Below are 144,179 nucleotides of genomic sequence, written 5' to 3'. Positions count from 1 at the left end.
TTGGGACTTTCAAGAAAGAGACGGTGAGTGCTCTTAAAGACAATGGAATCAATGGTTATGGAGATGAGGCAGGAACAGGATACTAATTTTGGATGATCAGCCATGACCATAATGAATGGTGGTGCTGGCTTGAAGGGCTGAATGGCCTACTCCTGCACCTATTGTCTGTTGTCTATCACTTCCAGGGTAAGTGGGACCTGTACAAAAAGGACCTAAACTGGAGGGGCACCAATATCCTGGCAAGGAGGTTTCTTAGTGTCACTGGGGAGGATTTAAACTAGTGTGGTGGGGGTTTGGGAACCAAAGTAGTTGGTCAGCAAGTGAAGTGCTAATTTGAAGAGAAGCAAGGAGAGGAGTTAAATCAAGTAAGTCAAGGAGGAAGTATAGGCAGATCCAGTTTAATGAACATCTAATGGTCTGAACAGTATTTATTTTAATGCAAGGAGTATAACAGAGGAGGCAGATTATCTAAGAGCCTGGATTAGTGCTTGGGACTCCAATGTGGTAGCCATTACAGAAACTTGATTGAAGGAAGGGCAGGACTGACAACTCAATGTTCTAAGGTTTAGATATTTCAGACAAAATGGAAAGGGATGGAAAAGGGGTGGGGAATTTTCATTGCTGATTAAGGAGAATGTCACAGAGGGAGGATGTCTTGGAGGGCGCATCCAGTGAGACCGTATGGATAGAACATAGTGATTGCACCTTTCTCATTCTAATGATGGGCTTATAATTTAGACTTCAATAGCTGTGGGAATTAGAGCAACAGATATGTAAGCAGGGTCGTGGTAGTGAGTGATTTTAATTGCCTCCGTATTCACTGGGATATCCTTAGTGCCCAGGGTCCAACTGGGTTCGAATTTGTTAGGTGCATCCAGTTGGATTCTTGAAACAATATGTAGAAAGTCCTTCTAGAACAGGGGCTGTATTAGATCATATAGGGGCGAATGAGCCAGGCCAGGTGATTGAAGTTTCAGTGGGGGAGTATTTTGGGATCATAATTGCACAAGTTTTAGAATAGTTACAGAAAAGAATAAGATTGGTCCTGTACTTAGTGCTAAATTGGGGGAAGGCTAATTATTAGCAGTATTAGACAGAAAGTGGAAAAGTTGGATTGAGAGCAGCTGTTTGAAGCTAAATCCATATCTGACATATGGGTGTCTTTTAAAAGCCAGTTAATCAGAGTTCAGAACGAGTATGTTCCTGTGAAGATGAAAGGTAAGGATGGCAAGATTTGGGAAACTTGGATAATGGGAGAAGTTACGTTTTTTTTGAAAAGTCCAAGAACTATGGATGCTGAATGTCAGAAACAAAAACAAATTACTGGAAAAGCTCAGCATCTGTCGAGAGAAAACAGAGTTAAAGTTTTAGATTAGATTCCCTACAGTGTGGAAACAGGCCCTTTGGCCCAACATGTCCACACCGACCCGCCGAAGCGTGATCTGCCGAAGCATAACCCACCCAGGCCCATTCCCCTACATTTACCCCTTCACCTAACACTACGGGCAATTTAGCATGACCAATTCACTTAACCTGCACATTTTTGGATTGTGGGAGGAAACCGGAGCACCCAGGGGAAACCCAACGCAGACACAGGGAGAATGTGCAAACTCCACGCAGAGAGTCACCTGAGGTGGGAATTGAACCCGGGTCTCTGGCACTGTGAGGCAGCAGTGCTAACCATTGATTCTTCATGAGTTCTGCAGAGGGGTCATTGGACCCTGAAGTATTAACTCTGCTGTCTTCTCACAAATACTGTGAGAGATGTTCTCTGTTTAGTAAAAAAGAAAAAGGAAACAAATGTAAGGTAAGGAAATATAAATCAAATAAGGCCCTTGAGTGTAGAGGAAGCACAAAAGAACTTAAAAAAAGAAATTTAAGAGGGTTGAAGAGGCCATGAAGTGTCCTTGGCAAGTAGAATTAAGGAGAATCCCATGGCATTTTATATGTATATTAGGAGCAAGAGGGTAATGAGTGAAAGGGTCGGTCCACTCAATGACAAAATGGGGAAAATGGTCTTGAACCAGAGGAAGAGGGTGAGGCTGTTTTTCATATTGGTGTTCATCAGGGAGAAAGGCACGGATGATGGTAAGTTTAGAGAGAGGTTTGTGGATAGTCAAAGTCTCTTTCTCAGGGTGGAAATGTTAACTACCAGGGGACAAAGGTTTATGGTGAGAGGGGGGGATGTTTAAAGGTGGTGTGTAAGGAAAGCTTTTATACAGACGGAAGTAGGTACCTGGAATGTGCTGCCAGGGAAGGTGGTAGAAGCAGATATGGTAGCAATGTTTGAGACATTCAGACATATGTACAGGCAGGGAATAGATGGTTACTGTGCATGTGCAGGAGATGAGGTCAGTTTAGAATAGCATTATGGTTGGCACAGATATGGTGGGCCGAAGGGCCTGTTCTACTCCCACTTTAGCCTGGTACTCATCAGTCCGATGCTGAGGGAGAGTTGCAATGTTGGAGACACCGTCTTTCAGGTGAGGCGTTAAACCAAGACCAAGTCTGTGTTTGTTTAACAAGAATCTGACCAAGAGCCTAATCAACATTAAAAACTTGATTTTTGTTTGGTATTGTGAGATTGTTTTTGTAGAGGAAACAAGTAGCACATAATGGACAGTTGATGGGACACAAGACTTTCTATATTTTAGTACTGTACATGCATAATTATAGGGCTAAAGGCATTCTGCTGCTTAAACTGCTTGGAAACAGTGAAGCAAGCCCCCAACTGAACGCTGAACCAAGTCCCATCTGAAACGCTGATTGCGATTAAAGTGGCAATTAACTCAATAGAAATTTAATGTTTCAGTTAAAATAGAAACAATTAATGCAATCTCAGCTAATTCACACTTAACCCCTGGACAGACCAATTTGTACGGAGCATGATGGAACTTCCATTCGTTGCACAGATCCTCCCTGCTTTCCTCTTGATGAGCTTCTGTTTGTTTTCTGTGTGGCTCAAGGGGAGAACTCACCACCCCCAATCTTTCCTTTGTGCTCTCTGTCCCTCTCTATCTGTTTACCCATCCCCTCTCTCTCTGTCTTGACTTCCCCTATCTGTCTCCTCCCGCCATTCCCGGTCTGTCTCCCAACCCCAGTTGATTCACCTCCCCAGGGTGAGGTTTAGCATGTCATTGTCCAGAATGTATGGATAGCTGATGAGCTTGTCCAGTCTGGTTACCTTGTATGCAGCTGGAGACTATTGTTCCACTCTTCATCATTAAACCCCTGATGTGTTCACCTTCTGTTTCCTATGCACTCCACATGCCACCTGCCTACGCTTCTTGAGAACAAGTTCAATGCAGAAATTAAGCAGTCACAGCCAGATCAAATCTTGCAAAAAGATAGAAATGAAAAAGAATGTTACTTTCGTACATCAAAATGATGATCAACTGCCTCAAAATCAAAATGAATCCTATTGTCTCTCACTCAAAGGTGTCCTTTCCCAGCACCTGTGACTCTCCTGTGGGCAAACTTTCCAACTATTGCTTGCTTCACTTAAACTTTGTTTCTTCCTTGATTATATCTCTCACAGCACACCCATGGTCTGATAGCTCAACTTAACCAGCCCCAAACTTCAACCTCCAAACCGTCGCTGTTGAGCAACTTGACGGTAATTCTTCCTCTTAAATTTCGGTATGTTTTCCAATATATGTCATGTCTGAACAGGATGGTGTGTTGGAGAGAACAAGAGGCAACTTTCACATTTCAAATCTCTTTGTATTCAAGATTTTTAAAACTGAGACTGTATTTCCTTTTGACTTCCCTTCCATTCCAATTTCAAAACCAAACGTTTGGTGCCACTAGACCACTGCCATTTGACTTTTCTCATTCTTTCTTCTACTCCTTTCAATCTCCATTACATGCTGCATCTCTGGCCCTCCAGGTCCTTTTCAAGGATATTTATTATTCTCTATGTATCTGGCAAAGGAGTTGACACTGTCTGAGAGTTTTAATCTACAAACACTGCATTTACATGTGTGTCCTTGACCTGCTACTTTACAGGAATCATTAACTTCAATGGGATAATTACTCCATTTAAAATGGTTGGTTTGGTCCTTCCCTCTAATTTGACATTGCATTCCCTCCTTACTGGGTACACAGCATCATGGGTGGCATGGTGGCACAGTGGTTAGCATTGCTGCCTCACAGCGCCAGAGACCCAGGTTTAATTCCCACCTCAGGCAACATTCTCCCCGTGTCTGCGTGGGTTTCCTCCGGGTGCTCCGGTTTCCTCCCACAGTCCAAAAATATGCAAGTTAGGTGAATCGGCCATGCTAAAGTGCCCGTAGTGTTAGGTGAAGGGGTAAATGTAGAGGAATGGGTCGGAGTTGGTTGCTCTTTGGAGGGTCGGTGTGGACTTGGTGGGCCGAAGGGCCTGTTTCCACACTGTAAGTAATCGAATCTTAAAAAACAAATCTATCACCTTGCAAGGGAATTGGAATATTACACAGAGTACTTTTGAGAATGAATAAGTTGGATTACTCATGTTGGCTAAAAATTAATTTGTGGCTATGTGGGTCACAATCTCTGGCATAATGGGTAGAGAATTTGGTTACATCCCAGTGATATAACCTGCTTCATCTTTTTCTTCTTCAGAGTCTTACCCATGAGCAGCAACTACTTGAATTTATAGTGTTCTTGTAAAATCTCTCCAGTTTCTCAGGAGGTGTGTTGGCTAACAAGATTTGTCAAGCAAATCGTGCAAAACAAAGGTTTGCATTCATATAGTGCCTTTCTCTCACACACTAATTTCAAAGCAATTTGCAGAGAGTGGTGTACGTTTTGAAGAGTCATCATAGTTGCAAGGTGGGAAACAGCCATTTTTGCGCAGTAAGATCCCACAAGCAGCAATGTGGTGACTACGTTTTCTTGTGTGCGTTATTGATTGAAGGGTTAATTTTGGCAGGACAGCAGACAAAACTCCCCTGCTCTTCTTCCAAATAGTGTACATCCATCTGAGAGGGTGGGAAAGACCTCCAGTTTTTTAAATTGAAAGTTAACACCTTCACCAATGCTACACTGGACTGTCCTCCCTGATCGTTGGTATCCATTGCTGCCGTGAGAGTTGGAGACTCAACCTTCTGACGTTGAGACAGACATGCTACTGACTACGCCTAGGCTGTCACCAACAGATATTAGAACAAATTTGACCAAAGTCTCGGTCAAAGAGAGATGTTTAAAAGAGCAGTGAAAAGCATCGTGAGGTGGAAGGAATCCCAAGGGCGTGTCAAAGCAATGGAACGTATGGCATCAATGATGGAGCAATGAAATTCAGGGATGATCAACAGGTTAGAGTCGGGGGAACCCAGGCATTGTGGGGGATAATGATGACAGTGTCACTTCACTAAAAAGCAAACCAATTCCCTCCAGTGAAGTTACTGTCTTAAAAATAGTTGAGCACCACTTAAAAACTCAGTTGCCCTTCAGGAATTGTAAATACCTCATTCTCCAGTGAAGTAATGAACTTTTATTGAACATTTTGTCCATTTTCTTTTCAACACTGCAATTACAGCAGACGAGCAGCTGCACAGTGAGAGGCCCTCTCAAAAACCATCAGCGCGGAACAAAAGACTGTGCTTTTTTTAAAATTTGCTCTCATGCTGTTTTCTTAAACTTTGCCTCCATCAAAGGCAGCTTTAGTTTAGTGCTGTGGTTGCTTTGCCACAGCCCCATGAAAATTGTAAAAGCTGTGGAAAATCTGAGATTCCAGTTGCAGGATTCTGCTTTCTCTTCGACTGTCAGTGTGAAAGCTTTCCGGCTCCGTTCCTGTAGGACTCTGCAATCAGCACACATTTGAGGCTCCCTTGTGATTCCCTCCCCAAACATCCCCACCTCACCATGCCTTTGAGTCACTATGATGACTCTTCCAAAAAGTACACCACTCTCTGCAAAGTGCTTTGAAACGTGAAAGGCGCTATATAAACGCAAACCTTTGTTTTACACAGTATGCTTGACACGTTAGGCCTGGTGAGGTGTTGTGAGACACAGCCACAGGGGGAGCTGAGTTTGTGGGTCCTGGTTTCTCCAGCTGTGAAAATGAACAGAGAACTCGCTACTCCAATATATAAGGGCTGTCCTCAGCATGTTGAATATGCTGCAATAATTTGAAGAATTGTGAATGGGGATCAGTTGTCCCTGGCATCATCATAGAATCCCTGAAGTGTGGAAACAGGCCCTTTGGCCCAACAAGTGCACACTGACTGTCTGAAGAATATCTTACCCAAACCTATTCCCCTACCCTATTATTCTACATTCATCCCTGACTAATGCACCTAACCTACACATCCCTGGGCCTTTATGGGCAATTTACCATTGCCAATTCACCTAACCTGCACATCTTTGGACAGAGGGAGGAAACTAGAGCACCCAGAGGAAGCCAATGCAGACATGGGGAGAATATGCAAACTCCACACAGTCAGTTATAGCAATGTACAGCATGGAAACCGACCCTTCGGTCCAACCCATCAATGCCGACCAGATATCCCAACCCAATCTAGTCCCACCTGCCAGCACCCGGCCCATATCCCTCCAAACCCTTCCTATTCATATACCTATCCAAATGCCTCCTAAATGTTGCGATTGTACCAGCCTCCACCTCTTCTTCTGGCAGCTCATTCCATACACATACCACCCTCTGTGTGAAAGCATTGCCCTTTAGGTCTCTTTTATATCTTTCCCCTCTCACCCTAAACCACCATAGGCCAGAATCGAACCCGGGTCCCTGGCGCTGTGAGGCAGCAGTGCTAACCACTGTGCCATTGTGCTGCCTTGCTAAACTATTAACTGCACCTTCATCTCTGCGGATCTTTTTGGTTTCCAAAAGAATTAACTTTACTTTGAATTTGGCATCCCCTCCTTTCCTTTGGTTTAATTTCCTTCATAATCAAAGTTACAGGGGAAAGATATAAAAGGGACCCAAGGGGCAACTTTTTCACACAGAGGGTGGTACGTGTATGGAATGAGCTGCCAGAGGAAGTAGTGGAGGCTGGTACAATTGCAACATTTTAAAAGGCATTTGGATGGGTATATGAATAGGAAGGGTTTGGAGGGATATGGGCCGGGTGCTGGCAGGTGGGACTAGATTGGGTTGGGATATCTGGTTGGCATGGACGGGTTGGACCGAAGGGTCTGTTTCCATGCTGTACATCTCTATGACTCTACACAAAATCCCAGTATTTCCCATCAGCTCAGTGGACATGACAAGAATGTTTGTTTCTGTTGTGCTTATGTTTTTGGATGTGGGCACTGCTGACTGGGCCAGCATTTATTGCCCATCTGAGTTGCCTGTTGAGAAGATGGGGTGAGCTGCTGCAATGGGTGGGCTGTCTGATGACACTGCGAGGGAGAGAGTTCGAGGATTTTGACCCAGTGACAGAACAGTGATATCTTTCCAAGTCAGGATGGCGGATGATACCAGTTTCTGAGGTGCATGATTCTGCCTGCCCCTATTTTAAATATAACATGTCCCTGCAACATTTCATATGGAATTCTTGATTAATGTTGAGCATTGAATTAGATCCATGTCGTTGCCAGCATCCTATAAAGTTGACATGTTTTAAATATCAAAGCACCACCCAAAGTCCAATTTATTGCACTAGGAGTTTTGATTGTTTCCCTGTGGAGAATGTAAATGTATTGGTATTTCCAAACACATTTTTTTATGATTGCTTTGTATGTAAACAAATGAAATATTAGAGCTCTTGTGGTGCAGTGTCATTAACAGATGTAGCTGATAGTTCAAATCCTGCCTGCTCTAGAGGTATGTCACAGCACATTTGAGCAGTTTGATTAAGAATATTAAAAATGAAGTATTACATAATTTGAGAACTTGAGCAGTGAAAGCTGCAGGCAGGAACTGACCCACAGTAAAATGGGATCAGTCTCTCCACTGTGTTCTGGAGGTTTACTCACATGTACATTTTCTCTTCTGGTTCTGAAACTCAAAATGCTACAGCTTCATTGGGAAAGATTATGAGATATTGGTAATGCCACTGACCCAGTAATCCAAGCTAATTCTCCTGGTTTGGGTTCAAATCCTATCACAGTCCTTGGAACTTTGTCCTGTCCAAACTTACCCTAACTCTGCCTTGATAATTTGCGAAATGCTTATCTCTGCCTTTATTTGCTCTCTAGATTTGCTGAATCAATGGTCTCCCATTCTGAATTTGTGTGTCCACTCTGCTGCCCTGCACCTTAAATCACAGCAAGTCCCATGCGCTCCTTATCCCAGTGCTTGCTGACCTATTGGTTGCTGACGAAGTAATACTTCATTTTGAAGGCTTTGCCTTGTTTTCAGATTCCCTTCCTAATTGTAATCCGCTCCATCCCACAGCCCTCGCCTCGATGTGCTCCCTAAATCCTGGCCTTTGCACATCCCTTGATTTTGATCACTTCTCCACTGGAGTTTGAACCTTCCTCCTACATTCTGGTAGTCCCTTACTAAGTCCATCTAATGCTCATGCTCATGCATGCTCTCGGTCTCTCTTGCTCTGTCTTGCTCACCAATGTGCCCCCTCTATTTAAGACACAGTCAGAAGTCACACAACACCAGGTTATAGTCCACCAGGTTTGTTTGAAATCACAAGCTTTCGGAGCACTGCCCTTCATCAGGTGAAGTCCGCTGGTAACTTCTGACTTTGCCCACCCCAGTCCAACGTCGGCACTTCCCCATCATTTAAGGCACACTACTTAAAACCAGCTGCCAATTGGATTTATGATGGTAATCTTGTATTTGTGACTGCTGGCTCTGCTCTCCCCTATACATGGCAATGGCTTCTCTCTGTCTATACAACAAGCTCCTTCGCAATCTTCAAGACCTTTATAAAATCTTCTCTTCGTAGATATAAAAGCTATTGTCTACTGTCTTCCTGAATTTCACAACCTCGCAGTTAAATTGGTTTTGTTCAGAAGGACAGTTGAGAAACTTTAAAATACTACAAGATCTTAAAGAGCAGAGGGGTTTACTAGAATAGTGGGAGTTGGAGAATCTGAAGAAGTTGGGGTTGTTCTCTTTACAACCTGGGAAGTTTAATTGATGTGTTTAAAAAATTTTGAGGGCGTTTTTAATAAACTTAATAAAGGGCCATCTTCTGTACTGAGCTTGGGGATTAATAACCAGCAGACACTGATTCAAGGTGACTAGTTTTATTGGGAGATTTGTGATCTGGGAAAGCAGAATCAATTATCATTTTCAAAGGATATTTGAGTATGAGGGAAACAAATTGTGTGGCCTTGGGATCAAGACAGGAGAATGGGAATAATTGGATAACACTGTCAAGGAGCTACTGTAGGTACAATGGTCTCATCATTCCATAAGTTGGGAGTCCAAACACACCATGATACTTAATTCACAGTTTTAGTTTTCAAGGGGCAGCACGGTGGGTCAGTGGTTAGCACTGCTGCCTCACAGCAGCAGGGACCCAGGTTCGATTCCAGCCTCGGGTGACTGTGTGGAGTTTGCACGTTCTCCCCGTGTCTGTGTGGGTTTCCTCAGAGTGCTCCAGTTTCCTCTCTCAGTCCAAAGATGTGCAGGTCAGGTGAATTGGTCATGCTAAATTGGTTATAGAGTTGGGTGCATTAGTTAGGGGGAATGGGTCTGGATGGGTTACTCTTCGGAGGGTCGGTGTGGACTAGTTGTGCTGAAGGGCCTGTTTCCACACTGTAGGGAGTCTAATCTAATCTAATCTCAATTTCTTGCTGGAACTGGCAGTCAGATTCCAGCCAACTGCGTCTGAAGACTCTGAGATATTGGCTGACGATGGCACTTGTCACGTGAGCATCAGAACATGTTAGGGAGAGAGTTCAGAGTGGTTACCAGAAGGTACTGACTGTATCCAAGTAGGAGAAGCAACATTTGACAACACACAGCAGCTTGCTTAAGAGATGGAAAAGAAAGAAAACTTGTGTTTTTCAGTGCCTGAGAATACTCTAAAGAGCTTCACAGTTAGTTGTCAGGAAGGAAGTACTGTTTGTGCACAAGGTTCCACAAGCAGCCTTGAGATAGTGATCGAATAATCATAGAATCTTGCATTATTAATGGAATATCAAATATTGACCAGGGCCGTGGGGATGATTCCCGTGCTGTTCTTCAAAATAGTGCCATGCAATTTATTAAAAATCACTCACCTGCGATGATGACCTCTGAATTAGAAGGTTAGTCAGCCTCAGTTATTGGAGGTGCATAGTTCAGGGCAGTGCTGAGAGGGTGCAGCGTGCTAGAGGTGCCAGGTAAAACTCAGTGGGGTATCAAAGATCCTTCTACGCACTTTTGAAGAACAGCAGGGTATTACTTGCTAGTAGCCCGATCAGTTTCTCTGGGAACTTCACAGAGATTTAATGTCTCAAAAGGAACTTACTGTGTTCAGAAGAAATCTGAAAGGTAAATAGAAAATGGTCCAACAGCATCAGTAGACAGGGAGAGAATCTAGGTTGATGTTTTGGGTTAATGTCTGCATTCGTTCGAGCGGTTCAGTTCCACTGTTCTGTATTTCTACTGAACATTTAGGTTGTAGTGCTTGCAAATAGGCTACCATGTTTGCTTATGTTCAACAGTGACTGCATTGGATGTCAAACTCTTTGGGATATGCTGGATACTATATAAATGCATAATCTGCATTTCTTTAAAATTTGCAGCAAATAACATGGCCTTTCATACTATGGAGGTCTTACTAAAATTATGTGGGGCTTTTATGCAACTTCCTCTTCGAGTACTTTTTGCAGTTTTGATCTCTATATTTGAGGAAGAATGTATCTTCATTGGAGGCAGTACAATAAATCCTCACTGTAATGGATTCTTTTGTGTTGAGGGGCAGAAAGATTTGTATCTTCACTTTCTGGATTTGTGACAAGTGAGCACTGATTTCATTGAAAGATAGAGAATTATGAAGTGATTTAACTGAGCAGAGGCAGAGACTTCCCTGGCTGGGGAAACTGGAATATGGGGCACACTCCTGGGGTAAGGGGAATGTCACTGGGCTGAGATGAGCAGAAATGTCTGCACTTTGTGGTTTGTGTTTTTGGAATGCTGCGCCTCAGGCGGGTGGACATCCCAATGTTGGATATAGTTAAGGTCGAGAGATTTTTGTTGTCACGGGAAGGATATCAAGAGTGGGCAGGAAAGTGGATGTGAGGCCAAAGATGAGCATTGACAATATGGTCTACTGCTGTTCTCCTCTCTGGAGGCACAGGACCAATGATGGAGCGATTTTAAATCGATGGACTTGAAAGCAGAATTGCAGAGATCTCAAAGGCTGTGGGGGATCTTTGTGGGTACAATAATGAGGAGCTGAGGCCACAGAAGGATATGAAAACTATAAAGCAAATTTTACAATTAAGGCATTGATGAACTGGGCCCCAATATATAGCATAGAGAAATACACCCCAATTTTAGAAAAATTAGGATTCCTTGTCACAGTTGAGATAAACAAAGGTAACTAGTTTGTGCCCCTTTTTGGATAAAACTCGAATGTTAGTTTATATTGAAAAATGCTGGTAAACTGCGGCAGCAAGGAAGAGACTTTGTAATTTCCTACAGCTCAGACTTGGATTTGAAATCTTCCTGTGTTTTTACGTTGCTGTTTGCCAGTCACTGCTGGCAGGCTGTATTTGGTTGTGCAGACCAGCCAAGAGCCCTGGGCAGTGACAGATCTTTGATTGATGCTGCTTATCACACACAATAAAACTTCATCTCACCCAGCACCATGTGTCATTGCTTGTTGGTCATCACTGCAGCCCTAGTGACAGCTGTTGCAGGTAATACACTGCTCAGGGCACAGGTGCAGACCTCTGGGCAGTCGAAGGGGGGAACGGAATCGTTCACTTGGCTACACACTTCATGTCGGGCTCATTGAGCAGGAGTTTGACATAATCAACATGCTAAAGGCTGACTATTGCCTGGCAACAACTTGTGCAGTGACTGCTACTTATTTCACAGAGGATGTTCTTCATTGTAGCTGCTTTCCCAAATATTGGGAGAGGCGAAGCCATAATTATATTATTGTGCACTTAACATTTGCAGCTTTTCTTTACAAAATTAAAATCTTTCCTTGCCCAAATTCTCTGCTGTTTCCGTTTACAGGGAAACCTAATCTCGATCAATTTCACACAATAGCAGTCAACCTTGTCCCTCTGCAGTCGCAGAATGGAGCTGGAATCCTCGCGTATCCCTGTTTACAGACATCCATTGAAAAGGGAGAACTATTCCAGATGGTACAGGGAAGAAATGTTTTTTTCAAAATAAAACTCCTTTTAAAAGTTATGATCATGTGCTGAAATGACAGGCTTAAGAAGCACAGTCGCTGTACAGACAGAACTCACAGCCAGCTCTCCCATGTGGGATCCCACGCACAGCAAACAAGATAAGCCACTACTTCATACCATCATTAAATGATTGAGCACTGGAAAAGACCATTCGACCCATCAATCCTTTACTGGCACATTAACCCTAGTCTCCTGCCCTTTCTCCTCAGCTCTACCTTATACTTAGCCAGTTCTCTTTGAAAGGTTTTGACTCCTTTTTATAACTCCCTTTTGGGCAGTGCATTGCAAGTAACAACAACGCGAATGTTTAAAACAAAATCTGCAGATTTTTCTTTTCCTATTTCCCTAAACCTTTGTCATTTGGTTTCTACTTTTCCACATTGGAAACAATTTTCACTGATGTGGTTGAGCTACGTTTGAAAGTTGATAAAAGTTGCCAAGACTCTGGGATGAGTTCTCTTACTCTTCAGGATTGCTGGGTTTGTTATTTGAGGAGACATGAGGTGCGTCAGTGTAACAATGCAACACTGCATCAATAGTCTGCTGAAGAGTCATCTAGACTTGAAATGTTAGCTTGCCCTCTCTCCGTGGATGCTGCCTGACCCACTGTGATTTCCAGCATTTTCTTGTTTTCACTGCCTGGTCCACATGCTTCTGTTCAGGAATGAAACTCAAAAGTTTCTCCCTATGGGCAAAAATGGTACAACTCCAATTAAGATGTCACAGGGGAGTCAATGGCCTTGTGATACTAATCACTAGGCTGTTAATGCAGAGACCTGGGTAATCTTCTGGGGACCCAGATTCGAATTCCACCATGGCAGAGTGTGGAATCTGGAATTAAGAGACTAATGATGCCCGTGAATCCACTGTCGATTCTTAGAAAAACTCATCTGGTTCACTAATGTCCTTCAGGGAAGGAAACTGCCATCCTTACCTGGTCTGACTGAAACATGACTCCAGATCCACAGCAATGTGGTTGACTCTTAACTGCCCTCTGGGCAATTTGGGATGGGCAATAAATGCTGGCTTGGCCAGCGATGCCCTCATCCTGTGAATGATTTTTTTAAAAAAACTTTAAAGGGGATTTGATGCATAATTTGTGCTGAATTATGCACAACAGGCAGTTTGCAGGAGGAAATAAATTGGAGGAATAAGGGACTGGGATGAATTGGGTTGTTCTCGAGGAGTTGGTGCTCACTGGTTGGTTTTCTCCTGAGCCAGTCAATCATCCTATTTTCTGTCGATGTGCAGATGAGGCTTGACTGTGATCTATCTGTCAGGAAGTGGCATTTAATCAGATGCCTTTCTCTTTCAAAGAGCTGGCAGAGATGTGATGTGATGAATGGGCACTTCCTCCACTGTAAAGTTTTACAGGTAGAACAGAATGAAGTTCACATCGATTACCAAAACAATTAGCTAGGATTTAACTCAGCCAATTGGCACAGGTATGAGAATGCGATTAGTGAAAATAAACCTTGCAGCCTTGGACCTTCCTGAAAATGGTTTGGTTATCTGGGTCAGTTTGCAATGAGCACTGTTTCCACCCCTTCCTAGCACTGACCAGCTTTGAAGTGGATGGAGAGAGAAAGGAGACATTCAGAAGAAAGAACTGGTGGGATGAATGGGACAGGGGGATCGGCAGTGGTTTAAGGACAATTTATGCAAAGCCATTGATTGACTTCAGTGCAGTGAAGACTGTGGGTTGCTGTTGGTTTAAAAGCCTGAGCTGCTAAGCTTCTATGTTGAAATGTAGGGAATGTTACACAGCCAGCAGCGTCCTTGCCATCTGCCCAAATATAGCGGCAACACAAAAAAAGTCTCCGCTTGTTGCATTTCACTGGAGTATACTCGCAGGTTGGGGGTTGTGCAATGGTGAATATTCTCTGCTGTGATAAATAGATACATCAACTAGAGGATTAGACATTACTAAGACCAATAATTAGCAAATTAAAGCATCTGATGGCTAGATTTTTGAATGGCCACTGTAAATAGTTCTGGTTCTGTGGCATCATTTCAGATGTTAGCTTTGAAGGAGAGATGCTTTTCTCTTTAAATTTGCCCCTCTTGTCAAGTTTTGAATGGAGTGAGTCATCTGTTGTGTGTGCACTTCTGCAACTCCTCCCATGATTTGTCTGGCTGACTGAACCTATCAAAGTGACCCTGGAATAAAACAAACAACTCTGGGTGCTGGAACTCTGAAACAACGCCTGAAATTGCAGGGGAAACGCTCAAGGATGTGGAGAAAGGTCACTGGGCCTGCAATGTTATCTCTGCTTTCTCTCCCCAGATGCTGCCAGACCTGCAGAGTTTCTGCAGCAATTTCTGTTTTCATTTCAAAGTAACACTCGGCTCTACTAAGCTCCCGTCCCTTTAGCCTCTATGTTTGATGGTGAGGTGGGAATGATTGAGAATGCTAAAACAGAGGTTGTCCAGAGACTTTCCCCCTCCTGGCTTCTATCTGGAGCCTTCACCGGGGAAACCTGTTTTTGAATGCCAAATAACATGAGGACTTGGGTTAACTGACATCACACCTCATATCTTATAGTATACTCAGGATCAGTCTGTGCTTGTATGTGAAATGAGGGGACCTATAGGAGAACACTCAATGGAACAGTTAACCTGCAGGATGCAATGGCTCTGGGGTGAAAATAATTAGAATTCAGTTTATTGTCACATGCACTCACATGAATTCAATGAAGAGTTTGCAAGTCGCCATTTACTATGCGACCTTAAATTCCTGGGTGCAAATTCTCAATTACAAAGTTTTAGGGATAAAGTAAAGAAATAAAAAGTCTCGTAATAAATTAGAAAGAAAGAGATATAAAAGTTCAGAATAACTGTCCTCCCATCTCAGACTGTGCTGAACTTCACCTCAACTGGGAGTCCCAAGAGTCTGAATCCACAACAGGAAGTGAAAATTAATCATTTAAAAAAGTATCATCTTGTCCAGCACCTTGTAGGGGACTGTCAGAAAGCAAGTGAAAGACCTGGAAAAGTGTTCAGCTACTGGCTCCTCCATCAAAATGCAAGTCGCTGCGCTTTAAAGACTCTTCCGATAGGATACAGAATTTAACTTCAGAGGATCCTCAGCCAGTTCCCCTGGCCAAAGGTTCCTGGTCGAAACCACTAGGAGATGTTGGTGATGATGGAACATGCTGGGTTGAAACCAGTTTGTATGCTGAACTCCTATCGCAACAATCTGTCTGCGACTTCAAATACACCCATTTCTTTGGTCTCAAAGTTGTTGGAATTTTCATTTGTTTTTTTTCAGAACTCAATATAAATCTGGGATTTCATGAAACCTAAAAATTTAATTTTTCCTTGATCATCTTTTCCTGTAGGACTTTGCCGAGAAATTGTCTCTTGCTTTGATGTAAACAACAGAAGGCACCGCCCTTCAAAGGGAATCTGTTGTGAGAAATGGCTGAGGGATGCATGGGATGTTGGATGTATAGTATGACACTGCACACTGGCAGATTCAAACTTGCTCTTAACATTTTTGCTGCTTTCTCTTTATTCTCCTTTTTTCTTTCACTGACTTCAATATATGATTGTAACTTTGTTCCTCAACATTTAAATGTGGACATTTTGAAGTGTAGTCACGGTCATGATGTAAGAAACAAAGCAGCCAATCATCACACAATGTGCCAGTGATGATTGGCACAGTGTGCCAGTGACCAGATCATCAGTTTTTGCGGTGTTGGGGAAGGGCTATTCACCAGGGCACCAGGAAAGAAGTCCTCTTCCTCCTCCTCCGACTACTACGACTACTACTACTACTAAACAGAGCCATGGGGTCTTCTACATCGACTGGAGAGAGCAGATGTGTGTCATAACATTCCTTTTTCTGGACCCAAAGCGTTAACTCTGATTTCTCTCCACAGATGCTGCCAGAGCCACTGAGCCTTTCCAGCAATTTCTGTTTGTATTCCCTGTCGATGCTTTTCCCTGATTTTTTTTTAAGCACACTTGATTCCATCTTTATATCATGTCACTTTTCATTTGGAATTTAGTCGTATTCTGCTCTGAATTATTTCTAGCCATTTTTAATCGCCCTCTTCAGAGACGTGATTGCACACCTCTGGAGCAGGCAGGACTTGAACCAGGACCTCCTGGACAAGAGGTAGGGACGCTACCACTGCATCACAAGATGCAGTGTGTCATTTCAAATGCGAGTAAATCTTTCTGTTGTGATGGGGTGAGCAAAGTGTGATAATCAGTTCTGCTGAAAGCTCACTGGACTCAACGTTAAATCTGTTTTTCTCTCTCTCGCGACTGATGCTGTCGGTGCTGCTGAATTTCTCCAGCAATTTCTGTGTCATACCTCCAGCTTCCGCAGTTCTTTGTTCTCTCTCGTGACAGTCGAGGTGTGGTTTTGGTGAGGTTATTAAAGATTGTCCATTACTCGAATGGCCCTGAGCAGTCTTGCTTCTCCTCCGTTCCTAGGTGACCACCCGTACGAGTGCGAGTTCTGTGGGAGCTGCTTCCGAGATGAGTGCACTCTGAAGAGTCACAAACGCATTCACACTGGGGAGAAACCCTACGAATGCAACGGATGTGGGAAGAAGTTCAGTCTGAAACACCAGCTGGAGACTCACTACAGAGTTCACACAGGTAAGGCCTGACTATCAGGACCACCCATTGCTCAACGGTAAACTCGAGGCTTTTAGAAGCCGCCTTCTCATGGGATATCATCGCTGGTTGCTTATTGACACTTTTTATAGAATCCCAACAGTGTGCAAAGAGGCCATTCAGCCCATCCAGTTTGCATTAACCCTTTGAAGAGCAACCCACCCAGACCTAGCCCATCTCTGTCACCCCACATTTACCATGCCTAATACTAGAATCACAGAATCCCTGACACTGGGGAAGTATGCCATACAGTCCGTCATCTCCAAACAGCATCCCATCCCAATCCATCCCATCCCTGCAATACCCATGGATAACCCACCTTGCTCACACATTCCTGGACATCGTGGGCAATTTAGCATGGCCAGTGCACATCTTTGGACTGTGGGAGCAAACTGGAGCAACTGGCGCAGACAGTGGGAGAAGGTGCAAACACCACACAGCCAGTTGCCTGAGGCTGGGATCAAACCCAGGGCCCCAGTGCTGTGAGGCAACAATGCTAACTATTGAGCCACTGTGCCACCCTTGTTGCTCATCTCTTCTTACCCTCTAACCTAGCTTGCTAGGTTATTTCAGAGGGCAGTTAAGATTGGATTGCTTTACTGTAGGTCTGGAGTCATCTCACCTGCAAGCCAGGTCAGGTAGGGATAGCAGAATTCCTTCCGTAACGGGCTATGGTGAATGAGGCGGAGATTTACAAGAGTCAGAGTTATTAATTGAATTCAAATTCCATCAGCTACTGAGTTGGGTGCGGGTGGTGGGGGTTTGGGCATTTGGCTTACTGGTCTGATCCTGTGAATATTCTTTTGGATCACCATCTCCCTTTAAGCTATAGGATCTATGTTGGTGTGTTTACAATCACAGCTCATCCTGGTCAGTGCTGGTATAGAGTCATAGGGATGTACAGCATGGAAACAGACCCTTCGGTCCAACCCGTTCATGCCGACCAGATATCCCAACCTAATCTAGTCCCACCTGCCAGCACCCGGCCCATATCCTTCCAAACCCTTCCTATTCATATACCCACCCAGCCTCTTAAATGTTGCAATTGTACCAGCCTCCTCCATTTCCTCTGGCAGCTCATTCCATATACGTACCACCCTCTGTGTGAAAATGTTGCCCCGTAGGTCTCTTTTATATCTTTCCACTCTCACCCTAAACCTATGCCCTCTAGTTCTGCACTTCCCCCACCCCAGGGAAAAGACTTTGCCTATTTACCCTATCCATGCCCCTCATAATTTTGTAAACCTCTATAAGGTCACCCCTCAGCCTCCGACACTCCAGGGAAAACAGCCCCAGCCCGTTCAGCCTCTCCCTATAGCTCAAATCCTCCATCCCTGGTAACATCCTTGTAAATCTTTTCTGAATCCTTTCAAGTTTCACAGTCTCTTTCCGATAGGAAGAAGACCAGAATTGCATGCAATTTCTAACAGTGGCCTAACCAATGACCTGTACAGCTGCAACATGACCTCCCAACTCCTGTACTCAATATTCTGACCAATAAAGGAAAGCATACCAAACGCCGCCTTCACTATCCTATCTATCTGCGACTCCACTTTCAAGGAGCTATGAACCTGCACTTCAAGGTCTCTTTGTTTAGCAACGCTCCCTAGGACCTTACCATTAAGTGTATAAGTCCTGCTAAGATTTGCTTTCCCAAAATGCAACACCTCGCATTTTTCTGAATTAAACGCCATCTGCCACTTCTCAGCCCATTGGCCCATCTGGTCAAGATCCTGTTGTAATCTGAGGTAACCCTCTTCGCTGTCCACTACACCTCCAATTTTGGTGTCATCTGCAAACTTACTAACTGTACCTCTTATGTTCGCATACAAATCATTTCTGTAAACATTTAGTTTACTGGTCTGATCCTGTGAATATTCTTTTGGATCACCATCTCCCTTTAAGCTATAGGATCTATGTTGGTGTGTTTACAATCACAGCTCATTCTGTTCAGTGCTGGTATGCGAGTCCTCAGTTAAAGTTGTGGCTCTGTTCCTGAAAATCTCAACTTTAGGTCAAACACTGGTTCTCAGGGAAACAAATTGTAAATCTTCAGTTAGACTATGTAGCACATTCCATATCATAGACAAAAACATATTTAAATATTATCCACTTGGACGAGGATTTACTGATAAAGCCTCAGTGGTCTAAATCTCTCCTCATTCACTTGCAGGATCTAGAATTCCAATGAACCCATTACCATTCAATTGTTCTATGCTGGATTTCAGTGTATTATTAAACACTTGCCGATTCTCTCAGGATTCAAAAACCCCTTCCCATTCATGAAATTCTAATCAACTCCATGCCACTCACACCGTGTACGCAGGGTTCCAATAGATCCCTTCCTGTTATTTAAGATTCTGACATTCAATGTCCTACTGTCATCCACTGTAGAGATGTCTTCAAAGCGATGTTGCTGTTAACATTTCTAAACACCTTCACTACAGTGAACATTCTTGGCCTTTCACACATTAATGGCTTCTTCCAAAGATTGTACTGGGGCTTGGTAACAATGCGCTTTAACATTTCACTCCCTTGTAGCGTGAAAGATTAAATGCGCTGTAGCTCAGAATTATAAATTGGTGAGTCTGTCTACTCTTTTTTTTAGTTAAATGAAAAGCTAATTTGAGTTAGGTCAAAGAAATGCTGATTGAGGCAGAACCTTTTGTGGTAATTTAGTATCGGCACCATTTAACTGTGTGATGCTTGGAGGGTGAGCGGCAAATCCTAATGTTGATGTTTGCAGTGTGTTAATCTGTGAACTGCTGCAGGCCAGTCTGCTGAGCTGCTTTCCATACTCTGCTGTGGCTGAGGCAATCTGAGCGATGGAGCACTTTGTCATGAGGATTGAAAAATCTGAAGTTGTGAAAATGCCAAAGGCTAAAATCAAGTCTCCTACCCCTGTCCGTGAGCTTTATAATCCATTAATGCATGACCCAGTGAGATCTTAATTAGATTCCCCTCCACCTCAAATGTTGCTAAATTAAATTGACTTTTGTTTTTCCCCTGTTTGTATTCATCAAAATTTTCCCATTCTGCTATTCCTGATGTGCTTTATTTTCACAGCAGTTCCTCCAACCCAGCAACCCATCTGATGTGAAATATCTCCCATTCAAATAACTCATGCTCTGTTACACTTAACCCTCACACACGTGTGCACCCTTGCACTCATTCTGCCCCTCTCTCCTTTACTCCTCCTCCTATGTTGTTACAAAAATTTTGATACTTTTACTTTCCTCTGGTGAATTTAGTTTGCTCCTTACAAAAATGGCAGGAAAGAACACAAACCAGGGAATTAGGGCTAAAAGGGGACTTCAAATGTCTTTGGAAAACAGGATTAAGGAAAATTCCAAGATGTTTTACCCATACATTAGGAGCAAGAGGGTATCTAGGGAAAGGGAAGCTCCCCTCAAGGACAAAGGAGGCAATTTATGCGTAGAGCCGGAGGAAGTGGGTGAAGTCCTTAACGAATACTTTGCATCAGTATTCATAACGGTGAAGGACAGGGATGGTGAGCCTCGGGAGGGTTTGTTATTATTCAAGGGCATCTCAATATAAAAAAGGTGTTGAGTGTTTTGCAAAGCATTAAGGTCAACAAGTCTATCCTAGAATGCTGAGGATATTGCTGGTGTCTTGTACAATTTCTTTGTCTCCTCCTTAATGACAGGTGAGGTCCCAGAGGACGGGGCGAATACCCAACATTGTTCCTTTGGTTAAGAAGGGCAACAGGGATTATCTGGGAAATGACAGGCCAGTGAGGTTATGTTGGTAGAAGGGAAATTATTGAAGAAGATTTTGAGTGATAGTGTGTACTCACATTTGGAAAAATATGGACTTAGTAGGATGTTTTTGTGTGTGTGAGGTTGTGTCACACAACTTGATTGAGTTTTTTTGAGGTAGTGACAAAGCTGATTGATAAGGGCAGGGCGGCAGATGTTGTCGATATGGCAGGACTTTCGACAAGGTTCCTTATGGCAGATTGATCCAAAAGGTGAAGTCCCATGGAGTCTGCAGTGAGTTGGAAGATGGATACAGAGCTGGCTTAGTCATGGAAATGATGTAGAGGTGCCAGTGTTGGACTGGGGTGGACAAAGTTAAAAATCACACAACATAGGTTTAGGGAGAGAGGGGAAAGATATAAAAGAGACCCAAGTGGCAATGTTTTCAGAGAGAGGGTGGTGCTTGTATGGAATGAGCTGCCAGAGGAAGTGGTGGAGGCTGATACAATTACAGCATTTAAAAGGCATCTGGATGGGTATATGAATAGGAAGGGTTTGGAGGGATATGGGCTAGGTGATCGCAGGTAGGACTAGGTTGGGTTGGGATATCTGGTCGGCATGGATAAGGTGGACTGAAGGGTCTGTTTCAGCGCTGTATGTCTCTATTGCTGTATGTCCAGGTTATAGTCCAATAGGTCTATTTGGAATTACAAGCTTTCAGAGTGCTGCTCCTTCATCAGGTAGCAAGTGTGTTCTTTTGACTGGAGACCCATGACCAGTGATGTTCTGCAGGGATCAGTCCAGAGGGCTCTGGTCATAATATATATAAATAATATATATTATATATAAAATATATTATAAATAATTGGAGGAAATGTAGGTGGCCTGATTAGTAAATTTGCAGACAACACAAAGATAGAGCCAGCTGCGGATAGTGAGGAGGACTTTCAGAAGATACAGCAGAATCTGTATAGGCTGGGAACTTGGGTGGAGAAATGGCAGATGGAGTTTAATCTGGACAAATACAAAGTGATGCATTTTGGGAAATCTACTGCTGGAGGGCTGTAAATGGGTCACTGGACCTAAAACATTAACTCTGATTTCTCTCCACACATGATGCCAGACCTGCTGACTGTTCCAGCAGTTTCTGAGCATTACTAAAGGGCATAGGTTTAACGTAAAAAGGGATAAGTTTAAAGGAAATGTGAAAGGCAGGTGTTTTTTTTACAGAGAAGGTGGTAAGTACTTGGAATGTACTGCCAGAGGTGGATACAATAACAACATTTAAGAGGCATCTTGACACACATGAGTAGGCAGGGGATAAGGGCATGTGGAAGGGAAAAGGGTTTTGGTTCAGAAAGGCATCATGTGACCACACAGTCTTGGTGGGGCAAAGGACCTGTTCCTGTGCTGTGCTGTTCCTGGTTTGGTCTTAAATACTATGCCATTTTGGACCCCAATCGAAGTTTCCTGGCTTACCTTCAAGAACAAATGCACCCCTTGCATTCACTCCTTGTTTATCAATTTCTTCTTAACACCGAATGGTGCTGTGGTATCTTTAGGTGAGGAGTGTACCAATCTATAAACATATTGCTTTAGTTTCAACTTCCTTGGGCTTAGGATGTTCCAAACTTTAAATTTATTTGTGCTGTTTGCAAGCAGTCAAAAGATGAATTTCAGAATTTAGTGACGTCTCTGAACCTTTGATTACTGTGGGTTTGATTTTCAGTTTGGTGAGGTAATACTGAATTAACAGGAATGAGAGTCCCACACTTCCTCGATTTTTGTAAAAGAGTGATTTAAGAAGATGATAAGCTGGATGTGATTAGCTTGTGTGTTATATAAATGTCGTTATTGAAGAGTTTGGATTTTGAACTAGTTCCACTTAAGTTTTAGTTTGTGTCTATGAGAGAATTTATCAGTGTGGGTGACAAATGAGTTTTAGAGTCATAGAAATGTACAGCATGGAAACAGACCCTTCAGTCCAACCTGTCCATGCCGACCAGATAATCCAACCCAATCTAGTCCCACCTGCCAGCACCCTATGAGCAGACAGAGTAAATATTAAAGAGCATTAACATACTTTCTGTTGAGAAGGATAAGGATTTTCTTCTTGCTTAGCAGAAAGGCTCATAGCATGGAAATCTTTTGTTACTCAGTTTTCAGATTTCCCGATTGAAATTAGATGTATGAAGTGATTTGTCTTAAAGAAAGGAATGGTTATGTAATAAGTTACTTCAGTGTAAGGATTGTAGTATGGAAATTTCAAACCAGAAGTGCTTGGTTAGAACCCTGAAGGGGTTGCTTGAAGCTGTGAAAGTCTAATTTCAGTTGTGACGTAATCAAGCAAGAGGCCAGCAAAGTCTCAAGATTGGAATTTGAAAGAAGCCATTAAGTTGAATCTACAGTTATGGTAGAGAAGCAAAATCTCTGGTGTTTGAGTACTATAATGTAATGAGATAAATGAGAGTATTTCTGGTATTTGTTTTGGAATGTTTCAGATTGTGCTAATATGTAATCTATTTATCCTATTTTCTTTTGTGTTTTATAAACTTCTGCTTTGTTGTTAAGGCCAAAGTTGTAGCATTGCACACTTTTGTGTTTTAGTGAAAGACCACTTTGATAGATAAAAAATGTGATCTAACAAGCCAGATTTAAGTCTGCAATCTGTCATATCCTATACTAACATCAGCTGGGATCATAACTGAGATTAGCCATAAAGGAGTTAACATTTAAATGTTGGATGTATTCTGTCAAAAGTAGAAGATTGTGGGTTGCTGGATTGATGTGTTTAAAATATTGAATAGTTTGATATGAAAGGAAGAGAAAATTGTTTGTTTGATGAATTAAAGACTTGGAACATTGTCATAGGATGGAAGCATTCAGGAATTCCAGGGAACTATGTCATGCAAAGGATAGTTGAAATCTGGAATTCACTCTCTCAAAAAGTTTGTGGAATCTGGGAGGACAATTAAAATATTTGAGATACAGGCCTAGAGATTTCTGATAGGGCTCGGATATTGAGGGATCGGCTCAAGGGGCTGAATGGACTGTTTCACTTTCAATTTGTGTATCTATTGTATTTTGATCAATATCATTCAATGTATCCTTTTGAAGATGACAAATCTAGAGATGTAACACAATATTTGACTTTTGATGCGTTGTGGATTGAGCTGTCACACAAGTGTGGAGAATTCCTCTCTTGAGTATAAAGCCACCTGACCATAAGTCAGTCCTTGCTGGAAGGATTCTGCAGTGTAAAATTCTACTGCCGTCATCCTTGACTGCTTCCATAACTTACCCTAATTCATTGCTGAAATGAGCCAAAGCTTATGGCTTTGTTTTTGTTGGTGATTTATCGTCGAGTGTGTGGCAATAACTGAACGATACTCTGGGGATTTATTCTGAATCATTTGCACTTAGCCACACCCACCGCTCTGAGACCATAACTTCCCCTTCTGTTCTGTTTGTGGATGCCTGACCTTGACTGTATACTATCTTTGGTAACACGATGTCATTCATGAGGCCATTCATCCATGAGAGAGATTGTCGATTACTTCCACACTCGCCCAAGGCCCATTTTCTGACATCTGGTTTCTCTATGTCTGCCCTCCCTTTCTATTCTCCTCAGTCCTGTGCTTTTTTTCTCCCGTCTGGTTGGGGTGGCTAATCATTCGATTGTAAATTGAGGGGCATTTTGGTTTGACTGGGTTTGAGCAGAGGGTGGGATGCTACCACGGCAAGGGCTGGAGGCAGGTGGAGGAGGAGGAGGGAGTCGGTGAGGTGGGTGGTTATTGCCAGATTGAGTGAGGAAGTGTTTGTGGCTGTTGTTGCCAGGGCCATGAGGACTTTACAGCACAGAAATAGGTCATTCAGCCCAACAGGATATTGCTCCACATGAACCTCCTTCACCAATGGAGCCTTCTAATCCTTTGTCTTCATCTAAATTATACCTCAAATAGATCTGTCCATCGCCTTCACCACACCCTATGGAGGTGTTTTTCTCTCTCTCCACTTTATCCAGCTTCTCCATTGACTTGAGATGCCCACTAGCTGAAAGGAGCTGACGCAGGACTGCCCCAGGGAAATCTAGAGCTGTTGGGCACCCTGAGTCCAGTTACAATTCCCCCCATCCATGTTTGGGAGTGGCAAGCTATTGCCTTGATCAGCCTGGTGTAGTTCACGTGTCTGACCAACTCAGCAAGCACGTTAATGAGAAGGGGCTCCACTTTAATCCCAGACAAGAGATTTGATGGAAACAAAAGCAGGAATTGCTGGAAAATCTCAGCATGTCTGGCAGCATTTGTGGAGAGAAAGCAAGAGTTAATGTTTTGGGTCCAGGGACTCACCTTCAGTTTGCCAGCAGCTCTTACAATAAACAACTTAATGGAGAAGCTGGATAAAGCAGAGAGAGAAAAAACACCTCCATAGGGTGTGGTGAAGGCGATAGACAGATCTATTTGAGGTATAATCTAGCTGAAGACAAAGGATTAGAAGGCTCCATTGGTGAAGAAGGTTCATGTGGAGCAATATCCTGTTGGGCTGAATGGCCTATTTCTGTACTGTAAAGTCCTCATTCTGTGCAACAAGAAGAGTTGTCCATCTAAAAGTTGCTTCAGTCAGGCTGGTTACACTGTCATCACAAGGAGATGTTAACTCTGGTAGTTAAGGCAACTTGCATCAACCAGCTACCTGATCAAGGAGCAGTACTCCGAAAGCTAGTGCTTCCACATAAACCTGTTGGACTATAACCTGCTGTTGTGATTTTTTTTTTAACATCAACCACATACAGCAACTTGGCCAGCAGAGCTGGGCCATGAAGGCATCTTCTGGGGAAAGGGGGCCCTGGGAGGGAGGGCTATATGCCTCCTTAGTCAAAGTACAGCCTCAGCTCCCTTGACTCTGTGGTTGAATTAATTGTGTCTAAATCACTTGGGTGACAGGATTGCTGATTTGGGAAATGAGGTCAGTGAAAATTTCAGAAGCAAGTATACAACGAGTTGAATTAATTTGCAAACAAAATCTATTGCAATTTTATGTAATTCCCCAATTTTAACAGCTGCTTATAATTCAAGTACTGCACAAATTGATTTGATTATAAATCTGTTGTGATGGGCAGGTGTAAAAAACATGAAGCTGAATAGTAGCACCCAACCCTGAACTAAACTGTTAGCTCACAGATATCTCTCAATGCCATTGATTTGCAGTCTGCATCTCGCATGGTCTCACAATCACTTTGAAAGGTGATGTTAAATCCCTAATAGGGAAATAGTAGCTAAAGCTCAGTTCAGTGGCTAATACGCTGTGTCGGTGTCAAGCATACCAAGTTAAAAATTACACAGCACCAGGTTATCGTCCAAGGAGTTTATTTCGAAGTGCAAGCTTTTGGAGCACTACTCCTTCATCAGCTACTGCCAAATAAACCTGTTTGACTGTAACCTGGTGTTGTGTGATATTTTAACTTTGTCCACCCCAGTCCAACACCAGCACCACCACATCAAACATAGCAAGGCACGTTAATCAGATGGTTCGTGACACTGAGAGGAATTGAAGGGCCATGAGATCCATGTTGGTAATTGTGATCAGGACTTTGTGCTCACAAAGAGGGAAACCACCAACCCTGTCTGGTTGGGGTGAATGATCTTTATGCATGTTATAACTTTTATGTTTTTTTTGTTGTTCATTCATGGGGTATAGTTGCTGCTTGGAATAGCATTAGTTGCCCAGACTAGACACAGTTGCCCGAGAGAAGGTGCTGATGAGCTGCCTCCTTGAACTAATGCAGTCTGTAATGGATGGGTACGCCCACAGAACTGTTAGTCATGGAGTTCTGGGATTTCATCCCAGCCACAATGAAGGATGCCTGATGTGTTGCCAAGTCCTGATGACGCAGTCCTTGGAAGGAACTTACAGGTGATGGTGTCTCCAAATATATGCTGCCCCTGTCATTGTGGAGGTCACATGTTTGGAAGGTGCTGTTATATAGAGTCATAGAGATGTACAGCATGGAAACAGACCCTTCGGTCCAACCTGTCCATGCCGACCAGATATCCCAACTCCATTTAGTCTCACCTGCCAGCACCCGGCCCATATCCCTCCAAACCCTTCCTATTCATATACCCATCCAGATGCCTCTTAAATGTTGCAATTGTACCAGCCTCCACCACTTCCTCTGGCAGCTCATTTCATACATGTACCACCCTCTGTGTGAAAACGTTGTCCCTTAGGTCTCTTTTATATCTTTCCCCTCTCATCCTGAACCCTCTAGTTCTGGACTCCCTGACCCCAGGAAAAAGATTTTGCCTATTTACCCTATCCATGCCCCTCATAATTTTGTAAACCTCGATAAGGTCACCCCTCAGCCTCCGATGCTCCAGGGAAAACAGCCCCAGCCTGTTCAGCCTCTCCCTATAGCTCAAATCCTCCAACCCTGGCAACATCCTTGTAAATCTTTTCTGAAACCTTTCAAGTTTCACCACATCTTTCCGATAGGAAGGAGACCAGAATTGCATGCAATTTTCCAACAGTGGCTGAACCAATGTCCTGTACAGCTGCAACATGACCCCCCAACTCCTGTACTCAATACTCTGACCAGTAAAGGAAAGCATACCTGATGCCTTCTCCACTATATCCTATCTACCTGTGACTCCACTTTCAAGGAGCTATGAACCTGCACTCCAAGGTCTCTTTGTTCAGTAACACATCCTAGGACCTTACCATTAAGTGTATAAGTCCTGTGAAGGCTTGCTTTCCCAAAATGCAGCACCTCTCATTTATCTGAATTAAACCCCATCTGCCACCTCTCAGCCCATTAGCCCATCTGGTCCAGATCCTGTTGTAATCTGAGGTAACCCTCTTCGCTGTCCACTACACCTCCAATTTTGGTGTCATCTGTAAACTTACTAACTGTACCTCTTATACTTGCATCCAAATCATTTATGTAAATGACAAAAAGTAGAGGGCCCAGCACCGATCCTTGTGGCACTCCACTGGTCACAGGCCTCCAGTCTGAAAAACAACCCTCCACCACCATCCTCTGTCTTCTACCTTTGAGTCAGTTCTGTATCCAAATGGCTAGTTCTCCCTGTGTTCCATGAGATCTAACCTTTCTAATCAGTCTCCCATGGGGAACCTTGTCGAATGCCTTACTGAAGTCCATATAGATCACATCTACCGTTCAGCCTTCATCAATCCTCTTTGCTACTTCTTCAAAAAACTCGATCAAGTTTATGAGACATGATTTCCCACACACAAAGCCATGTTGACTATACCTAATCAGTCCTTGCCTTTCCAAATACATGTACATCCTGTCCCTCAGGATTCCCTCCAATAACTTGCCCACCACCGACATCAGGCTCACTGGTCTATAGCTCCCTGGCTTGTCCTTACCACCCTTCTTAAACAGTGGCACCACATTTGCCAACCTCCAGTCTTCCGGCACCTCACCTGTGACTATCGATGTTACAAATATCTCAGCAAGAGGCCCAGCAATCACTTCTCTAGCTTCTCACAGAGTTCTCGGGTACACCTGATCAGGACCTGGGGATTTATCCACCTTTATGCGTTTCAAGACATCCAGCACTTCCTCCTCTGTAATCTGGACATTTTGCAAGATGTCACCATCTAGTTCCCTACAGTCTGTATCTTCCAAATCCTTTTTCACAGTAAATACTAAATGAGTGTTTTGCATCAGTATCTTCCCCATTTTCTGCTGCTCCACACAAAGGGTGTCTTGCTGATCTTTGAGGGGCCCTATTCTCTCCCTGGTTACCCTTTTGTCCTTGATGTATTTGTAAAAACCCTTTGGATTCTCCTTAATTCTGTTTGCCAAAGCTATCTCATGTCCCCGTTTTGCCCTCCTGATTTCCCTCTTAAGTATACTCCTACTTTCTCAGGATTCACTCGATCTATCCTGTCTATACCTGACATATGCTTCCTTCTTTTTCTTAATCAAACCCTCAATTTCTTTAGTCATCCAGCATTCCCTATACCTACCAGCCTTTCCTTTCACCCTAACAGGAATATACTTTTTCTGGATTCTTGTTATCTCATTTCTGAAGGCTTCCAGCCGTCCCTTTACCTGTGAACATCTGCCCTCAATCAGCTTTCGAAAGTTCTTGCCTAATACCATCAAAATTGGCCTTTCTCCAATTTAGAACTTCAACTTTTAGATCTGGTCTATCCTTTTCCATCACTATTTTAAAATGAATAGAATTATGGTCGCTGGCCCAAAAGTGCTCCCCTACTGACACCTCAGTCACCTTCCCTGCCTTATTTCCCAAGAGTAGGTCAAGTTTTGCACCTTCTCTAGTAGGTACATCCACATACTGAATCAGAAAATTGTCTTGTACACACTTAACAAATTCCCCTCTATCTAAATCTGTAACACTATGGCAGTCCCAGTCGATGTTTGGAAAGTTAAAATCCCCTACCATAACTACCCTATTATTCTTACAGATAGCTGAGATCTCCTTACAAGTTTGTTTCTCAATTTCCCTCTGACTATTAGGGGTCTATAGTACAATCCTAATAAGATGATCATCCCTTTCCTATTTCTCAATTCCACCCAAATAATTTCCCTGGATGTATTTCCGGGAATATCCTCCCTCAGCACAGCTGTAATGCTATCCCTTATCAAAAATGCCACCACCCCCCTCCTCTCTTGCCTCCCTTTCTATCCTTCCTGTAGCATTTGTATCCTGGAACATTAAGCTGCCTGTCCTGTCCATCCCTGAGCCATGTTTCTGTAATTGCTGTGATATCCCAGTCCCATATTCCTAACCATGCCCTGAGTTCATCTGCCTTCCCCGTTAGGTCTCTTGCATTGAAATAAATGCAGTTTATTAGTCCTACCTTGTCCCTGTTTACCCTGACTGTTTGACTCACTTCTGTTCTCAGCTGTACCCATCTCAGATCGATCTCTTTCCTCACTATCTCCCTGGGCCCCTCCCCCCACCCCCCCACCTTACTAGTTTAAATCCTCCCAAGCAGTTCTAGCAAATTTCCCTGCCAGTATATTAGTCCCCTTCCAATTTAGGTGCAATCCGTCCTTCTTGTACAGGTCACTTCTACCCCAAAAGAGATTTCAGTGATCCAAAAGTTTGAATCCTTCTCCCGTACACCAGCTCCTCAGTCATGCATCCATCTGCTCTATCCTCCTATTCCTGCCCTCACTAGCTCGTAGCACTGGGAGTAATCCAGATATTACTACCCTTGAGGACCTTCTTTTTAAATTTCTGCCTAACTCTCTAATCTCCCTTCAGAATCCCAAACTATTCCCTTCTTATGTCGTTGGTTCCATTGTGGACAATGACCTCTCTCCCGTGAGAACATTCTGCACCCTCTCTGAGACATCTTTGATCCTGGCACCAAGGAAACAACACACCATTCTGCTTTTTCTCTGCTGGCCACAGAAACATCTGTGTGTACATCTGACTACAGAATCCCCTTACACAATTGATCTCTCGGAAGCCGATGTACTCCTCGTTGCATTAGAGCCAGTCTCAATACCAAAAACTTGGCTGTTTGTGCGATGTTCCCCTGAGAATCCATCACCATCTACATTTTCCAAACCAGCATACCTGTTTGAAATGGGTAAATTCACAAAAAACTCCTGCCCTAGGTGCCTACCTCTCTTACCCTTCCTGGAGTTAACCCATCTATGTGACTGTATCTGAGACTTTCCCCCCTTCCTATAACTGCCATCCATCACATAATGTTGCTGCTGAAAATTCCTCATCGCTTCTGTCTGTCTCTCCAACCGATCCACTAGCTCTGATAAGATTCACATCCAACAGCATTTATGGCAGATATAATCCGCAGTAACCCTTAAACTCCCTTTAAACTCCCACATCTGACAAGAAGTACATATCACTGTACTAAAGGCCCTTGAAGGAGCTTTAGTGACTTGCCACTATACATCGGTGATGGAGCAAGTGCATGTTGACACTAAGTTCTGAGGAAGGATGACCTGAAACATTAAAACTGATTTCTCTCCACAGGTACTGCCAGAGCTGCTGAGCTTTTCCAGCAATTTCTGTTGTTGTCTCTGTTGACAGTGTTTGCCAATGAAGTTGGTTTATTTGGATGGTGTTGAGCTTCTTGGCTATTTCTGGAGCTACACACAACTAGTCATGTATTTATAATGGGAATGGCTTGTAGCTAGTTTCTTAAACAGGTGGAAAATACTTGAATTAAAAGCAGTCTTCAAATATCATTAAAGATCTGATAAACTTGTGTCTGTATTTTCTTCTCATTCAGGGTATGTGGAGGCATGCTATTTGTTCCCAGACCAGTATTTATTTCCCTGCCCCACTTACTCTTGAGGAAGGTTGAAGAACCACCTGCTGGATCATTGCAGTCCATTTGGTGTTTGGTACATTCCGTGCTGTTAAAAGGGCAGTGTTAGGATTTTAGTCCCGTGAATGAATAATCAATATATTTCTGAGTCCGGATGGTGAGAAACTTGAAGAGGAGCTTGTGGGTGGTGGTGTTCCCATGAACTTGTTGCCCTTTCCCTTCTAGTTTGTTAGGTCTAGAGGTGTTAGTCGAAGAACAAGTTGCTGCAAGTGTATTTTGTGGATTAGTTCAGTAAACGCTGCTGGGCAAATGAATATTTGAGAAGATTTTGACACTGGAAAAGTCTTTGACATTATTTGGCAATGATTTTGGCTTTGTACAGTGAACATATCTAGCAAAATTGCTGCTTTAATTAAATAAAGCAGCTTCAAATGAGCAATAATTGATTTGGAAGTTCATGTCTGCACTTTCCAATATATTTTGTGTTGCTTTACTCTTTACATCATAAGATTGAAATCTTTTCAACATCCTCTCTTCTATCCCTATTTGGATTTTCATCTCCTCGCTCTCCTGTGCACATAGAATCCCTACAGTGTGGAAGCAGGCCATTTGGACCAACAAGTCCACACCAACCCTCCAATGGATAACCCACCCAAACCCATTCCGCTACCCTATTATCCTATATTTACCCATGACTAATGCACCTAACCTACACATCCCCCAACACTATGGGCAATTTAGCATGGCCAATTCACCTAACCTGCACATCTTTGAATTGTGGGAGGAAACCGGAGTACTCGGGGTGGGGGGAGGGGGGGAAACACATGCAGACACGGGGAGAATGTGCAAACTCCATACAGTTACCCCTCGAGGCCAGAATCGAACCCATGTCCCTGGTGTTGTGAGGCAGCAGTGTTAACCACTGAGCCACCGTGCCACCCCTAAGTACTCCTTACTTGTGGGCTCTTCCACTGTGTTCACTGAGCAGGACTGGCTATGATTGTGATGCCCCTGCAGCTGAATAGACTGTGTGATGAATGGCCATCTTTTTCCAGATAATCTTTGTTCAGGCTATAGCGGGGGGGGGGGAGGAGACAGGAGGGCTTAAAAATTGAACTAAGCAGAGGAGAGGAATTGGGATGAGAGAAAGATAAAATTGCTGGAGATAAGAGTGTGGAGAAAAACAACAATTGGCGTTTGAGGGGCCGAAGGAATTGAGGATGGAGATTTGGAGGGGATGATAAGGGCAGCACATTAGCTCAGTGGTTAGCACTGCTGCCTCACAGCGTCAGGAACCTGGGTTCAATTCCAGCCTTGGGTGGCTGTCTGTGTGGAGTTTGCATATTCTCCCTGCATCTGCGTGGGTTTCCTCTGAGTGTTCCAGTTTCCTCCCGCAGTCTGGAGATAAGCAGATTAGGTGGATTGGCTGTGCTAAATTGCCCCCTAGTGTCCAGGGATGTGCAGGCTAGGTGGGTTAACCATGGTAAATGTGGGGTGGTGGGGTGTTGGGTCTGGATTGGATGCTCTTCAGAGGCCCAGTGCAGATTCAATGGGCTGAATTGCCTCTATCTGCACTGTAAGGATTTATGATTCTACATTGTCTCTTGTGTTCCTCAATGGGTGCTTTGATCTTCAAAGGATTAATATGTTTTTATTTTGCCTCTTGCAGGTGAAAAGCCTTTTGAATGTAAACTGTGCCATCAACGGTCTCGGGACTACTCTGCTATGATCAAGCACCTACGCACCCATAATGGGGCATCCCCTTACCAGTGCACAATATGCCTAGATTACTGCCCCAGCCTTTCTGCTATGCAGAAGCACATGAAAGGCCATAAGCCTGAGGATATTCCACCAGACTGGAGAATAGAGAAAACTTATCTCTATCTGTGCTACGTCTAACCGTGAAAGCAAGAGAGGGGAAAGAAAACACTGCTGTGAATGTGGGGAAGAAAGTTTGATTTTTACTTTTTTTTTTGAACCATTTTCTGTGTTACGCACAGCGTGCTTGGAATTACCTCGTGTTGTATGACCTCGTTCAGCTAATGATGTGTTTTTTTTTCCCTGTTTGGATGTCCTCCTTTCATGTACAGGCCTGGGTCATTAAATAAGTCGCAAAATGTGACGGGCAGTAGCAACAAGTTTAAGTACTTAAGAGACTGCAAAGTGCCACAGCAGAGAAAGCAGTTTTGTTTTTGAGTGTGCGCGGTCATTACCAAATTATTCTTTTCTTATTTTTTGTGCTTTTTTTTATAAAGAAGATTAATGAAAAACGTCTCTACCAAGTTAGGTAAGAGTCAAAACATATTCTGAAAGCTACCTCTTATTTTTTTAAAATTTTTTTTGGCAAGTTATTAAAGCACAGTTTGCAGTATTTTGTGTTTTACGTTGTTGCCACAACTATTCATCTCATGCTTGAACCATCTGCTGCATTTCCTTTTGGTAAATTAACAGCACCTATATGTAAGGGTTGGGGTGGGGAGGGAGGGGAGGGTACTTAGGGAATCTAGCTGTAGTTAGGGGAGAGGGTTGATGGGGCAGGGGTCTGGGAGGTGTCATTAAAAAAGAAGTTGGGAAATGGGAGTGAAAAGTTGGGATTAGCTGTGCACAGCAGTTACCTCTTGGCCAGCAGTGAAAAGGGAAAGTTGGGGGTGCCTTAAAAATGGAAAGAAAGTGTGTAATCCTTTAGTTGGAAAGGGAACAGTTGGTGATTTAGTTTCTAATGTGCGAGGGAAAGGACACAAGTGTTGAGCTTGGGTTAGGAGAACAGTCAATGTAGTTTTGTTTAACTATAAAGGAAAGAGGAGAATCACTGAGGGCAGATTCTGGAATCTTGGTTGCATGAGATTTTGTGTGTGTGAGAGAGAGAGAGAGAGAGATGGATGTGTGTGTGTTTAAAGAGGGATGTTAGTAAAAGTATGTTGGAAATGGGGGGGGGCGGGTGCGGGGGTGGGGGGAGGGGGTTCAAACCTACACCTTCAGGGTTGAGGAGCACTCTGTGAAGTTCAGACAGAATTGGTTAGATATTTACAAAATTGTGATATTTTTGTAATAATTGTCAATCCTTTTACATTTGTAGGTTTCTGGTAGTCTTTCTGCCTCTGTGATGTGAAATATGATTTCTCTTTGTGAATATATGGGAATTCAAACAGTGTTGTTGTATCCCAATGTTAATTCATGCATTTAGCACTAAATCAAAAAGCAACAAAGTTACTTGGTAATATAAGCTCGAATTATTAATAAAACCAGCAGGACATTGGATACACAAGCCAAGAGAGGGGGAAGCATCCTGTTGCCTAGCAACAAAGGACAATTTCTGCATGCAAAGGGGGAGTATTTGCTTGCATCTGACAGATGGACCTTTTGGTCAGAGAGAACAGTCCCATGAACTGTCGAGTGGGCAGTTGCCAAAGTGGTATCAGGCTGAAAACTTACAAGATGTCCAGTTTCCTCCTCTTTCCCCCATTTCCCCTTTCCATCCCTCCCTCCTCCATTTCCTATTACCACCCTTTCCCCTTCTTCACCTCCCTCCATTCCTTATCTTCTCCTTCCCCCCCCCCCCCCCCTTCCTACTCTCACCACCACCCCCACCCCCCCCCCCCCATGCCCCAATTTATAAAGTGGCTTTATGAAACGCACTTCAATCCTTATTGCCGACCATTAATCCTCTTGATTTTAGAGGGAAGCTTGGTCAGTAAAATGTTGGACAATAGATCAGGCTTGGTAATTTGAGAAGATCACTGCCCAATTATAGCACTTCTGCTATTGAAGATATTTGGGAATAACGTACCGACTTGTCAATGATGGAACCCAAATCCTTGTTTCCTGATTTGCGAGATGTTTGGTTACTACAAGTTGGAAGTTGAAAAACCCAAATGATTAATTGTGAGCATTTTTTTATCATTTTGTAAAAAAAAAGTTAATTAAACTGGAGCTCCCTTTGATTTAGAACACCAATGTGGTGAATAGTGCTTTTAAGAATTATTACATATGGCCTTATTGTCCTTCGGACTGGTACTATATACAGTTCCAGTTCAACTGAGGCAGTCCATATTGAAGGTTACTGTGAGACTAAGCTGCAAATTTGATTAGCACTGCCATTCCCCTTTGAACATGACAGCAAAGATGTCCATGAACGGCTGGCATTTGCATTTTCAGAATATAATTTAGTTGGAGGGCTGCTAATTGCCTCGAGTGGTGTCTCTTGTTTTTCAGTAAAGGAAATTGGACATTTGAAATGAAACTCAAGGCTTGGCTGCACAGCCATTATCTTGGGGTTTAACCAAAGAAGTCAGTTGAAAAGGAACGAGTTTAATTCCACTAAGATTTAGAGTTCACAAGCTCAGAATGGTTATGCGGGGATTCACTGTAGAATATAACCCATTTCGTTTCACACCGTGGTGATGGGGTTTTATTTAAAAGTCCTGTAAGTGGGGCGATTGAAACAAATGTTCAAAACTAAATTCATTTCTGTCTCTGGGATGATATTTGACTTCATTCAGGGGCTTTTAGTTACTTCGTAAAAACTGAACCTGTGCTGCTTTTTCTCATGATATAGGAAAACCAATTGATCATCAAAACAAATATGACTGAAGAAAGCAGATTCTTATAACCAGAAAAGTGATTATAATTCTGCCTGCAGGACAGGTGGTGAAGGAAGTCAGATATTGGCATTTCATTGCTATGTCCAACCCCACAAAAACTCCTACCCAGTTGCCTATAGAGATTCTCTTTGAAACAAGTCAACCCTGTGAGCACAAACTCATAAGCCAAATGAAACAGTCCTTATTGTTTCCTTTTGGAAGATGTCTTTTGTGGGAAGTGGAAGTTGTGGTGTCAGGTACGGTATTATAGATTGAACTGGTACCTTGGCAGTGTGTGCAACCTTTGAGTTAGGTTAATGTGTAGTGGCAACCTTTAAACCAGGCAATGCCTGAATCAGCAGGAGTGTAGGAGGACTGCCTTTGACCTTGGTTATTGTCTTCCTTTGACCTGGGGCTCCCTGATGCTTTATCTTCAACAGGGAAGAGTTCTATTCCTGCAACCCTCCACGTTTTGAGTGTTCCCAGAACCAAGGAGAAGAAGCAAGTTTTCCTGAAAATAAAAGACGATATGAAGTAAATCTTTGATTTAAGCTGATGCAAACAAAGAGCAGTTTAGACCCAATTGATACAGTTTCAATTGGATTGAATGTTACTGTAAGCAAGACATTAAGTGAGAATGAAGGCTGTGCAGCCAAGCTGAACCCGAAGCATTCACTGTTGTACTTCCTCTGTTATGTTCTCTAATGCAGCAAGGGTTTTCTGTAAATGTCTCCTTGTTTCTGCTGGAGTCAGTGGGGTCAACTTTTAGACAGTGGCTGACACTGGGCCTTAACTGATCTAACTTGGCAACTCTTGACCTCACAAGCTAGAAACGGATCATATTTCAACAAGGGTAATGTTCAAACTGGTAAACAAGTTAAAGTCAACCCTGAGACTATTAATTCCGTTGACCTTTTTAACCATTTGCTGATGTCAAGAATCCATGTTCTTTTTGGCAAGGCTGTAGCAACAAGAACCACCTAAAGTTGAACTACCTTCGAGGTTAAATGGATTTTCCTAGTGTTTGCAGCAAAAATCTTTAGGGTAGAGATTGATGTCTGTAGCGTCTGATTGTCATGTAAGAAAACCTACAAATTTAACAGATTTAATCTTACTCCACAACCACACATGTGTTGGTCCCACTGTCAAATTCAGTGGATAGTTCTTTCAAAAAGTCAGGGATGCCCTGAACTTGTGCATTTAATGGGCTAACTACTGTTAAAATGATCTGAGAAATTAGTCACTAATAGAAGGCTTTTGGTCTTTTCCGCCACTCTGGTCACTCAAGCACGTAAAGTATTGAGTTTTTGTTTCACTTTTTCTGTGGGGCAGTAGGAATCTTTTCTCCCCATTCACTCCCACTCTTCTCTTCAGTCCAAACTATTCAGGGTCTACTTGATTGTCAGTGAAGCAGTTGAAAATCAAGTTCCCTGAAGGGGCAGATCATTCTGATCAGGTTTGAGGACCATCTGTGCCATACCTGGATCCTCATCAGTTCCCAGACAGAGTTTTTGAGCTTTAATCTTCCCTAATGAACACACAACCAAATGTTTGTTGTACTGCGGATCAGTTAATCTGCTAGTAATGAATTTGTAAAGTTGAGCTGTAGTTCACTTTGAATTTAATAGTGGGTGCATTTTGCTAAGGAATTGTTAATCACTTCCCTTACTTCCTGGATGATGACGATACCTTGCATCACTGCCACTGCCTTATGAATGGGTCCCTCAGGCCACAGGTTCCCATGGTTACTATTAAAGCTGCCACATGACAAACTAAGAAGTGAAACAGTGCTCAAAGGCAGAGCTGGTCATCCTGGTGAATCACGTTTTCTCGATCCCAGTGAGATAGCAGGAACTCTTGTGTAATTTGACCACAATCTCTACTGGAGCATTAAGGTTGATGGAATTGATTCTACCGGACAGCAATCCAGAATTGCACACCTTAATTGCTCGGTGCAAATGCTTGGGCTGTTTTGGATCAGCAAGGGTTTCCATATTGTCTCTTGATTGTTGGACTCCTGTGTGTGTGTGTGTGTGTGTGTGTGTGTGTGTGTGTGTGTGTGTGTGAGAGAGTGAGAAAACCATTCATTCAATTTCCACTTAAAATAGTGAAGCATATCCAAAAGTACCACTGTCTACTTTCAACCTGCAATCCTGCATTATGTCTGGAGAAAGTTTTTGTGATCTGATCAAGACCAGCGTGCAGAATAATTTTATCACTGGTAATGAAAGCAAGTGGAGGTGAAGACATTTTTCCTTAAAACACCATGTAGTCTGAATTTCTTTTAAGTTGGCTGCCTTTTGCATAGCACACAGCTTTGGGACAAAATTAAGAATTTATTTACGGTGGAACTGGGGAGGGGAAAGAAAAATCATTAGATTCCCAATGAAAAGTTTACTACACACTACTCACACACTCAATTATTACAATGCTAATCAATATAAGAGGGGGCCCTGCATAAGAGAAATTTGTTCAGTTAGTACACAGAAAAGAAAAATAATGTGGATGCTGGAAATCTGAATGGAAAATAACATGCTGGAGATCCTCAATAGGTCTTGCAGTGTCTGGAGAGAGAGAGAGAGACAGCATTAACATTTTGAGATTGGTCTGAGGAGAGTCATATTGAAGCGTTACCTCTGTTTCTGTCACCACAGATGCTGCCAGACCTGAGTTTCTCCAGCATTTTTCTCTCTTTTGTTAGCACATATCATTGGCTTGCAACTATTTTGATTTAGTGCAAAACATGCATAGTTACACTTGATATGTAATGTTTATGATGGTGTGCCTAAACTGTCTGCAATTTTGTTTTCACGTTCGTTATTTAAAAACAATAATCGGGCTTGAACGCCTATTGCAGTCAAGTGTAGCATCGGTTCCTGAAGAGAAGGTGTTCCACACTTTGTATGTTTTTTGGGAAGTGTTTTTTTTTTAAAAAATCCTGCGTCCATTTTCCTTTTAGGGTTTGTTTCTTGTGCATTGTGCCAGTTTAAGATGGTGAAGACTTGTAATGTTGCAGAAAGAGCCATCCTGTTCATATATAAACACATAAATATATATATATATAGCACTGAGGACGGCCATTTTGGACCAAGTGTATTCATGGCAGTTGGCCATTTGTTTTGTTTTGACTTGTGACAGTGCATGTGCCAGTCTAATTGCTTTGTACTACAACTTTTTTTAATATAAAAGAAGTGTTTTATTATTTTTTTGAATTAATGTTATGGTTGAGTCTACCTCAGCACCTGTTGTTAGCCTACATTTAGAAGGTGCCATTTTCTTTAAATTTTTTTTTGTTCACAAGTTTTAAAAGATTTTTTTTTCCCTTGTTTGTTTGAATGAGAACTGTGTTTGGAATAGTGATTGCTGGTCCCGTCCTCATCAGTGCAAAACTCGTCAGAGTTGTGGGTGTGTGTGTATGTGTGCGCGCGAGAGTCTGTGTGTGTGTGTATGTGCGCGCACCCCATTCACAATGTGATGTAATCATTGAGCTTTGTTGCTGCCTCTTACTGTGTGACTCTGCTTTGTCATTTTTTTTCAGTGTTCTGATGGGGGAAATTTAAAAAAAAATGCTGCAGGTTATTTTTCTTCATGTGTCACTAAGTGAAGTTTGTGCCTTCAATAGCGAAAGAGAATATTTTTTACATCCTACTAACAGTAGATTTTTGTAGTGAACATTTTTTTGTATTTTATTTATAAGTCACGTAAATAAAAGAAAAGAAGAAGGAATAACAATTGTTTCAGTTGTATACCTTGACTCTGCAGTTAGAAAAAAAAATAAACGATGAAGTGCATTTCAGTGGTGTCTCATTCATTCTTTGGAAAGTAGTATTCCCACCAAGGATAAAATAACATTCACAAATGAAAAAGGAAATTGCTGGAAATGCTCGGCAGGTCTGGCAGCATCTGTGAAGGGAAATCAGAGGTAACATTTCAGGTCAAGTGGACACTTTTTTAAAACAGTCCTTTTCCCATTTTAATCCACGATCAAAACTGCAGAAAAATGTTTTAAAAATTGTCTTTACAATGTAAACTAGAAACTGAAGTAGACCATTTGGCTCTTCAAGTCTGATTTCTATCAGAACATACTTGAAAATTATAGCTCATTGCAGGTGTCCTCAAAGAGGTGGACGTTAAGCGGGGCACAAGGTTATATTGAGTGTTCTTTTGAGGGGACAAGTGGTTGGTAATGATAGAGTTGAAAGGAACAGTCTTATGGAAGCTTTAAGATGTTGCAGTCTCCAGTCTTAAGGCACAGGTGTTGCTGCTTTTATGACTGCTGGCTGTCTTTGTAGACTGACTAGTACCTCCCTGGGTTTTGGGGCAATAGGATTTATGTAGTCACTGCCAGTGAAGTGACCATTTATCTGATCAATATTTCTTTTGTCCACCCAGAATAGTTTGAAGCTATTACAATGGTAATAAGCGGTGGCAAATCAATTAATTCCAACATGACTCTCTTACATTTTGAGCTCAGAAATAATGAGTTGGGAATCAGAGTTTGAATTTTGGCTAAATCCACAAAATAATGTGTGAATTCCATGAAGGGTTCAATCTTGGTATAGCCATTCAAGGGAGGAATGCTCTCCAAGGCTATTCAATTCCGATCTTTCCAGTGAAGCAGATATATTTGTGTCCATGCTGGAAATGAAAAAGTCACCTGTCCTTTGGTGGCCATCTTAGCTTTAACTGTCCATTTCTTAAATGAAATGGCAGTCCCAGAAAACTCTCTCCTTGATACACTGCATAAATAAATGAGGAGAGAGTGAGGACTGCTGATGCTGGAGATCAGAGTCGAGAGTGTGGTGCTGGAAAAGTGCAGCAGGTCAGGCAGCATCCGAGGAACAGGAGAATCAACTTTTCAGACAGAAGCCCTTTATCAGCCGTGATGAAGGGCTTATGTCCTAAACATCGATTCTCCTCCTCCTCAGATGCTGCCTGACCTGCTGTGCTTTTCCAGCACCAAACTCTTGACCATAAATGAGTGACTGTGATGTTTATTTACAGGGCATAACACTGATCAGTGGAATAAAAACTGAAAGAAATGCAGATGCTGGAAATCAGAAACAAAAACCGAAATTGCTGGAAAAGCTCAGTAGCTCTGGCAGCATCTGTGGAGGGAAATACAAATTAACTTTTCAGTTCTGAGTAAGGGTCACTCAACCTGAAATGATCAGTGGAAATTGTTGCAGTTACAATAATGGTGATTTACTGAGGTCAGTTTTGAGGTCTATTGGTGACAGCGAAAAAGAACTTTTATTCAGCATTAACTTGTGGTTTACTTTTATTCTCATGATATAGGTATCACTGGCCCTTTCTCAATAATCTTTGAAATCAATGCCTATGGTCTCATTTCAATGGTCAGTTAAAAGATTGATCCTTCTACAAATCAAGAAATCTGATGTGCATGGAAAGTTCTTTGTGCAAAGGGTAGTGGGTGTTTGGAATGCGTTGCCAGCAGAGGTGGTATAGCACCATTTGAGCATCATCCCTGCATGAATGGGCAGGGAGCAGAGCGATACAAACCCTTAGAAAATAGGCGACAGGTTTAGAAAGAGGATCTCGATCAGTGCAGGCTTGAAGGGCCAAAGGGCCTTTTCATGTGCTGTAATTTTCTTTGTTCTTTGTCAATGTAATTACCATGGGTCTGGGGTCACTTGTAGGCCAGACTGCTTAAGTACTGTAGATTTCCTTCCCTAAAGGACATTAGTGAAGCAGATGGTCTGATTAAGGGCTTTTGTCTGAAGCGTCGGCTCTTCTGCTTCTCAGATGCTGCCTGACCTGCTGTGCTTTTCCGGCACCACACTCTCGACTCTAATCTCCAGCATCTGCAGTCTTCACTTTTGCCTCTGTATAAGCTTATACCATACATGACCTGAGAATGCTTAAGGCTGAGACGAAAATGATATTTTTAAAAATTCCATTCACCAGAGTTAGCAATCCTTGCATGAAAGTCTCAACACAAATGAATCCCACCCTACTCTCTTTAGTTGTTCAGTAATTGATAACAGATTCACATCCCTGACCTAAGTGAGTGAAAGATAAGTGACGATTCAATGGCAGGAGTAAGGTTGGTGTTCAATTCCTTCTGTAGACCATGTCTCTCACAACAGATTGCCACAAGTCATCACCTGCATTTCCTCCCTGACCCATCTACCCTGTTAAAAATGCTCAAAATATGAAGCCAAAATATTCATAAAATGGTTTGTACATTGACTTAGTGATTCAATTGTGACTATGTGGAATGATTGCATTATCTTCCCTTGCAATTACTTTCCCATCACTAGCTCCATGCATGTAATGTTGCTAATGCCCAAATGACTCTGTATCCTGCCTGCCTGCACTGTTCTGCACAACATCTAATGCCCTCATTTAAATTCACTACAACTTGTAATTGGATATTAATGAAACACCAGAACACACACACGTTTTCTTTGGTGTCATGTTTTCTCTTTATTTTTCTCCTCTAGTCACAGACTTTCAGCTAATCTTATCTTCTCCAGTGTTAAAACCAGATTCGCTTCTAATTTGCATAGGTAATGTGTTTTTTTTCCGGAGCTATATGGATGTAATTATGCAAATTCTAGTTGAAATAAATGCATTTTCACCTCTCTCTCTACTGTTTTCCCACACACTTTCTCAACTCAATCCTTAGAGAGTACTCTATGGTATCACAGTATGTCCATGTCAGATGCCATCGCCCTGGTCTTACACTTATCCCTGGATCATCTGCATAACAAGGACACCTACATCACACTCCTATTTATTGACTTTAGCTCCACCTTCAACATCATTATTCCAACAAAACTCATCTCCACACTCCAAGAGCTAGGACTTTGCTCCTCCCTTTGCATCTGGACCCTTGACTTCCTAACCAGAGGACTGTAATTAGTAAGGAAAGGGGACAACACGTCCTCCATGTTAATCCTTGACATCAGTGCTCTGCAAGGCTGTGTATTCAGCCCCCAACTATAATTCTTATACACTTACGTCTGTGTGGTCAAATTCAGCTTTAACTCTATTTACGCATTTGCTGATGACCTATTCATAGTTGATCGGATCTCAAACAATGATTAGACAGAGTACAGAAAAGAGATAGACAGGGTAGTGTCATGGTATGAAGATGACAATCTCTCTCTCAATGTCAGCAAAACAAAGGTACTGATCATCAAGTGGAGTGGAGGACATGCCCCTGTCTGTATCAATGGCACTAAGGTGGAGGTTGTGAATGAGCTTCAAGTTCCTAGGAGTAAATATCATTAACAATCTGTCCTGGTCCACCCACATTGACGCTATGCTCAAGAAAGTGCACCAATGCATTTAATTTCTTGGAAGGCTAAGGAAATTCGGCATGTCCACAATGATTCCTAATAATTTTTATAGATGTACCATAGAAAACATCCTACTTGGGAACATCATCGCTTGGTTTGGAAACTGGTCTTCCCAAGACTGCAAGAAATTACAAAGAGTTGTGAACACAGCCCAACCCATCAAATAAACCAGCCTCCCATCCACTGACTCCATCTACACTTCCTGCTGCCTCAGGAGAGCAGCCGACTCATCCCACCACAGTTGTAATCCTCTTCCAATATCTTCCATCAGGCAGAAGAAACTAAAGTTTGAAAACTTTTATCAACAAATTTGAGCATAGCTTATTCCCCACCTTTATCAGACTTTATGAATGCACCTCTTGTACATTAGAAGTGATCTTTCTCTGTAACTGTAACACTATATTCTGCATTCTGTTCTGATGTGACTTGTGTAAGGTATGATTTATCTAATTAGCACACAAAACAATACTTTTCACTATATCTCAGTACATGACAATAATAAATCCAATTAAGACTAAGGGTCACTTTAATGTGGAATAGACCGATCCAGGTTGGACTGTCAATTTCATAATATTAGGTCCTTGACCTATGAAATAGATCCCTCAGAAAGATGATATATCCTGAGTGAGTTACTTTGACATAGACAGGTGTGAAGCCACACCCTCCTGTCTGTTTAGGGGACATGCTTTTGTGCTCTGTTGATTGATCTTTAAACATCTGAGCTTTTGAATTCAGTCATGACCCAACATGAGAATTTTGGTTCATTATTTATGAATTACATGAACATATTTCTCACCAAACTCTATAATCCCTGTCAAAAGCAATGGAGAAACTCTGCATTCAAGTAATGATTTCTAAACTCAAGCTCTCTGCACTTGACTACTGTAATGCTCTTTTCACTGGCCTCCATTTCTACCCTCACTGGGGGTCCGTTTAGCACAGACATCTGGTTTTCGATGCAAATTGATGCCAACAGTGTGGGTTCAATTCCCAAATCGGCTGAGGTTACTATGAAGGCTGCTTCTTTTCAATCTCTCCCCTCACTTGAGATGTGATGATTCTCTGGTTAAAGCAGCACCAGTGGTCAATCTCTCTCATGAGGGACAACCCTATGGTCTGGCAAAACAATGACAACTTTACATTTTACCTCAACCTGCGCTCCTTCAAATCTCTGCTGCTAATATCTTAACTTGCAACAAACATTGTGTACCTGGCTCCCAACTCAATGGCATCTTGATTTTAAAATTCTCATTCTTTTTAAGTGTCTCCAATCCTTACCCTCTCTCTGTCTCTCCAGCAATCTTAACAGCCCTCAGACTTCTGTTGTCTTCCACTCCTGCTCTTGTGCTCATCTCTGACTTCCATCACTCCACAACCTTTAGTTGGTTACATACTGAATGCCCTCCCTCAACCTTTCCACTCCTCCTTTTCTTCCTCCTCCTCCTCTTCCAAGATGCTCCTTCAAATTGTTCTCTTGGATGAAACCGTTGATCACCTTGCTTATTATTTGAAGTGACCCTCCTGTCAAACTTGGCTCTAATGATCCTGTAAACTTTTGAAGGCCTATATCAATGCAAATTGTAACTTTGTTAAAAGGGAAGATTTGTATGTGTTATGAGCTACTCCCCTGAAGACAAATAGCATCAAATTCAAAAATGTGTGAGAAAAGTGCTAGATTTTTTAACACAACATGGAATACAAGCATTGCTGATTTTTTTTGTCCATCCTTAATTAATCATGAATCTGGGAGAAATTGAGAACAAACTACATTGCAGTGGGTCTGGAGGTTGCAAGTAGGTCAGACCAGGTAAGGGCGACAGATTTTATTCCTTAAATGGCATGAGTGAACCAGGTGGGTCTTCACAACAACGGGTGCTAAATCTTTAGTTGCGATTACTGAGACGAGCTTCACTTCCAGGTGAGACTCCACCTGCGTACCCAATCCATTAGTCAGACACCCTGGATTATCAGTCCTCTAATATTGCCATTACACCACCATCTCCACAAAAGAGTAAGATTCTGTCAAATTTAGAGTTTAAAACATAAATTGTAGAGAATCACTGAGGGAACTAGTGAGAAGGTTTTAAGCTTGGTGCAGATATGGAAGGTATCATCATTAAGGTGGTAGCAAAGATCCTTAAACAGATGATATATAGTTTGCAAAATTACTGTTGTAGAGAAACACATATTAAACATGTTTTAAACACTTGTCCACCAGTAGCACTGATTGATGTCCACATTGAAAAGTTCCTGAGCTTTTAAATATCAAAGCAGCAGGTCATTAATGTCCCATAAATCAACCACTTGGCAATGCCTCGAGGAGACTGAAGAATGATGAAACATTATTTATAGTTTCCACTTGGGAGGTTATCCCAATAAATCAAGGGAAACAAAATCCAGGGTGAGTTATGATGGAATTCACAGACTAGTTTGTGCCCCCTAATTTTTCAGCCATTCCAAAGTTTCCGCAGGAATTTTCTTGATGATCTGGTGCAATTCCAGCAGGCGATTGATGGGAACTGTAGGGATGTGGTACTGGTTGTGATAAAAGGGGAGTCTGAGACCTGAGGTATTAAACCCAGGGTTCAAAACAGTACCTGTACTTTCATTGATATAAAGCCATTTAATAACTTAATAGTTTCACAAAGCTTGTGTAGGAAACATGTCAATGATGGTGAACAAATATTATCTGATTCTCAAAAAAGACTTTTGAGTTTTATTAGAGAGTAATTAGGTGATGGAACTGAGGTCCATTATACAGGCTATTAGAAAAGTGTATCCAACTAATTTGGCTGAGGGAGATGAAGAGTGAACCAGAGAAGCAGTTGGTGCATTGAGACTCGAGTTTAACACGATTCTGGCTCAGGGTGGGGCAGGATTTGTTGGACGCTACGTTCAGAGTTTGGGAATTACAAGATGAGAGAGTTTCTTAGCAATGAACAGTTTTGCTGTTCTGCTTCGCTCAAAGATTTATAGATCTTTGCAATGTGGATGCTTAGTCATTGACTATGTTCAGGTTTGGGGTTGGTAGATTTTTAAACCTCAAGGCAACAGACCAGGTGATAGTGAATGGGGTCGAGCTTATTTAGCCAATGCAGATATAATGGGCCCAAAGGCTTCTTTCTGTTCTGTGTTTTATGAATCTATTTTGAGGAATATGAAGATAGAATGCGACATGAAGTTGATGATCATCGTGAATGACAAAGCAGATTTACCTACTGATGCTTTTACATATGTCCTGATTACAAAGATGAAGGCTTATAAACACTTTGAAGTTTCTTTTGTTCGTCTTCAGGGATCAGGAAATGTTCCAGACAGCACCGTCCCTCCAGAGGTTAAAGTAGATTAGATTTGATTACTTACAGTGTGGACGCAGGCCCTTCGGCCCGACAAGTCCACACCCCCCTGCCGAAGCGCAACCCACCCATACCCCTACATCTACCCCTTACCTACACTACAGGCAATTTAGCATGGCCAATTAACCTGATCTGCACATCTTTGGACTGTGGGAGGAAACCCACGCAGACACGGGAAGAATGTGCAAACTCCACACAGTCAGTCGCCTGAGGGAATTGAACCCGGGTCTCTGGCGCTGTGAGGCAGCAGTGCTAACCACTGTGCCACCCACAAAGTAATGGAGAGGGTGAGAGACCTTGCAGGTAGAATGTGGTGCTAAACTGTTGGGGAACTGCCCCTGTCACTCCTTACCCCACACTCCACCCCCCCCCCCCCCCGGCCTTTAACCAGATGTTCCATGGTTATGGTCAGGCTCCGAGACATGTATTGAAGTCAGATCCTGCTTCAAAGAACTGCTGGCCAATTAGACTCTGGCAGCTCTTCAGTACCAGTGGTGCCACTGGGTGTAGTGGTCATCACTGGTACTGCAAAAGACTCCAGGCTGAAAGTTGTTGCCGGAGCTTTGAGTGAAGGTGTAGGTGAAGTATAGAAAGATAAGTGAAGCTGCGTTCTGGCTACAGAGGGAGTACAGCAGAGATTGACCACACTGATTCCTGGAATAACAGGACTGTGCATGAAAAGAGACTGAATTGGTTAGGACTACATTCACTGGAGTTTAGAAGAATCTGGGAAATCTCATAGAAACGTATGAAGAGTCAACAGGTCCAGACAAGAAGGATATTACTGATGATTGAGGGGTCCAAGACTAGGGATGTGGAGTAGATTATTTAGGACTGAGATGAGGAGACATTTCTTCATCCAGAGAGTGGTGATCCTGTGGAATCCTCTGCCACAGATAGGGGTGAGGCCAAAATATTGAAAAATGCTTTCATGGAGGAAGTAGATACAGTTCTAAGGATTAAAGAGTTCAAAGGATATGGGAAGAAATGCAGGATCAAGGTCCTGAGTTGGATGATCAGACATGATTATATTTAAGGGGAGGCTCAGAGGGCTGAATGGCCTACTCATGCTCTGGTTTTCTCTGTTCTAGTTTGAGTGTATAATGTGAAAACCATTCATTGTTTGTTAGTTTTATTCACTCACAGGATGTAGGTGTCTCTGGCTAGGCCAGCCTTTTAGCCCATTCTAATTGCCCAGAGAGCAATTAAGTGCCAACCACATTGTTGTGGGTCTGGAGTCATTTGTAGGCCAGACCAGGCAAGGAAAACTGATTTCTTCCCTTTAAAAAAGGTGAATCAGGTGGGTTTTTCCAATAACTGACAATGTTTCCATGATCATCATTAGACTCTTAATTCTGGATTCTTTACTGAATTCAAATTTCACCATCTGCCGTGGTGGGATTTGAACCTAGGTCCCCAAAACTATTGATTGAGTTTCTGGATTAGTAATCTAGTGGTAATACCATTCGGCCATTGCTCCTCCAATGTTCTCATTTCCTGCGTCTCTTTCCTATGTTAATGTAAAGCTTTCTATTTTGTTTTTTCTCCATCCTTGCAGGAGCTGATTCCTACTCCATTGGTCATTCTCCATCTCTCAGCTTAGAGACCATGGGGTTTGGGAAGGATGGGGGTCCTGATGAATGACTGTAAACAGACCCATGAGGGGATTACAGCTGAAGCTGATGCTTTCTTCCCTCAATGACCACTTAGAGGATCAAATGAAATCAGTCTGACTTGGAAACTAGGGTAGTGTTGACCCTTCTAGAGTAAGTGAGCATTGCAATGGCTTCTATGGATGACTAAGCCAAGATAATTCAATTATATAGAGTTTGAAGAATAGCAAAAGACCAACTGGCCCAACATATCAATGCCAGTGTTAGCCTTCTACTTAACTTTATCAGCTGAATCTTTAAATCCTTCATGACTAGTTTTCCTATACATGTGTCTATGCTGTTCACTTCAACTACTCCTTGTGAATTCCACATTCTAATCACTATTTGAATGAAGGAACTTGTTTTGATTCCCTTTTTGATTTGTTAGTGTCCATCTTTTATTTATATCCCCAGCCTTGGTCTATCTCTTTCTACCTTTCATTATGAGCACAGCCTGTAGACTAATGAGTATTACAGGCCCTCATACCTACATCCACTTTTGAACAGTGCTGCAGGACTGAGGGAGCTGCTTATTTCTGCTCAATCAATATCCTGGAATTTTCCAGTTGGGAGTTAATTGGAGAGTTTGTGCCTTTGGGAACCATTACGTGAGTTTATTCACTTCCTCGAACAGTTTAAACAAATTAGGGAGTGCCCATGATTGTTAAGGTTATGTATGGTTGATCGGCAAGACAAAATGCTCAAATGAGCAAATTGCTTTTTCTCATTTCCCTATATTTAAAAAAAAAACTTTTGTGACATTATCAGTTCTGATGTAATGATCCAGACACCCAATTGGGCCCTTGGGAATCGCAAAGGTCTTATAATTCATTAAAGAGAGACTGATTCCCCAGAAATCCCAAATGTATTTTTGCCCTAAAGACATGAAGAGTAGGAAGAGCTGATAGTAGCTACTGAAGTATTAAACTGATGAAGTATTAAACTAAATGAAGAACAATTAAGGAAGCAATATTGTTAAAGGGAAGTCACTTGCATTGTGACTATGGACTAAAGAACTGTAGTTATTAGAAAATTCTCTCTATCCAAGAGGGAGGGTAGACCGAATCTTCAAAGCAAAGTAAATTAATGAGGCCTGGTACTATTTTATACAGTCACTAGGGTAGTTATCCTCTAAACCTGCAGTGCTGTCCTTTGGTAGAAATTAGATGACAGAAACAGGCCATTCAGCCCAATGATCCATGCGTGTTATGCCTCACCACAGGAGCCTGCTCCTTCTCTATATCATCATATCCCCTCCCAAAATCTATCAGTTCCATACTGCTTGTGAATATCTGTTCTAATTCAGATTGAACAAAAATTTGAGAATGGTAATACCTTTCCCCATTGCCCACTGTTTCCCAGGCACACACCTAAATGATCTAAAAGGCACACACTTTGCTTTTGTCATTGCAGTACCTTGTCTAAAGTGTTTTATGACTGAAATGGACCAACTGGTCATGTGTTAGTATTTGTGCTCCACACATACAACCCTCCTTCATCTCCCCTGCAATCTATATGTCATTTGATTAGGGTTCAAAAATGACTGTTGTATATATCCTAGAGAAGTGACAGGTCAATTTCAGACAGGCCGGCAACACAATGAGCCCTGAATTTCCATTGCCCTGTCCACCACCTTGGGTCCTAAAGTGCCCAACAGATGCTCACTGCTGTACTGTCAGAAACCTAGCCTCCACAGAGACGCTGTTGCACTGCTGCACTCACCCTCAATCACTTTCAGCATCATTTCCCCTATAGGGCGTTTACCAAAACAGCCCAATGTCTCAGCTGATTCAGGGGACAGTACAATTAAGTTATGCAAATTAGTTCATTATGATTAATATCTATAGGAATATCTGAGGTTTTTGGTTTGTGTTTTGAATTGATCTCTGGATTTGTCTAACATAGGTAGGTGTCTTTATTATCTACGGGTGTTAATGGGTACTACATGTAAAATACGTGGGTCCCATGGCACATGGGTTAAGGAATCATTAGTGATTTTAAGAAGAGTCTCATGGCTGTTGTATGCTTATGAGACACTCCATAAGGGCGTGCACCCTTAAGTACTTCATGTGCTGTGTGTACATAATGCTGAGACTCTGCCTGCTGGTTCATCTGCAGTGGGTAGGAGGTCAGGTGCCTGCTCAGAAGTCAATTCTTTAGCTGTAAATTCTGCTTCATAACTTATAATGTGCTCTACTATTTTAAATAAGCCAAGTCTCATAATTAATTAATCCTTGATGAGTGATTGATTATTCAACCATGATCATCAATACAACATGGTGAATGTGTGAGCTGAACAGTCAGCAGGTCAATTAATCTGTCGATAAAATATACAGTCAGTGGTCTTAAATCATGCTCAAATGCATGAGACAACCCTTTGTTCTCTATCGTTTCAGTGTGTTAAAATCACGACTTACTGGTGAATAAGCAAATCCCACTGAGAAACCAGTTTAATTCACTTGAAAAAAGCAAATGATCAGAGTGTGTGCTGGATTAAGAACAAGGGTAGGTCGAAGGCACATTGTCAGAATATCCACAAAATTTTCCCATGTAAAATGAGACACAGCAGACCTCCAAACTGAATTTAACATGTTTGAGCAATGTTTAGGGCTCTTGTTTCTGGATTCAAGTGTGTCTGATGCAAAAAACAAGACATTAGGATTTACTTAGCCATTGGGAACAAAGGTCTGTATTGACTTAACTTGTCAGCCAAAGAACTAAAAGATTTCCAAAAGTTATGGACTACATTAGAAGACCAATTCAGAGTCAGAGTGTTCATCACATGGAATTCAAGAAGGTCTCATACAAGGTAGAATGTATACTACATAGCAATTAATGTACAGCAATAGGTACAATTGAAATGAACTCGTTAGACAGAATTACAACTTTCAGGAACTAGGCATGTCACATTGGTCTCCATTGGGACCTTGTGAAAAACTGTTTCTCATTGGATGAAGCTCAATGTCACTCCACAGTAACTCTTACATTACCTTATACAACAAAAACTTGGGATTGTGAAGCTATGATACCTTTTATATATTCCTCCTGCTCACATTATAAGAACATAAGACCAATGAGTGGCTACTAAGCCTTATTAAGCCCCCCACCAACCCACCCTCTCCTCCAAGCACATTTCCCTGCCACTGCAAGATTTGCAAAACCTGCGCCCAGACCTCCCCCCTCACCTCTGTCCTAGGCCTCAAAGAAGCCTTCTACATTCATCAGAGATTTACCTGCACTTCCAAAAATGCCATTTACTGTATCCGTTGCTCTCAATGTGGTCTCCTGTACATCGGGGAGACAGGATGCCTATTTGCAGAAAGCTTCAGAGAATATCTCTGTGACACACGCATGACACAACCCCACGGCCCCATGGCCGAACATTCTAACTCCTCTTCCCACTTCACCAAGGGCATTCATGTCCTGGGCCTCCTCCATCGCCAAACCCTAACTACCCGACGCCTGGAAGAAGAACGCCTCATCTTCTGCCTTGGGACCCTCCAATCACATGGAATCAATGTGGATTTCAAAGGTTTGCTCATTTCCCCTCCCCCCACATTGTCCCAGATCCAACCTTCCAACTCGGCACCACCCTCTTAACGCGTCCTACCTGTCCATCTTCCTTCCCACCTATCCACTCCACCCTCCTCTCCGACCTATCACCATTACCCCCACCTCCATCTACTTATGGCATCTCAGCTACATTCCCCCCTGCCCCATCCCCCTCCCATTTATCTCTCAGCCCCTTTGGCTCACAAGCCTCATTGCTGATGCCCAAAACATTGACTGTCCTGCTCCTCAGATGCTGTCTGACTGGCTGTGCTTTTCCAGCACCACACTCTTCGACACTGATCTCCAGCATCTGCAGTCCTCACTTTCTCCTATTTAGCCTTATTTGTCCACTTTGTCATCCAATTAGATTGTCGTTAATCTGACAGTCACCTTAACCCCATTTTCGTTCCTTAATTCCATCAGCCTTGACTCCCATTTTTCCACCAATTCATCACTGAAGATGCTCAACAGTTAGGCCTCCACTGCTCGCTGAGGGTGACAATTCCAAACATTCATGACCTCTCAAAGCAAACATTTCTTCTCATCTCACCCTTAATCTCAAAACTGTGTCTGGTACATCTAGATACCCCATGAAGGAGAACAACCAGTGTCTACCCTGTCTTTTCTGATGAAGGGCTTTTGCCCGAAACGTTGATTTCGCTGCTCGTTGGATGCTGCCTGAACTGCTGTGCTCTTCCAGCACCACTAATCCAGAATCTACCCTGTCAAGCCCCCCACCTCAGAATCTTGTTTCAGCAAGCCCATAGAAATGAGATAGTTAAGATCAGATTCCCCACAGTGTGGAAACAGGCCATTTGGCCCAACATGTCCACATTGACCCTCTGAAAAGTAACCCACCCAGACCCATTCCCCGACCCTATAATTACTCCTGACTAATGCACCAGACACTATGGGCAATTTAGCATGACCAATCCACCTGACCAGCACATTTTTGGACTGTGGGAGGAAACCGGAGCACTCAGAGGAAACCCACACGGACATGGGGCGAATGTGCAAACTCCACACAGACAGTTGTCCGAGGCTGGAATCAAACCCGGATTTTTAGCGCCGTGAGGCAGCGGTACTAACCACTGAACCCCGTGCTACCCATTTTGGGCTGGTTAGATACTGTTGTGGTAGGAATTAATGGAGACACAAATTCAGGATTACTTTTCCAAAGGGTCACTGCACTTGAAACATTAACTCTTTTGTTTTGCTCTCCACGCATGCTGCCAGACCTGCTGAGTTTCTCCAGCACTTTCTGTTTTTGGTTCAGATTTCCAGCATCCGCAGTCCTTTATTTTATTTGATATTCCCCCCCCCCCCCCCCATTCCGTGTAGTGTGCAGCTTGATAGATGGACGGAGTGAATGGAATCTTCCTTTGCAACATCATTAAGTAGATGGCCATCTGAGGATTGTCGCACTTAAAAAAAACTTCACGTCTCCAACATCAAAGAAGGTCTGAGGCATTCAGGATGAATCATGTGACACTGTGGATATTGGTGAAAAGAGAGTTCCCTTTCAATAGAACTGCTGTGTAGTTCAGTCAATGCTTTCAGTGCTGCAGCCAAAGGATTCTGTCTTTACACGATCTCTGACCCAGATATGATCCTAATGGATAAGAGACTCCACAATACCAGCGTGAATTCTGACAGCCGCCCCCTCCGAATCTTATTCGCTCGACCTCACTCGAGGAGGGATTCCTCCTTCAGGATGTCCAGTCTGTGACTTACAGTATGAATGAGGTGAGCAGCGTGGGATCACATTACAGACCCAGCGCCTTGGCGGGGGGCTTCATTCACCTCCTTCTCCCTATTGTATACCAACTGCTTTCTATCAAATTCCGGCTGGTTTGACGTGAGAACGGGAGCAATTAATTGAGAATTGCAGGCAACGGATTTCCCCGTTCTGCTCACATTGAAATTCAGTCCCCCTCCCCACCTCCTTTCCTCTGTTTCTTTTCCCTCCAAAGGTCAGGGGACATTGTTACAACTTAGATCTAAGCTCTAGAGTCTGATGGAAGTGATTTTTTTTCTCTCATGTGTGATTCTAGGATGTGTGTGTTACCTGCAAGTTTCCCTCTGTGCCACTCCCCATCCTGACTTGAAATTAGATTACTGTTCCATCACTGTAGCTGGGTCAAAATCCTGGAATTCCCTCCCTAAGGGCACTGTGGGTCTACCTACAGCACATGGACTGCAAGTGGTTCAAGAAGGCAGCTCACCCCCACCTTCTCAAGGGGCAACTACGGATGGGCAATAAATGCTAGCCTTGCCAGCGATGTCCACGCCCTGTAAGAGAATTTAAAATACCTGAGCACGAGGGAAAGGGTTGGGGTCTCAGCTTTCCACATACTGAGGTAAAAACAATGACTGCAGATGCTGGAAACCAGATTCTGGATTAGTGGTGCTGGAAGAGCACAGCAGTTCAGTCAGCATCCAAGGAGCAGCGAAATCGACGTTTCGGGCAAAAGCCCTTTTCCACATACTGAACCTAACCCACAGTCAGTGCTCATATCCCAGAGAGCAATCGGGAGAGGGAGCCCTCTGCCAGCGAGTACGTCTTTATTTTCAGATGAGCACAACGATATGATTGAGGTGTAAGTGTAATAGAGTTGAGGGGAATTCTGACTTATAGACATTCAGTCATAATCCTACAAATTTCATTGGCCCCTCAGCCAAGCACAGACACTAAATGCCTGAACCTACAGTCCATCTTGTACAGGGCATGATTACTCTCTGGGGCTGGTCCAGGATCAGAATTGGGAACAGTGACTGGGACTGGATCGGGATCAGGATTAGTCACTGTGACTTGTTCAGGATCAGGAACAGTGACTGAGACTGGCTTGGGGTTGGAATTGGGAACAGTGACTGGGACTAGATTGGAACTTGGAACAGTGACTTGGACTGGCCCAGGTTTGGGTTTGGGAATAGTGACTGGCCTAGGATTAGGATCGCGAACAGTGATGGGGACTGGATCTGGATTGGGACCAGTGACTGAGACTGGCCTGGGTTTGGGATCGGGAACAGTGACTGGGACTAGTTTGGGCTTGGGATTGGGAATAGTGAGTAGGACAGGCACTAGATCAGGATCAGGATCAGAAACAGTCACTGTGGCTTGTCCAAGATTGGGAATAGTCACTGAGACTGGCCTGGGTTTGGGATTGGGAACAGTGACTGGGATTGGCACTGGATTACAATTAGGAACAGTGACTGGAACTGGCAATGGATCGGGATCGGGATCGGAAATAGTCATTGTGGCTTGTCCAGGATCAGAAACAGTAACTGGGACTGGACTGAGATCAGGCACAATGACTAAGACTGGCCCAGGATTGGGATTGGGAACAGTGATTGGAACCAGCTTGGGATCAGCAGAGGCCACAGGATTAGGATTGGGATCTGCTCCTTCTACTCACTCCAAAAATAAGCTGAACTGATAATGATTGCTCTGGGCATTGTGTGCTTTGTGGTGAGGAGAGTGCCTGTGGGATCGGTATATTCCTGACTGTAAGACCTGCAGCATGAACCACTGTCCTACCCTAATCTCTACTGGGTTCACTTTAAATAAGCCTTTATTTTGCTTCTCTGTTTTCACTATTTTGTTGGTTGTTGCCTTCTACAGCCTGTACTTTGTTCAGTAAGGTCTTAGTTAGGGGCAGGGTTAGTCAGGGGTAGGGGCAGGGTTAACGTCAATGTTAGGATCATGGTCAGGGTTAGGGTCAGAGTAAAAGTCAGGTTTAGGGTTAGGGTCAGGGTGAGGGTCAGGGTTAGGGTCAGAGTTAGAATTAGGGTCAGGGTTAGTGTTAGGGTGAGGGTCATGGTCGGGTTTGGGGTCAGGGTCAATGTCAGGTTTGGGAGCAGTGTTAGGGTCAGGGTCATGGGCGGGTTTGGGGTCAGGATCAATGTCAGGGTTAGGATCAAGGTTAGGGTCAGGTTCAGGGTGAGAGTTGGGGTTAGGGTTAGGGTTTGTGTTGGGATTAGGGTTTGGGTTAGAGTTTAGGGTTAGTGTGAGGTTTTGGGTTAGGGTTAGGGTCTGAGTTAGAGCTATGGTTAGTATCAGGGGCAGGTATGGGTCAGGTTTAGGGACAGGGTCAGGGTTAGGGTTAGGGTTAGGGTTTGAGGTGGATCAGGGTTAGTGTCAGGGTGAGGGTTAGTGTCAGGTTTAGTGTTGGGGTTAGGGTTAGGGTTGGGGTCAGGGTTAGTGTGGCGTCATAGTTAGGGTTGGGGTCAGGGTTAGGGTTGGGTTCCGGGTTAGGGTTAGGGTTGGGTCAGGGTTTGGGTTAGTGTTGGCATCAGTGTTAGGGTAGGTTTAGGGTTAATGTCAGGGTTAGTGTTAGGATTAGTGTCAGGGTCAGGGTTAGAGTCAGGCTTAGGTTCATGGTTATGGTTAGGGTTAGGGTCAGGGTTAGAACTCAGATTTGGGTTAGGTTTAGGGTTGGGGTCAGGGTTATGATTAGGGTCAGGGTTAGGTTCAGCATTATGGTTAGGTTTAGGGCTCAGGTTTGGGTTAGGGTTAGGGTTGGGTCAGGATTAGGCTTAGTGTTGGCATCAGGGTTAGGGTGGGTTTAGGGTTAGTGTTAGGATTAGTGTTAGGTTTAGGGTTAGGGTCAGGGTTAGGACTCAGGTTTGGGTTAGGTTTAGGGTTGGGATTAGGGTCAGGGTTAGGGTTAAGTTTCTGGCTGTCAGCGAAATCCCTTAATTCTCTCTGCTGCAGCTCCTGTTCTTCAATGATCTTGGACACTGTGACATGAAGAAATGATCTGGGTTCTGTCTTGGATTGGTACCTCACACTGTGCATCTTTCAGACAAGTCCGTCTTTGATAGTCAGTTTGCCCTCTCGTTTACAGTTCTCCCTGTACTTGTCGCTGCTCTGAGTCTGTATAAGATCCTTGACTTTAATTTGACTCACAGTCACAGTATCTAGCTGTTCTGGGATTGTGTATTGCCATGGTTCCTCTTGGGTCCCCTCATTGGCCAATTCAACAACCTTTTGTACCCATAGAATCATACAATCCCTACAGTGTGGAAACAGGCCATTTCGCCCAACAAGTCCACACCAACCCACACCGAAATTTAATCAGGGATGGAGGTCTACCATCTGCTGAGACAAATCCTCTGGCTTCACATCCTGCTTAAAACCCAAGATGGTACAATTACAAGGAAGGGTTTAGAGGGATATGGGCCAAGTTCTGGCAAAAGGGACTAGATTAGATTAGGATATCTGGTCGGCATGGATGAGTTGGACCAAAGGGTCTGTTTCCGTGCTGTGCTTCTCTATGACTCTATGTCTGTAGCATCCTGAGGCCAGTAAGCATTGAGACAGGGTGACTACACCAAGAAAGGAACTCTGGGCTCCCAGCTCCTTCTCAGAGAGTGATAATCAGTGCTTCTTTCCTCTCTAATCCAGGAATTTTGAGTCCAATGGTAATCATTGTACCCCAAGTGGTATTTTGCTTATTAAATTTAGCCATTGCTCAGTGGATAGCACCCTCCAATTATCATGAGTTTGGCGTTTCAAGTCGCAATCCTTGAGCACAACTCCACTTTGACACTGCTGTGGGTGTGCTGCACTGTAAACAGTGTCCATTCTCAGATCCAATATTAAACTGAGGCCTCTCTACACCTTCAGGTGTTCTAACCAGGATTTCCTGGTGCTACTTTGAGCTTCTACTAGGTGTTCTGGTCAACATGTATCCCTCAGCCAACAGAATAAAAACGTACTGGTGGTATTGATCTCATTGCTCTCTGAGAGACCCTTCTGTGCATAATTCGGCAGCTGCACTTTAAGTAAGCACCTCAGTGCTTTGCAACATCATTGTGAAATAATCACCGATAAAATCCAATCAGCATCTCAAGTTCTTATCTCAGAGAACGTGGAAGTCACTGAGGCACAGTGTAATTGAGGTGAACAATATAAAGTATTTAGGGTACAATTAGCTAAACATGAGAGAGGAAGGAATAGCACGTTGGCTCAGTGGTTAGCATTACTGCCTCACATGGCTAGGGACCCAGGTTCGATTCCAGCCTCAGGCGACTGTCTGTGTGGAGTTTGTACATTCACCCGTGTCTGCGTGGGTTTCCTCCTGGTGCTCCGGTTTCCTCCCACAGTCCAAAGATTTGCAGATTAGGTGAATTGGTTATGCTAAATTGCCAGCAGAGTTAGGGGGAATGGGTCTGGGAGTGTTACTCTTTGGAGGGTCAGTGTGGACTAGTTGAGCCGAAGGGCCTGCTTCCAACCTGTGGATAATCTAATCGAACAGAGGGATATGCTGATCAAATGAGGTGATGTAGGAATGGGAGGAAGTTCAAGTGGAATATAAACACTGATATTTATTATTTGAATCAGCTCCTGAGCCATATAACCACATCAATACTTGTTTTCTTCCTTTAGTCCCAATTCTACCCCAAAATGTCTTCTGCTATGATCTTTGTGAAACAGTCCATTGCAAGTCCCTCAGAGAGACCTTCTGTTTATGATTAAGGAGTTTGTTGCCATCATGTGGAAAGGCACCTCAACTACAGCTCTTAACTCCGTCGCCGGAGCTGCACTTGCTCGGTCCTGGAGAGAGAAGAGAGAGAGACAAGGTGGCAGCAGCTGGGCAGGGAAATGGGGGAAAGAAATGCCGCCCTGAGATCTCTCCAAAACACCAGACCCAATCCCCCACCTGCCCAGCCAGCGATGCCCATGTCCCAAGAGAGAATTTTTAAAAAAAATACATGGGCCAGTTCATATAAACTTTCAGATCCCAGTGCTGGTTGTAAATCCAGCCCCAACAAACAGGTTGGCATGTACCTCAATGGGAACCTCACTGCCACCAAATGGCCTGTCATTGGAGTTGGTCTCATGGCCAACGTGACCCTTATACACACTGGATTATACCGTCAATGATGATAAATCGGGTACCATTCTGGGTCTGGGTAATTTACCTGTCAAGGTGCTAACAGCAAGAGTGAGGCTGACCTATGAATAGTTGACAAGAAGGCAGATACTTAGGATAGTGTTTTCGGGGGGTGGGGGTGTTATGTGGAGATTAAATGTGGGACTAAGTGCTGATCGTCCAAGGGCATTGTCCCTACCACAGAGGAGAAAATATTCTGCTTTCCATATATCACTTGGGGTACAAGTACAGTTCTGGTCAATTTAGATTGATAAATTCTTGATCTCGCAAGGAATTAAGGGCTACAGGGAGAGTTGCGGGTAAGTGGAGTTGAAATACCCATCAGCCAAGATTGAATGGCGGAGTGGACTTGATGGGCCGAATGACCTCACTTCCACTCCTATATCTTGATCGTATGACCTACTGAAGGATATGCAGTGTATACATACAGCAATAATGCAACAGCTGCGCTTCTCTGCAACCCTGTGCTATAGAAAATCACACTGTGGATGTAGGTTTGCTCGCTGAGCTGGAAGGTTCATTTCCAGACGTTTCATCACCATACTAGGTAGCATCGTCAGTGGGCCTCTGGGCGATGCACAGTTGATGTTACCGGAGGCCCACTGAAGATGTTATCTCGCTGGGTGATGAAACGTCTGGAAACGAACCTTCCAGCTTAGTGAGCAAACCTACATCCAGAACTCAACCTGAGCTACAAATCTTCTCAAAACTCACTAAAAACACGCTGTAGCAGATTGCCTAGAAAATGGTTATACCCGTTCAGTAGAAAGTTTGCGTTATCCGAACATTGTCCACAATTTGTCAATCACGTGATAGCCAATTTGTGTTGACGAAATGCGCATTATACCAGAACGACCTGTACGGGCATACAAATTAGGAAATCAACACCCTGGGGTTGCTTGCCTTTCGATAAGATCATGGCTGGTCTGATTATGGTGCCACATCTACCTTCTTGCCAACCCCAATAACGTTTGGCTCTTTTGTTAAAAGGTTTATCTGTCACTACCTTTAAAACTTCAATGGCCCTGCCTTCACCACTCCAGGGAAGAGAGTTCCATAGATCCAAGATACTCTGGGAGAAAACTTTCTCCTCATCATCATTGTAAATGGGAGAGCCCTTATTTTGAAACTGTGATCTCTCATTCTAGTGTCTCCTCCAAAGAATAACATCCTGTCAGCTTCCACCCAGTCAAGTCCCCTCAGCGTCTCAATGTCTTATTAAGTTTTTCTAAACTCCAATCGATACAGGCCGAAACTGTCCAAGCTTTGCTCATGGATAGCTGTCATTAGAAAATGAGGATATAGAGGCTCTGGAGATGGTGCAGATATGATTTATAGGAATAATGCCATGATTGAGAAATTTCAATGATAGGAACAGGTCTTTCTCTCTTGAAAAAAGTAAATTGAAGTTGGTTCTCAATCATTTTCAAGGGGCTTGATGTGATAGAGGCAGAAACAATGTTTTCACTTGCAGAGGATTTGAATACTACACACCATAAGTATGAGAAAATGGGTAATAAAGGGTTTGGGAGAACATTCTTCATCCAAAGAATAGTTAGAAGGTAGAAATAATATGTGGAGTGATTGAGGTGAGTACCCTGGATTAATTTAAAGGGAAGCAGCATATGTTCAGGACAGAGAAAGGAATATAAGGATAGAATATACTGATAAAGTAAAATGAAGTGAAATGGGAACAGACCCTTATGGAATATAGACAACAATGAGGACCTGTTTGGGCCAAATGGCCTGTTAATGACCTGTAAGTTCAATGTAAGATTAAAGGAACAAACCTTACCTGAACAAGGTAGTAATATGTTCTGCACAGGATCACTGGCTTACAGTCAATAGTTAAGATAAATGTTTAGGGTTTTTTATGGGTGCCTTATCAGGATCACATTCCTCAATTTCATTCATTTTTCCAGGCAAAATGCTTAGCACAGGTGCCTCATAGCACCAGGGACACAGGTTCAATTCCCACCTTAGGCAACTGTCTGTGTGGAGCTTGTGCATTCTCTCCGTATCTGTGTGGGTTTCCTCTGAGTGCTCTGGTTTCCTCCCACACTCCAAAGATGTGCAGGTCAGGTGAATTGGCCATGCTAAACTGCTAGGAGAAAGTGAGGACTGCAGATGCTGGAGATCAGAGCTGAAAATGTGTTGCTGGAAAAGCGCAGCAGGTCAAGCAGCATCCAAGGAGCAGGAGATTTTTTCCTGCAGGAGCAGGAGAAATTCCTGAAGAAGGGCTCATGCCCAAAACATCGATTCTCCTGCTCCTTGGATGCTGCCTGACCTGCTGCGCTTTTCCAGCAACACATTTTCAGCTCATGCTAAACTGCCCATAGTGTTGGGTGCATTAGTCAGAGGTAAATATAGGGTAGCAGAATGGATCTGGTTGGGTTGCTCTTTGGAGGGTTGATGTGGACGTTTTGGGCCAAAGGGCCTGTGTCCCTACTTTAGAGAATGTAATCTAATCTAACTCTAATCAAACTGGTGACTTCGATCATTAGAAGACATGCAAAAATGAGAAAGGAGGTTTGAAAATATCTTTCAAAACTGAAGAAGAGCCCAAAAGAAAAGCCTACTATCCCAAATACTCACAGGCCTAAAATTATAAATTACTTTTCCCTTTCTAAATAGGAATGCTCTTTTTTGGATTAATCCAAAGTAAGTTTCCAATCCTTGAAGAATTGATTGTGGAATCTTGACCAGGTAAAGTAATGCTTGACAAAAAAATGCAATGGAATTTTCATTGAGACAAGGAGCTATTGAGCGTCAAAGAGCCGTTACCTCAGGCCACAGAGGCACATTGTATTATATATAATGGAGTTATAAACGGGGTCCCACTGTATCGTAGATCAGCTTACACAGCCTCTTTATTTCTGCTTCCTGTTATATTCTGCAGTACATCAATTTCTGTGAACAGCAAACATGTCAGGCATTACCCCGATCAGAAACTCCCTTTTCACTCTGACTAATTAATCCTGGGTCTAAGCCGTCAGGGAAAGCTGGATTTTTTTCACCTTGTGGTTTTGAGCAGACATTCTGTAAAGCCCAGCATTGTACAAGATATTACACAAGTTGTTGTTACTGTGTGTTAAAGACTCTGGCAATGTAATATATCAGGACAGTGTGCATTGATACTGGGATAAAAATAGGCAAGCGCCAAATGACATGTCATTGCAAACCACAAAAGGTGTGGTTGATCAAAAATGTGATATGAGTATCTCACCAGATTTATCTATAAATATCAAATACATTCTCTCACAGCCATAATTTGTTTCCTTGTATTAAATCTGATCCTGTCACACATTTTTGATTCAACTTCAATCTATGAATCTTCTCATCCACTCTGTGTCATCCTATAACCTACAATCTTTTAGTAACTCCATCTTGAATCACCCTCTTTTCTCAGAGTTTCAAACTTGGTGATCATTGCTCCTTGATTCTGCAAATAAGTTCCTCTATAAAGTGAGTAAAAGTGCACAAACAGAGCCTTTAGACTTGTGCTAGGGTTAAACTGTACTGAGTTGCATTGCATGGAGAAGACTGGGCTCTTCTTCCTTAACATGCACTGCTGTGTTTCAGAGGGTGTTAATTGTCTATGATGATGGGTTAGCTCTGTAGTTATATTGACACTTTCCTACAATCGATGTCCTGATTTACTACCTTTATCGATTGATTAAGAACAGCTACTGTCAATATATAAACAGTAAATAATGTCACATTGTCTTCAGGAAATATCCAAAGTCATATTGATTGAGTTTGACCAGCAACAGGCTCACCAGAAACAGAGTTTGCTGCTCCTGACCTTTATCCAGTGACTCTTTGGGGAACAAAAATGCATGAACCTTGGCCACGTGTGGGTTTGGGCTTATCTCTGAGCAATGATCATTCCTCACCTTATGGTCTTCCACCTGCATGTGATTGGGTCACCAATACTCCTACATTGCGGCCTTAAACCTCAGTGCAGGATCAGGGAGGGGTGTGTAAGAAGCCTCACTGGTTGTGGACTGGGGAAGGTCTCTGTGGCTGGATAATGGAGGTTTAATGTGACGTTAGTTCCTAACACTCATTGAGTTAGCACCATCGCCATGAGCTGATTGGCCCCTTCTGTGCTGCAGCCATTATATTGTTTAAGCCAAGCATTCACCTCCTCTGTTGTTGCAGGTTTAGGTTTGCCAAATGCCCTGTGATGTGGAGTGCTGGTGTTGGACTGGGGAAGTCAGAGGTCACACAGCACCAGGTTATAGTCTGACAGGTTTATTTGAAATCACAAGCTTTTGGAACATTGCTCCTTCACCAGTTGACATTCATCCAGTTTTGAGTCTCATATAACTCTTCTTTGGAATCTACATCTGTGGTTACAAAAGGTTAACTCTGCTTATATTTCAGATTTCCAACATTTTTTTAATTATTCTCTGTTCGGCCAGCATTATTGCCTATCCCTATTTGACCTGGAAAGTTGGCACTAGCCTGCCTTCCTGAATCCCTGCAATCCTGTCAGTTGACCCACAATACTGTTACAGAAGAGCTTCTAGGATTTTGACCCAGCAACAGTGAAGGAACTGTGATATATTTCCAAGGAGCAAGTGAGGGCTGCAGATGCAGATCAGAGTGGAAAAGTGTGGCGCTGCAGAAACACAGTAGGTCAGGCAACTTCCGAGGAGCAGGAGAGTCGACGTTTTAGGCATAAGCCCTTCATCAGGAATGTGATGTTCCTGATGAAGGGCTTATGCCTGAAACATCAATCTTCCTGCTCCTCTGAACCTGCTTGACCTGCTGTGCTTTTCCACTTTGATATGTTAACAAGTCAGGACGGTGAGTGGCCTGGAGGGAAATTTGCATGGGGTAGTGTTCACGGTGCTGCCCTTGTCCGTCTAGATGGAAGTGGTTGTGGGGGGTGAAGTCTAAAGATCTTTGGTGAATGTCTGCAGTGTATCACGTCGATGATGCACACTGCTGCGACTGAGCGTCTGTGGTGGATGGAACATTTGCAGCAATTTGCTTTGACTTGAGAGTTTTCAGTCTCAAAGGCAGCTTGTCAATCTAATCTATCTGGGATTACTTCAGAAGTTTGTTTTAGTGCAATTATAACTCTTATCCTTTTTATATTTTTCTTTATTGATGGAGCAACACCAGTCACCTGTCTCGCATTATTCATTCATTGAGCAGAAGGTTCACATCACTCAGACTGGGGTGGCACGGTGGCTCAGTGGTTAACACTGCTGCCTCACAACACCAGGGACCCAGGTTTGATTCCAGCTTCAAGAGACTGTCTGTGTGGGGTTTGCACATTCTCCCAGTGTCTGCGTGGGTTTCCTCCTGGTGCTCCGGTTTCCTCCCACAATCCAAAGATGTGCAGTTTAGGTGAATTGGCCATGCTAAATTGCCCATAGTAAATACAGGATAAAAGGGTAGGGGAATGGGTTTGGGTGGGTTACTCTTCAGAGGGTCAGTGTGGACATGTTGGGCTGAAGGGCCTGTTTCCACACTGTAGGGATTCCATTCTAAAAGAAGGATGTGACACTTTCAAACTGCAACAAGTCTTGAGTACATTGAACACATTGTTTGCATCAGAGCATTGGTAAAAATGCTAACTTGGAATAAAACTTACCAGGTGCAAGAACAGCTTGTCAGAACAAATGGAATCCTCTTCCCATTGTAAAGATAATAAGCTAATAACAACTCATGGAAATCAAAGAATTTGTACAGTGCAGAAGAAGGCCCATTGTGTGTGCATAGTGTGTGTAATTCTGGTCTCCTTCCTGTCAGAAGGACGTTGTGAAACTTGAAAGGGTTCAGAAAAGATTTACAAGGATGTTGCCAGGGTTGGAGGATTTGAGCTATAGGGAGAGGCTGAACAGGCTGGGGCTGTTTTCCCTGGAGCATCGGAGGCTAAGGGGTGACCTTATAGAGGTCTATAAAATCATAAGACTTTTGGATAGACAAGGTCTTTTCCCTGGGGTGAGGGAGTCTAGAACTAGGGGGCATAGGTTTAGGGTGAGAGGGGAAATATTTAAAAGAGACCACTTTTTTCACACAGAGGGTGGTGTGTGTATGGAATGAGCTGCCAGAGGAAGTGGTGGAGGCTGGTACAATTGCATCATTGAAAAGGCATCTCGATGGATATGTGAATAGGAAGGGTTTAGGGGGATATGGGCCAAGTGCTGGCAAATGGGACTAGATTAGTTTGGGGTATCTGGTCGGCATGGATGAGTTGGGCCGAAGGGTCTGTTTCCCTGCTGTACATCTCTATGACTCTATGTCTGTACTGGCTCTATGTGCATTTTGGCTTCATGCCAACCTCTTGTCTTTTCCCCTTAGACCTGCACATTGTTCCTATTTTAAACAAAATAATTCCAATAACCTCTGGAATGCTTCAATTGAGCCTGCCTTCTCCACTCTTGCAAGCAGTGAGATCCTGGCATCTTCTGAACGAGGATTAATGACTTTTCTGGTCCAGGCAGAAATTTATTTTCCTTCCATATTGGCCAAGCTGGTCACAATAGCCATTCACCTAGAAGGGGAATCTAGTTAACTGTGCGAAGGAGAACAAAATTCATTCACAGGGTTAGATTAGGCAGAATGGAGGATCAGAGTTTAGATCAGAGTGGTGCTGGAAAAGCACAGCAGGTCAGGCAGCATCTGAAGAGCAGGAAAATCATTGTTTTGGACAAAAGCCCTTCATCATGAATAGAGGCAGGAAGCCTCCAGGGTAGAGAGATAAATTGGGGGGGGGGGGGGGGCTGGGGAAAAGGTAGCAAAGAGTACAATAGGTGAATGGGGTGGGGATGGAGGTGATAGGTCAGAGAGGAGGGTGGGGGAAGGTAGCAAAGAGTACAGTAGGTGAATGGGGGTGGGGATGGAGGTGATAGGTCAGAGAGGAGGGGGGAGTGGATGGGTGGGAAGGGAGGTAGGACAGGTAATGGGGACAGTGCTGAGCTGGAAGGTTGGAACTGAGGTAAGGTGGGGGAGGGGAAGTGAGGAAACTGGACTTCACTCCTCGGATGCTGCCTGACCTGCTGTGCTTTTCCAGCACCACTCTGATCTAAACAATGGAGGATCATGTAGATCTATCATGGACCAGTTGACTGAATGGCTTGTTCCTGTTTTGTATATCAAAGTTGTGACGGATAGTTCACCAGAGGCAAAGTGACAAATTAACTGCTGTAAATGCCTTTATGTTAATCTTATGTTGAAGTAAGAAGATCAGATAAAACGGATGGCAGAATTTTCTGACAAATGTGCTGTTCGAACAATAAGTGTAGGGTAATGGGTGATTGACATTGAGAGCATTTTGTTTGTGCAGCTGGTCATATTGTTTCATTATAAAATCATAACAGCAACGAAATAGGCCATTCGGCCCATTGTCTCATTAAGAGAGCTGTCTAATTAGTCCCCTGCTCCTTAAAGGAAACATTTTCTCATTTTATGGCATGGCATTGGCCAATCAATCAAAATAGTGAGAAGAAACAGAAGTTTAGCACCTAGATACCTAGACCTATTAATTGCTGCTGTCTGGAGGGACACAGTCGAATGTAAAACAAGGTTTGCTAATCTTACATGGAGTGATTTCCATTTCACATTTTAATTAAAGGATAAATTCACACATCCCATGTCTCCCAACAGGGAGCTGCAGTTAAAAGGGGTGTTAAATACTAAAGCAATACTGTCACTGTAATCTCCCAAGCTGCATCCTCTTTGATGATGTTAAAGCAGTGAAGTTACCCTTAGGTTTTCTACTTAAACAGCCAATCAAATAACGTTGAAAATATATCAAATTTATTTACTCACAAAAGCAGAGATTAATCACAGCAGATTTGTATATTATTTCAAGATGATTAATCTCTATTTCTGTGTAGAGATACCAATTTCTGAAACTGTCACGTTCCCCAAATTTTGGCCTCCTACAGATTCCTTGTTTCAATTGTGCCTTTGGGATGGTGACTTCAAATGTCTGGACGAGCTCCTGAACTCCCTCGTAAAACCTCCATTCACAACTCTCTTATCCTTTGAGGTGCTCCTTAAAACCCACCTCTCTGATCAAACTTCACAGCACAAATTGGCATGACTGTGGCGCAGAGGGACCGAGGTGTTCTTGTGCATGGATTGCAAAACTCACTCTGAGACACATAGCAAGAATGCTACTGAAATGCTATCATTTGCTACCAGCAGAAGTAGATGAGGTGGGTACATTAACAACATTTAAAAGGCAATTGGACAAATACGTGGATAGGAAAGGATTGGAAAGATATGGGCCAACTGCAGGGAAATGGGGTTAGCGTTGACGGACACTTTGGTCAGCATGGACCAGTTCGGGCCAAGGGGCCTGTCTCTGTGCTGTAGGAATCTATGACTCTATTTATCTTATGAAGAATTGAACATAAAAGTAAGGCTATTAGGTTGCAGTTATAAAATATTGATGAGACGACACAGTGAAGTTTGGTCTCCTTTTTTAAAAAGAAAGATGTAAATGCATTGGAGGTAGTTCAGAGATTTACTACATTGATACCTGGAATGAGCTGGGTTGTCTTTTGAGGAAATTTTGGACACATAGCTTTTTAAAAAATTCATTCACAGGATATGGGCATCGCTGACTAGGCCAGCATTTATGGCCCATCCCAAATTTTCTGGTGGAGGGGGCAGTTAAAAGTGGTTCTGGAGTCACATGTAGGCCAGACCAGATAAAGATGGCAGTTCCCTTCCCTAAGAGACATTAATGAACCAAATGGGCTTTCCTGACAATGGATTCATGGTTATCATTAGACTTTTCAATCCCAGACATTTATTGAATTTAAATTCCACTATCTACCATGGTGGAATTCAAACTTGGGTCCTCAGAACATTACCTGAGTCTCTGGATTAGCAGTTCAGTGACAATACCGCTTGGCCTCCCCACCCCTTCTCCACCGGAGAAGAATGTTTCCACTCTTTAGAATAGTGACAGATTTCAAATCTAATGTTGATCTTCCTTTTCGTGCACCCTCTCTCCACCTCTAACTTTGTATTCCTTGCTCTGTTCAATCACCCTATGAGCTTTGAATGGTGTGATCTGCCTGTATGCACACAAAGCAAAACTTTTCATTGTACTCAGGTACATGTGACAAAAATAAACTAAATCAAAATCTAAAAGATTGAAGTGTGTAAGATCCTGAATGGTCTTGACAAAGTGGATGTGAAAAGGATGTTTCCTTATTGTGAGTGAACACAGAACCTGGGGACACTGTTTTAAAATTAGGGAGGGCCATTTTAGGACAGAGATGAGGAGAAATGTTTTGTTTCAGCGGATTGTGCGAATTTGGAAATTTCTGCCTCAGAAGGTGGTAGAGGTGGGGGTCACTCAGGTGGGGATGAATAGATCCTCATCAGACAGGAGAATCGAGTAGATGGGAATGTGGAATTTGGAACACCAACAGAGTAGCCATGATCTTATTGAAATGGTGGAACAGGCTTGAGGGTTGATTGCTCTATCTCTGATCTTAAATTCATATGTTCATAGGTTTTTCTGCTTTTCTGGACTAAATGCATGGGTGAACATGTCAGATGGTGACTGACATGCCACCCAACCACTGAGGGAATTCACCCAATCTGACCAATGGCTCATTAAGAGAATGTGCTTTTCTGACAGCTTCTGGGTTCTAAAGACCTTCTCTTCACAAATCCAGTGACAAGAAGGGTAGGGTTTCTTTTGTTGCAGGGTGGGCATTGTGAGGAAATTAGGATTGGGCCAGGTCAGAGTCAAGGACAGAATTGTGGTTTTCAGAGGCCATTCCCTTTCCCTCCCTTCCCTGCCCCAAGATTGGGACAATTGGAACTCCCCTCCAACCTGTCAACCCAGTTTCCCAGAAGGAACATAAACCATCTTTCTCATCCTTTGGGGAGGCAGATCCTTAAGGAGGCGATGAATTAAAGACTACCGATTGAGGGCTACTTAAGTGACTGCTGATTAACCACATAAGAGCCTTAATCAAGATAGTCTCTGATGGGCCTCCTGTCACAGAACCTTGTTGGTGAGGTGATCAGAAGGTGCCTCTTCAGAGCAACTTGCCCATTTTCATCACCTCTCTTGCCATGCGCAGGGTGTGGGCAATTCTACCCGATGCATCCCTCTATGGACAGAATGGTGTCAAATTCTGATGAATAAACATGTAGTGGTGTTTTGCTATAGTACAGGCAGATAAATGCAAATTGCTAATATATTCCACACTACAATCTTGACACCTTATGTCCTTGGTCCAACATCAAATTTCCTGATGAAGGGCTTATGCCTGAAACGTTGATTTTCCTGCTCCTTGAATGCTGCCTGACCTGCTGTGCTTTTCCAGCACCACTCTAATGTCGACTCTGATTTCCAGCGTCTGCAGCCCTCATCTTTTGCCAACATCAAATGCTGTCAGTATTGAACATGGTGAGGCTATTTAAAACTTAGTGTTTGGTTGTGCAGTTCTGCCAATTCATTTTCATTTCTTTCCAAACTGTAGCTCTTATTTATTGATTTTTTTTGACTTGCCATTTTAATTTACAGACTCTGAACCAGCATTAAGAATGAGTCAGGTTCCAGTGACATGAGGCAAACGGGTTTAAGACCTTTAGACCTTCTGGACTGTGATTTGTTGGAATCTTTTTTTCCGTATCATGCTCTGAGTTGATTTCAGGGACAGAATGAAGGAAAGTCTATAAGACATAGGAGCAGAAATTAGACCATTCAGCCCATCGCTCTGCCATTCAAACATAGCTGATAAGTTTCTCAGGAGAAAGTGAGGACAGCAGATGCTGGAGATCAGAGTCATGAGTGTGGTGATGGAAAAGCACAGCAGGTCAGGCAGCATCCAAGGAGCAGAAGAGTCGACAGTCCTGATGAAGGGCTTATGCCCAAAATGTCGATTCTCCTGCTCCTCGGATGCTGCCTAACCTGCTGTGCTTTTCCAGTAACACACTCTCGACTCTGACAAGTTTCTCAACTCCATTCCCCCCTTTTTTCCCGTAACCCTTGGTCCCCTTGACAATCAAGAACCTATCTATCTCAATCCTAAATATACTTAATAACCTGACCTCCACAGCCTTCCGTGGCAGTGAATTCCATAGATTCACCACTCTCTGGCTGAAGACCTATCTCTGTTTTAAAAGATCTTCCCTTTACTCTAAGGCTGTGCCCTTGGATCCTAGTCTGTTTTACCAATGAAGCATCTTCCCAACATCCACTCTGTAAGTCCTGAGCCCCCCAACTCAGATATTTCTATCCTGTATTTCTAGATGAAGATGTCTATGAAGCTTTTGCAGAGATTAATGCTGTGCATTTGTACGTGCACAGGCTTACATCCAGGAGCTAAGAAGAAACTTTTCAACTTTATGTATGATTTGGAGGTGCTGGTGTTGGACTGGGGTGGACAAAGTTAATAGGCATACGACACCAGGTTATAGTTGTCACAAAGCTAGCCCCCTTCTTTTCTAGAAGCTGTTCCTTGGCTCAAGGAGACTCTGCCCTTGATTTTTTTCAGAGGGGCAATAAACCGGGCCAGGCTCCGATCAGTCTGGTTTGGTACAGAGATGAAAAGGATTTTGAGAGGCCTTTTGTTTATATGCAAACAGATGAGACTTCAGGCCAAAGTGGTCATGCTTTAGAAGTGACCTGTATAATGAAAAGGGAGTGGTCAGCTCTCTAGCTAATTGAGCTGAGCTGAGGTGGTTTTAGTTCAGCCCTGAACTGGGAATTTCAACAGGGGAGCTGTGTGGAAACTCTCTCTCTTTTCTGCCCTCCAACTTCAACCTGTGAGCGTGTGTTCCATTTATACTGTTTGCTTATTGGAATTGTTGTGATTATTTGGAACAGCATAATTAAGTCTAACTGGATAGGTTGAGTTCTGTAGAGGTGCTTTATTCTATTCTTTGTGTTTCATAGTGTAATTTTGTGAATAAATGTTTTATCTGTTTTAAAATCTATTGGGAGAAAGTGAGGACTGCAGATGCTGGAGCTCAGAGCTGAACATGCGTTGCTGCGCTTTTCCAGCAACACATTTTCAGCTTTAAAATCCAGTAGTCAACCTAGCTATTTTACTCTGGGTAATTTTCACTGTACACTTACCAAAACAAATTGCAAAGTTATGGTCTGGGGCTGCCTGCTAAAGAATGTATTGAGCGGTCTGGCGTCGTCCATAACAGGTTGGGGGCACTTTGTGGGATTTTAAACAGCGAGTGGTAGGTGCTAGTGTCTTTATTTCGGGTGCTGGTTTGGGTGGGTAGACAAAGCTTGGTATAATAATGGCTTTTTTAGTCACCAAAAGTTTTCTGAATGTGGATGCAGTGACTTTGGACATTTTACACAAAATGAATAAGACTAAACTGCAGGAATTAGCAGAGAAGCTGGAATTGGAACTGCCTGCTTCTGTGAGGAAAGGAGAGATAATTACAGCAGCAGCTCAGCATTTAAACTGGCTGGAGAAACCATCAGAATCTATAGCAACGGCAAGAATTCAATTGCAAATGAAGCAGCTTGATTTAGAGGCGAGCGATAAGGAAAGGGCAGCAGAAATGAAACGGTTTGAGTTACGATTAAAAGCAGAAGAGAGGGAAAAAGAGAGAGCAGGGAAAGAAAAAGAGAGCTTTTGAACTTCAGAGACTGACATTTAAAGAGGAAAGTCAGCTTAAAAGGCTGGAGATAAAGGCTGAGGGTCAGCTTAGTGAGGAAGAGAGGGAGGATGAGCAAGCCCTGGCAGTCAGAAGCCGAGTGAGAAACTGTTTAAGTATGTTCAAGCATTGCATACATTTGATGAGAAGGATGTGGAAACCTTTTTCATCTCATTTGAAAAGGTGGCTAAACAAATGCAGTGGCCAGTGGCAATGTGGGTTTTGATTAGAGTGGTGCTGGCAAAGCACAGCAGGTCAGGCAGCATCCGAGGAGCAGGAAAATTGACGTTTTGGGCAAAGGCCCTTCATCAGGAATGAGGCTGGGAGCCTCAGGTGTGGAGAGAGAAATGGGAGGGGTTAGGGGCTGGGGAGAAAGTAGCTGAGAGTGCAATAGGTAGATGGAGGTGGGGGGTGAAGGTGATAGGTCAGAGAAGAGGATGGAGTGGATAGGTGGGAAGGAAGATTGACAGGTGGGATAGGTCAACAGCTGAAGTGACTGATGAATATGAACTGGTCCATAAAACATGATTTGGCTTCCAGAATGAATTTCAGACCATGAGGGATACAAACTGGGGCAAAGAGAAATCCTCATGTGGAAAGGGAAAGGTAGATCTCAGTGAAGATCATAAGGATAACTTACCACAGGGTAAAAAAGAAACCCGTGAGGGGGACAAAGAAGTCAAAAAGCTTCGAGTTTTCATTGTAATAAAGTGGGCCACACAAAATCACAGTGTTGGTGGGATAGGAGAAAGCCAGATGTAGGAAAACCAGACAAGCCTGGGAGTTTTGTTGGACTAGTAGCAAAAAGCACAAGGGAAGTTAGACAACTTCCTCAGAGTGTACAAGATGATCAGAGGTTGATTAAGGAGGAAGTGCCAGATCTGCTTAAAAATATACATGCAAGTGTAAAGTTTATTCACATAGGCCAGGTGCAGTAGGTAAGGAGGGACACAGGATCCTGTCAGTCTGTAATGCTGAAGGATGAGGAGATATGCATTCGTGAGGAACTATTGCTAGAGAAGGTAACAGGAATTCATGATGAAACAAGAAGTGTTCAGTGAGGCTAGAGAGTCCAGAGAAGAGCGGTGAATTTGTAATAGGAATACTGGACAAACTATCAGCTCCAGGAATACAATTTGCCCTTAGAAATGATATCGCAAATTCACCGGTAGCCGTGCTGCCTACTCTAGTTGAAAAGCCAGTGGAGATGCAGGAAACTGAAAATATGGAGAATATTTATCCAGAAATGTTCCCTAATTGTGTGGTCACAAGATCACAGAGGCACAAGTTGAAGCAGGAGAGATCAAAAGGCATAGATAAGGAAGCTGATGTAGTGTTATCTGAAAATTACTTTGATCAGATACATGGAACAGAGAAGGAGCAAATAGGTAAACATGCAAGAATTTTTAGCTCTACTAAGCTGATTGAATTACAGCAGAAAGATGAGGAGTTAAAACAGTTTATCAAAAGGCATTTACAGGAAAGAAAGTGAATGCATTCCTGTGTGTTATTACTGAACAAATGATGACTTAATGAGGAAATGGAGACCATCACACATTCAAGCAGATGAAAAATGGGCAGAGACTCATCAAATTGTTTTGCCAGTAAGGTATAGAAAAGAGGTACTGCGAATGACACACGAATTACCACTTCAAGGTCATTTAGGGGTGAGGCAAACACAGGCTAAAATACAAAGACATGTTTACTGGCTGGACTAAACAAAGAAGTAGTTGAATTTTGACAGATGTGTCATACATGTCAGCGAATCGGAAAACCACGGGCAGTAATAAAACCTGCACCTTTAATACCTCTTTCAACATCTGAGGAATCTTTCACAAGAGTCTTGATTGATTGCATAGGTTTCTTACCTCAAACAAACAGTGGGAATAAGAATTTCTTAACAATAATGGGTGTGTTGAGTAGACTGCCAGAGGCATTTCCATTTCACAACATCACAGCTAAAAAGGTTATAGAAGAATTACTTAAATTCCTTAATAGATACGGACTGCCAATCGAGATCCAGTCAGATCAAGGATCAAACTTCACATCCAAATTATTCAAGGAGGTGATGGATGATTTGGGAATAAAGCAATTCAAATCTACTGTGTACCACTTGGAATTGCAGGGAGCGCTAGAGAGATGGCATCAAACACTAAAGACCATGTTGAGGTCTTATGGTCAGGATTATCCAGATGATTGGGATGAGGGAGTTCCATTTGTACTTTTTGCGATCAGAGATGCACTGAATGAATCGACCAAACTCATTCCATTTGAATTAATTTTGGGCATGAAATAAGAGGGCTGTTAAAATTAATGAAGGAGAAATTAATAAGTCAGAATTCAGAGACCACCCATTTGGACGATGTATCAAATTTTAGAGAATGATTAAACAGAGCTGGAGAGTTGGCTAGACAGCATTTAAAAGTATCACAATATACAATGAAATAGGAAGTGGATAAGAAATCGCAAATTCACAATTTTGCAATTGGGGATAAGTATTGGTGTTATCTCCAGTAACAGGTGAGCCATTAAAAGCAAGGTTTAGTGGACCTTATCAAATCGAGAAGAAATTGAGTGAGGGGAACTACTTGATAAGGACTCCAGACAGGAAGAAATCTCACAGAGCGTGTCATGTGAATATGCTGAAAATGTATTTTGATAGGGAAGGAAAACAAGAGAAGGTGTTAATGATTACAGCACAGAAGGACAAACCAAGATCAGAGGATTCTGTTGTGATTATTCGGAACAGCATAATTAAGTCTAGCTGAATAGATTGAGTTCTCGCGGAGTTCTTTATTCTGTTCTTTGTGTTTCATTGTGTACTTTTGTGAATAAATGTTTTGTCTGTTTTAAAATCTAGTAGTCAACTTAGCTATCTTACTCTGGGTAATTTTCACTGTACACTTACTGAAACAAATTGCAAAGTTATGGTCTGGGGCTGCCTGCTCAAGAATGTTTTGAGTGGTCTGGCTAGTACTTCTAAATAAACTTGGACTATAACCTGCTGTTGTGTGATTTTTAACTTTGTCTAACCCTATGGAGATATCAACATGCGATGAGTGAAGTACGAGGCTGTACTGTTAAATGATCTCAAATTAATCAATCATGCAGAATATTGTCACAGAGCTGAGTAGGAAAGTGAGTTCATAAACCCTCCATTAAAGTAAATTATTAAAATCCTGATTTTGTGAAATCCTGACCTTGAGACCACTCTCCCAAGCAAAGCGTGTGAATTTAGGAAGTAGCAGAAACACAATTAGAATATTTTGCAGGTTAAGTCTATTCATGATTGTTAGCTCATCATATAAATCATGTGAGCATTGATATTGCATATAAATACACAGAGGCTACTTTCATTCAGTCGTGTGTTTTATTTCAATATATTTGTACATTTACAGCAGGGTACCTACATCAAGCTGATTAAAGGTTGCAATACATTTGATCAGAACATTGTTACAAGAGGTTGATTCGAGAACCAATTCATTCAGAAAAGTCAATCCAATACACTCGAAGATGAATCTTGGACTGCAAAGTTCTTTGAGAAAGTAATCTAAATGATATGTCTTTAATGCCAGGAAACTTCATTCTTTTTAAAGTCAAACATGAAGGGGCGTAGTCCAGGATGCAGACACCAAGGAGGTGTGCGAACCCGGGACAAATCAATAATGTGCAGTTCAGTTACGTCAAACTTGGGTCTTTTAAAATCCCAACTGTTACAACCATGAAATCAAGACATTGCATAAAGAAGATTAAGTTGACCTTTTACATAATAGACACAGCATATAAAAATGGCTGCCATATGTTATATGACAATTCCCATTTATACACCTTTAGCCAAAAGCAGACAGACCAAGAAAGGCAGAAAAAGGGGTCATCTGTGATTTAATTGACTGGTAGATAACAAAAGGAGCCCTTTTCACAGATCAGAGAATTCAATAACTCCTGAGATTATCAGGAGACTGGAAGAAGACATGGAATTCCAATTTTTAAAAATCAATTCATTCATGTGATGAGGGCGTTATTACCCATCATAAATTTCCCAGAGGGTAGTGAAGAGTCAAACACTTTACTGTGGGTCTGGAGTCACATGGAGGCCAGACCAGGTAAGGATGGCTGTTTTCTTCCCTGAAGGACATTAGTGAACCAGATGGGTTTTTCTGACAATCAACAATTGATTCAGGGTCATCATTAGACTCTTCATTCCAGATTTTTATTGAATGCAAGTTCCACCATCTGCTGTGGCAGGATTTGAACCTAGGACCTCAATACGTTATTTGGGTCTCTGGATTAATAGGCCTTATCCATATACCTCCACGAGGAATGGAGGTATATGGATCAAGGTCAGGCTGAAGAGATTAGTTTAATTTGGAGTCATGTTTGGCACAACACTCTGGGCTGAAGAGCCCATTCCTGTGCTGTACAGTTCTATGTTCTATGTACAGAAGCCATTACAGATACTTACTTACTTCAAATTTTCAACCCCTCCACCTTGGAAAGAGAAATCTTCAAGCCTGTAGTGTGCAACCTTAATGGTGAAAGTTGACTTTATAAATATCTTTTATCTATATTTACTTATTTAGATAAAATAAAAAATTATGTTATCATATTTTGTTAACTTAATAACTTTCAGCAATAGTTGTGAATTAAGTTCTCTGCAGATTTTGTGTCAAGTTAAAACTTTTCTGTTGTTTTTGAAGGTGAAGCACCAAATGCAATGTATGAGTTCATTGTGACCACACTGTGGCTGCATTTGGTAGTCACGATGCTGCTGATTGTTGGAGGGAGGTGAGAAAGATCCACAGAGTTAAAGCAGGAGATACAGAAATGACTCTGAGTTTCAGCACAGTTAGGGTGTATTCAAGGAAGTCAGTCAGATTTTTTTAATAGACCTTTCATGGTGTGGACATTACTAGCAAGGTCTGTGGAGGTGCCAGTGTTGGGCTTGGGTGGACAAAGTCAGAAATCACATGACACCAGGTTAGAGGTCAACAGGTGATGAAGGGGCTGTGATTTCAAATAAACCTCATGAAATTATGGGAAGTATACTTTGTGCTGCCTGTAATATGGAAGAGATCTGAATGAGAAGAGATTGTGTTTCCAATATCACCAACATTTATGATAATTGTTTTAACTGATCCTGTCGATCAAATCATGATAAAATTGTGTGGAACAACAGTCTTTTAAACTGCCTAATATTGCTTTGAGGCTTCAATAAGATATCAATTCAGGAGAGGCAGTGTACTCAATCATATCAGATTAGCTTTGGGCAAATCACCACTGAGACAAAAAGGAATGTCTCACCTTTTTGTAGAATGAATAATGGAGTTATGTTCCATCTTCTGGATTATTGAATATTAAAAGACGTAGTCTGAATGGAAAATTGACACAATTGGATTCACCTATTATTCAGTTCATTAGTGAACTCCATAGAATTGCTGGATGATCTGACTGTGCCAGTTTCTGATGGGTGTAGTGGGTCAAAAATTGGAATGTTCAATTTGTCAATTTGATGCCACCATATATACATGCTCAAGCAAAGGGATCTGCTTGGAAAATGTAGTAAGGATGCGTATTTGAAAGCTCTTGCGGTTCTAACTCTAGACATCTCTGGCTGAATAGATAACTTCATGTGTCAAGAACTTCATTGGAGTAATGTAGACATACCACACTTCGGATTGGGAACATTAAGGTTAAAAGGTAGCCTGAGTGTGTTTGTGCTAAGACTGCTTGAGGAAACAGTCAAGGTCACATTTCAAGGCTGTAGTTAGAATGAGCATTGGCAGAGGCAATCGGTGCAATACTGCAATATTGCTGCTAGTTACAGTGCTCAGTAAATAGAACATGATCTGATCACACAGGTGTGTGTGATCTGAGAACATGGCTGTGGGTGGTATGTGTCCAACCAGAATAGGTTTAGATGTAAGAAATGTCCAGGCAAAATGGGCAGAGTAACTGTATAAATGTTATGCAGGAATGATCATGATTAAGAGCTGATGAAACTAAGGGAAGTACATTTTATGCTGCTTAGAATATGAAAGACATCTGATTGGGAAGAGGCAAGACCTTCCTACAGAGTTTATAATATCATCAACATTTATGAAATACATGTGAAATAAAAATTATTACACAGGGAGAACAAGGACAGAGAGCTCAGAGGGGCTGACTAGAATCTTCTGTGGGGACCTAAAATGAACCTGTATTTAATAGACGGTGTTGAGATTATACTTTAATTCCACTATAGCCATAATGGGGGAGGGGTGAGGGGAACGGAGTTGGGGGGGGATGGGTGGTTGGGAGTGGGGGGCTGGAGTTGCATAAGTAGAAATCTTTCCTGTTAATGCAGAAAAGGCATATGAATCCATGTGTGAGAGATTGCAGAAAACCTTTTGAATTTTTAAAAATCAAATCATAGGAGTACGTAAGGGGAAGTGTGTTATAGGGAGAGGAATAGAGGGTGACACTCACAGGGCTGGATGAAGAGGGTGCAAGTTGGTTTATGTGGAGCTAGCAATGAGCCTGTTGAGCTCCAATGGCATACTTCTGTTGTGTAAACACAGCATTACATCAGGGATAAAGCAAGTTATTTATACTGCATCAGGTGGAGCAGGTGTACAGCCTGTTGTGTTGTTGACTTAAGAGTACTGCCAAATGGACCACAGAGTACCCAGGCTGATCCCATAGGCCAGGACAGCCAGTAGGTATACACGGAAAAGGAGTACGTCCAAAACATACCCAATCTGCAGCCACTCCTTGGCGATATCTCTGCACTCATCCCTCTTCTCTAGGAATTGGCGAATTGCTGAGATCTCGTGCAGGATGTTGTCCACAGTGAGGAGTGAGTCTGCCTGAGGGAAGCTGGAGCTAATTGGTTTCTCGCAGTCTGTCCCATTCTCACAGGCAAAGTGATTCAGCTGCACTGTCAAGATACAGACAAAGAAAGAAATCACAGTTTCTCTGTTTGAAATCCATCTACGGCCACAACTCCTCCTTAACTTTGTAATCTAATCTGGCCCTACAAACCTCTGAGATATCAGCATTCTTCCAATACTTGCCTCTAGAGCATTCCCAATTTTTATCATCCCTCCACTGAGTGGCCGTGCCTTCAGCCACCTAAGCCCTGAAGATGGAATTTTCTCCCTAAATCTCCAAACCCTTCTCTCCTTCTTTAAGCCACTCTTTGAAGTCTACCTCTTTGGCCAAGTTTTGGATTACCAATTCCTGATGGGGCCCAGAGTCAAATTTTCTCCTCGATAACCTGCCTGAGAAGCAGATGTTACAGGTGCTGTGCAAATGCAAACTGCTGCTGGGGGACTCAAGTGTCCCACAATTCGTGTAGCTCAGGTGTTAAAACATAATGTGAGACCCTGACCTGCAAAAGTTAAACAAAGGCCTTTCCATTTATATCACACCATCCATAAACTCAGGACATCCCCAAGGTGCACTAGCTGTCAGGATGCATGAGTCAGTCTTGATGTATCAATTAGTCTTCACTGGCCATCAATTTCATATTTCACAGTCCCAGGTGTCCCTCTGTGGCATTTCTGCTCAACTTTACCCTAGCTTGCCCTGGCATTCATTCACCTACCCGTGCTGCCCTTTCTGTCCCTGGCATTATCTGGTGTTCCACTGTGGCGATGCATGGAGTGGAACTGAGTCTTGTTGCGGAGACAGAGCAAGACCGTGGCTTTGTCCAGAATCAGACTCTTCACCCACTCTGGCACGTGTGGCTGGAGGTCCTGCTTGTGGACCAGTCGCACAATGAGAATGGTCTCGGTCAGGCTGATCACCAGCAGAGCCATGCAAACCACAAAGTATACACCTGGAATGGGGAGGGGCCAAGGGGAGAGAAGAATAGAATTTGGTTACTGAAATAATCAACCATTAAGCATGAAAGTGAACCTTTGAGCAGTGACGGGAGAAAGTGAGGACTGCAGTTGCTGGAGATCAGAGTCAAAACGTGTGGTGCTAGAAAAGCACAGCTAGTCAGGCAGCATCCGAGGAGCAGGAGAGTCAATGTTACGAGCATAAGTTCACATTCCTAATGAAGAGTTTATGCTAGAAACGTCGACACTCCTGCTCCTCGGATGCTGCCTGACCGACTGTGCTTTTCTGCCACACTTTTTGACTCTGAGCAGTGTCAATGAGTTGGAGGCAGAAAGTGGCTGCCGGTAAAACTCAAAACAATGTCGGAGCAACTTACTGCAGATGCTGAAATCTGTACTAAAAACAACAAATGCTGGAGATCGCATCGGGTCAGGCAGCGGCATGGTGGATGAGTGGTTTGCAATGCTACCTCACAGCGCTAGGGAACCGGGTTCGATTCCAGCCTTGGGCGACTGGCTGTGTGGAGTTTGCATATTCTCCCCATTTCTGTGTGGGTTTCATTTGGGTGCTCCGGTTTCCTCCCACAATCCAAAGATGTTTAGGTCAGGTGAATTGGCCATGCTAAATTGCCCATAGTGTTCATGGATGTGTAGGTTAGGTGTATAGTCAAGGTAGATGTAGAGTAATAGGGTAGGGGAATGGATCTGGTGGGTTGCTCTTCAGAGGGTCGGTGTAGACTTGTGAGGCCAAATGGTGTATTTCCACACTGTCAGGATTCTATGATCCATGGAGAGAGAGCAAGCTAACATTTCAAGTCTAGATGACACTTCATCAACTCTGATGAGGTGTCTTTGAGCCTCGAAACATTAGCTTGCTCTGTCTCCATGAATGTTAGCTGACCTGCTGTGGCCTCCAGCATTTGATGTTTTCAGATCACAAACAGCAAAAGGACTATAGTTAAACAGCGTTATGCATATATAGGCTGCATAGTCCACATTAAAACGTGGACTGCAGCAAACCAAACTCAAGACTGAAACTTCAACAATGTCTCCCTCTGAAAGCAGAGTGATAATGTCATTAGCAATGTGTGAAGGTTGCACAAATGAGGTAAGTAAAGGCAGTCATTGACTGCAATGGAGCCCCCATTGTGAGAAAATAGGGGATACTCAAATATTTTATTTCTGACTAGTATTACTGATGAATGATGGAGCCAATTTTAAAATGGTAGTGTGAGAGCCTTCTGATTTTCTGATTTGTTTCATATGCTTTAAATTTATCATGTAGTCCTTCGTGGTTTGATTAGAGAGCAAGAGGAAACAAAGATGTGCCTGTGTCAGCACCAGGCTAATTCTTTCAGTCCTTAAGGGCCGAAGGATCATTGTGGCACTGGAGGAAGATTTTTGGTCCATCAAGCCAATGCTGGCTGTCTGGAGAGCAAATTGTTGAGTTCTATTCCCCTGCTCTCTCCCTATAGTCCTGATGATTTATTTCCCTCAATTCAGACATCATCTCCACCTTCCCATCCTCACAGGCAGAGAAGCCCAGTTTGTTACAACTCATTGCTTAAAAAAATCCTTCTTCACATCCTCCCCATGCATGCCTTCTGCAGAATCCTAAATCTGAGAACCCTTGATCTTGTTCCATCAATTAATGGGAATGTTTTTTCTTTGTCTTTTATCTAAATCTGCCATAATCTTATATATCTCTATCAAATATCCCCTCAATCTCCTTTGTTCTAAGCAGAACAAGTCTATCTTCTCCCACTGAACATTCAAGGTAAATGTCCACATCAGTGGAGCCACTCTGAATCAGAAAATCAGAAGGCTCTCACACTACCATTTTAAAATTGGCTGAGGCTAGACAGGGACATGCCTAAACATGGTTCCTGAAGAATTCCATGGCACTCAAAATTAAGCAGATGGGTGACAAAATATAGATTTGTAATCCAAACATAGAACATAGAACATAGAAAAGTACAGCACAGAACAGGCCCTTTGGCCCACGATGTTATGCCGAGGATTATTCCTAATCTAAAATAAAATAACCTAACCTACGCACCTCTCAATTCACTGCTATCCATGTGCTTGTCCACCAGTCGCTTAAATGTCCCGAATGACTCTGCTTCCACCACCACAGCTGGCAACGCATTCCATGCATTCACAACTCTCTGTGTAAAGAACCTACCTCTGACGTCTCTTCTATACCTTCCTTCTATATCTTAAAACTATCGTGCCAGTCAATCCTGCCCTGGGAGAAAGTCTCCTGGCTATTGACTCAATCCATGCCTCTCATTACCTTGTATACCTTGATCAGGTCACCTCTCTTTCTCCTTCTCTCCAGAGCGAAAAATCCAATCTTAATCAACCTCTCTTTGTAAGACAAGCTCTCGAGTCCAGGCAACATCCTGGTCAAACTTCTATGTGCCCTCTCCAAAGCCTCCATATCTTTCCTATAAAAGGGCAATCAGAATTGAACACAATATTCCAAGTGTTGCCTCACCAGGGTCTTGTAGAGCTGCAGCAAAACTTTGCAGCTCTTAAACTCGATCCCCCTGTAAATGAAAGCTAAAACATCATATGCTTTCTTAACAACCCTATCCACTTGGGTGGCAACTTTGAGGGATCTATGCACTTAACACCAAGATCCCTCTGTTCCTCCACACTGCCAAGAATCCTGTCTTTAATCCTATATTCAGCATTCAACTTCGACCTTCCTAAATGCATCACTTTGCATTTATCCAGGTTGAACTCCATCTGCCATTTCTCAGCCCAGCTCTGCATCCTGTATATGTTGCACTGCAGCCTGCAATAGCCCTCAATATTATCAATGGCACCTCCAACCTTTGTGTCATTGGCAAATTTACTAACCCACCCCTCAACCTCCTCATCCAAGTCATTTATAAAATCTACAAAGAGCAGAGGCCCAAGAACAGAGCCCTGAGGAACACCACTCACCACTGACATCCGGGCAGAATACTTTCCATCTACAACCTCTCTCTGCCTTCTGTCAGCCAACCAATTCTGAATCCACGAATTAAAAACAATGACTGCAGATGCTGGAAACCAGATTCTGGATTAGTGGTGCTGGAAGAGCACAGCAGTTCAGGCAGCATCCAAATAGAATCCAGACAACCAAATCTCCCTGTATCCCATATCTCCTGACTTTATGAATGAGCCTACCATGGGGAACCTTATCAAATGCCTTGTTGAAGTCCATATACACCACATCCACAGCTCGACCTTCATCGACCTGTCTCGTCAGCTCTTCAAAGAAACCTATGGGGTTTGTATGTAGGACACTGAGGGATGCTAGAAATCTGAAATAAAGGTAGACATTGCTGGAGAAACTCACGAGAGCTGGCAGCATCTGTAGAGAGAGAGTAACCATGACAACCTTTCGAGTCTAATATTACTCTTCTTCAGGACTCCTCTTTGCTGCTTTTATGTAGGCTGTACTTGTACCAATGCTTAGACAACGTAGTTAAGTAGCTATGACCTTCCCTGTTTGTGTTAACTATTAATTAACTCTTCCCTCATCAATCTATTTCTGTTTATTTGTCATTTTCCCTCTTGGGTTTGCTTAGCTGTGGGATTGGTTATGAAATGGTCTTGATGGGCCAAATAGCTTCCTTCTGACCTATAACAACTCTATGATCAGTAGGTCTCTGTTTCCAGGATACAATTTCTAATGCCGGTTTTCTCTTGAAAAGGTTTCATGTCCAACATTCAGTATTTAACCAAACACAGAATACAGTCAAAGTCACAAGTGGAAGAAGTTCCCACTTACCTATCAGTGGAGTGCCAATAGCTGTGGCTGGAAGAGTGTCAGACACAATGATAAGGAAAACAGAATACCCCAGAAGAAGAGTAATTTTAAATGACACTCTCTCCCCACTGTCCGGAGGCAAATAAAACCCAATGATGTCCATGACCATAAGGAAGATACTGGGTAACAGCAAACTAACTGCATAGAACAAAGGACGTCTTCGAATGACGAGCTAAGGTAGAGCAAGAGAGAAAGATTGTCATGAAGATATCATGAGCTAAAGTTATGTGAAAGCTGCATAAAACTCTAGTTAAACCTGCCGAACTCTGGTCAGATCTCAGTGCCAATAATTAGGAAATATATGAAGCAAACAAAAACAGAAATTTCTGGAAAAAGTCAGCAGGTCTGGCAGCATCTGTGGAGAGAAAGCAGAGTTAACGTTTCAAATTCAGTGACCCTGCTTCCGGACAGGAATTTGGAATTAGGAAGGACATTGACTTTACCTGAATGATAACTGGACTTCAAGGTTTAGGTTATGAGGAAAGACTACAGTAACTAGGGTAGTATTGGTGGAATTGGGAAGGTAAAGATTGATTTAACTGAGGTTTTCAGATATTAGTGGGAACTGATGGATAGACATACTTAAAAATTACAACTGGATCTTACTGGAATAAAGATTTGGTGCACTTACATATGATGTAAATTTGATATCTGCAAATGGAAATAGATGTTAAATCAATAGTTAATTTTTAAATTTGAAATCAACAGCTTTTCTTTTGTTAATCAAATGGATTAGGGCAGGAATGTGGAATTAGATCATAGGTGAATGATGATCTAATTAAATGATGGGACTTGCTGCAGGGACTAAGTGATCACCTCATAGAACATAGAACATAGAACATAGAAGAATACAGCGCAGTACAGGCCCTTCGGCCCTCGATGTTGCGCCGATCCAAGCCCACCTAACCTACACTAACCCACTATCCTCCATATACCTATCCAATGCCCGCTTAAATACCCATAAAGAGGGAGAGTCCACCACTGCTACTGGCAGGGCATTCCATGAACTTACGACTCGCTGAGTGAAGAACCTACCCCTAACATCAGTCCTATATCTACCCCCCCTTAATTTAAAGCTATGCCCCCTTGTAATAGCTGATTCCATACGTGGAAAAAGGTTCTCACTGTCAACCCTATCTAACCCCCTAATCTTCTTGTACACCTCTATCAAGTCACCCCTAAACCTTCTTTTCTCCAATGAAAACAACCCCAAGTGCCTCAGCCTTTCCTCATAGGATCTTCCTACCATACCAGGCAACATCCTGGTAAACTTCCTCTGCACCCGTTCCAGTGCCTCCACATCCTTCCTATAGTATGGCGACCAAAACTGCACACAATATTCCAGATGCGGCCGCACCAGAGTCTTATACAACTGCAGCATGACCTCAGGACTCCGGAACTCAATTCCTCTACCAATAAAAGCCAGTACGCCATATGCCTTCTTCACTGCACTATTTACCTGGGTGGCAACTTTCAGAGATCTGTGTACATGAACACCAAGATCCCTCTGCTCTTCCACACTACCAAGTAGTCTACCATTAGCCCAGTAATCCATCTTCTTGTTACTCCTACCAAAGTGAATCACCTCACACTTAGCTACATTGAACTCCATTTGCCACCTTTCTGCCCAGCTCTGCAGCTTCTCTATATCCCGCTGTAACCTGCCACATCCTTCCTCACTGTCAACAACTCCTCCGACTTTCGTATCATCCGCAAACTTGCTCACCCAACCTTCTAACCCTTCCTCCAGGTCATTTATAAAAATGACAAACAGCAATGGTCCCAAAACAGATCCTTGCGGAACACCGCTAGTGACGGCACTCCAAGATGAACCTTTGCCATCAACTACTACCCTCTGTCTTCTTCCAGCCAGCCAATTCCTAATCCAAACCTCCAACTCACCCTCAATGCCATATCTCTGTATTTTCTGCAGTAGCCTACCATGGGGGACCTTATCAAACGCCTTACTAAAATCCATATATACCACATCTACCGCTTTCCCCTCGTCCACCTCCTTAGTCACCTTCTCAAAGAATTCAATAAGGTTTGTGAGGCACGACCTGCCCTTCACAAAACCATGCTGACTATCCTTGATCACATTATTCTTATCCAGATGTGCATAAATCCTATCCCTTACAATTCTCTCTAAGACTTTGCCCACAACAGAAGTGAGACTCACTGGCCTATAGTTACTAGAATTATCCCTACTCCCCTTCTTGAACAAGGGAACCACGTTTGCTAGCCTCCAGTCCTCTGGCACTACTCCTGTAGACAAAGAGGACACAAAAATCAAGGCCAATGGCTCTGCAATCTCCTCCCTTGCTTCCCAGAGAATCCTAGGATAAATGCCATCAGGCCCAGGGGACTTATCTATTTTCACCCTTGCCAGAATTTCCAACACCTCTTCTCTACATATCTCAAAGCCATCCATTCTACTTATTCGTGCCTCAGTATTCATATCGACAACAATGTCCTGTTCCTGAGTGAATACTGACGAAAAGTGAGTGAATACTGACTATGTTCCTAACTTCAAAGATATCTCAATCTCTTTTCCCCATGAAACATAAAGACATTGAAAATAGGTGTCATTTGGCCCTTTAGGCCTGCTCCACTCATGGGTGAGAAACCAACATCACTCCCCTGTTCTCTCTTTGGTGCCTTTACCACTCAGAACTGCATCAAACTCTTTCTTGTGCGATGATACTATGACTTTAAGAGTTTTTTTTTCTGTTTCTTTTATGAAGAGAGGTTGAGACAGAGGTGCTGACCCGATGTTTACACCAATTAACAGTGATTGCACTGTTATATTTAGGCTAGCTTTCCATTCAAGATTTAAAAAAAATTGAATTCACCGCCTAATATGGTGGGACGTGAACTTATCTCCCCAGAATTTTAATCTGAGGTTATTGGCTGTAGTGACATTACCACTATCCCCTGCCTCCCTTATAAAGACCAAAAGCTAATCATAAAGTATTAAGCAAGAAGAACTTACAAAAAAGCGCATTTCTGCATAGCCCACAGACAATCCTCGTTCAAGGTTAAACTCATTGAACTGGGTGTCGACATAAAGAAGCTCCCATTCACCTTGATTCATGAAAACACTTCTGTCGTATTTCACAAGTTCAGCAGATCGCCACAGGGAGATATTAATATCTTGGACTGGAAATATTAAAGCAAAACAGTTGGGCAACTTGCATACTCATTTTAGAATATAACACTACAATAACTTAAATTTATATAGAGCGTCAATTAATAAAAGGTGCTTAGACATTTCACAGAAGTGTTATCAAACAAACGAAGCCACAAAATAAGATGTAAGGGCAGTTGGCCAAAAGCACAGCCAAAGAGGTAGCTTTTAAGAAGCATCCTTAAGAAGAAGAGAAAGGTGAAGAGGAGGAAAGGTCTATGGTGGGATTTCTGAGCATTAGGCCGAGACTGCTGAAAGGATGGGCAGCTGAGAGTCAGGGAGGTTTAACTGAAGGAATATGGTGATCTTAGACTGATGCAGGGCTGGAAAAAAATCACAGATATAGGAAAGGATGAGAACTGGAGAAGTTTAATGAAAGGATGAGAATTGACCTGGAGTCAATTAGGTCGAAGAACAGTTAGTAACTGGTGAACAATGTTGTGGTACACCTTGAAGTGGGTGTGGTTATGCATCATAAGATTGAGACTTTATGATGTGAGGAACCAAACAGATATGTGTACAAGTTCTCCCATTTTGTAACACTGCCACTAATTTCCTTGATGGATGAGCCAACCTATTTGTTAACCAATCCCACAGGTGCAACTGGGACCTTGCTGTTTATTTATTAGTATGTATCAGGAGACGAAGAACACAATAAATAGGAGTGCATATGACCTTTAGACTTGAGTATGATTAATCCTATTTACAAACTGACTGCTGTGTTTCTTAAAAATGACAGCCACCTTTGCTTCAGAAGTCCTTCAATTACTTTAAAGGTTTTGAACGGCGCTATGCCAATGCAGATTCTCTAATTCTCTTCTGGCTTATTAAATTTTTCATTCTGACAGAAAATTCTCCAAACCTGGTGTTTCTGTTGAGTGACTCTGTGAGTCAGATACAGTCAGAAAATGGAACTGACTGTTGCCAACAAAATCAAGTTAGGGGTTGAAATGAGCTAATCTAGTAAAGTTAATTAAATTTACAGTACATAATTAATTTAGTCAATGTACTAGAATAACTATAACATAATTAATAAATTATAACATAATTAACAGAATATAAAAAATCCTATGCATGACAAGCAAATCCCATCAGCATTGTCATGGATTACTTCATAACTTTTCTAGAAAAATAAATTAATGTCAAGCTTTCCACAACTATTGCGTTGGTGCATAAATGTTGGCCATTTATGTAACATTTTAATAGAATTAAAATTATCAAATAATAAAATTTCTTCCCTTGCACACATGCAACTGCAAACAGTTAATTTGTGGCATTGAATTAAATCTAAATCTGAGGAAAGGTTCAAGCATTCTGTACTTTACTTTGCAACATAAACAGATACATACTGAATAACCTAATTACCTGAGTTTTAAGTGCCTTCAATGAATAGCAAAGTTTCCCTTTTTAATGACATTTATTTACTTATCCCTCCTGCACAGCTTTGAACTATCTGAACTATGTCATCCAATGATTTTGTTTCTTCCAATGTTGCTAAGTGTTTGCCTGAAGTTCAACTTTGAGTTAAAAAGAGAGGGGGAGCTGAATAGGCTGAAATGTTTTTCACTAGAGCATAGGATGTTAAGAGGTGACCTTATAGAGGTTTATAAAATAATGACGGGTATAGGTGAATGGCAGGTGTCTTTTCCTGAGCGTGGAAATTTCAAGACTATGTGGCTTATTTTTAAGGTGAGAGGAGAAAGATTTTAAAAAGTTGTGAGTGGCAGATATGTTACACACTGAGTGGTTTGTATGTGCAATAAACTTCCAGAGGAAGTGGTGGATGCGGGTACAGTTACAATGTTTAAAGAAAATTTAGACAAGTACATGAATAAGAAATGTTAGAGGGATATGGGTCAAGTGCAGGCAGATGGGTATAGTTTAGTTTGGAATTATGATCGGCGTGGTCTGTTGGACCGAAGGGTCTGCTTCCGTATTGTATGACTATGTGACTCTATAATTTAATAACATCACCAGCAGCATGTGTAGTAAATATAAGTGTTCTTCCACAATGGTCACACAAGAAAGCTTTGCCATTATGTCTTATTTATAACATACACTAGTCACACCTATGGGTGTAATGTTTTCTCTGTTCTTTTCTTAATAGTAGACACATTTGAACTCCTTATTCATCCTTTTGATGAGGTGCAGTAGCAACGTCCCTGCCTACCTATGAGCTAGAAGTTTGAAGTTAAACTCCCACTCCAGGACTTGATGGCTATTCACTATGAAATCAAACAAGCTGAACATCACCTACAAAACATTCCAACATGTGCCAATAGCAGCTGGCAAGCGCAAGAAGGATTCCTGATTAGTCATGTGTTAGAGAGACTTGCTATCACTATCTACAGTTTCAGACTGGAAGTAAGTTCCAGATGTAAGTGTTTATTTACACTTACATGTCAGATGTGAATGTTGCTACAGTAACTCAGACTTCCTTGTGGGCTTGTTGGCTGATGGGGGGTTGAAATTGGTGGCAATGATGGAGTGTTCTATTCCTGTTCTAGCTGGGGAGATTCCGAACCTGCCCCAGTGCAAGTCACAGAGCTCCGGGTCAGACCTGCCTTCAGGCAGGGAATTCATGAAGAAGCTCAGTTGTCCTCGCCCATTCACTGAATGGGTCACAAAAGTGGTCAAAAACTTTGCTTAGCCAGAAGTAAAGTGACCTATTATGAACGATGAAAGATGATTAAGCATTATGGTCTAGAAACATAGTTAAAAGAGGAACTAGATCAAGCTCTATAAAGTGTTAACATAGTGGAGAAAAGAATCACTGAGGTGTTTTGGTACAGAAAGGCGGCCATTTGGCCCATTGTGCCTGCACTGGCTTGTGAAGTGAGCATCATTATTAACTCGTGAAATCTCTTGCTTTTTCCCCAGAATCTTTCTAAAAGTAAGACAAGCTCGTAAGACTAGAGGAAATTAAGCAAATGAAAGTAAGTTTAAAATTTATAATAGAAACATGATCTGTAAGGTGATAAATAGATAGCTTAAAGTCAACTGTAAGACTAGAATATAATAAATATTTGTCATAATGTAGCAGAGAAAATGCATGGTAGGATTGGTGATTAACAGCATGAGGAATACATTTCAAAGTGCTGAATTTCCTGCTTCTTGATGTTGCTCATGTTTCTATTGTCAACCTATTTTCCACTGTATTTCCAGCTATAGATTCATTGACATACCAAACTGCTCTGTGGTCTTGGGAATTTTAACTGAAGTAGTTTTCCGTCTGTTCTAGATGGTGTGAGATGTCATGATTGTTAAGAATCTTCCACCATCAAGAGGTGATAATTAGGTTAACTCCCGTAACATACAAATGAGGTGTGGGTCACATAGCCCTGAGGAACTATTTTGAACTTTTATTATAGCACCTGCTATCTACATAGAAGCACAGGGACTTGTGTGTCTCGACTCAAGCCTGGCAACTCATACAAACTGCAGCATGCTTTCCTTAGCTTGCCATACTGCCAAAGGACAGAGCTCAGGAAGATGGTGACTAAGACCTGATATCACGTGCCAGGACATGGTGATGCCATCATGCACATGACCCTTTAAGGTACATAATGTACCTGCTGTGAGAAACAACGCAACACTAGACAGGAATGATCCATTTACATGAGGGTTTTGACCCAGTCCAAAAGATTTCCTTGACTCATCTCTTCATATTTCACTTCAGTTCAAGTCAAAAATGTTTCTCTTGTCCCTTTCTCCAAATTCTCACAGATCATAGCAATTAAAGACGATTGTAAGTACCAGCCGGTTTCGTAACAGTTTCTACTCTACTGTTGTTAGAATACTGAATGGACTCACAAACTCTTAACATTTGCCTGTACCTGTGTTTTTGCTTTTGCTGCTGTTTACATATTATTTACTTATCGATGCTACTTAACTCTGCGATCTGCCTGTATTGCTCACAAGACAAAGCTTTTCACAGTGCCTTGGTACACGTGACAATAAATTCAATTCAATTTTTAACATCATCTGTTACTTACTGTTGTGTAGCCAACTTGTGAACGTGAATGTGCAGTTCTGGACATCAAATGGGAAGTTGTAGATATCCAGGCTGCAGGCGGTAACTACTTGGATGGGTTTGTAGTTTTTTACTCGCCCTTCGTGGTCAACGTAGACATACGGGATATCCGGTGATTTACCTACATCAACACTACATGAAATTACATGTTTCAATATATGGCCACAAGGACTAGTTGAGGTGCATTGCTGCATTTAAAGAAAGATGAGGTAAACACAAAGATAGAAGGATTGGGTGATAGAGTGAAATGAAATAGACAAGATGAGGCATATGTGAGGTTGGATTGTGTGCTCTTGATGCATTGCTATCAGCTCAATTCAACTTTGTAGCTGGCTGCTGGAGGCTTATGGGAAAATCCTGAATAGATGTGCCAAACAGTTTTACTCCATTCTTCAGTTCCATGCATCTATGCATAGCAGCTGCAGGTGAGAATTCTTCACCACTCAGAGCATTTCTATAATGCAGCAAAATGCTCAAACGTGCTTCCTAGGACAGGGTGGGACAGATGGGGCTGAGTCAAAAAGATGCTTCAGGAAACACCTTAAAGGAGGAGGAAGAATGTGGGTGTTGGAGGAGGGGCTGAGTGAAGAGCTCAAGTGAGAGAATTTCAGAGCTAGAAAGGCTTTGTCACTACTTGTGGAACAATGAAAGTAGGAGAGTTCTTGTAGTGCAGGGTAGTGTCCATACCACTGAGCCTGAAGGCCTGTGTACCATAACATCTTTGAACACATTGATTAAATAAAGTTCAATTGTGAAATTGTACAAGAATCCAGAGTGGGATAATTATAGAGTTCATGAACGAGCTGGAGAAGGTGTCAGAGATGTTCCTGAGTCCCAGTGCTTATATTGAGCAGCCTGCCTGCTAAGCATCCTATCCGGATGCATCATGACTTGGTACGGCAACTGTTCTGTAACTGTGAGAAACTACAGAGAGTTGTGAACACAATCCAGACCATCACATAAACCAAGCTTCCATCCAATGACCCCCATCTACACATCTCACTGCCTCGGGAATGCAGTCAACTTACTCAAAGATCCCTCCCATCCTGGTTATAATCTCTTCCAACCTCTTCCATCAGGCAAGAGATACAAAAACTTAAGCACACATACCAATACATTCAAGTACAGCTTCCTCCCTGCTGTTATCAGACTTCTGAATGGACCTCTCAAATTTTATATTTAATGTTGATCTTGTTCTTTGTGCACCTGCTCTGCGGTTGTAACATTGTATTCCTCGCTCTGTTCTATTACCCTCATGCACTTTGTATGATATGATCTACCAGTACTGCACGCAAAACAAAACTTTTCCCTGTACCTAGATAAATGTGATAATAATAAAGTAAGTCAAATCAAATCAACATGCTCAAGATAATTGAGATATTCTAAGAACTGCCTTGCTCCTCAATATTGGTAAAGTTGTCTCCAAATCTTGTGGGAAGAAAGGAATGTGAAATCATAGTGCAAGTTCTGAGATCTTAATGTCAAAAAATCTTTAATCATTAACAAATATTCTCCGAGCATAAGATGAAAAAAAATTGAAATTGAACGAATAAAAGCGATCAAATTTTCTTTAGTAAAATAGAGCTTGGAAACCTTGAGAGACAGGATTCAAAAATACCCATCTGAGTCAAAAGTATCTTTGATACCCACACTAGATACAAGCTTTCTCTTTCCCCCACTCTGTTTTTATTAAAGGTAAGATTACTTACAATTCATTTATTAAAATATCTGGCATCCATACGTTTGCGGTGGGAATTGATATCTGCTTGATGTCATCAAAGTCCTTGGGATTCCACATCAAGAATTCATCTGTCCAAATCTAAAAGATGTTGCAGAATCTGTTAGACTGAGGCTGTGTACTGTTCCACACAAATATTCTACCTACTATTTAGGCGAAGGGCTGGATTAACAAGGTATAGAACTCAATATTCAGATAATTCGAATATGTATCCCAACTCTGTGGGAATTCAACTTTGTTGGGTTACATTTGGGTAACTTAACTGATGCTTGGTAAACCTCATATCTGGTGACAGGTATTAATTTTTAAATACATTTCATGGGGTGTGGGTCACTGGCTAGACCAGCCTTTATTGCCCATCCCTAGTTGACCGAAGAGCAGTTAGGAGTCAGTGGCATTACTATGGATCTGGAGTCACATGTAGACCAGACCCAGTAAGAATGGTAGATTTCCTTCTCTAAAGGAATGAAACAGATGGGTTTTTACAGCTTCAACAGCGGATTCATCATTAAGTCAACATAAACATTGAACCAGGTGTGGTAGATGTTGATTATTTTTTGCTATGGAAAAGAAGTTGAACTAGTTCCCGAATGTGGCAAATTGTATCAGGTTTGATGTGAAATGAGCAAGCAAAGGAACAGCATAATATTGAGGAACAGGCAGAATGAAACATGGAACTCCTGACTTAAAGTAAATTTCTATCTACCTTATCTCTACATATTAAACTGAACAAAAATGCCCCAATCACTAGTTGCACATTCTTACCTGTCGGTACCAGATATAAGTGGTTAGAACTTGATTTTTCTCATCCTGAAATTAAACAAATGACATAATTAACCAAAGTTATGAGTGAGGAAGGAGTGATCTTTAGGGTGGAATCTTTGCACCTACTTGGGACATTTAGAAGATTTGGGTGGGGGTGGGGGGGCAACTGAATTGGGCAGGTGGCAAAAGTGTAATTTCCCGAGAGCCAGTTAAGTGTAGTTTCCTGAGACCTGGTTTAGTGTAGCTTCCCGAGAGCTAGTTAAGGTTTGGTTTTAAGTTCCCGGAACCTTTCGGGGGTGGGGGTGGGGGTGGGGGTGTTGACCATGATTGGGAACCTCTGAGTAGCCAGGAACAGAACAGGAAACGTCATTGTGACTACGTTTTCATTCTTAGAAGTATGTAGATATTGCAAGCACAACCTGCCAGCTTTTACCCAACCCTGGTTAGAACTAAATAGTTTGCTAGATCATTTCACAAGGGCAGTTGTTGGTTTGGGATTGGAGTCACATGCAGGCCAGACTGTGTAAGCATGCAAAGCTTCCATGCCTAAGGTACATCTGCGATCCAGGTGAGTGCATGCAACCTTATGGTTAGTGTTTCTTTTCTAAAAAAAAGACTGTTTTGCCTTTTTAATTCTGGATTTTTAACACTGAATTCCAATTCATATGGTGGAGATTGGAATTTGCACTCTCCAGGTTACTAGTTCAATAACTGAATCACTTCAATACTATACCCTTTCATGTCAGCCAGGAAAACGTTGAAGCAGAAATAGTTAATCATGAGAGACCACTTTGGAGATTCATCAAAAGCCAATTGAAAAATTTCAGTCATTTTAGGCAGCACCATTTTGTTTTATAGAATCCCCGACAGTGTGGAAACAGGCCATTTGGCCCAACAATCTTCTTTTTCTGGATTAGTGGTGCTGGAAGAGCACAGCAGTTCGGGCAGCATCCAAGGAGCAGCGAAATCGACGTTTCGGGAAAAAGCCCTTCATCAGGAATAAAGGCAGAGAGCCTGAAGCGTGGAGAGATAAGCTAGAGCAGGGTGGGGGTGGGGAGAAAGTAGCATAGAGTGCAACAGGTGAGTGGGGGAGGGGATGAAGGTGATAGGTCAGGGAGGAGAGGGTGGAGTGGATAGGTGGAAAAGGAGATAGGCAGGTAGGACAAGTCCGGACAAGTCATGGGGACAGTGCTGAGCTGGAAGTTTGGAACAAGGGTGAGGTGGGGGAAGGGGAAATGAGGAAACTGTTGAAGTCTACATTGATGCCCTGGGGTTGAAGTGTTCCGAGGCGAAAGATGAGGCGTTCTTCCTCCAGGCGTCTGGTGGTGAGGGAGCGGCGGTGAAGGAGGCCCAGGACCTCCATGTCCTTGGCAGAGTAGGAGGGGGAGTTGAAATGTTGGGCCACGGGGCGGCATGGTTGATTGGTGCGGGTGTCCCGGAGATGTTCCCTAAAGCGCTCTGCTAGGAGGCGCCCAGTCTCCCCAATGTAGAGGAGACCGCATCGGGAGCAACGGATGCAATAAATGATATTAGTGAATGTGCAAGTAAAACTTTGATGGATGTGGAAGGCTCCTTTAGGGCCTTGGATAGAGGTGAGGGAGGAGGTGTGGGCGCAGGTTTTACAGTTCCTGCAGTGGCAGGGGAAGGTGCCAGGATGGGAGGGTGGGTTGTAGGGGGGCGTGGGCCTGACCAGGTAGTCGCGGAGGGAACGGTCTTTGCGGAAGGCGGAAAGGGGTGGGGAGGGAAATATATCCCTGGTGGTGGGGTCTGTTTGGAGATGACGGAAATGTCGGCGGATGATTTGGTTTATGCGAAGTTTGGTAGGGTGGAAGGTGAGCACCGGGGGCGTTCTGTCCTTGTTACGGTTGGAGGGATGGGGTCTGAGGGCGGAGGTGTGGGATGTGGACGAGATGCGTTGGAGGGCACCTTTAACCACGTGGGAAGGGAAATTGTGGTCTCTAAAGAAGGAGTCCATCTAGTGTGTTCTGTGGTGGAACTGGTCCTCCTGGGAGCAGATACGGTGGAGGCGAAGGAATTGGGAATACGGGATGGCATTTTTGCAAGAGGTGGGTGGGAAGAGGTGTAATCCAGGTAGCTATGAGAGTCGGTGGGTTTGTAAAAAATGTCAGTGTCAAGTCGGTCATCATTAATGGAGATGGAGAGGTCCAGGAAGGGGAGGGAGGTGTCAGAGATGGTCCAGGTAAATTTAAGGTCAGGATGGAATGTGTTGGTGAAGTTGATGAATTGCTCAACCTCCTCGCGGGAGCACGAGGTGGTGCCAATGCAGTCATCAATGTAGCGGAGGAAGAGGTGGGGAATGGTGCCGGTGTAATTACGGAAGATCAACTGTTCTACATGGCCAACAAAGGGACAGGCATAGCTGGGGCCCATACAGGTGCCCTTTGGTCTGGAGGAAGTGGGAGGATTCGAAGGAGAAATTGTTAAGGGTGAGGACCAGTTCAGCCAAACAAATGACAGTCGGTGGAAGGGTACTGTTGGGGACGTCAGGAGAGGAAAAAACGGAGGGCTTGGAGGCCCTGGTCATGGCGGATGGAGGTGTAGAGGGATTGGATATCCATGGTGAAAATGAGGCGTTGGGGGCCAGGGAAACGGAAGTCTTGGAGGAGGTGGAGGGCGTGGGTGGTGTCTCGTACGTATGTGGGGAGTTCCTGGACTAGGGGGGATAGGACAGTGTCGAGGTAGGTAGAGATGAGTTCAGTGGGGCAGGAGCATGCTGAGACAATGGATCGGCCAGGGTGGTCATGCTTGTGGATCTTGGGAAGGAGGTAGAACCGGGCAGTACAGGATTCCCGGACTATGAGGTTGGAAGCTGTGGATGGGAGATCTCCTGAGGTGATGAAGTTCTGTATGGTCTGGGAGATGATGGTTTGGTGATGGGGGGGGTGGGGTCATGGTCGAGGGGGCAGTAGGAAGAGGTGTCCTCGAGTTGCCGTTTGGCTTCAGTGCTGTAGAGGTCAGTGCACCAGACTACCACTGCACCCCCTTTATCCGCTGGCTTGATAGTGAGGTTGGGATTGGAGCAAAGGGATTGGAGGGCTGTGCGTTGTGAGGGTGAGAGGTTGGAGTGGGGGAGGGGGGTAGACAGGTTGAGGTGGTTAATGTCCCGGCGGCAGTTGGAAATGAAGAGGTCGAGGGCAGGTAATAGGCCAGCGCGGGGTGTCCAGGTGGATGCAGTGTGTTGGAGGTGGGCGAAGGGGTCCTCGGAAGGTGGGTGGGAATCCTGATTGTGAAAGTAAGCTCGGAGGCGGAGGCGGCAGAAGAATTGTTCGATGTCACGTCGTGTATTAAATTCATTGATGCGTGGACGGAGGGGGATGAAGGTGAGTCCTTTGCTGAGGACTGATCGTTCATCCTCAGTGAGGGGGAGGTCTGGGGGGATGGCGAAAACTCGGCAGGGCCGGGAGCTGGGATCTTGTGTGGATGTGGAGCTGGGAGTGGGGTCGGAGCCAGTACCTGGAGTGGGTGTGATGGTGGGGGGAATGGGGGTGGAGTCATGAGCAGGGGTAGTGTTCCCCATGGGGTTCTGGGGGGTGGGGATCATGACACTGGGGTCTGTAGGGGACATGTCAGCAGAATGCAGGTGAGTGGCGCCGGTGGGGGCGGAAGTGGTGGTGACCAGGGCAGTAGGGGTGGCGGAAGTCACTGAGCGTGTGGCATCAGCGATGATGTGAAGGGCGGAAGTGATGTCACGTGTGATGCATGAGGAATTGTGAGGGCGGAAGTGGTTGTGGGAGTGGCCATGATGGGGGGCGGAAGTGACCCAACAAGTCCACACCAACCCTCTGAAGAATACCCAGACCCATTCCCCTCCCCTATTATTTTACATTTACCCCTGACTAATGCAAGTAACCTACATATCCCTAAACTCTATGGCAATTTAGAATGGCCAATTTACCTGACTGCACACCTTTGGACTATGGGAGGAAGCCAAAGCACCTGAGGAAACCATGCAAACACAAGGAGAACGTGCAAACTTCACACAGACAGTCACCCGAGGCCAGAATTGAACCTGATCCCTCGTGCTCTGAAGCAGCAGTGCTAACCACTGAGCCATTGTGCCTGAGGGGCTGAATGGCCTCCTTCTGTGCTGTACTGTTATGTTATTCTGTGATTTATACAGTAACATCCCTGACCTCAGGATGCCTTGAAATACTTTACAGCCTTTGAAATACATGTTGATGTCGCTGCTATTAAATACAGAGGAATTCATGGTGCAGAGTTCAGAGAGGTTGGGAGTACATACCACATTCAGGATCGCATAAACCATGACATCAATGGCCACTGTCGTTGTTTTCCTCCAATCTCGTACAGGGCGGACTCCCTTGGAATAGTTGGTCATGAGATAGTTCGAAAGCTGGAGTAAACTTGGTCTTGAACCTGCTGTTTGGTTTCCGCTTCTCCATCCTGACAAAGCAAAGCTCTGAATTGTAGGTGTATCATTACGAAAAAGAGAGAACTTACAGAGGGGAAGAGAAAAATACACAGTTTTGGGGGAAGAGCTGAAGTGTGAAATGAACTGCACTGCAGTTCAAAAGATCCAGCACAGACCTTGAAGGGCTGAATGGCTTCTTTCCATGCTGTACTGTTGTGTTATTCTGTGATTTATTCAATAACATTCCTGACTTCAGGGTGCTTTGAAATGCTTTACAGCTTTTTAAATACTATTTGAAGCAGTTACTATTAAATACAGAGGAAACACGGTAAATCTCCCACAGCAGCAATGAGATAATGACGAGGTAATCTGTTTGGCTCAGGGATAACTAATTAAATGAATTTGGATATATAACTCTAAACATGCTCAAAAATGGAGTACTCTGTGGAATGGTAAAACACACGTAGAGGGATCTTCACATTTTTGACTCTATTGAATAATATTATTGTGTGATTATTAGCCACAATCTCTGTCACAATCTATGGGTGGCACGGTGGCACAGTGGTTAGCACTGCTGCCTCAGAGACCCGGGTTCAATTCCTGCCTCAGGCGACTGTGTGGAGTTTACACATTCTCCCCGTGTCTATGTGGGTATCCTCTGGGTGCTCTGGTTTCCTCCCAGAGTCCAAAAATGTGCAGGTTAGGTGAATTGGCCATGCTAAATTGCCCATAGTGTTAGGTGTAGGGGAATGGGTCTGGGTGGGTTGCTCTTCGGAGGATCGGTGTGGACTTGTTGGTCCGAAGGGCCTGTTTCCACACTGTAAGTAATGTAATCTAAAAACCTACATTTCTGCTATTTTGTAATCTCACTGCTAACGGTCTCTGGGAAAATCACTCTGGATGAGTCATGTGTGCTGTTTTAATGAAGTTTGTTTGGATAATATTTTTGGGAGTGTTTAACATAATTAATACTGAGTGCCTGGGGTTGAGTTGATGGAAAAAGTAACAATACTTTGAAATTTGACAGTTCACCAGTCGCCAACAATTAAAACCAAGAGTGCCAGAGATAAACCTGTTGAAGTTAGATAATTGTCCATCGTAAATCATTGGGGTGTCCATTTATATTTTATTGTTTAAAAACAGTCAGCAAAAATGCAATGGATCTCTGCAGGTCTATCAAACTCCACACATTATTTTTTGCCTCGCGATAACTTAAATCGCAGGAAGTAAAAGCATCTCGTTGGTGCTAGATCCTATAATATTGGAACAAGTGCCTACAGTACTAGCAGAAGTTGTATTCCAAATGGAGTTGTAAATATGCAGTAGAAACCAGATACTTCATAAAACATTATAAGTTAATAAAGTCTTCCTTCCACTCAATCAGCCAGCAAAGAAAAGTCTTTCGAAAGTATGGATTGAGAAACTATCAAAAGAGAATTTTCATTAATAGGTGGCATAGTGATTATGATTCTGGACCAGTAGTCCAGAGGACTGGACCAGTTCTCCCCAAGGAATCTGGGGACTTTAAATACTGTTCATTAAATGATTCTGGAAAGAAGTTAGATATTAGAGTTCTTGTGGTGCAGTGGTAACGTGAGAGGCCCAGGTTCAAATCCAACCTGCTCCAGGTGTGTGTAATAACAGCCCTGAACAGGTTGATTAGAAAATATAAAAAGTGGGTACCAGTGATGTGCATGGATTGCCATTAAAAAATCCACCAGGTTCACTAAGTCTTGTGTGGAACATAATTTGCTATCTTTACCCAGTCAGGCCTCTTTAATACGTAGCAAATTCCACATTTCATTTCACACTGTCAAAATTACCCTGGTGAGGATACTCGTCAAGAAATGGATGATAGAGAATTGGCAGCTCACTTTACACTGCATCCATCAATCCAGCCCTGCAATCTTCTTTCTCTTTGAAGTCAATTAGATAGGTAGTTACTCAGGTTTTTAATATATCCAGGAGTGCTCTTACACACAACTGAATATTTTTGTTTCCCCATCACCAAATGACCCATGGTCTTTTTTCATCTACTAACCTCACCAATAAAAAGTGACAGTTAACTGCATCTTCTGCAGCATGAGTAATTCAATCAACTTGGTCAGACGTATTACGACAAGCCTTCTAGAACATAGAACATTACAGCGTATTACAGGCCCTTTGGCCCTTGATGTTCCACCAACCTGTGGAACCAATCTGAAGCATATCTGTCCTACACTATTCCATTTTCATCCATTTGTTTACCTAATGTTTATCCAATGCCTTCTGGACAGGTGGAACTTGAACCTGGATCTTTTGGCCGTGAGGTAGGGACACTACTACTTTGCTCAGGTTTGAAGGTGGACTGTTAGTTCACCATGATTGATGACCAATGTCACCCTTTCTTTAGCCTCCACCTACCCACCAATGTGGGTTTGGCAGTCTGTCAGAGAGCTGTGTGCATAAGGTCATGAAGCTGAAGATCAGCTCCCAAGGAAACAAGGAGCCCATTCTGTCTAATCTGGGCTGTGTGTCCAGCTCCATCAATACGGCAGTCATAGAGCATAGTAGAGGCCCTTTGGCCCTTCAAGTCTGTGCAAACATATCCAGCAGTTGGCCCATATCCTTGAATGTTGTGATATGCTCACCCAAGTACACTTTAAAGATTGTGAGATTTCCTGCCTTCTGCTACCCTCCCAGGCAATGCATTCCCACCAGCCACTAAGTGAAAAATGTTTCCTCAAATCCCTGCAAAGTTCTGCACTGTCCCAAGATAACCTCCCTGCTCTTATAATCAATGCTATGACTGATAAAGACAAGTGTCCTGTATTCCTTCTTAACTACAGCCACCTTCAGGGATCTGTGGACAAGAACCCCAAGGTTCTTCTGCTCCTTGGATCTTCTAGTTTTTTTGCCATTATTCGAGTACGCCTTTGGTTTGTTACATCTTCCAAAATGCATCACCTCACACTTTTCAGGGTTAAGTGCTATCTACCCATCTACCTGTCTGTATCTTTCTGTAAGTTAAGAACTTCTTCTTCACTATTAACCACTTGATCATTTTCTGTATCATCTGAAAACTTAATTATCCCCATATTCTCTGCAATGTCATTTATATTTATCATGAACAATAACGGACCCAGCACTGATCCCTGTGGTATGTAACTGGACACTGGCCTCCAGTCACATAAACAGCCTTCTCCTATCAACCCTGTGCAGTATTGGGATCAATGTGAAACAGTGGCAAGTGTGAGAATTGGTCAATTTTTCTCTATCTAGCCCAGGGATAGTCAGCCTCAGCCGATAACAGCTAATCCAGCACGGAAAATGAATGAATCTTGATCTTCCATCGCACACTGATCAACATGGAGCCTTTGGTAGTTGGACTAATTGGATTACCTTCCTTGTTACATATTTATTGTTATTGAAGTGATTTTGCAGCAATGTTCATGTACCAAATCCACCAACAGTGTTTGGAAGAGAGAAACTGCCAATAAATTGATAGCTGCTGGAACCATTCCTGGCATATTAAACTCCAGAGGGAAAATAAATGCAATTGGAGTTCAATTTAGACTGCTACCTTGTATCAACATACAATATTGCAGTAAATTGCCAAACATACATCACAGATGAAGTGCATCTTGTGATGCACTGGTAGTGTCCCTCCCTCAGGGACAGAAGTTCCAGGTTCAAGTCCCAGCTGCTCAGGAGGTTTATTTCAGCAGGTTGATTGAAATATCTGTACAGCAGGGTTGACTGTCACTTTTCTTTGTTAAAGAGGATCCATATTTATATCTCAAGAGGGAAGTGAGCATAAAAACCATGTTATAATCAAGGTGAATGTTGTGGACCAGCTCAAAGTAAAATGACTGCTATTTTACCAATCACCATTAGTTGGTGACTTTAACCTCTGCAAATGGTCATATCTAATTTTATCATGGATTGTTGAGCCGCATGTGTGGGTTTACCATCTTCGGTAACAATCTCCGCTGAACAAACTCCAAAACTAAAATTTCACATAAAGCTCAAGTAGTTTAATTACACCGAGGATTCCAACACTTCTCGCCAATCTTTTATTTATCTGTTGCCTAGAAATCAATCGTTATTCTGCATACAGAGTGTGATTGAAGTGTATCACAGAACCATATAATTGTGACTGTGCAGAAGAAGCCATTTGGCATTCTGTGTTTGGTCCAGTTTCTTGAATCAGCGTGTTACTTTAAAGCCATCTCCTGCCTTTTCCCCATAAACCTGAATATTGATTCTATTTAAATAAGCATCTAACAGTCTCCTGAAGGCATCAAATGAATCTGCCTCCCACACATTTCCAGACAATGTGTTCCAGATCCTGATTACTCAGTATGTAAAGGCTTTTCTCTCACACTACATTTATTTGTTTTGCAAATGATCTTATTTCTCTGCCTTCTTATTGAAAAATGGGAACAGTTTCTCCCAATTTATTCAGTCTGGGCCCTTTGTGATTTTGAAAACTTCTTTCAAATGTACTCTTTGGCTTGTCCTCTCCACAGAGAATAGTCTCAACTCCTTTAAACTTTCTTCGCGACTGAAGTTCCCCTTTCCAGGAAGTATTAAACATTTCAGACGAATTTCAGCAAAGACTTTGTTGGTAACACTGTTGTCTCGGTCAGGAGGTTGTGGCCTCAAGTCTCACCTGAGTAACTTCAGTACAAAATGTAGGTTGATACCCCTCCACTGTGTTTTTGAGGGGAGTGGGGTCTCTGTGTAAGATGTTAAACAGTCTAGTCAAGTGGATGTAAAAGATCCCTTAGCACTATTCCCTAGCATTGTGAAGTTCTTTCCAGTGCCCTGGCAACTTTTGCCTGGCAACATAAAACAGGTAATCCATTCATGATTGCACTGTTGTTTGTGGGAACTTGCTCTGTGCAAATTGGCTCTTGCTGTTTTTAGAATCATACCAGATCCACAATGCATGTGTTTGCAATTATTATTTTATTAAACCGGGAAATGTGTAATTATCCCATGGCAATGAAATTAACACAGCTTTGCTAGTTCTGATGTGTACTTGTTATTCAAGTTTACTGACTCGACAAATTATCAATGAATGTGCTTGGTCTCTCGGTGGGTAGGTCAATTGCTACGAGATTGTCATTTTTGTTGCTCTGGAGTTACCGGGAGAGCGACGCTCCTACCTTGGGAGAATACACAAAGATTGAGAATCCATGTGTAAGGAACAATGGGCTGAAATCATCCGTTGTGTCAATCTATAGCTTGCTTCACTGACATAATATCCTCTAACTGTGCGCCATGACGTGGAGGTGCCGGTGTCGGACTGGGGTGGACAAGGTTAAAAATCACACAACACCAGGTTATAGTACAACAGCTTTATTTAGAAACACAAGCTTTCTGAGCACTGCTCCTTTATCCACTACCTGAAAGCTAGTGCTTCCAAATAAACCTGTTGGACTATAACTTGGTGTTGTGTGATTTTTAACTCTGGAGAAAGTGAGGACAGCAGATGCTGGAGATCAGAGCTGAAAAATGTGTTGCTGGAAAAGCGCATGGCTGAAGAAGGGCTTATGCCCGAAATGTCGATTATCCTGCTCCTTGGATGCTGCCTGACCTGCTGTGCTTTTCCATCAACACATTTTTCAGCTCTGATTTTTAACTCTAACTGTGAGAAGAGAGTGGAGAACTGACCTCCCAATAAATCCATTTGTCAGTCTTGTTCCACATATATTTGTCCACAATGATTTCATTTTTATTCTGTTCTATTCTGGCACTATTCTACACCGACACATGATGTCTTTCTAAACTGAAAACCTTTGCCTCTATGCAGTCTGCATCCTTCTATTCTCTGCCTATCATGTATCTGCCAAAATGCCTATCATGTATCTTAAATATTGCTTTTGTACCTGTCTCTTCTGGCAGCACATACCAGGTATTTATCACTCTCTGTGTAAAAAAACCTGCCTACCCCCTTTTACTTTACACTTATGTCCCCTAGTAATTGACTGCACTATACTGGGAAAATGACTCTGACCATCCATTCTATCTATGCCTCTCATAATTCTGTAAACCTCTATCAGGTCAGCTCTCATCCTTTGTTGTGAAAAGTGTAAACAAACAGAGTTTGTCTTACTTCTCAAAGCTAATACATGGCAAACCAGGCAACATCCTGGTAAATCATTTCTACCCTCTCCAAGGCCTCCCAACCCTCTGGTAGCATAGTGACCAGAACTGTACACAATATTTCAAATGTGGCCTAACTAAAGTTCTATACAGCTGCAGCATGACTTGTCAATTTTTAACTCTATGCCCTGACTGATGAAGGCAAGCATACTGAATGTCTTTTTGACAACCTTATTGCCACTTCTTTTGCCACCTTCAGTGAACTGTGGACCTGTATATTTAGATCTCTCTATTTGTTATTACTACTAAGGGTTCTGCCATTTAGTGTATATTTCCCTCTTGCAATAGATCTTCCAAAAATGCATCCCTTCCCATTTGTCCAGATTAAACTCCATTTGCCATTTCTCTGCCCATGTCTCCAGCCTACCTATATCCTGTTGTTTAAGAGCAGTCTGGAAAATGCAATGGAATAATTCATTCATTTTGCATTGCTGATTATTAACTTCACTATTGCTAGTGAAAACTATCAAATATAAACAAGTGATTCATTATTTGGAAGTACATGCAAACATCTGCGCTCCAATTTTAAAGATCTTCTAGTTGAAGACTCAGAATGGGCCACTTGCCAAGACTAGCTGGACAGCTTATTTATCCAAAAGCTGTGATTTTCTTGATGGATTAAGAGGACCACAGTGGACCATGTGAAATCTCATATTGGCATGTCTTCTTTCAGCTAAATCTGCTAATGACCAATCATGGCAGCAAAGTCCATTTAAGTTTTAGATCACAAAATGGCATTTCAACGCATTACATGGCAGTTAAAATTGATTTATACTATCCAATTTAAGGACGAGCATTACAAATATTCAGATCTAAACAGGGCATGCCCTATGGAAGAAATTTGTCAGGACACTTAACAAACAGTATATCCAGCTGGATAAGGTTGGGATATAAAGGGGCAATTGTACACATTTGATTTCAAAGGAATAGTAAAGATGGACCTACCTTCAGAAAGCAACAATGCTGTGAAAATCAAGGGAACAGATGCCCAGAAAGAGTAGAAGTTCATCTTTGTCTTTCTGAACTCCACAAAGCAATGTTAACCAGTGACTTTCTCAGATGCCTCTGTGCAGCAGTGATGGCAGGTGGACCTAAAACTGTCTGGGACTTGTGGTCTTTTCTTTCCATTAAAAATGAAGCTCAGCTCATATCCTCAAATCCGTGGGCATTTTTTCTTTTGCCTGCCCTCCTCTTGTGTCTTGCAGCTTCGGATGATTAATTGTCTGCGTAATCAGATATGAAAGACAGATCTGCATCGGGTTTCAGTCCATACTGCTGGCTGATGTCATTCCTGTGCTCTGGTTCTTCTGTACTGCCTAAAAGCCCCACTGACTCCTGCAGCAACAGCTAGCTCACAGAGCAACAACCAAGATAGAAATCACATTCAAATAAATGGTAGCGGACAGACATAAAAACAACTGGGCCGAAGATAGAGCGATGACATTTAATGGACTATGATTGGATCAGTATTATAATTTGTGTGGATAATAGTTCCTTATGACCTGACAGTAGAGGGTTTAAAATGTCGAAAATTTCATTAATTTGTAGAATCTTTTTATTGAACAATTGATTAGGTCATAAACAAAGGAACCAAAGATTCACGATAATGATATGCTTTCTAGTTTTATAGACGCTGTCACTGAGGGGAGAAGTAGGATCTAATACATGGGGTTAAACATATCACTGTTAATTGGTGACCACAAGTCTCTCCCCTTTGCCTGTGTTATAATCTTCCACAGACAACACTAAACCAAATTCATCTTCTCTGTCAATGTTTCACAATAAATTTTCCAACAAGGAAATAATTCATACTACATCTCAGTTCTTCAGAAGCCGTCTGGAAGGAGGTATAGGGAAATAGTTTGTTCCTGAGACAGGGAGAAGGCAAGAAACAAGAGACAGACATAATCCAATTGTCTAACAGTTTACTAATGGTCTAATGGGTGGGCCTGCCTATCTTCATAGTTGTCTTCTTTCAATAATGTAATAAAACGGAGCCACTTAGCATCACATTTCATACCGAGAGGGAAAATGTAATGATGTGTGTTTGTCTGTCTGTGCTCTGCACTTGATATTTTCCCAAAGGAACCTCTTCCTTCAAGCCTGGAAACAATCGAGCCTACTCATAATCAGGTCAAATGACTTACAGCAAATTTACTAAGTAGATCAACTGTAACCAAATCGTATTAAAATGACCAGAAGTATGATCAGTTTCTTCATGAATTACTGTCAATGCTGGGATTCATACACTTAGAAAAAAGCACTTTCTTAAAAACAAAATAACAATATTAATTAAATTTGATCCAAAATTATTCTGTGAGATTTTTCATTATCAATAACACACAGGAGAATGTGATACTGTTAGCAGAGATTTAATATCATTTAAGTGAGTTATTAAAACATTTTCTTTCAATCTCTGCTGTCAAATCTTAACTCCTCTGCCTCCTGAACTGAAACAGAGCTACTGTCATCTTACGCTTTCCCATTTCCATTTTTCTGAAACTCTGATAAAATGCCCTCTTTTGCATTCCATAGCTAAACCATGAGGAATTATGTGGAGCGGTAAATTTTCACCTGACACTTACATGAAGATCCACCAAAAAGTGAAGCTTTGAGGAATGCACATTTTGGCCACTTTCTTATTGCCACAAATCCTGCCTCATGTGACACAGTATTCAGACAGATTCTGGGATAGTTATAGGACTCTTTTTTGTAATTCTCAGGTCCCAATGGTAGAGTCAGATACTGGTGCCACCAGCCCTTTTCCAATCATAAATCAGAAGAAATTCCTGATTGAGCACCAAGAATAAATGATAGTCAGATGGAGCACACTCGCCCATTCGTACACATACCAACTCATTTCGTTTTTAAGTGTCACTTTTGTTTCAATGCCTCAAGTGAAGAAGGTGCTCAGCTATGAAACTGAATTGGAGAAAACTGGGGCTGTTCTCCTTCAAGATGGTTGAAAGGAGGTTCGGTAGAGATGTTCAAAATCATGAGCAATTGGAGCAGTGCAGATAGGAACAGTCTATTCCCAACGGTGGAAAGACACTGATCTCAGGTGAGCAAGGAGCAGTGTTCCATCTGAATAAGGAAGACACAACATTTGACATATGTACCTTTGTCATAAGGCTCTCCAGCTGAAAGTCATGATTATTACAACAATGAACTCTCATGTGAAAACACTCCAGTAAGTAAGATGGCAGTGCTCTATGTAGAGTGCACACTTTCTCATCCAGGAATTATAGTGGAAGAGTACATGGAAAGTTTCCTTTGTTTTAGTCTTATTTTACATGCATTGAGGTGCTTTTTCATTTTTTGACATTTTCTCCCAAGTGTTCTTCTTCTGGAAAATCGCAGACAATGAGATGGTGCAGTAAAGATTTACAAGGATGATGCTAGAACCTGTGGTGATATTATGGTTTTAAGATGTGTATTTGTCCTGATTTGTTTTATGAAAAGAGGTTGAGACAGAGGTCCAAGCGGACTGCTTCAAGTCAATAAAATAAACAGTTTGTAAGGTCTTGCATTTTCTTTTAAAGTTGGAACAATCGAAGAACAGGTGGAGTCAAGCTTTCAGGCTTTCAGTGTGACTTTCAGTAGCTGTCGAGTTTGGAAACTGCAATAAATCTCTCCCTACTGCAACGAAATGCTTGTGTGCTCTCTCTTCCTTTCTCTCAGCGTTTCTCTCTTGATAGTCTTTCCTCCTGGACTTCAGGTACATGGTAGACAATCTATTTTGCTGAATTTGCCTTTGTTAAGGGTGTGTTGGAACAATTACACAGAGGGAGATGGTGGCTCAGTGGCAATTCTACTAATCTAGAGCGCCAAGCCATGATGTGGGCCAAGTAGGTTCAAATCTTGCCAGAGAAACTGGTGGAACTTAATTTCAATTGATAAATCCTTGAATTGAAAGCAAGTCATTGAAATTATTGTGGGCGGCACGGTGGCACAGTGGTTAGCACTGCTGCCTCACAGCGCCAGAGACCTGGGTTCAATTCCTGCCTCAGGCGACTGACTGTGTGGAGTTTGCACATTGTCCCTGTGTCTGCGTGGGTTTCCTCCCACAGTCCAAGGATGTGCAGGTTAGGTGAATTGGTCATGCTAAATTGCCCATAGTGTTAGGTAAGGGTACGGGTAGGTTGCGCTTCGGCGGGGCGGTGTGGACTTGTTGGGCCGAAGGGCCTGTTTCCACACTGTAAGTAATCTAATCTAATTAGTGTTTAGTAGTTAAATAATCTATTCTTCTGTTAAGTTTTCCAATAGGGTAAGATTATTCCAGTCCTTCTTTCTTTGTATTTTAAATATTAGTGTATGAATAAAGTTTGTTTGAACACCTTTATCACAGTTTGTCTTGATCTTCTGTGTGCTACTGGACTAAAGCTTACTTGCCTATAACTAAAAACAACGAGGTAAAAACAATGACTGCAGATGCTGGAAACCAGATTCTGGATTAGTGGTGCTGGAAGAGCACAGCAGTTCAGGCAGCATCCAAGGAGCTTCGAATACTTGGATGCTGCCTGAACTGCTATGCTCTTCCAGCACCACTAATCCAGAATATAACTAAAAACACCCATCTGAAACATTAAGTCAATAAACCTACTTTTAGCCTCATTGTGACCTTGACATGCTTCCTAAGGTAGAGGTGCTCAAAATTGGATCTTATATTCTAACTAAAGTTGAAACAATTATTTTAACAGAATGTTTAAAAAAAGCAAAGAGTAGACCAGTCAACATTTCAGTCTTGCCTTACACTCAATATGCTCACAGCTGAATGTCTGCCTCAACTCCACTTGCATATTATTCAATTCCATTAGACCTCAAATCCATCCATCTTGGTAGATGTTTGGATACTGAAGTCTCAGAGATTATTGGGAATAAAATCTCTGTTGTCTGTAAAAGCCCTATGTGTAATTAATTTTGGCAGTCTCAATCTAGCTTTCACCAAGCATTTGTGTGAAGTGTCAAAATATCCCTGTCTGACACTGGTTTGGTGCTCTTCCTAGGATTGGAGAGAAGCCAATGGTTGTTGGTGGTGTAGATATTACTTGCCCGGTCCATACCTGACCTGTAATTGTATGCTGTGACACTTGATTTGGAACTGAAAGTGTTCCGTTCCTCATTTGTGCTCACTTTCACTTCAATGAGCAGAACCAACTCCACTAAACTGCTCCCCTTTCCCTTGCTAAATTTTCTCACCTGATGTTGACATGATAAGCCCTGAAGAAGGGCTCATGCCCGAAACGTCGATTCTCCTGCTCCTTGGATGCTGCCTGACCTGCTGCACTTTTCCAGCAACACATTTTTCAGCCCTGAGCTCCAGCATCTGCAGTCCTCACTTTCTCCTCGATGATATTCCATCGCTGTCCACCATCCCCTTGCCTGCAATCAGCATTCTATTTCACAGTTTAGAATAACAATCTCAGTCAGGGAGGACTCAGTCTGACAGCTATGGGAAATGACAAGGAAAAGAAAAATCAAAGGAAAAGAGATTTTGTCCTTCCTAACTCAACCCCTGATGGAGCACACTTCATAAACATAATTAGCTTCTGCCAGAACATTCCTTTGACCTTCAAAGCTTTGGCTCCTGTTACCTCTTATGTTCAATGTTATTTGACCTGTTGCCTTTCAAATTACCTGAAGCCTGTTGGTAATCATCTCTTAAATTTGCCATGCAGCCAATTCAATTGGAAAATGATATCCAAATTGCTCCAATTTAGTTGTTCATTGGTTTTAATATGTTTAGCCCTGATTAGATCAGTTCCCGTCTCCCTCGCTCAGTTGTCAGATCACTTGTCTATCCTGTAAGGGGATGGGAGACTTAATACCTGCTAGGACTGGTCAGAATTATATTGCATACTTTTAAAAATTACAAATGTTAAAAGCCTTACTTAAATGTTAAGTCAATCCTCCAACTCACATCTCCCCACAAAATGGTTGGGATCCAGTTAGAATGAGTTCATTTTATCCAGGACCCTTCCTGTGTCAGAAAGAGTCACAGAGGTATCATGGTGCAGACGGAGATCATTCAGCCCATCGTGTCTGCTCTACTATCCTACCAGTGTTTGAACAGCCACCTGCATTGATGTATTGTCTTCAACCTAGTTAACTAATCCGAAACACATCACAGAAAGGATATAGGTTAGCAAGCACAGGGAGAGGGGGTAAACAGGTTAATGTGAGTGAGGACATGGTTAGGATATAGGTAAAAGCCATCATGATCCCAAAGGCTGCTCTCTCATTAGAGGGAGGGAGGGGGAGAGAGAGAGAGAGAGAGAGAGAGAGAAGGAACAGTTGATAAATACATCCTGAGGGTCACTGCACCTTAAGGAAGGAGGAATGTTGAGAAGGTAGGGTCTTTATAGTGACCTCAGCTACTATGGAAGTTGAATCTGCCCTATTGGCATCAGTCTGCATTGAAAACCAGTTGTCCGCTTAACTGAGCTAACTAATCCTCAAAGTGTGATTTGCAGGGTCCTGGATGAGCTAGAGTTTTCAGACACGTAGTTTAGTAACTTATTGAGGCAACCACATTAAGTTCAAAACTTCGTCAATTCACTATCATCAACTCTCAGTTAAAGCAAACACAAAAAAAAACCATTGATGAGCTGTTGATAAACTATGTGGCCCCTCATTGATGTCAGGTGTGTTGATGTTGCTGACTCTTTCTGAAACTAGCCTCAATCCACATCCTGTTTTTATACCTGTCTTCCACTGCAAATATACTAATCATTAACAGTCACAAAATGGAACAAATTCCTTTCTGAGCAAGGTCTTAATTTATCTGCTGTTGGAAAAGACGTTACCTCAGGGTGCTCTAAGAAAAGTTGCAAAAATCACATGAAAGATATTGACAAAGATGATCCAATTTAAATGTTCATCACATTGAAGGGTCCAACTGCTAGAATCAAAGTCAAATGAGGAAATAGTGGAAGATGTGTTGCTCAGTGCTTGGCATTTACAGCATAAAAAGTTGAGGAATGAGTTATAAAGTGAACTGTATCAGCACTTCCACATCTTGTCTAATCTGGTTAAGTGCCAATTTGGCCACTTCTATGTTTAAAATCGATTGTTGACTCTCTCTCTCTCTCTCTCTCTCTCCCCCTCTCCCGACCTACCTACCTACCTACCCAAGTTACCTTTCTAGTGGCTGTGGTGTCCCACGTTTTGCTTGTCTTATGAATTACTAAGTAATTTGTCAATTTCACTTTTGCCCAGTGATAGGAAAAGATTGGCATTGTCTGGTAATTTTGATGAGGAAGTCCATGCCTGGCATAGCCTATAGGAGCAAATTACTGCAGACGCTGGAATCTGTACTGAAAGCAAAAATGCTGGAGATCAGAGTGGGACAGGCAGCAACCATGGAGAGAGAGAAAGCTACCGTTTCGACTCTTCATCAGAGCCTTGCATAGCCTGCCCCCGTTGAGATTGGCACTGTAATCTGTAAGTACATTCAGATACATTTCTGGAGGAAGAAGTGACCCAAGGTTTTACAAGCAGTTAAGTATTTTCTGAAATACAGTTTCTCTTGTATCGTAATAAACGCAGCATTTAATTTACACACAGTAATCGTAACAATGTGGCAGTGACCAGATAATCTAGTTTAATGATGTTGCTTGAGTGGTTAGATATTAACAAGGATATCAAAGTTAACCTCGATGCTCTTATCTAAAATAATGCCAATGGATCTTTTATGTCTCCACCTGAGAGAGGACAAGGCCTTCATCTAACAATGCTCCAAGAGACCGTGTCCCAGAACATCCAACAGGGAAAATGGGGGACATCATGGTTAACAACAAAAATGGGGGACATTGTGGCTAACAATAGAAGTTGAGAATAGTAATAGATCAGAGGGGGAGTCTTTAAAAGTTTAGATTAGATTTGATTCGATTCCCTACAGTGTGGAAACAGGCCCTTCGGCCCAACAAGTCCACACCCACCCTCCGAAGAGTAACCGACGCAGACACATTTCCCTCTGACTAATGCACCTAACAACTATGGACAATTTAGCATGACCAATTCACCTGACCTGCACATCTTTGGACTGTGGGAGGAAACTGGAGCACCCGGAGCAAACCCACGCAGACACGGGGAGAATGTGCAAACTCCACACAGTCACCCAAGGCTGGAATCAAACCTGTGACCCTGGTGCTGTGAGGCAGCAGTGCTAATCACTGAGCCACCATGCTGCCCCACAAAACGGTTTTAAGTCTGAGGATTGGGAGAATTTTAGAGTTTAACAAAGAATGTCCAAGAAATTAATAGACAATAGAATATGAATGTAAGCTAGCAAGAAATATAAAAACAGGTTGTTAAAGCATCCATAGATATGTAAAAAAGAAGTAAAGATTATAAAAAACAAATAAAGCAAATTAAATGCAGAGATAGGAGAATTTGTAATAGGAAATAGAGAAATAGTAGAGAAGCTAAGCAAATGATTTGTGTCTGCCTTTATTGAGCAAGCCACAAAAGGTTTTCCTGACATTAATAAGATCCACAGTTAATGCAAGAATGTGAAACTGGAAGAAGTATTAGTTATAACAAGTAGTGTTGGAGAAATTAATTGGGCAGAAGGTTGTCAAATACCTAGGTCTCAATGTCCTTCATGATTTGGAGTTGAAAGAGATAGTTGTAGAGATAATACATGCATTGGTGATCATCTTTCATAACTCTATTAATTTTGCTATAGTGACTGTAGATGAAAATGTTGCAAGTTTAAGAAAGAAAGGAAAGAGCATACAAATAGTGGTTCATCTAAGGTCAAGAATAGTGAAAATATTAAAACATATTATAAAGGAGATGATTCCTGTAAACTTAGAAATTAATTATTGTTTGGACAGAGTCAACATTGATTTTTAACTGGGAAACTATGGTCGATAAACCTGGTAGAGTTTTCTGAGAGTGTTACTTGCTGACATGATAAGGATCAGCCATTGGGCACAGTGTATTTGGATTTTCAGAAAGTTTTTGATAAAGTCCCATACAGGAAGTTAGTAACCAAAATTACAGAGGTAAAAACAATGACTGCAGATGCTGGAAACCAGATTCTGGATTAGTGGTGCTGGAAGAGCACAGCAGTTCAGGCAGCATCCAAGTAGCTTCGAAATCAACGTTTTGGGCAAAAGCCCTTCATCAGGAATAATGAATGGCTTTTGCCTGAAACGTCGATTTCAAAGCCACTTGGATGCTGCCTGAACTGCTGTGCTCTTCCAGCATCACTAATCCAGAACCAAAATTATAGCACATGGAATTGAAGGTAATGGTAGAAAGATTGATTAACAGGCAAAAATCAGAGATCAAGAATAAATGGTTCATTCCTACTTTGAAAGTCTGCGACCAGTAGGGTCAATGCTTCGGCCCCAGTTGTTCACTATCTATATCAATAATTTGGATTTGGTGCCACCAATTGTATTATTTCCAAATTTGCAGATAATACAAAACTTGCAGAGAATGTGAGTTGTGGGGTAGATATAATAAGGCTTCAAGAGGATTTATACAGGCTGAGTAAATGGGCAAGAGAGTGTAGTGGTGGTAAGTAGAAGGAACAGAAGTCCATTGTCTTTCTTAAATAGTGAATGAACAATTGGAAAGGGATGCAAGAGTCCTTGTTCATCAGTGACTGAAAACTAGCATACAGGTATTGGAAGCGATTTGAAAAGCAAACAGTATGTTTGGATTTATCACGTAAGGATTTGAATATGGAACAAAGAAATCTTGCTTCAGTTATATAGAAGACTGGTGAGATTGCACCTGGAGTATTTTGAGAAGTTATGGTCTCTTTGCCTAAGGAAGGATTTAGTTGCCATAGAGGGAGGTTCACCACATTGATTCCTAGGCATGGTGGGATTGTCCTAGGATGAAAGATTGAAGAGAATGGACCCATTCTCTCTGAAGTTTAGGAGAATGAGAGATGATCTCATAGAAACTTAGAAAATCCTTAAATGTTAGACAGAGTAGATGCAGAAACGATGCTTTTCCTGGCTGTGGGGTCTAGAATTAAGGGACATAGTGTCAGAATAAAAGGCAAGGCTTTTAGGATTAAATTGAGGAAGAACTTCTTCACTCAGAGAATGAAAAATCCTTTGAATTCTCAATCCCTGTGGAAGCTCAGTCATGGAGCAAATTCACGCTGGAGATCAGTAGATTCTTAAATAAAAATTGCAAGTGCTGGGGAAACTGATCTAGTAGGATTTTTTTTAGATTACTTACAGCGTGGAAACAGGCCCTTCGGCCCAACAAGTCCACACCGACCTGCCGAAGCGCACCCACCCACACCCATTCCCCTACATTTACCCTGCACCTAACACTATGGGCAATTTAGCATAGCCAATTCACCTAACCTGCACATTTTTGGACTGTGGGAGGAAACCGGAGCACCCAGAGGAATCTGTAGAAAGAAACTGAGTTAACGTTTTGAATCTAGTATAACTCTTCTTTGGAAGTTCAGAACAGTTCCAATCAAGAGTCATACCAGACTTAAAATATTAATTCTATATATAGAGTTGTAGAGTCATACAGCTGTACAGCATGGAAACAGACCCTTCTGTCCAACTTGCTCATGCTGACTAACTATCCTAAATTAATCTTGTCTCATTTGTCAGCATTTGGCCCATATCCCTCTAATCTCTTCCTGTTCATGTGCCCACTCAGATACCTATCAAGTGTTGTAATTTTACCCACCTCCTCTGGCAGCTCATTTCATATATGCACCAGCCTGTGCATGAAAAAATTGCCCCTTTAAAATCTTTCCCTCTCACTTTAAACCTATGCCCTCTAGTTTTGGAGTTCCTCCACAGTTTTGGCTGCCGGACCTGCTGAGTTTCTCCAACACTTTCAGTTTTCATTTCAGATTTCCTGCATCTGCAGTAATTTGCTTTTGTTTGGCATGTTTCTCGTAACAATTGACATCAATGGATATGAGGATACCATGGGAATACGGCATCGAGGCAAATGATGAGCCATGATCTGGAATGGTGGAACATGCTCAAGGGGCTGAATGGCCTACTCCTCTTGTTCCAAAGGTGAAATGCTCCCTTATTAATGCTTTGTTGCGTCAATCTAATTTTTGTAGCTCAACTGCCTGAAATGGGATTTGAACCCACACTGTTTGTGCTCACAAGGTGACAGTGCAACACATTTAAACCACTAAAGTGAATGAAGCGAGCCACAACCCTTCATGGCTTCATGACTTTTGGACGTTGATGCTTGCCTACTAGAGGCACGGCCTTTTTTCAAAAATTAATTTGGCTTTTCCTGTTTCTAAGCAGCTTTGCATTTCAAAGTCTGGTCAATAATAAAGATACTTCTGTTCAAGTTCATTCACATCTTCTGTGAATACAGCCATGGGACTGAGTCAAAGGGAAAGGTGAGAGCTAAGCACAAACAGCAAGGAATGACAGAAGAAAAATAACATTTACTTCAAACTGTCTCTAATTCAAATTGACACTTCTAAAAAGGTCAAAAAATTATCATAATTTTCTCTCCTGACCTTTTTTAAGTGGAACAATTTAAGTAAACTGTGTGTTTATCCAATGTCATGATGATCTTTTTGAAGTTTAATGATGGCCATGAACTGCATTTGAAATTGCATGTGGAGTAGTTGATTGTTCATTCATCCTTTTCCCTCTGTGTCATTCAGGTTCAGAAAGAAGTGGATTTGAATGGATCCAAGATGCAGTTAACCTTCATTTATAGATTAGAGACCTACGCTATTTAACTAATTGTGCACAGACGCTCTCATGTCAATGCAAACAATTTCTTTTCAATCACAAGGCAGGATGCAGCAAGATCGACACATTTCCCCGTGTATCATTACGTTATCTCTGCTGCCAGTCAGAATGGCTGTAGTTATTCAAAGAAAGTTAGCCATTTTGGCTCCCAGGTTTTCTTTTTAATTTCCAATGCAGCTTTATTTTAAGAACTCTTGAGAATTTGTGTCACTACCTCTGTGCCACCTTACACTTAACAGCTGAGGAAGCAGGAGGTGTGTGTTTAAGAGGAACATATGACATAGTTCTGTTGTTCTCTCCCTCTAGTTGTTGTGGTTCTGTTCGCCGAGCTGGGAATTTGTCTTGCAAACGTTTTGTCCCCGGTCGAGGTGACATCCTCAGTGCTTGGGAGCCTCCTGTGAAGCGCTTCTGTGCTGTTTCCTCCGGTATTTATAGTGGCCTTTCTCTGCCGCTTCCGGTTGTCAGTTCGAGCTGACCGCTGTAGTGGTCGGTATATTGGGTTCAGGTTGATGTGTTTGTTGATAGAGTCTGTGGATGAGTGCCATGCCTCTAGGAATTCCCTGGCTGTTCTCTGTTTGGCTTGCCCTATAATGGTAGTGTTGTCCCAGTCAAATTCATGTTGCTTGTCGTCTGTGTGTGTGGCTACTAAGGATAGCTAGTCGTGTCATTTCGTGGCTAGTTGGTGTTCGTGTATACGGATCGTTAGCTGTCTTCCTGTTTGTCCGATGTAGTTTTTTCTGCAGTCCTTGCATGGGATTTTGTACACTACATTGGTTTTGCTCATGTTGGGTATCGGGTCCTTCGTTCTGGTGAGTTGTTGTCTGAGCGTGACTGTTGGTTTGTGTGCTGTTATGAGTCCTAGTGGTCGCAGTAGTCTGGCTGTCAGTTCAGAAATGCTCCTGATGTATGGTAGTGTGGCTAGTCCTTTGGATTGCGGCATGTCCTCGTTCCGTTGCCTCTCCCTTAGGCATCTGTTGATGAAATTGCGAGGGTATCCGTTTTTGGCGAATACTTTGTAAAGGTGTTCCTCTTCCTCTTTTTGTAGTTCTGGTGTGCTGCAGTGTGTTGTGGCCCTTTTGAATAGTGTCCTGATGCAACTTCGTTTGTGTGTGTTGGGGTGGTTGCTTTCATAGTTTAGGACTTGGTCTGTGTGTGTGGCTTTCCTGTAAATCTTTGTGGTGAATTCTCCGTTTGGTGTTCTCTGTACCATCACGTCTAGGAATGGAAGTTGGTTGTCCTTTTCTTCCTCTCTAGTGAATCGGATTCCTGTGAGTATGGTGTTGATGATCTGGTGTGTGTTCTCTATTTCTGTGTTTTTAATTATTACAAAGGTGTCATCCATGTATCTGACCAAGAGTTTGGGTTGAAGTTGTGGTAAGACTGTTTGTTCTAACCTCTGCATTACTGCTTCTGCTATGAGTCCAGAGATCGGTGAGCCCATGGGTGTTCCATTGATTTGTTCGTATATTTGATTATTGAATGTGAAGTGTGTTGTGAGGCACAAGTCCAGTAGTTTAAGTATGCCGTCTTTGTTGATAGGTTCGACGTCCTGTTGTCTGTTATGTCTGTCCAGCAGGTTGGCTATTGTTTCTTTGGCTAGTGTTTTGTCGATGGAGGTGAACAATGCCGTTACATCGAATGAGACCATAGTTTCTTCCTTGTCTATGTGTATATTTCTGATGATGTCCAAGAATTCCTGTGTCGATTGTATAGATTGTCTGGATCCGCTGATCAGGTGTTTCAGTTTCTGCTGTAGTTCTTTGGCCAGTTTGTGTGATGGTGTCCCTGGTAGTGATACTATGGGTCTGAGTGGGATGTCTGGTTTGTGCACTTTGGGTAGTCCATAGAATCTGGGGGTGTTGTTGCTTTCAGGTTTCATTCTTTGTAGGTCAGACCTGGTTATCTGTTCGTTTTTTTGTAGATTCCTCAGTGTGTTGTTTATCCAATTGGTGAGCTGTGCGGTGGGGTCAAACTCCCTCATTTGATAGGTGTTGGTATCTGCAAGTAGTTGTTGTGCTTTTTGCATGTACTCTGCTTTGTCCAGGATGACCGTCATTCTGCCTTTGTCTGCTGGTAGTATAATTATGTTCTTATTGTTTGTTAGTGATTTTAGTGCTTCCCTCTCCTTGGTGTTGAGGTTATGTGTTTGTTTTATTTTGTTATCAGCGGTACAATACTTTGTCTCACAGTGTCTCTTCTGTCAGTCCATTGTTCCTGAGTGTGCATTCTTGTGCTGCTAGGAAGTCTGCTGTCTTGGCGTCCCTGTGGTTGTAGTTGAGTCCCTTGGCCAGTATTGTTCTTTCCGTGTCTGTGAGCTGTCTGTGGGAGAGGTTTTTAACCCAGGTGTGTTGTGGTGTCCTCTTCTTTGTGTGTTAGTTTGGCCATTTTTTCTTTTAGTTCCGTTTTTTTGCGGTGTGTGTGGTCCTGTTCTGTCCTATGGTGACGGCCTGTTCTATGGTCCGGGTCAATTCCTGATTGGTGGTTTTTGAAATTAACGATTTTTGGTGCGCAATTTCTTGTCTGTATTTGTGTAGTCTGTTGTGAGCGTCTGTAATCATTACCTGGATCATCCTGAATCCGTTCTGTCTGGTTGTGTCGCCACAGGGACGCCAAGACAGCAGACTTCCTAGCAGCACTAGAATGCACACTCAGGAACAATTGACTGACAGAAGAGACACAACAAACTGTGAGACAAAGTATCGTACTGCTGATAACAAGAAAAAAACAAACACATAACCTCAACACCAAGGAGAGGGAAGCACTAAAATCACTAACAAACAATAAGAACATAATTATACTACCAGCAGACAAAGGCAGAATGACGGTCATCCTGGACAAAGCAGAGTACATGCAAAAAGCACAACAACTACTTGCAGATACCAACACCTACCAAAAGAGGGAGTTTGACCCCACCCCACAGCTCACCAATTGGATAAACAACACACTGAGGAATCTACAAAAAAACGGACAGATAACCAGGTCTGACCTACAAAGAATGAAGCCTGAAAGCAACAACACCCCCAGATTCTATGGACTATCCAAAGTGCACAAACCAGACATCCCACTCAGACCCATAGTATCACTACCAGGGACACCATCACACAAACTGGCCAAAGAACTACAGCAGAAACTGAAACACCTGATCAGCGGATCCAGACAATCTATACAATCGACACAGGAATTCTTGGACATCATCAGAAATATACACATAGACAAGGAAGAAACTATGGTCTCATTCTATGTAACGGCACTGTTCACCTCCATCGACAAAACACTAGCCAAAGAAATAATAGCCAACCTGCTGGACAGACATAACAGACAACAGGACGTCGAACCTATCAACAAAGACGGCATACTTAAACTACTGGACTTGTGCCTCACAACACACTTCACATTCAATAATCAAATATACGAACAAATCAACGGAACACCCATGGGCTCACCGATCTCTGGACTCATAGCAGAAGCAGTAATGCAGAGGTTAGAACAAACAGTCTTACCACAACTTCAACCCAAACTCTTGGTCAGATACATGGATGACACCTTTGTAATAATTAAAAACACAGAAATAGAGAACACACACCAGATCATCAACACCATACTCACAGGAATCCGATTCACTAGAGAGGAAGAAAAGGACAACCAACTCCCATTCCTAGACGTGATGGTACAGAGAACACCGAACGGAGAATTCACCACAAAGGTTTACAGGAAAGCCACACACACAGACCAAGTCCTAAACTATGAAAGCAACCACCCCAACACACATAAACGAAGTTGCATCAGGACACTATTCAAAAGGGCCACAACACACTGCAGCACACCAGAACTACAAAAAGAGGAAGAGGAACACCTATACAAAGTATTCGCCAAAAACGGATACCCTCGCAATTTCATCAACAGATGCCTAAGGGAGAGGCAACGGAACGAGGACTTGCCACAACCCAAAGGACTAGCCACACTACCATACATCAGGAGCATTTCTGAACTGACAGCCAGACTACTGCGACCACTAGGACTCATAACAGCACACAAACCAACAGCCACTCTCAGACAACAACTCACCAGAACAAAGGACCCGATACCCAGCATGAGCAAAACCAATGTAGTGTACAAAATCCCATGCAAGGACTGCAGAAAAAACTACATCGGACAAACAGGAAGACAGTTAACGATCTGTATACACGAACACCAACTAGCCACGAAACGACACGACCAGCTATCCTTAGTAGCCACACACACAGACCACAAGCAACATGAATTTGACTGGGACAACACTACCATTATAGGGCAAGCCAAACAGAGAACAGCCAGGGAATTCCTAGAGGCATGGCACTCATCCACAGACTCTATCAACAAACACATCGACCTGGACCCAATATACCGGCCACTACAGCGGACAGCTCGAACTGACAACCGGAAGCAGCAGAGACAGGCCACTATAAATACCGGAGAAAACAGCACAGAAGCGCTTCACAGGAGGCTCCCAAGCACTGAGGATGTCACCTAGACAGGGGACGAAACGTTTGCAAGACAAATTCCCAGCTCGGCGAACAGAACCATAACAACAAGCACCCGAGCTACAAATCTTCTTCTACCAAACTTTGTCTCCCTCTAGTTGCTGGCTATAGAGAAATGCCCACCTTGCTGAGCATTGATAATGAATGGATTTGATATCATTTAACCCTGTATTTTGGCGCATCATTGAATTTAATACTCATCCAACTTACTCTGCAGTTAAATTTAGGAATAGTTCTAAGCTGTCATAAAGACACCCTGGCCTTCATTTGAAAATACAGGTAACCCTTTTTATGTTAGCTTAATCATACAACATCAGTTTTTTATATGTTTATTGCATTGCTATTAAAGTGCAGTTGGACATCCTCAGGTCAAGAAAGGTGCTATAGAAATGCAAGTTCTTTCTTTCATATCCTTACAATTCTGAAACAAAAGCCAAGTTAGTTGCACCACCTTGTAATTCAAATTATTCAGCCCAGAAGGAGGCCATTTAGCCCATCATATTTGCACCTGCTGTCTGAAAGCATAATTCCATACTTTTTTCTGGAGTAAAACACTGCAGCAAAATCAACTTATACTATTGTTCATCCCATATCAGGAATACTAGCCCACAATTTCTCCTGCTTTCCAGACCAAGGTACATGACTAAACCTGGTGTTTCTCGGAGACATCTCCATCACCACTACCCTCCAATTTTACCCTGTTTTGTCTCCTTCAGTTTTGTGACTCTTGTTCTCTTCATTGCAGCCATCACCAAAACCGCTCTCTTTGTTAAACATGGCTCAGTTCCTTGGCTTTGATTCAGCAAGGCTGTGTCATCAAGTCCGACTGTAGAGATGCAAGTATCCTGGCTGATACTCGCATGCACTACTGAACAGGTGTCATGCAGTTGGAGGTGCTGTCTTTCATTTGAGACATTAACACATCCGTCTTCTTGGTTAGATGTTCAAAAAAATCCAATGTCACTGTTTTAAAGAACTGATATGTTCTCTCCTAATGTCGTGGTCAATGGTAGTACCCCTTCAAAAAATCAGAGTGTCTGTTCATCTATCATACATTGCTGAGTATCAGAGCTTGGTAAGTGCATATTGGCTGCAGGATTTCATATAATATAAAAACACTTCAAAAGTATTAGTACTAAAGTGCTATGGGATGTCCTCAGGTTAAGAAAGGTGCGATAGAAATGCAAGTTCTTTCTTTCATATCCTTAATAACAAAGGCTAATTTAGTTGAACAACTTTGTAATTGAAATTGTTCATCCCAGAAAGAGGCCGTTCAGCCCATTGTGTTTGCACCAGCTCTCTGAAAGCGTCATTCCCTTCGCATCATTCTCTTGCCTTTTCCCCTTTAACCTTGCACATTCTACCTTTTTAGATAATAATTTCATTTCATTTCGAAAGCCTCAATTGATACTAACTCCATGATATACTCAGACAGCCCATTCTAGGCCCAAACTATTTGCTGCATGAAAATGTTTTCTCTCATGTTGCTTTTGAATTTTTTTTCCAGTTACTTTAAATCTGTGTTCTCTCATCATCCATTCTTCAGGAATGAGGATTGTTTTTCCTGTCTATTCTGTTTTGCTCCCTCACGATACTATGTGTCTCCATTCCATTGACTGAAGTGACCCTTTCCTGAAACATTCTTGTAAATTTCTTCTGCACTCTCCCCAATCACTGCACATTCTTCCTGAAGTGTGACCTCCGAGAAATGAACACAGCTAAGGTTGAGTGAGTATCTTATACAAGTTCAAACAAAATGTTTTTTGTTTACAAGATCTCAGACGTGCCGAATTGTTTATCTTCCTCAATCTTCCTCCAGCAAACCTCAATCTTTTAAAACTGAAACTTCACCCTCCCCAATCCCTAGTTCCTGATTTATTTTGTGTCTTCTCTGATACCTCTCACCCTCAGAGTTGGACTGCAGTAGTCCAAGAGAGCACCTCACTAATTTTTTCAGGGCAAGTAGGGATGGACAATAAATGCTAGCCTACCCAGTGATGCCTGTATCCCATAAACTAATGAAAACTGTTGTCATCGAATAGGATGTCAGCCCAATACTGATGTTTGTCAATGGACAAGTCAGATAAAAGATTGCATTTAATTTAGAACAAGTTTATTTTTTTCCCATATATTTAGTTAACACATGAGAGTTCCTTTACAAAGGCTAGAAGTGTACATGCAAACAGGGGTATTCATTTAATACAGGAACATGAGAACATGCCGGATGTGGAAACAACATTGAGGTCAATCTGGCCAGATGCAGTGAGCATAGAGGACTAATCCAGAGTCACTTTTCCTCCCACATCAACACTGAAGCTCTCTCCAATTGTCTTCCTACAATTTGATTTGATTTGATACATTGTCACATGTACTCAAGTACAAAAGTACAGGAGTTATTTGTTCAGAGGGATATGAACATTTGATACACATATGTTTTTCTTAGCATGAATTGACTCTAAATGAAATGATTACTTCCCAAACCTCTGCATATGATTCAGTTTTGATTTGGTTTCCACCTCACAGTAAAAAATGATGACTAGATATTTAAGGTATTTCATATTTGTTTTACCACATGCCTCACATAAATACCCAGACAGACTATTCTCTGACTGGAGAAATCCCAATTCATCAATTCAGATTTCCAGATCTGAAAACTGAAACACCAAAATCTCAATTGGAATTTGGAAAAAAAATATTTTGTGACTGGATTTCCCTTGAGGCTGAATGTCAAAAATTGGAAATTCCACAAATTAAGTATTTAAATACAACCACGTTGCAAAAGGTTACTTTACAGAATTGATTGGGAGCAAACCTTAGAATCTAATCTCCTGACTCTAGAAACACCCCCAGCACCATAACTCTTCCAAGCTCATATATCAATCTTTTTCTTTTAAGATGTCATCTAAAACTTATTTCTTTGACTGAAAGGTTTTGTAACTTGCCCTAATATTTCATAATATGCTTAATGATAACACTCCCCAGTGAAACACCTTAAGATATTTTTACTGTATCAAAGCTGCCACATAAATGCAAGCTGTTGTTGCATACTAATGGTGTAGGTTGTTAACTGAATCTCTATTATACTTAATTATATGCAGGTGGAAGCATTAACTGGGGTTTCACATGGGCATGTATAAAGTGACACTCATTAAAATGTCATGTAAGGAGATATACGCTAGAAAGTTTTACTTTGTGGATAAGTACAAGACTGAATAAAAGTTGGCTTGTGTTGTATTGTTTAATTGGCTGGGTTTCCAGATTATAACGTGGGTAGGTAGCCACATCTGTGTTTTACCTGCTGCAGGCACAATGCACCAGAGCAACAATGTGTTTCATTCTAGCACTTCCCCTTACACTGAGATGTGCTGCAGCTGCATGATTGGTTTGTGATGTTATTGGTTACATCATCTTTGACCACTCACATGGATACAGGTGACAGCTAGAATTTGAGACTGAAAAGAAAATCAAAGCAAAGCAAAGCAAATTGGTTTCAAGATAAATGTAAGCACTTTTAGCTGAATTGACTTTAAATTTTGGAATTACCTCCATGATTTTCCTCATATTTCTTGTGTCCATTAAAATGCTTGTTAAAAGTAGTGTCTCTGACCAGGATTTTAGTCACTTGTCTTTCAGTGAAATGCTTTGGGATGTTTCACGATATCAAAAGTGCTGGAGAAATTGACTTATTCGGTCTTATTGTTATACTGGCTGATCTCCAATGAGATGAAAAGAGAAACGTGCAAATGCCTAACCAACTTCTCAAATCATCTTGGGGTCCAATCACAAATGGACTATTTGGACTGAACACAACCTTCACTCAGCAGCAGATCCTTCCTCTTTCAAGTTAGCTTTCTCCCAAAATCCCAGGTAGTCCAAATTTTAGCAAACAGAACAAGAAACATCGGAAAGGGGCAAATGCAAAGAATGACTGTTTTGGTGGTTCAGCCTGCAGGCTCTGAGCTTTAATACTTCAGGTCTAAGGGTTACTCCATATCAGCCAGAGGGTACTCATTGTAATGGTGTAAACTCCAAGTATCACCAAATACACACGGAAAAGAAATGTATCAAATCTGTAACAAAATGCCAGCCAGTCATTCTTAGGATTGGTTGGGTCTTCTAGCTGATACAAGTAGAATTTGATTGAAGAAATCTCCTTTAGTATCTCTTTCACAGGGAGCTCTTTGATCTGCAAAGCTTGGGCCTCTTGGTTGAGAATTTTATCTTGATGTTGTCCAGGAGTTTCGGTATCACTGTCAGAAACTTGGTTAAAGAGGAAAGACAAGAACAGTTCAGCATGTTTTAGATTCTGTAGAAACAGAAGGGCACCACTCGCCCCCTTGAATATCATGCATGTGGAGGTGTTGGTGTTGGACTGGGGTGGACAAATTCAGAAGGTACATGACACCAGGTTATAGTCCAACAGGTTTATTTGAAATCACAAGCCTTCAGAGCACTGCCTCTTTGTGAAGTGAAGTGAAAGGAAGCACCTGTGCGCTGTGACTTCAAATGAATCATTTGGACTATAACCTGGTGTCATGTGACTTCTGACTTTGAATAGCTTCTGCTTGACATTGAGATCTTGCCTGTTGTGCCTATCTCCATCACTTTACCTGCATTGATTTCATAGCCTTCCAAACCCAGCCAATTAAACAATACAACACAAGCCAACTTTTATTCAGTCTTGTACTTATCCACAAAGTAAAACTTTTCTAAACACAAATGACATCCAGAGAAATCAGAGTTAACATTTGGGATGAGTGACCCTGCTTCAGAGTTCTAAGAAAGGGTCACTCAACCTGAAAGGTTATCTCTTATTTCTCTCCACATATGCTCCAAGACCTGCTGAGCTTTTCCAGCAATTTCTGCTTTTGTTTCTGGTTTTCAACATCCGCAGTTCTTTGAGTTTTTACAAATGTTATCAATCTTCATTTTGAAGTTTTCAATTAACTCTTGGCCATAACAGCTTCCTGGAGGAGAGATTTTCACCTCCTCCTTATCTGAAGAAGGGCTTCCTGACCTTACCACTTTGCTTTAGTTTTAATCTTTTGCCTCTTTGTTTGGGACCCCCAATCCATCACAAGAAATCTTTTCTCTTAGTTTATTCTAATAAATCTTTTCACCATTTAATTATGGGTATGTGCCTATTTAAAGGCATTGCTTTTATGACACTTTTATGATGCTTTTGACATCTTCTGAAATTTCATGAGCTAGTGAAGTAGACAAGTGAGAGATAGGCTTCAGGCTGTTGGGCCAAAGCTTCCTCAGCAATGTAAATTCCATTTACCAGTGCTTCAACCAGATCAGTACCAGTGCTGAATGTCAAGTATGGTTCTATTGGTAGCATTTCTTCTGTGAGCTAGAAGGTTATGAGTTCAAGTCCCATTTCCACTACAGAGAGCCTGATTTATAGAATGCCTGTTCTAATGAACATGATCTCACACAGATTTTAAAGGCTCAACATGTAAACATTTCCTGTACTTACAAATAGCTACTTTACATCATTCTGCATTCTCCAAGTGCACACAAATCGACCTGTGAATGGACTCTGGAATGGAACCCATTTCCAATCTGCGGACTGCCTGTACTTAGCACAAAATCTTGGTTACACTGTTTTGCAGTATAGAGGGCTTGCTGCACACTGTCAGAGGTGCTAGCCTTTAGTCTAAACATTAAGTGGATGTCCTGACTGTCCTTCCAGGTAGAAATTTTGAAGAGGTTTTCCCCATGTACTTTGATGAGGTGCAGGAAAACCTTCCCTAGAGTCCTGGTCACCATCAGTTCAGTTAACATTTGATAAAATAGCTCAACAGATCATTTGTCACAATTTGTTTGTGGGAGGTTGACATGTGCAGGGGTCACAGTTACATTTCCCTACATTACTTCAAAATTACTTTGTTGTCCTAAAGGCCGCTTGGAAATTATGAGGATGTGGAAGTGGCTATATAAATGCAAATGCTTTTTGAAAATGTCTGCTGTTTTGACACTCAAACTAGGTGGAAGTAAAATTCCAAACATTTATTCAACCAGTGGTTACTAATCTTCCAGGATTGTGCAGAGATTGTTTTCCAGGGCCCTGCTACAAGCAAGCCCCAGGATAATCGAATGACAGGGAGACTAAATCTCCTAAAGAAATCTCCTTGAGCAATTATTTATTCAATAACGATCAGGCTCTGAATTTTGGGTCGCCATTGTAGTCTTCTCATTTTGAAGAGTGGAGGAGAGCTCATCTTTTAACTATAAAGCTGTGCCTGTCCAACCTTTCTGCCAGCAGGTATGAAGATGACAATGGAAAGAGAGAAAATTTAATGACCTCTCAGTTTATTCAACCACTTGTGAATCCTTTCATTGCAACTCTAAGAGGGAAAGTGCGAAGATAAAGACACGAGATGTCCTTTGACTTGGCAAGATAGTCCCAAGAACCCAGCTCCACCCGGCTTTAGGAATGATTCAATCTCTTGCACAGCTTCCCCAAATACAATTCCCTGGAATGTCCTGGCCTTTGGATGTAAACAGCCACTGGGACTACCTTTTGAGAGTACACATGTCATGACAAATCTGATACCTGTTTTCATTCTCACAGCCTCTGGGAGGTAATGTTTTCAGAGATTTTCCAGAGTTGCTTCAAGATCTAGGAGAACATTGGTCTCTGGTAATTTAGCTCTCAAAATGAGCAGTAGTGGAAATCTGACAAGCAGTCTAAGCTCCTCCCCCACCCGAACCAACTCCCCCACTCCCATTTGCCTTCTCAGCTCTGCCACCATTATCCTACGGGGTTAAAGAGAGTTAAATATCAGGCAAGATTCCTGCTCCTAATTCCAATCCAAACAGCCCTGATAGTAATATCCATGAAAAGCAGGACAACTACTGCCAATTACTGCTCCATCTGTTTACTCTCAATTATCAGGCAAGTGACGGATATTGTTGCCAATAGCGCTATCAAGCAGCGCATGTTCAGTAACAACCTGCCCACTGATGTCCAGTATGCGTTCTGCTAGGACCACTAAGCTCCTGACTCATTACAGCCTTGGCTCAAAAATTGAATAAAAGAGCTGAATTCAAGAGGGAGGTGAGAGTGACAGTCCCATGACATCAAGGCCACATTTAACTGAGTGTGCGGTCAAGGAGCCCTAGCAAAATCAGAATCAATGGCTATCATGGACAAACTGTCTGGTGGTTAGAGTCATATTTAGCACATAGGAGGAGGATTGTGGTTGTTGGAGGTCAGTCATCACGGGTCCAGGAGTACTTCTGGGAAAATGATCTTCCTTCAGGCTAGTTAGACCGAAGGGTCTGTGTCCGTGCTGTACATCTGTATGATCATGACTATGACTATGACTCTATGAAGTCGGAATTGGGGATTTTCACTGATGACTGCACAATGTTCAGTGTCATTTGCAATTCCTCAGGTACTGAAGCTGTCCATGGCCAAATGCAACAAGACCTAGACAATATCCAGGTTTGGTCTGACAAGTGGCAAGTAACATTGGTGCCATACAAATGCTGGGTAATGACCATCTCCAATAAGAAAATCGAACCATCATCCCTTGATATTCAATGGCATTGCCATCGCTGAGTGCTATACTATCAACATTGTGGGGTTTACCATTGACCAGAAACTGAATTTAACAAGCCATATAAACACAGTGGCTCCAAGAGCAGGCCAGAGCTAGGAATTAGACGGCAAGTAACTCACCTCCTGAAGCCCCAAACCTATATACCATCTACAAGGCACAGATCTGGAGTGTGTTGGAAGACTTGACAGTACTCAGGAGGGACAAAGCTTCTCACTTGATTGATATGACATCCATAAACATTCAGTTCCACTGATCTTACTCAATGGCAGCAGATATTACTATCTATAAGATGCATTGCAGAAGTTCACCAAGATTCCTAGCCAGCACCTTCCAAATCAATGACCATTATAATCTAGAAAGACAAGGGCAGCAGATAGATGGGAATACCACCAGCCGCAAGTTCCCTTCCAAGTCATGCACCATCCTGACATTTGAAATATATTGTCGTTCCTTCAGTGTAATTGGGTTAAAACCCTAAAAGCATTGGTGGCCTACCTATAGCATATAGACTCATTACATTCTCAAGGGCAACTAGGGTGGGCATAGCCAGTGATGCTCATGTCCCTAGTTAGATCCAAACTTGGATTGAATTTGTGATGACTATAACAAAACAATAGCCAGTTGACCCACCCAAGGGTACAGAGAGGATGGTATGCATAGGGAATGAGCTGCCAGCGGAAGTGATTGAGATGGATATATTAACAACATTTGGAAGGTATTTGGATAAATATGTGGATGGAAAAGGTTTAGAAGGATATGGGTCAAGTGCAGGGAAATAGGGTTGGAGTGGATGAATATTGTAGTCAGCATGGACCAGTTTGGGCCGAAGGGCCTGTTTCCGTGCTGTATGACTCAATGAGTGATAGTAGTCACTTGTGGGCAGTAGTAAAGAATAGGTGTGCCACATAGCTCAGGAAGAAGACAAGAATAGGGACAAAAGTGGATAAGTTGGGAACCTGTGTGGAAACTAGGAGCAAAGTAAAAGACAAATAGCTGAAACAGTATAAGAGTTCTCACCACTGTCATCACAGATGCCCTCTTGGGTCTTAAGTGAAGTGCAGAAACTGTCTGTGGTGCTCCGATTTGAAGAAATCAGCTTCGAGACACAACACTTGGAGACAGCAGTCATGGGTTCAGCTTCCTCATTCATGCTCAGGAGCTTGGTAATTAGAATCGATTCAATCAAGCTGATCACAAGAAGGGCCATACAGACAGCAAAGAACACACCTGAGAATGGGAGAGCAAAGGCAGATGTTTGGGTTTAAACAAGTATAGGAATATACATGCTCATAATTTAGCATTTTTATTTCCTGTTACCTCGTGGATATGCAAATGTAGGTTTTAACTTTAAATTCATTTCAGTGACCCTCCTTCCTGACAGTCAGAAGGAGTTCAGGAGAGACTGCTGTCTGGCAAAGATGAGTCTAGGGAACCTAGGGAGAGATTATAAAGGGAGCAAGGTGGTGGTCAGGTAAGTATGTGTGGTTACAGCAGGGGAAGATACCACAGTGTCTCCAGGTATACTTGGACCACAAGGAGAAAGTGAGGACTGCAGACGCTGGAGATCAGAGGTGCTGGAAAAGCTAAGCCGGTCAAGTAGCATCTGAGGATCAGGAGAGTCAATGTTTCAATGTTTTAAGCATAAGCCCTTCATCATTCCTGATGAAGAGATTATGCTGGAAACGTCAACTCTCCTACTTCTCGAGTGCTGCCTGACTGACTTGTGCTTTTTGACTCTGCTTGGACCACAAGCAATGCTGTAAAGACACTCATATGAAGGATCTACAAAGTTTCTTCCACCTGTTTTTCCTGAGGCCTACGAGCCTGGGCTATCATCAGCTACCAATAAAAATCATGCAAAAATGGAGTTACACATCCTCCCTTCACCGACTGACCGACACCCTAGCAGTCTATGCAGTCCTCAGATTGTGAACGAGTTCTGTTCTGGAATCTGCTCGCAATTTGATTTGTACGCAAGACAGAATATTATGCAGAACAATGTAAAGCAGCTGTTTATAAGTACAGGAGATGTTTGTATGTCGGGTCTTCAATATTACTCCCCTGTATGGGATCATATTTGTAATTATGAGTCCTTACTTATTCATTCATGGGATGTGGCATCATTGGCTGGGTTAGCACTTATTGCTCGTCCCTAGTTGTCCTTGAGAATGTGGTGGTGAGCTGCAGTCCAAGTGCTATTGACTGATTGACCCACAATGCCCTGAGGGAGGAGATTCCAGGGTTTTGACCCAGTGACAGAGAAGGAACGGTGATATATATCTGAGTCAGAATGCTGAGTGGCTGGAGGGGATACCTGCAGGTGGTGGTGTTCCCATGTACCTGCTGCCTTTGTCCTGCACCCTGGAAGTGGTCATGTGTTTGGAAGGGCCTGTGCAAGGATTCTTGGTGAGTGAATCGTATAGGTTGTACACACTACTGCTACTGAGCGTCGGTGGTGGAAGTAGTGGATGCTTGTGGATCTATTACCAATCAAGCGAGCTGCTTTGTGCTAGATGGTGACAAGTTTCTTGAATGTTGTTGGAGCTGCCTCTATCCAGGCAAGTGGGGAGTATTTCATCTCTCTCTCTCCTGACTTGTGCTTATAGGTGTTGGACAGGCTTTGGGGAGTCAGGAGGTGAGTTACTCACCACAGTATTCCCAGGCTCTGATCTGCTCTTGTAGCCATTGTGTTTACATGGTGACTCCAGGATGAGCTTCTGGGCAATGGCGACCCTCAGGATGTTGATAAATCGAGGATTCAGTGATGTAACACCATTGAATATCAAGGGGCAGTGGTTAGATTGTCTTTTTTTGGAGATGGCCATTTCCTTGCATTTGTGTGACACAAATGTTACTTGCCACTTTTCAGCCCAAGCCTGGATATTATCCAGATCTTGTTGCATTTGAACTTGGGCTGCTTTGGTATCTGAGGAGGGTAGCTACAGGTGGGAAATAATAGATGGCTAGCCAGCGATACTCACATCCCACGAATGAATTAAAGAAATGGAAATTGGGGGAGCCCTGTACTATGGCGACCCTGTCTGCCAACTAGGGTTTTCCATTCTCACTGCATCTGAATATTTGGGTTGAATTTGAGGAGGAATCTGGGAGGTGAAACGCTAAGAGGTGACTTGCTTCCATTTCCCATTAAGTCTGCTAACTTAATGTATCTGAATGTGGATGTAGATTGCTCCTTTCTATCTGCCTTTTCATTTTAAAGAATGGCGTGGACAAAGTTAAAAATCACACAATACCAGTGCAACGGGTTTATTTGGAGGCACTAGCTTTCGGAGCGCTGTTTCTTCATCAGGTGGTTGTGTGATTTTTAACTTTGTCTGCCCCAGTCCAACACCGGCATCTCCAAATCATTAATGTGTGGAAAAGACAAGAGCATATTACCAATGAGTGGCGTAGTCATTGCAGTAGCAGGGAGGTCATCACTCAGGTTCATCCGGAACACCGTGTATCCAAGCAGGATGCTGGATTTGAACGTTATTCGCCCACTGCTGTTCGGAGGCAGGAAATAGCTGGTCACGTCTACTAACATCAGAAATATGCTGGGCAGCAGCAGGCTGACCACGTAAAGCAATGGCCTTCGTCTTATTATGACCTGCAATGCAAAGGGTGCTGAGTAGTTGTTATTTTTGCCACCCTCATTAAGAAAGGGAGGAGGGATGATTTGCAGAGGTAGCCCCAGGGCCTTGTGGAAATGACCTCCTGATCCCAACCTGTCATTGCAATATGGATGAGGGCCCATGCAGTGGAGCAAAGAATCAAATTTTCTTCAAAAGTACACAGCTATTTGCTGTTAATTCTGTCACAGAATGCTGGTAAGGCCAGCATTTTATAGCCAATCCCTAATTGCCTTGAACTCAGCAGTTTGCTAAGCCATTTGAAGGGCAGTTAAGAGCCAATCACATAACTGCAGCTGCAGTAGGCCAGGCCAGGCAAGGAAGGCAAATTTCCCTTCCCTAAAAGGGGCATGAGTGAACCAAATGGGTGTGTACAACAATTATTTAATAGTCACCATTACTGAGACTAGTCAATTCCAGATTTAATTAGTTGAATTTAAGGTCCCTGTGCTACCAGGCTGAGATGAGAACCCATGACCCAGGTTTGCTAGATTACTAGTCCAGTGGCAACACCATTAAGCCATCATCAACTCCACACTTATCCTCACCTGGGTTAATTATTTAACTGGTAAAATATTTGGAGACCTTTAGACGTTCTGAAAGAATACTCAAGCCAGGACTCCATGGAGACTTCAAGGGGATAAAGGAAAGGGTTCCCTGGGGAAGGTTTGGGAAAACATCCTCTCCACTCTAAAGCAGTCCCTAAGTAGGTAGGTGTGTGAGCATGTGTGTGTACATGCCTGCAGGTGTGTACATGCACATGTGCCCACACGCATATCTCTGTGTGCGTATGTACACATGTGTGCATGTCCCTGTGTGTGAGAGTACATATGCATGTGTATGCGTCTGTGCATATGGGTTGACTATTGCCCATGTCTCTCTTTCAGCCATCCACTGTCAGCTCAAAGATGAAAATGAAGTAAAATCCTGTTGGAATGGTATAAATTCTTGTTGTAGTGGCTCAGTTACACCATCTCATGGCCAAGGACTTCTATAGCTTCCCCGCTCTCCACCCCCCAACGCCCCAGCAACCCCGGTATTAATGGGAGATTTTGAAATTGTTCAAGGTGAATGCATTAAGTAGTGTCTCCAGTTTTTCTGCACACAGCGTGACCATGAACTCTCACATTCACTTACATTAAACTGAATTTGAGCATATTCCCTCCCTTCATTATACAACATCTCATATTTGGATGGAACAGAGAGGAGTTCCCATTCACCGTCATCTACAAACGCACTGGTGTTATTCTCAATCTCTTCATGGCTTCTCCAAAGCTTGAGATTGATGTCATTTACTGCAAAACAAAAGGAGAGAGAGGTGGCAGCTGAGTGAATATCCTATGAGGAAATATTGTCAGGGCTACAGGGAAAAAACAGGGAAGTGGCATCAGACGGATTACTCTTTTAGAGAGCCATCACAGGCATAATGGGCCGAATGACCTCCTTCTGTACCGTAAATGTTCCGTGAATCTATAACTGAACTGAGTTTGCACAGTGACGAGAATGACTGTTGCATAATCTAAGTGTTTTCTTGAGGGAGCAAAATAACCAGAGTCAAGACTTCCAATGAAAAGAAACCCCTGTGAAGACATTCCTGGACACGAAACCTTTAAAGAAATGGCTTAATGTCTCTTTCTGAGTCAGCAGAGTATCCTATGTTCACTGCTTCTGGTTGTTGAAAGGAGCAGAAATAAATCCGATTTCATTCTTAAGCAATAGGAAGCAGCTCTCTGTCGAAAGATGGTGCTGCAGGATGCAAAATAAAATACTCTATGCAACAAAATTTTTTTTAAAAATGGTTATTTAATGTGAAGTTGGTCTCTTCCTTATAGCATCCCTCTCTCTCTCTCTCTTTCTCACTTTCCAATCAGCCTCCCAATCTTTCTCTAATCTTCCCATCACTCCCAGGAAAAAAGGGATGCTGGTTCCCAGTGAATACCAGCACCCATTCCTGGTACATGGGTGGCTCTTTCTTCTGGTCCAGCTTTTGTCTTACTCCTGCTGGGACCCCAGCACCTGCCTGAACTTCCTCATTGGCGGTGTATTTGCTGCTGGTAACTCTCGGCATTTATCGCGAAAGTAAACTAACAGGGCACTGTTGCTGCAACTGCGCAAAGCATTAGTGAGACTGCATCTGGAATATTGTGGACAGTTCTGATTCCCTTACTTGAAGAGGGGTGTAGTTGCTTTGGAGGCAGGTCAGAGCAGGTTCACTAGATTGGTTCCAGAGATGGGAGATTTGTCTTATGAAGAGAGATGGAGTAGTTTAGCCCTACACTCTCTGGGGTTTGGAAGAATGATAGGAGATCTAATTGAGATACATAAGATGCTGAAGGGAATTAGCAATGTAGATGTAGAGATGATGTTTTGCCAAATGTACCAAGCGAGAATGAGAAGTCATAGTTTTTTTAATTTATTGATTCACTCATGGGATGTGGGTGTTGCTGGCATTTGAAGGTCTAAGACCCCTCAAGAGGGGCCTCTTGGTTTGAGATCGGTCAAAAGGATCGACAAATGCGGTCTATTCAAGTTAGCAAGGGTCATTAGTTTATTGAATTAAGGTACCTTGACGCAATTCTATCCAGCAACACAGAGATTGAAGTTTCTGTGTTCCTTGTGCAATTACATTTGAAAATTACATATTATTTATGTTTCTTTAGTAATAGTACAACCTTAATCACAAGAAAGACCAATCACATATAATAAGGTGACATGATTTGCAGCAAGTTAATCCAATGATGTTTCCTGGGAAAGGGTTATTAATTACAAAAAAGTCCAATCAACTGTAATATGGTGATATGATTGAAGACAGGCTCATCCAATGGTATTTTTTTTTAAGAAGGATATCTGATTTATGTAAATTGTCATGCCATGTATTAGCTCAAGGTTAGTTCAAATGGTCAATTAATGTGTCAGTATTCATCTTATGAAAATTCTATTGTCCTCTTAGTAGCATTTATTGCAAATCCCTAACTATCAAGTTAAATATCAGCACATAGCTGTGAGTCTGGAGTCAGATGTAGGCCAGACCAGGTAAAGATGGCAGTTTCCTTCCCTAAAGGACATTAGTGAACCAAATAATTGCTTTCGTGGTCATGTTAGACTCTCATGCCAGATTATTTTTATTGAATTCAAATTCCACCATCTATCATGGCAGGATTTGAACCTGGATCCACAGGACATTACCTGGGGTCTTTGGATTAACAGTCCAGTGCTAATACAACTAGGCCATTGCCTCTCCACAGGCAACTTAAAATTGAGATGAGAGCGAGTTACTTCTCTCAAAGAGTCGTGAATTGGTGGAACTCACTATCGCAGACTGTGATGGATAGTGACACACTGAGTAAATTTGAAGGAGGAGAGAGACATATTTTCAACTAATGAGTTGAATAGTTATAGAGAACAGGCCGGAGAGTGGAGGTGAAGTGGCGATGAAATCAGCCATGATTGTATTGAATGGCATAGCAGACTGGAAAGGCTGAGTGGCCTGTTTCTGTTCCCTGCACACAGAATGCTGTGATGTCACTGTCCCATGTGCAGATCCTCACTGAGGCCTGTCCTGTGCTGGTCAGCTGACCTCTTGGGGCCCTACCTGCCATTTTAGACATTATGAATAATCACTCCGTTCTATATGTAGTAGCAATGTTCTCTTGTTAAAATCTAGATGGGCTTTTCATCATTCATTTGACACGGAAAAGTTGTCCTTTCTCTCAATCATAAAGGTCTGACAGGAATAAGCTGTGGCATTTTTTAAAAAAAGTCTGTATTCCCCATAAGTGCTGATAGAAGTATATGAAATTATGATAGGGTGGATAGTCAGAGTCTCTTTCCCAGGTTGGAAATGTCAATTATTTGGGGGCACTGGTTTAAGGTGAGAGGGAGAAATTTTAATGGAGATGTGCGAGGCAGTTTTTTTTAAATGCGGAGGGTGATAGGTGCCTGGAATGTGTTGCCCGAGGAGGTGGTAGAAGCATATAAATGTCTACATGTTTAAGGCATATTTTGACAGAAACGTGAATATGTAGAGAATGGAGGAAGATGGACCGTGTACAGGTAAATGGGATTAGGTCAGAACAGCATCATGGTCAGCACAGGCATGGTGGGCCAAATGGCCTGCTCCAGTGCTGTACTATGTTCTATGCATTTTAAATCTGGTTATTGATCCACCTGCTAGTGAAAGCAGTTTCTCCCTGTCAACTCAATCTAAAACCCACATTACTTTCTAAAAAGATGTAGCAATTCCAAACTCAATTTAAAATCCCAATTGGACTTCGATAGAAAGCATTACAACAATGTGACATTGCTGATCCAACTATAGGCCGGTTTGAGGATCTACTATTTGCCTCTGCCCAATGGCAATTGATTAAAGGCTTCAAACAACTCTGCATTATCAACTTCCAATTTCACACAGTCTTAATGTCTTATTTACTTTTGACCAAAAGGTACATGCTGTTGTTGCTCGGTAAAATAACAAGTCCTTCAGAAATGGAGGGTTGGGAAAGGTACTGATTAACCACATGCATTTCCTTGAGAGTATGAGGGAACAAGGCTTGAAGCACAGCTGTGAGAGATTATATGATAAAAGAATGCTGAAACTCTGGAATTTCCTTCCAAAATCTCTCCATCTCAGTCCCCATTTTTAAGTTGCTCCATAAAAATTATCTTTGATTGAGTTTCTGGTCAGTTCAGCGTTAAATCTTGCCTGATAATGCTCCTGTCATGTTTAGCTATGTTAAAGAGACAATATAAATGCAAGTTGCTGTTGATTACTTTTTCCTCTCTGCTCACCTGTATGCAGCCAGCTGCAGAATGTGAAGGTGCAGTTCTGTTTGTCAAATGGGAAGGCATATATCTCCAGTCTGCAGGCAGAGACGACTTGTATTGGCTTGTAGTTCTTAATATGCCCCGAGGAATTCACATACACGTAGGGCATGTAAGGTGATCTTCCCACATCAATACTGTGTGAGGAAAAGAACAGGATTGGGTCAATGCATATCCGGCTTACTAACGAATGCCTACAGAAAATCAGGGTATGAGAAACAGTTACAAATAGAGAAACAACGCATGAAGGTGAAGCAAATCAAGAGGCCGTAAGAACAACTGTTGAGAATGAATTTAAAAAAAAATAATTTAGGGGATGTGGTTGACACTGGCCAGGTCAGCAGAGTCACCTCATTGCTATGGCCTGGAGTTATGTGTAGACCAGACTGGATGAGGATGATGGTTACTTTCCATAAACGATGTTAGTGAACCAAATGGGTTTTATGGTCAGCTTTAGATTCTTCATTCCAGATCTTAATTGAATTTGAATTTCACCATTTGCCACAGCAAGATTCCGCAACATTATCTGGGTCTCTGGATTAATAATCTAGCAATAACATTACTCGGTCATCCCCTTGAATTGTGATGGATCAAACTTTGCCCTAATGAAGTTTATAATCTGTCACTCAAAATGTAAGTGGCAGGCACAATAAACGTAGAGACAGTAAGCAAGGATCCTAGTGTATTGATGATTGACAATGAGGAAAATTATATTTTTGGCTCAGTGGTTGGAGCTCTTAATGATGAGTCAGAGGTTGAGGGTTCAAGTCCCCTTCCCGGAACCTGAGTAAAATATTGAAGTTGACTTCAATGTTTTACTGAGGGAATGGTGCTCCCTTAAGTAGAGGGGAAAGATCCAACAGTACTTCTTGAAATAGTCACATGCGTTCTCCCTGGTGTCCTGGTCAATATTTACCATGCGACCGGCATCAGAAGGATAGTTTGTCTGGTCATTATCATGGTACCATTTGTGGGACCTTGCTACTTGTCATTCAGATGCTGAGGGAGGTCTTGTGGCATCATGGTAGTTCTCTGCCTCGTTGACAGATACACTGTGGGTTCCAACCCCACTCCAGGATGTGACCGCTGCGGAAGGTGTTTCATAACATGGCAAAACAGATTGACCATGAGCTTATAAATCCTTCTGTTTCCTGGCAACTCAGAACTGTACAGGTGCAGCAGCCTCCCTGTGGTAAAAAAGATTCATGGAGTCCTGAAGGTCTACAGCATCAAAAAAAACCCCTTTAAGCACATTGAATCTGTGCTGGTCAAAAACAGTCCCTAACTAATTCTAATCCCATTTTTCAGGACTTGTATGCCTTGGTACTTTGACAGCATGTCTAAATACATGTTATCTGTGGGGAGGGTTTCTGCCTCCACCACCCTTACAGCCAGTGAGTTCCAGATTCCCACTATGCTCTGGTTGAAAAACCTTTTCCTCCCATCTCCTCTAAACCCTCATGCATGCTCCTGCCCCGGGCCATACTTTGTGGAAAGGGTCTGCCTCTCTTCATGGAGCTGCTGATGTCAGATCCTGCCTGAGGTTCCTACTTTACAACACTGACCGTGCATTAAAGCTGACCACCAAGTGCATTGGGATGTCATGAAAGGTGCTATGTAATTACACATCTTCCTTTTTGATTAACTTGTTTAAAAGAAAAAAAAGCGCTATTCAATAGTAAATAATTAGGGATGAACTTCTTATCTGTTGTGCATTATAAACTGTTACTCACAATTCTTGGATTAATACATCAGGGATCCAAATAGATTCAATGGGCAGCGAGATTTCATTGATGCCATCAAAACTTGTAGGATTCCATTTGAGGAACTCATCCATCCATATCTGTTGCAAAAATCAAGGAACCCTTGAGAGGAAGCTATGAAATCTTTCTTTCCAATAAACTAATGAAGAGCAGAAACTGCAGGGCATTGTGTTGGAGATTACAATGGCCCAATGTATTAGTCTAGATTTCAAATGTTTCCAATGCAATTCCTGGCTCATGTTCTCTATTATTTCATCTTTCAGGGCATAGGGTGACAATTGACCTTGAGTTCATGATCTTGATCACCATACACTGAAAATTCTGTATGCACTTTGGCTCAGAGACTTCAGCACATGTAGATTGTCACTAAGGTTCAGTACTAAAGGAACACTGCACCATTCATAGATTCAGGCAGTACAGAAAAGGCCCTTCGGCCCATTGAGTCTTCACTGACGTCTACCACAAAAAGTGTGTTAATCCCAATTTCCTGTACTTGTCCCATATTCTTGAATGCTATGATATCTGAAGTGCTCATCCAAATTTTTTTTATTAAAGTTTGTACGGTTTTCGACCACCACTACCTTCCCAGGCAATGCATTCCAGATGCCCATCTCAAAGGCTTTTCCCCAAATCTCCCAAGTCCCTTATCCTAAACTATGCCCTCTTGTGATTAACCCCTCCACCAAGGGGAACAGCTACTCACTTCTCATCCTGACCATACCCCTCATAATATTATACTCCTTAATCATGCCCCCCCCCCTTCAGTCCTCTTTGCTCTAGGGAAAACAATACAAACTATCTAGTCTCGCCTTCTTGCTCAATTTCTCCATCTCAGGCAACATTCTGGTGAACTTCCTCTCTACCCCTTCTGATGCTTTCACATCCTTGCTGTCATGAGGTGACCAGAACTGCACACAGTACTCCAGCTGTGGCCAAACCAATGCTCTGTACAACTCCAACATTACCTCTTTGCTCTTATATTCTATGCCACAACTGTTAAAGGTAAGTGTCCCATATGCTTTCTTAACTATTCTATTCATGTGCTCTGCCAACTTCAGGAATCTGTGAATAATTACCTCAAGACCCCTCTGTTCCTCTGAGTTACCCAGCATCCTGCCATTCGTTAAATACTCCCTTATCTTGTTTCTTCTTCCACAGTGCATCACTTCACACTTATCAGGTTTAAATATCATCTGCTACTAACCTACAGCCATCTTCTTCACTATTAACCATTCTACCAATCTTGGTGTCATCTGCAAATCTACTTAACATCCACCCCACATTTTCATCGATATCATATTTGTGAAAAAAAAGAATAAGGGTCCCAGGACTTATCCTTGTGGTACACTACTGAACATTGGCTTCCAATGACTCAAACAGCCTTCTACCACTAACCTTTTGTCCTATTATTAAGCCAGTTTCTGATCAATCTCGCCAAGTTTCCCTCAATTCCATGTGCTCTAACTTTCAGATCCAAGCACATTTTTTCAAAGAAGTTGAGCTATTTCCTTTCCCCTGACTAATGTTTATCATTGTAGCAATGTCACAAAAACAGATTATCTGATCATTATCACATTCTTATTTGTCAGAGCTATCTCTATGCAAATCAGCAGCCATGTTTCCTACTTAATATTAATAACTGCACCTCAATTTGGACCGTAAGATACTTTGAGACATCCCGAGACTCTGAAAGACTTTGTACAACTCAAATCTATCCCACTATCATTTAGTAATGTTATATTTGACAGAGAGGTGGAGAAGTGGTTAGGAAAAAGAGATATAAATGAGAAATCATGAAGATGCCGAGTGTCCACAATACTATGGTTTTGAGGGCCTAATATTATTGACCAGACTGTAGACTTGAGGCTTATTTGTGTGCAATGCACACATTTCGTTCCTGATATCAATGATCCAGTTTATGACTGTTTATTAAAGATGTAACCTAAATGAAAATTAGGCAGAAACACATAATTGCAACATAGGATAGCTGAACAGTGCTACTGACACCCACTGTTCATTAGCAATGGATTCCAGTGCACAAGGAGAGAGGAGTGGGTACTCAGTTTTATAATTAGCATCTGTCCGCTGAGAAGCCCTCTCCTTTGAACAGTCATCCCTAAGAATTTGCTTGTCAGCTCACATCCATTTCCTTACAGGGCCTTTTGTTTCTTAAAGATGAAATCGGAAATATCGGGAGCTTTACTGAGAGAAAGTAATCCTATCATTAATGCTGGCATTTGTCATTCTCAGCCCTCTGCTACTCCAGGAATATGCAGCTTCAAGCATGAGGAGCACTGCAAGAACATTTAGCTTATTACATTATGTATTTTATGGGTCTGATAGAGATCTATCGATTCATATTGAATGCCTGATGCTGTACATACCTGCTGGTACCAAATATTTGTCCTCAGCTTTTGGTTCTGGCCATCCTATTTGAAATAGCAAATAAACAGGTTTTTGTTAAGAGCAAAGAAATTTATTCAGATCAATATTTCTGCATATGTTTAATGAGATTCTGTTAGAAAATCAATCAATGTTTTTTAACCTTACCAGTCAAAATCCAATAACAGTCCAATAAAAATGTGCAGTTAGGTTAATTGGCCATGCCAAATTGCCCGTAGTGTTAGGTGTAGGGGAATGGGTCTGGGTGGGTTGCTCTTTGGAGGGTCAGTGTGGACTTGTTGGGCTGAAGGGCCTGTTTCCACACTGTAAGTAATCTAATCTAATCTAACCTGGCATTGACAGAGTTTGATCTGATTGGATTATAGTCGTGTCTTCATCATGGACTCTTTAATGCCAGCCAAGGTTCAATGGGTCTTGCCTTTGTGCCAGAAGATTCTGGATTCAAGCCTATTTCCAGAGACCTGTGCACATAGGCCATTAACCTGAGAGCTCTATCTGCCACTTCAAAATATCCCCATGAGACTATTTCAAAGAAGGTGTTCTTCCTGGTGTCCAGGCCAGGACAGTCATCTTGGTCAACATTACAAAAACAAATCATCTGGTAATTATCACGTGGCTGCTCATGAAGATCAAATTAGCTGCCTTGTGTCCTTTGTTACACCCATTAAATACACTTCTACACTATTTTATTGGCTGTAAAACATTTTGGGACATTTCAAGGTTTTGATATGAGGACTTCAAGAAAATGGAGATGTTCTTTGTAAGCAAAATAACTACACTTTACCTCACATTTAGTTTATATAAGAATGCATCTCACCCGAAGATGTTGCCTGGTATGGTGACGAAACGTCTGAAAATGAACCTACCAGCTCAGTGAGCAAACCTTAACCTGAGCTACAAATCTTAACAAAACTCACATCTTGAGTATAGTTATTTTTAAAGATGCACACTTACCACTTCCAGCACAGCATGAAGGACGAAGTCAATGTATATGGTTGTGGGTTGTGTCCAGTTTTTGACTGGTCGGACTCCCTTGTTATAGTTTGTCAGTAGTTTCTCCATCAGCTGTAGTAATGTTGAGTTTTGAAGGGATGCAGTGTAAGCAAACCCTCCTGAAAATATGCAACATGATAAAGTGATTGGCAAAAGAATGACAGGACAAATGAGGAAAATATATTTTATGCAGAGAGGTATTAGGATCCTGAATACACAAAGTGAAAAGTGTAGAGGCAGCAGGCTCAATACTAAGGTTCAAAGGAGAATAAGTTAACATTTGAAAAGCTAAAAATATTTTTGGCTTTTGGGAAGAAAGGAGGTAGGGGGACTAATTATTTAACTCTTTCAAAGAGCTGACAGCAGCATGATATGCTGAATTTATATTTCACAATTTGTGATGACCCTGATTTAGAAGCAGTAAAATAATGAACATTTGTAGCTGTTTTGAAGTGCCTGCCTTTTAAGACAATGTATCAATTGTCCACTGATCAATTGTGATTTTCTTGGATATTAAGAAATACTGGACCATATGATTTGGTGATCATTGGCCTGGAAGCGATGCCAATATAAAAGGAGGTGGTGTTGAGCAGGGACAAAGGAGTGCAGCAGACAGACTTTTCAGAGACAGCAGGAGGAGAGTTGAAGAGTGGAGCTACAGCTATTAACACGATGAGAAAGCAGAGACAGAAGGTGCAACACAGAGAGTCTTTGTGTGGATCAGACACAAATCACTCCCAGAAAGCACATGGCTTTACTTGGAGGCTATGGACCAGCCGGTTAAAATGGTCTTAAACCTGGAAAACTGTGTGATTAGGTCAGAGGTAAAGAGTTGCCTGTTTGCCTAGAAATGGCTAAACCATGAACCAGAGTGTTATGAACCAGAGACTTGAAAAGGAATGTTGGAAAGCTATACCATCATGATAATTGTGACCTTAAGGACAGACTGTGCCCTGCTGATGATATTCAGACCTGTGAAATATGAAGCTTAAAGATATTGAGTATTGCTGAAAAAAAGACCCATTTTGTCAAAGGTTTTTGTCTTACACTTATTCGAGTATTTGCAAGAATACAGATGTAAACAGCAAGAGCATTTTTTTTTCCTTTTCTTCTTTTTTCTTTTTTTCTTTCCCCCACACTACCGCCTAATTGTGGTAGTGCTTATATTTTCCCCAGCACCCATGGTGTGTGTGTGTGCAGGTGTGAGACACAGTGAAAGACACAAGGTGCATGAATCTTTATTCAAATTTCCACCACCAGGAAGATAGGAAAACACCCGAGTGGGCAAGAGCATTTTATACTGTGTGGAAGAGAATGCTGAGTGGGTGGCAAGTGGACAATGACTGACAGAGTCATTGTCATGGTGAATTGACCAGTTAGGTAATGAATGACAATTAGCTGCCAATTTTGTTTAAATTTAAACCATGCAGGTTGACTCTAATCAAGGCATTGCCCTGTGAAATACCCAAGTTCTGCAGGACTAAACGGTTACAGTTGGACAGGATCCCCGACCTACCCTGTAAGAACGAAAAACATCACATTATAGAATGTGATCCATGCATGAAGGGGAGTGCTTGCAATTGTAAAAGTTCTCTCTTTGTTGGACCAACTATTTAAAATGAAATCTACCTTTGAATCATTTTTCTGTTAATCATCATATATAACCATGAATTCAAATTCATACTAAACTAAAAGTTAAGTGAAATCTTGATAATATCTTCACTGTGACTAAACTGGTAAAATTGGCTATTTAGGCTTAGAGTCTCCCTGTAGTGATTGTAACAGATCTATGATCCCAAATGACATGAGAAAATATTGAATTATGGCATAAATAATTTGTGGAATTTGATTAACTTTTACAATTAGGATATGGACTCAGAATTTCTTCTGCAGCATTACCAACAGCTTAACTTGAATAGAGCTGAATACTGACAAAATATGATACCACACCTTACCTTACATATAGTTTACCTAAGAATGCATCTTGAGCGCAGTTACCTTTAAAGGTGAACACTTTACTAAACGCCTACACAGTAGTGCCCCTCCTGCATGATCTGATGTACCTTTAAAATTCCTTCTGTTTCAACCACAAATACTGCCCCAACAGAGTGACATAACCACTGCATACATTGACTGAGTTGCTCCTGTCCCAATAACCAACAGATAATGATCAATAGAGTACTCCCTTTCCTAACCATTAATTGATACTTATGAATGGAGCACTAGTCATAGGGATGGAAAGGAATTTCTTTCAGTTCCAAATACCAATAAATCTTTATGATCCAATTAAAGACCAAAGTTTGGGAGAAGATTTGTAGCTCGGGTGCTCGTTGTTGTGGTTCTGTTCGCCGAGCTGGGAATTTGTCTTGCAAACGTTTTGTCCCCTGTCTAGGTGACATCCTCAGTGCTTGGGAGCCTCCTGTGAAGTGCTTCTGTGCTGTTTCCTCCGGCATTTATTGTGGCCTGTCTCTGCCGCTTCCGGTTGTCAGTTCGAGCTGTCCGCTGTAGTGGCCGGTATATTGGGTCCAGGTCGATGTGTTTGTTGATAGAGTCTGTGGATGAGTGCCATGCCTCTAGGAATTCCCTGGCTGTTCTCTGTTTGGCTTGCCCTATAATGGTAGTGTTGTCCCAGTCGAATTCATGTTGCTTGTTGTCTGTGTGTGTGGCTACTAAGGATAGCTGGTCGTGTCGTTTCATGGCTAGTTACTAGCCACGAAAGCGCTTCACAGGAGGCTCCCAAGCACTGAGGATGTCACCTAGACAGGGGACGAAACATTTGCAAGACAAATTCCCAGCTTGGCGAACAGAACCACACCAATTAAAGACCATTGGAATAAAAGCTGTGACCAAAAACTGTACTGGATTAATACTGATCTTACAAGTGAAGGTCAGAGGCTAGGAGTTGTGCAACACATCTCCTGACTCCCCAGAACCTGTCCACCATCTACAAGTAACAAGTCAGAAGTGTGATGGAATACCACACACACACACACACACACACACACACACACACACACACCTTGCCTGGATCTGTGTAACTCCAATTACACTTAAGAAGCTTGATACCATCCAAGGAGCCAACTGGATTGCATGGTGGCTCAGTGGTTAGCCTGCTGCCTCACAGCGCCAGGGATCCTGGCTTGATTCCATCCTTGGGCAACTGTCTGTGTGGGTTTGCACATTCTCCCTGTGCCTGTGTGAGTTTCCCCTGGGCGCTCAGATTTCCTCCCACAGTCCAAAGATGTGCAGATTAGGTAGATTAGTCATGCGAAATTGCCCCATTATGTCAGGGATATGTTGGTTAGATAAATTAACCATGGGAAATACAAGGTAATGGAACATGGGCCTGCATGGGATGCTCTTTGGAGGGTCAGTTTGGACTCGATGGGCTGAAAGGTCTGATTCCATACTGTAGGGATTCTATAATTCTAAACTTTCATTCGTTCCACTACCATTGCTCAGAATCAGCAGTGTGTACAAACTACAAGATACACTGCAGAAATTCACCAAGACTCCTTCAACAACATCTTCTAAATCCCAACGTTTCAATTTCAAAGGACAAAGGTGGCAAGTGGTAGGAAAACAATCACTTGTTCCCTTCCAAGCCACTCATTATCCTGACTTGGGAAATATATCACCATTCCTTCACTGCTGCTGGATCAAAATCCTGGAATTCTGTCTTTAATGGCATTGTGGGTCTACTTATGACACATGGACTGGATAAACTCAAGAAAGCACCTTCTCAAGAGCATCTAGGCATGGATCAGCAACTAATGGTGGTCAAGTCAGCATTGCCATGTCCCATGAATTATTAAAATATCCGGGGGATGGACAAGAGGCAGAAAATCTTTGAGGAATGATTGTTTTTTCAGATTGGAGGAGGGTATTCAATGGTTTTCCTCAGGACTGGTTCTAGGTATACTG

The 144,179-nt window shown here is 42.4% G+C and overlaps 4 protein-coding genes across 7 annotated transcripts in view; 2 read left to right on the top strand and 2 right to left on the bottom strand.

Moving 5' to 3' along the window:
• The window catches only part of zbtb16a (zinc finger and BTB domain containing 16a), a 271,241-nt gene extending 237,861 nt beyond the window's left edge, over positions 1-33,380 (top strand). For all 4 annotated transcript variants that reach the window (XM_072593392.1, XM_072593390.1, XM_072593394.1 and 1 more), the window contains exons 6-7: positions 16,711-16,878; positions 32,584-33,380. In XM_072593392.1, the coding sequence (XP_072449493.1) occupies positions 16,711-16,878; positions 32,584-32,813 (398 nt within the window). In that variant the 3' untranslated portion in view covers positions 32,814-33,380. The remainder of the gene's footprint in view (positions 1-16,710; positions 16,879-32,583) is intronic.
• A 43,897-nt stretch (positions 33,381-77,277) lies between these two features.
• Positions 77,278-103,906, bottom strand: htr3a (5-hydroxytryptamine (serotonin) receptor 3A). The gene is made up of 9 exons (XM_072592936.1): positions 103,766-103,906; positions 96,539-96,699; positions 92,275-92,319; positions 91,481-91,590; positions 89,734-89,903; positions 85,544-85,710; positions 82,513-82,723; positions 78,488-78,721; positions 77,278-77,818 (listed from the first exon to the last, which is right to left on the bottom strand). The coding sequence occupies exons 1-9, from the start codon at positions 103,827-103,829 to the stop codon at positions 77,535-77,537; spliced, it is 1,446 nt and encodes a 481-aa protein (XP_072449037.1). The 5' UTR covers positions 103,830-103,906; the 3' UTR covers positions 77,278-77,534.
• A 9,825-nt stretch (positions 103,907-113,731) lies between these two features.
• LOC140494005 (uncharacterized) lies at positions 113,732-119,188 on the top strand. The gene is made up of 2 exons (XM_072592935.1): positions 113,732-113,841; positions 117,154-119,188. Exon 2 carries the CDS (start codon positions 117,368-117,370, stop codon positions 119,057-119,059), a length of 1,692 nt encoding a protein of 563 aa, XP_072449036.1. The 5' UTR covers positions 113,732-113,841; positions 117,154-117,367; the 3' UTR covers positions 119,060-119,188.
• A 3,771-nt stretch (positions 119,189-122,959) lies between these two features.
• On the bottom strand, positions 122,960-143,896 carry LOC140494004 (5-hydroxytryptamine receptor 3B-like). Its single transcript, XM_072592934.1, has 10 exons — positions 143,878-143,896; positions 142,902-142,934; positions 140,217-140,344; positions 139,244-139,288; positions 136,830-136,939; positions 135,064-135,233; positions 131,413-131,570; positions 130,043-130,253; positions 127,661-127,870; positions 122,960-123,329 (listed from the first exon to the last, which is right to left on the bottom strand). The coding sequence occupies exons 1-10, from the start codon at positions 143,894-143,896 to the stop codon at positions 123,046-123,048; spliced, it is 1,368 nt and encodes a 455-aa protein (XP_072449035.1). The 3' UTR covers positions 122,960-123,045.
• Positions 143,897-144,179: the final 283 nt, after the last annotated feature.

This window comes from Chiloscyllium punctatum, chromosome 23 (assembly GCF_047496795.1).
Source record: "Chiloscyllium punctatum isolate Juve2018m chromosome 23, sChiPun1.3, whole genome shotgun sequence".
Taxonomy (NCBI): Eukaryota; Metazoa; Chordata; class Chondrichthyes; order Orectolobiformes; family Hemiscylliidae; genus Chiloscyllium; species Chiloscyllium punctatum.
The sequence above is the reverse complement of the archived record's forward strand: the minus strand, read 5'-3'. Positions and strand labels throughout refer to the sequence as shown.

Excerpts from the sequence above, each read along its gene's own strand:
- LOC140494005 (XM_072592935.1), top strand. The coding sequence starts at position 117,368 with ATGACGGTCATCCTGGACAAAGCAGAGTACATGCAAAAAGCACAACAA.
- LOC140494004 (XM_072592934.1), bottom strand. Across the intron at positions 140,345-142,901 it reads CCACACACACAGACAACAAG|ACTCAACATTACTACAGCTG; the intron begins CAACATGAATTC and ends CATCCCTTCAAA. Across the intron at positions 139,289-140,216 it reads TTCATGCTGTGCTGGAAGTG|GATGGCCAGAACCAAAAGCT; the intron begins GTAAGTGTGCAT and ends TATTTCAAATAG.
- htr3a (XM_072592936.1), bottom strand. The coding sequence starts at position 103,829 with ATGAACTTCTACTCTTTCTGGGCATCTGTTCCCTTGATTTTCACAGCA. Across the intron at positions 96,700-103,765 it reads AGCATTGTTGCTTTCTGAAG|GATGGAGAAGCGGAAACCAA; the intron begins GTAGGTCCATCT and ends TTGCTTTGTCAG. Across the intron at positions 85,711-89,733 it reads CACAAGTTGGCTACACAACA|TCCAAGATATTAATATCTCC; the intron begins GTAAGTAACAGA and ends TAATATTTCCAG.